General features: G+C 37.0%; 2 protein-coding genes across 2 annotated transcripts; one reads left to right on the top strand and one right to left on the bottom strand.

Annotated features, from left to right (window-relative positions):
• Positions 1-4,527: 4,527 nt before the first annotated feature.
• RTTN (rotatin) lies at positions 4,528-107,184 on the bottom strand. Its single transcript, XM_070942419.1, has 49 exons — positions 107,118-107,184; positions 105,812-105,999; positions 103,828-104,017; positions 102,660-102,746; positions 98,890-98,980; positions 97,836-97,950; positions 96,114-96,264; positions 93,786-93,951; positions 92,170-92,351; positions 90,179-90,294; positions 88,752-88,922; positions 85,884-86,096; positions 85,439-85,551; positions 83,437-83,563; positions 82,605-82,730; positions 81,678-81,794; positions 80,061-80,197; positions 78,535-78,706; positions 77,644-77,743; positions 76,717-76,805; positions 75,204-75,321; positions 74,812-74,908; positions 73,066-73,134; positions 71,022-71,210; positions 70,127-70,366; positions 69,311-69,449; positions 68,051-68,205; positions 67,345-67,564; positions 66,014-66,142; positions 64,286-64,393; positions 58,178-58,336; positions 56,636-56,707; positions 43,305-43,497; positions 41,739-41,821; positions 39,437-39,545; positions 38,717-38,915; positions 35,898-35,988; positions 29,871-30,027; positions 28,745-28,882; positions 26,889-27,097; positions 23,891-23,996; positions 22,873-22,970; positions 21,334-21,411; positions 19,933-20,059; positions 15,665-15,867; positions 11,371-11,638; positions 10,139-10,242; positions 6,781-6,850; positions 4,528-4,924 (listed from the first exon to the last, which is right to left on the bottom strand). Exons 1-49 carry the CDS (start codon positions 107,182-107,184, stop codon positions 4,842-4,844), a joined length of 6,729 nt encoding a protein of 2,242 aa, XP_070798520.1. The 3' UTR covers positions 4,528-4,841.
• Positions 107,185-139,257: 32,073 nt separating this feature from the next.
• SOCS6 (suppressor of cytokine signaling 6) lies at positions 139,258-141,153 on the top strand. The gene has a single exon (XM_070942420.1). It carries the CDS (start codon positions 139,378-139,380, stop codon positions 140,977-140,979), a length of 1,602 nt encoding a protein of 533 aa, XP_070798521.1. The 5' UTR covers positions 139,258-139,377; the 3' UTR covers positions 140,980-141,153.
• The last annotated feature ends 3,026 nt before the right edge of the window (positions 141,154-144,179 follow it).

The following is a 144,179-nucleotide window of genomic DNA, read 5'->3' on the forward strand; positions in this document are numbered from 1 at the left end:
TCTAGATGATCCTGACCTTGATAGTCTTTCATTGGGCCAAGTAGCTAGATGAGCTCTCCTGTTGTCGACATGAGCTTTCTTGATTCATATAATACTTGTCAAATGAGTAAGGTTATTCTTTATCCTTGTACACTGGGGTTATACATTGTTGGTTTCTTTCTGTGTTTTTAATCCTTGTAAGATGCCCAGTTGCTTGTGTGATGGGTGGCTGTGTCAATCATACAAACAAACAAATACTACCATTTTAATCCAACAGACGAAAGCTGTATATCACACAGCAAGTATGGCCCAACAAGTCAGAAGACAATCTTAACAGTATTATAAGAAATGACATTGGTTGAAACATAATTTCTCAGGCTGTATCACCTAGCTGTGAAATGGAGATACTGGGAAACAAGATAAGCATTTCATTGTTCCCGTTGCAAAGTTCCAAGGATGATATACTGAACAGAAATTCCATCATATTTAATTTTAAAGTTACTCAGTAAAATGCCACATGAAAGGCTCCACTCAGGACAGCAGCACAATGCGTTTTCTGATATCAGATGCATTATCTAAGGGCTGCAAAGCAGTGTGCCAAGATAAATTACACCTTGCACTATTCTGCCATCAGAGGTAGATAGCTCTTTTGATTTAAACTCGGGACAGGATGAGCCAGAGGCAGCAGCAGCACAAGGATATGACAGCAACATTTCAGCATTTGGAACTGCACGTTTCATCTGATTAACCTTATTATTGATATTTTATCCTTCTTAATCAGACAGCTATTCTGGATTTTAATTTCTCTCTGCAAAGTCTTGATTGAAACTGGCAAAGAACCCTGACTGGAAGCTGCAGAAATTCTGAGAAGGAGGAAAAGCCTATGGGATTGACCTCATATTTTACAGATTTTCAGGACAGCAGGCAATAAAATTGCTATTTGATGAAAACCACAGCTTTGTCTTAAGTGAAGAATATTCAACCCATTCCTACAAAAGACACAGCTCAATACATAAGTTTTGCTGCAATTTTTTTCTGAGAACATTAATTTAGCTTGCTTTGTCAAATGAACAATCTTGATAATAACTGCCTCATCCTTTTTGGTGTATTGTTTTTCCATCCAAATGCTTTTTTAAAAAAAATTGGCATCAAAGGATGAGGGGAGCTTCATGGTTATCCATATTTACCAGGTAGCATCAAGGAAAGTTTTATTTGCAAGAGCATTGCTATATGAACTTGACTCTTTTTTACCGAGTGAAAGATACTTCAATTCAGGACTTATCTTTTCCAGAATATGCAAAAGCAGCAATTAGCATACAAACAAGAGTAATGAAAGCAATATAAACTTGACATTATATAATATAATCTTGACATATTGAAAAAAAATGAAGAGGCGTTAGCAGGGTATGGCCGGAGAAAAAAAATCAAAATGGTGATGATGAGACTGTAATCAAAATTCTGGCTGGCTTGATTGCATCATTGTGGTGACTTCTCTGAAGAGATTCTTGAAAACATCTTTGTAGTTAGACCAACAGTTCAGATAAACAAGAATTTAGTGCACTGCAGATAGTAAAAATGGTTTTGGTGGTATCTGTAGCAGGAAAAGAAATTGAAATGGCAGTTGCAGCAATGTGGTTGAAACTCTGTCCATAGGGAGAAGGTAGGGTTTTGATTACATTGACACAATCATCTTGACACGGTTGAAATTGAAGAGACCATTCATTCACATTTGGTGGGAATGTGACATAAAAGTTTCAGATTTAGAGAAGATTTTGATGAGCTTAGCGATGGAGAACTGAACAACAGCAATCTACCAAGGGAGAGGTGGTGGGATCAGATTGCCCTAGATACCAGCAAAAATGGGGTGCTGCCAAAAACCACCAGGAGGGAGTAATAGTTCTGGTTTGTGTCACTGCTGCCAGTAATCAGTCGTTTGGCGGTTGGTGGTGTAGTAAGAGAGATGGATATTTCTGGGTCTTTTGTGCGATGCAGGAAGTAGAGGCATCCACCTTTCAAATATGCTAGATATACCATTAATAAACAAAAGAGTTTTCTCCATAGTTAGATTTACTACTTATATTTGAGGATCAGAAGAAAAATTGAAAGTAAAAGAAAAACTAATCAGCTTTCTATTTTTCATTGTTTCCAAATAATGGGATAACTTAGATATCTTGATGGATAGATGACATGATAAAATCTGCTCCATAGCATTGCTGCAAAAGGTTTCTGATAAAACATATATTTAATGATTTAATATTGAAAGAGAAATGCAGAAATTGCAGATACTGCTGTTGAGTTCATCTAGTCTCATTATTATATGAGTCAGGACTTCAGTTAATCTCTGTTAATATAATCCAAATAGTTAAGCATCAAAATGGAATTTCCAAGGTTCTAATTTGAACATTAACAAGGGGGTTCTGGAATTTTAATAAATTGGGGTTTAAGTTGATCTGAAAAGTTTATTTTAAAATTGATTACCTAGCCCTTCATCAAACAGGCAAATCCAAGATGATTCACAACAGTATCCTATACAGGTAGTCCTCGATTTACAACAGTTCATTTAGTGACCGTCCAAGGTTACAACAGCACTGAAAAAAGTGACTTATGACCATTTTTCAGTTATGACCTATGTAGCATCCCCATGATCATGTAATCAAAATTCAGATGCTTAGCAACTGTTTCACATTTATGACCGTTGCTGGGTTCCAGTCTTCTGATCACTTTGTATGACCTTTGGACGAGCAAAATCAATGAGGAAGCCAACAATTGGGTAACTAACTTACCAACTGCAGTGATTCATTTAACAACTGTGGCAAGAAAGATTGTAAAATGGGGCAAAACTCAATTAACAAGTGTCTCATTTAACAACAGAAATTTTTAGCTCAATTGTGGTCGTAAGTCAAGGACTACCTATATTATTAGAAGGTGAGAGTGAAGCATGCCCAAAGCCTGCGTCTTTTACATCCATGTGATGCATGCTAGAGGACTGGGACTCCAAGTGAGCCTTTTTGTCCACTCCATGCTATTTTTGAGTCCACCTGCAGGAGGCCACTCCTCTGCCACCAATTGATTTCTGACCTAAATGCTGTTTAATTCCTTTATGGGAAAAATACAGTAATTTGGCTAATGTATGACATGCTGTCTGATGCCTCTGGGTAATGCTTTGCAGCTGATATATTGCCCTTTGCTTTGCCACAGTTGCAACTGACAACTTATCTTTAAATCTATGGTTTTCAGCACACAACCCACAGATGTTACTTGCTATTTCCACTATGCAAGAAATTTCTTCCACAACCCACAGAATTATAGATCTCTCAAACATAGCGGTCACGACATTTATTATAGAAAATGCCATGTTCCTGTTAGGTCTTTTTGTCTTGTTTATATTTTTAAAATGATTTTCATTCCATTAAAATATCCAGCGAGGGTAATCTGAAATTTAGAAGATGGTTCATACTACATGTACAACTGTTATCCAGGACACGTTATCTTCCAAAGGAATCCAGTCACATAATCAACTGGGATTGATTAACATTAATTGGTGAATTATTAAGAGATGCCAAACATGTTCTAAACTTCCTGTAAAATGGTTTGATTGTATCAAGAAATAAAAAGAACAAACTCTTGTTAAAAAAATAGTTTTGAGGTAAATTTTCTGGTGCTCTATTGTAGCAAAAAATTACATCTCAGGCATCACCGACATTTATGGTATTGCATATGACATTGATATATTTTCTTCTAAAACTGTTTCTTAAAACGGCTATACCTTGTTTTAAACTTTCACTTCAGTGTTTGATTGTGGGAATATGATCAAGTAGAAATTATTAAATGTAGCAGTCAACTCACTACCAGTCAATCAATCAACCAACCAATCAATCAATCAATCAAGAGAGCAAGAAATTCAGCATTTGGTTTAGAAAATGATCTCTCATTTAGTCTTTCTTTTCAGTGAAATACTTTTTTTTTCAGTTTCTACTTCTTTGAAAAAAATGGTAAATCAAATGAAGTCTTTGAAAGTGACCTAAATTCTACATTAGAGAAGTTAAAACACATACTAATGTTGGAAGCAATGCTTATTGTGCTAGGAAATAAGGTTAAAAATAATAATTTAAAAATATTATTTATGTAAAGCAAGGCATTCAACAATGTGCCCTTGGAAGACAGAACGTAATGGGATGAAGAGAACTTGTGCTGTTTCTTTGATCTCTTCTCATCTTCCCAGAGAAGGAATCAATAAAAAAAATGAAGGATGGGATTACTTAACTTGGCATTTTAAGAATGGTCAAACAATCCTGCTCTGTTTTTTTTTTAAAGAGCAAACTATGTAACAGGCTAAACATGCATTAATATATTTTACATCTCAGACTTTTTTTTCCTGCCACGATTTGTTCATCCTCAAAATTCCTCTAGAAACATTTGACTATTACTGATGTCTCCATGGATCTCCAGAACCTGAGAAGCTCACTGGAGTGCAGTACCCATTCTTTTATCTCAAGACTGAGTCATTGCTCTAAAGAGACAACACTTCTTTCCACAATTGCATTATTAAAACGTATTTATTAATACAAGCTCAAACATTGCAAAAATATATATTCACATAATTACAATTTACAATTAGCTGCTTCATTACTGTCTTTCATCTGTCTGTAACATCATAATGCTAGAACAGCATTTCCATAGAGACATTTACTATACATTCTTCAGATTGACCTTTCCGACTCTTAAGTCAAAACTGTGCAAATTTTCCTTTTCTTGGTAGATAATCCAATACAAGGGATTTAATATTTAATATGCCATTTTAGTTCTCATGCCTTTTGGAAAAGCTAGTCAAATTGATGTGCCCTCTGTTAACATGGTGTCTATCAACTGCTGAGAAGCTGTACAAGTGTTTCCAGGCACTTTATGTGATATGTTTCTTCTTGACTTTCTTGTGGCTGTTGAAGACCTAAAAGGGAAATGCATTCACTTTTAAAATAGCAGATAGTTATCTCAATTCAAAAGAGAAAATAAAAGCCAATCCTCTTACATTGTCATGTTGTTGTGAACAGTTACAATTCTGATACTCCATTGTTTAGTCATATTAAATTAAAATACATTTTCCATCAAAATCTGGCAGCTGTGTTTGAACCTGATCCAGGAACACCAATACTGACTAGCAATGCCTCTCCAGAGTTTCTAACATTGGTTTTCCCCATCCTATCCGGATATGCTAAAGTTTAAAGAATTCTGGGACTTGAAGCCCACAAGTTTTAAAATTGCCAAGATTGGATACCTCTGATTTAGATCATGTTGTTTCTAAACATGCAGATTATATTGCACATAGAGTAGTACATGTTTGAAATCTATCTGTTCTAGAAGAGAAGTACTTTTGGCTATCCCAGCAACTGAACATTCCATGGTTTGTTCATAGTTTGCGAACTCTTAACTCATCACTGATTTGTATTATATTATACATTTAGTATATGAAGTAGGGCACAAATCATCATTTTAAAAAAGTGTTTATTTTTATAGAAGAGATTTAATGTATGCTTAATTCTTATTTTTTTTTTAAAAATTGGCAATTGTCCTTTTCCTAGAATGAAGCCTCTCTGTGCATGGAAATTCTATTTTCTTTCTTGCACAGGCATTAAATTGAGTTTGTGTGCAAGTATGATTTAATGAGAGTGCTGCTTGTGCTAATTATATCAGGTTTTTTTTTTTTGCTTCACTATATAGCTGTTTCACTTTGTAACTAGCTTGGACGTAAATCAAGATAATCCACAATTAGTTCTCTAGAGAAGGCTATACAAGCTGGCTTTTGAAATAATTATCTTGATATCCTATTTTTTTTTCCTTTTACTGAAATGTTTTATGGCTGTATCAAGAAATAGATGTGAAAATAAATCAAGTGTGTCTCAGAAGATGGAATACTTCTAAAGCATATACACCAACCAAATCATAATGCTCAAGAATATCCATGGGAAACATTACAGATTTCTCTCTCTATAAAATACAATGTGCTCAGGATACACCTATTTTTTGTTTTTTTCAATTATAGACTGCATTTCTCTAAAAGTTTAATCAATATATTGTAAAGAAAAATCTCATTAAACTATGAAAACATCTGTAATATTCATCTCATCTAGTACAATTCAACGTTTTTTTCCTGGAAAAACTTGGGGGGAAACTTAATTGGCTTTTTATCTAGTGAATTATCCAAAATTACTTTCCAGCTGTGCTGATATTAGCCTGGCAATTTCCTTTATGTTTACTGTCTGCCAGATAGGAGCCTCACCCGCTGGCAAGAGCCAGGAAGCAACCATTTTTTTATTGTTGTTGTACTTGAATAATAAGTGCAGCTGGATAATCCTAATGCCTATCGCTAACAAATGCATTCTACCTACAATTTTCGTTTTATTACTAACTTTAAAGAACTGTGAAATTTATAGCTAAAACTTTGGGCCTAATGATTCAACTTCCTTGCTTATTCCCCATCCCACTAACATCTTGCCTGTAGGACATACCAGTGCCATTTCCCCAAAAAGTAATTTCCAAATCATACATATTTCTCTCCATCCCTCTATCCATCTATCCCTCTATCCAAGCAAATAGACTTTAAAAAATAGTATCCAGAACTCATAAAATTTTTAGACAGTTGCCTTTTTCTTTAAGAATATCACCCTGCCTACAGCCCCCCTCCCCCAAACACCACTCATTCAATCCCAGTATATTGTATTCTTGGGCAAAGTTGAAAATTGAACACACATTCGCCTATCAAATGCTATTTGTTTGAGATGGAAACCGAACTTGTTAATAACATACATTTCTTTCCCGACATAAAAGCTTCATCCACCCTTCTTTTTATTGATGGATTCTTCAAAGTCACTTTTGCCTGTAGCACAAAAAAATAAATAATAAATAATAATTCAGTGTTTGTTAATTCCCCTGTGCTGATGCTCTTCAAATCATTTCTTTGTCTTACTCCTTCCTTGGCAGTGGGCCATGAGGCTATGACATTCAAAAACTTAGGAATGCAAAACATGAAGGTAGTTTTGTGAATTGTTTGATGTGTGTGTGTGTGTGTGTGTGTGTGTGTGTGCAGGGTAGAATAGGAGAAAGAAAACAGGTTCAATGAAATAACACAATAAAAAGGAGAAGCTTTTTTTCTTCAAAAATAGCTGTTTGCAATGCTCAGCATAACAGAATGCTCCCTATTGAATATGAACCTGCCTTATAACCAGACAGTACTCCAGAACAAGCATAGGGTATATTTTTTCTTTTTTGCATTGTAACGAACACTGTGTTTTAAAGGTAGTCTTATGCTGTGATATATCCATATTAATTTGCTGAATGAATGTATAATGCGGAAACTGAGTGCAAAGGAAAAGAAAAATATATGGTTTAATCAGGCACATCCTAACAATCACTTGCATTCGTAACAATGGTAAGAGCTTCATAAACTATATTCAGAACAAGAATGTAGCAACAAGAAAAAAGAATATTAAAGAAGATTTCTATCCTATTCTAATTCAGTGTTTTTTTTTAACCTTGGCAACCTGAAGATGTGTGAACTTCAACTCCCAGAATACCCCAGCCAGCATTGCTGACTAGGGAATTCTGGGAGTTGAAGTTCACATATCTTTAAGCGGCCAAGGTTGAGAAACACTGCTCTAATGTAAACCAGACAAAGCTGAACATGGATTTTGACATTCAGCAATGAGTAATGTTATAAAGAGTGAGAGAAATATAACTGTAATGCTGAAGAATAGGCTAGATATCTTTCATCTATGAAAGCCTTGATGGAGCTTTAATTACCTTGAACCCACAGCCATAATCTTATTGTTATGCAGTAAGTGCTTTTAAGGGACTAGTGACCTGTTGCTTTTTCCATTTTGAATGCAGAGAAGACTGTGACACTTGATTGTTGTTGTTGTTGTTTTGTTTGTTTGTTTTTAGTTCTGGAATGTAATAGAAAATTGACATTCTTTTTTTTTATAAGAAATTGCTGAAGAAAAGCAGCAGAGTTAGAAATTCCTTATGTGAGAATGAGTGGCAAACAGACCAAACTGGAGGAAAAAGAAAACATGACTTGAAATTCATGGAAGAAAAGAGTAGCTTATCTGCCAGATTTCCATTCAGGAAAAGATGGTGTTCTTTCATGTATTACACACAGAAAAAAAAAAAATTCTGTGACCTTTTTAATGAACATTTGAACCCAGCAAATATAAACAGAAAGAGGCTATCTCAAGAATATTCCTTTTTTAAAAAAAATAGTTTACGTATGCTGAAGAACCAAAATAATTTTAAATAGTATGTTCTGACTGAAATAGGACCCACCATTTTTGCTGCATGCTTTCATCTGTTGCAACATTGTCTTAGATTAGTGAGAAAGGGCTAATGGCAGACACATGGCTTCTTAAATTCTTGATGAATTATGGGGAACTCATCAAATTTGCAGACCAAGCTGACAGGAATAGCCAACACTCCAGAAGATAGGCTTAAGATACAAAAGGATCTTGACAAGATTTGAATGTTGGGCCCTATCTAACAAAATGAAATTTAATGCTGAAAAAAGTAAGGTTCTATATTTAGGCAAGAAAAACTAAATGCACAAGTATATGTGCGGTACTTGGTTCAACAGTAATAATCTTGAAGTCCTAGTGGACAATCAGTTAAATATGAGCCAGCAGTGTACCGCAGCTGCCAAAAAAGCCAACACAGTCCTAGCCGGCTTTAACAGAGGGATAGAAAATACAAGATCAAGTGAAGTATTAATGCCACTTTATAATGCCTTGATAAGGCCACACTTGGAATGCTGCATCCAGTTTTGGTTGCCATGATATAAAAAAGATGTTGAGACTCTAGAAAGAGTGCAGAGAAGAGCAGCAAAGATGATTAGGGGACTGGAGGCTAGTTGATCTGAAGAACAGTTGCTGGAACTGGGTATGTCTAGTCTGATGAAAAGAAGAACTGGAGTGACGTGATAGAAGTGTTCCAATATTTGAGGGGCTGCCACAAAGAAGAGGGGGTCAAGCTATTCTCCAAAGAACCAGAAGGCAAGGCAAAAAGTAATGGATGGAAGCTAGTCAAGGAGAGAAGCAACCTAGAATTAAAGAAAAAATTCCTGACAGTTAGAACAATTAATCAGTGGAACACCTTTCCTCCAGAAGTCGTGAATACTCCAACACTGGAAGTTTTTAAGAAGAGATTGGATAACTATTTGTCTGAAGTGGTGTAGGGTTTCCTGCCTGAACTGGGGGTTGGACTAGAAGACCTCCAAGGTCCCTTCCAATTCCGTTATTCTGTTATCATATGTTGTTATTCTATTATCATATCTTCGAGACTATCTTCGAGATCGCCTTCTACCACATAGCTCCCAGCGACTGGTAAAATCCCACAGAGTCGGTCTCCTCCAGGTCCTGTCAGCTAAACAATGTCGGCTGGCGGGCCTGCGGGGGAGGGCCTTCTCTGTGGCTGCCCCGGCTCTCTGGAACCAATTACCTCCTGAGGTCTGGACCGTCCCCACCCTATTGACCTTCTGCAAAGCGGTGAAGACCTGGCTCTTCCAGCAGGCCTGGGGCCGTTGATCTCGTTATAATGATCTTGTGGGACCCGGCTACGAATTGGAGTACATGTGTTTTAACGTTTTTAAAGTTTTTAATGTTTTAATGTTTTTCTTTTTAACATTTTTTATGGGACTGTTCGCATTGTCTTATTCTTTGTTGTAAGCCGCCCAGAGTCCCTTGGGAGTTGGGCGGCATAGAAATGTGACAAAATAAATAAATAAATAAATAAATATAATGCATGCTGCAATTTATGCACTTGTTTCAGATGTTGGGGTGTGAGTACATAATGGGGGATTTCTAACATATCATAGTCACACGTGTGTCATAATTTCAACATACAGTTTGCTGCAGATGCCACTGAACCTTTCCAACTCTTACATTCTTTGATTTTCTCAATGATTTCACTGATTATATTTAATGGCAATCAACTGTACTGCTGACCATGTTATGAAATTGTAGGCTAGGTGGAAGTATCCTTATGTGTATAGAGACTGATATATTTGTGTAGGTATTATTATACACATGCAGACTAAGAGATTAGTGCCTAATTGAAAATTCCCGTACTTCTGTATGAATACATCAGAAATAAATTCTCAAGCCTTTAAAACACTAACCTTCTGATAGTTGTGAAGCAAAGCCCAAATTGCAGATGCTCCTATTCTCCGAGCTGCAAGGCTATCACTTTCCAGACAGGCAGATAGCAATGCAACAGCTTTATCTAAGAGGAAGACAAAAGACCACACATGTATCTAACCAAAGGCTATTATATCACAATTTCAGCTTCTCCAATGCATTCTTGTGAGTAATTTCCCACTTTCTGTGATAAATATTACATCAATGCATAGGCTTATAAAAGTCACAACAATTTCATTTCAAGAAACTTCTATACAGTAGCTTCTTCTGTTGCATTGGTATTAAAAAATAAAATGCACAGTGATCCTGGAGAAAAGGTGACATGGAACACACATGGGTGTGTATGCAACATCAGTTGGCAACTTTTTCACTCAGATGTGTCAGTTTCTTTAAAAAGATGCCCAGAGATATTCTATGGATCACCTTTCCCCATTTAGATCTAGGCTGTTGCAGATCCCTATTACATGTTGTAAAAAAATAAATCTAAATGTAAGGAATAATGCCAAGCTTTTAGGACTTAAGTTACTGCCTATCTTCTTGTGCTAATTATCCTATAAATATTCTATATTACACATAATATACATTTACTATTACATTTATTATATATTGAGGACAATGATTAAGACGCTGATAAGTATTATCCCTTCTCAGTATTAAAAAAAGTCCTATAATTCTTTCATGCAAGCTTTGTGATTGTGCCTCCAAAAATTACTTTCTATTGCACTTGAGTTATTATGATTTTGTTCAGAACATCAATTAGATTGACCTTCAGTATAGTTACCTTTAAAAGATTGTGTAATAAAAATTTTCCTTTCTTGGCCAGCACCTTACATTTTCCCATCCACTGTCTTTATTTGTTTTTTATTTATAGGCCTTTCCTTCCTCCTTCTCACCTTCAACATATGCTGAGTGAGGAAGAGGATTCCTTGCTGAAAATCTTGTGTGGACTTCTACCAGAATAGTCAAGCAAAGAAATCTAGGATTATCTGCTTCTAAAACTGAATCACTGAAGGAACAATGCTCACAATAATATGTGAAACCTTTATACATTACTATAGTTTGCATAGTAGTTCTGAGCCTGAAATTATACACTAGGATTATTTTACAAGCTCCTTCTCAACCCAATACTCTTGACTAGTTGTAATCTGATCATGTATGTCTAAAAGGCCCTTAGTTGGGAAGAATGACTTAAAGCCAGACAATAGGTATTTACCATTTGCTAGTATCTTGGGTTTGTTGGCTGGACTAAAGCAGATATTGTGCAGAATCAGAAGGATCATGTCTGGGTTGTTTCTGTGTTTATATTTGGCCATCTCTATAAGTTGATCCAAGCCACCATTCAATTTAACAATCATTTGCTGTCCGTCTTCTCCAAATGATAAATTCAATAAGAGTTTTATCCAAGCAACAGCCAGCATGCTGAGGCTTTTATTTCCTCCTTTTGGCAATGATAGTGATAAAAAATTCTGCAGAAAATTATTCTAAAGTAGGAGAGAAAAAGATGTGGTTATTAAGAAATTATTTTTCACAATCCATTAAGAAAACATGTTACTTCCCACCTCTGAAAATATTGAATAACCAATAAAGGAGAATATTTGTAGCTCAGAGTTGTAGCTCCTTGGTGTTCTCTTGAGCTTGATTGTTTTTCTGCAGACATTTCATTACCCAAACTAGATATCATCATCAGTTTGGGTAATAAAATGTCTGCAAGAAAACAACCAAGCTCAGAGAGCACCAAGCACCCCTCAATATTGAATAAGACATTCCACTAGAAATGTTATTGTTACATTTGAATAAATTAGCTCCCTTTGTTCTGAGTTTTATCCAAGCTAAGTATCCTTCTAGCTGTAGAATGTTTTCTTCCCACTGTTGAGATGAGGAACGTCCGGTGCTCTAAGTGTTGCTAAACTGGATCTTCCAACAACCTGGCTAGTTGCTGGCAATGGATATTGGGAACTGTAGTTCAGCAACTCTGAGGAGAATTGGTAACTCATTTTTGTCTTACCCTAGTCAGAACTTCAACTGAAAATCCTGGCCTATTCAAAAGGCCTTAGTCCTTTTACAACAAAGAATATTTTAACAATACTTGAAAATGCACCGTTTTTTCTCTGCAATTTAAATGATGCCATTTATAAAATGAAAATAAATCCTGTCTTCTATCACTCTATAGTAATCTGGAAATATAATTAAAATCAGCTGAATTATTTATAAAGTTGTATGCAAAACACATTCTGTCGTGCTTATTTTAATAATAACTGATACCTCTATGAAAACAAAACAAAACAAAAAAGTCAGGAGTCAAAGAATCATAAACAGGATGTAAAAACAATTTGAGATTTTTTTCTGCAAGATACCGTATTTTTTTTCTCATGCACAATGTAACTATTTGTCAAAGAAACATTTCAGTTTAAGAAATACTGTCAGTAAGGAGAGACAGCATGCAAACTCTGGTGTGCTACAAGACCTTTGAAGAGCTTGCACAAAGTCTTTAGGAAAAGGAAGTGCACTTCTGGAAGATTGCTTTGGCTTGGAGAAGCTGACCAGAAGCAAAAGAGCACTGGGAGATACAGAAGCCATAACATATACTCAGGTGCTGCGAACGGACCTTGTTATAGCTTCTGCAACTGTGCATAAAATTGTTGCCTATTCCTACTACAGAAAAAAACCCTCAATGGTACACAAAATGTAGTAGCTCTACATTGCCAGATGTTTCCTGTAGATATTTAAGGCCAGCTATCTTCAGGAATATATGTGTCCTGAGCCTGTCAGACATGCGAAATTAAACATCCAGTAATTAATTTAAAAGCCTCCAAAAGGAAACTTCCTTCAGATATAAACATGTATATTAAGCTGCTGTCAGGAAAAGCTACGTATGCAGATAGACGACTGCTCCATCAAACTACAAGCAAATCTCTGGCCTTTCGATATGTCCTGGCTCTACTTGGAGCTGCCAAAAAGCTGAACTGAGGGATTTCTTGCACACAAGCCATTTGCTCAACACCTAAATTTTCTGCTAGAAAATCAAAAAGCAACCCATATTTTTTTCCCATCTATCAGCCATTCTAAATGCTAGGTGGTTACAAATGAAATGAAATAGGTTTCTAGATAATTTTATTACCCAAGATTATGGACCAAATGTAAAGCAACTATGAAAGTTGTTGTAAAAAGTTCACTTTCTAACTGCAGGACTGGAAACTGTACCAACGCATTTTTAGGTAGGGTAGAGTAGGGTAGGGTAGAGTGAAAGGAAGGAGGGAGGGAGGGAAGGGAAGGGAGGGAGGGAGGGAGGATCCAAAATAAAAGAATAATTCAGTCATTTCTGAATTAGTGATGAAAATATTAAGTCTGCATTATTATGGAAGTCTAGATTGAATTCATCCTTTCTAGCAATGGTTGTCACCTTTTAAAGCTACTACATTGCTCCTTTTAGACTAGCAAAGGACCTTTTTATTTTCCCAGCATTGCACCTTTTCAATTTAAAGCACTTATGTGATTTTTTTTTTTAAAAACTTGTCATCTAGTGATTTACTGCATTACATTGCTCATGCATCTGTTAACTTGATTTTTAAATACATAGCCTCAGTCTCACTTTCTCTGTCTCACACACCCAAACACACACACCACACAGAGTGTTTCGCAATATTCTACATTGCAAAATATAAATGTTAACATCTCAATCAATCCCACACATTGAAAAGCTAGTGCAATTGTCCACGTTCCTTTTCATCAGGGCAGCTTTAACCTTTTAGACAATGTTTCTATGCATATGGAATATGGTGGTGTGAAGAAACAAACGGTGAGGATCTGCCTTCTCCAGTTGGTGTGCCCAATCTGAGGAGAGGAGTTCCTCTTTCTTCAGCGCCCTAGCAACAAGACACATGGCTCTGGAGCTGGATGGTGTCATCTGTTTCCGTGAGCAGCCCACTTCCATCCCAGTTAGCAGCTATAATAACAACAAAACATTAACCACCACTATCTTGTTGGTTGCTTTCCTTTGTTCCCTCATGCTCTTTCCTTTTTGATGTCACACTTAATCATAAACTGAGGAAGAGAGCTATCTATGTTACAGGGCAAAGCTCATGCCTTGCATTGGGAGCTTTAAAAATAAAGTGGCAGGCTGGGGCCAGACGATGTCTTATTGACAAAGACCTTTGGGAAAGTTTCTGACATATGCAGGAAGTGACTTTGCCATTCAAGGAAGAATTGCTGCCTCAACACAACCAATCATTTCTGGGGAGAGTTTTACTTCACAATCTCATCTTAAGGTAACCACCCTGTCACGAAGAAAAGAAGCAAAAAACAGAGGAGATATTTCCCCCGCAAAAGGCGCTTCTGACATATGACAAATTATACTGACAATGTGTATAATTTATCCCTAAAGCATAAGTCATGTACAAATGATGCCAAAATGCTTACATTAAACATGCAGGAATGGACGTTTAATTAATGAGCTAAGAAGCAGAAATAGAACAGAATTTAAAAAAACAGAACAGAGATGACAGTTTTTCTATTATTCTTTTATCGGCCAGTAATCTGGCCGATTAAAATATGTATTTGGATGTGATAATATCTGCAAGCTTCTTCCACAGAAATCAGTGATGAAAAACGATACATAATTATACACACTTGTATTTGTATCTTTAATCAGGGACTACAACTGAGCTGACGTTGCAGTAATAATCCCTACAATTGCGAATATTGAGTATTCAAAAGTAAGAAAGACGATTTATTAAGAATCCATAGATGCAATATCTACATATACTTAAATATCAATGCATGTACACACACACACACATATATATAATTGTGTTCCATGTGCTTTGTGTTTGCTTGTATAATTCTATAATTCTAATTCTTTATTATAAGCCTCAATCTTCCATTCACATTTTTCTGCTTGACCCAGATTATTTTACATCTTCCTGAACAAAACCAAAACCACTTCCTGAATTTTATCACTATACTAGCTGAATACCCGTGCTCCGCTACGAAACTATGTGATTGGGCTTGATAAATCAACAGTTGGAGTTTGAAAATTAATGAGTAGTTCTGATCGGCCTCTCCTCTCCCCTTCTCTCCCTCAGGCTGGCCCCATAGATCTTCCTCTCCCTTCTCTCCCTCAGGCTGGCCCCATAGATCCTCTCCTATCCCCTTCTCTCCCTCAGACTTGCCCCATAGATCCTCTCCTTTCTAGCCCCTTCTCTCCATGAGGTTTGCCTCACAGAAGCCTGTCCTATGCTATCCCATTCTCTCCAGTTATTTTCAAGTTGGGAGGGGGAGTAGAACGTCTAACTAATTAGCATCAGAGAGTGTTATAATAATATAGGAAATACTAATGCTCTGATGGTCATTTTGAAAAATCCTTTCTTAGTGAGCACCTAGAAGCCAAGAGGAACATACATGGCAAATTTCAAGTTTGTAGGCTTTACGGTTCTGGAGATTTCGTGATTAATGTGTGAGTGGTTTTCATTGTTATATATATATATAGATTCAGAACGCTGAATGCCTACCTTCTGAAGAACACCTTTGCAGTCTTGAGATACAACCAGGTTTGCCAGAAGATTAAAGGTCATCTGCTGAATGACGCCATTCTCAGACAGAGTTTGAGTTGCTAACTTCATGATGTTATGCATAAGTGAGTTCCCAGCTGCAGTTCTTTGAGTTGTTTGGAAAGAACACAAACTGCTACTTGCCACGCAAAGGGAAGCACAGCCTTTAAAGATCAAAATGTTGTTAGAGATAAATATGAGTGGAGGGGGGGGGGGGCGGAGAATTTTTTATTAAGTTACCTATTTGCTGGTAAACAATCTCATTCTATGTTAAATTTACAGTTTTCAAAAACCTTCATTCCATGTTAAAATTATGATTTTCCAAAAAGACCTTCAATAAAACTCATATAAAAATATCATCAGTGCAAATTCACAGTGATTCTTTTTTTTAATCTAGTGTAATGAAACATCTGCAAGCTTAAGAGAGAATCAAGAACTCAACAAAACTAATATAAACCATTAAATATCACAGAACACATTTTGTTTTATCAACTGTTACAGGAGTACAATGTTGATTAGACATTGCTTTGAATGACAAAAGACATTGAAGCAAGGAATCTTGCTTCAAGCTTTTCCTCATATGAAATCCATCTCTTTCTCTCATCTCCATGCTTATGGGAAATAAATAGTTTATGCATAGTTTCCCTTTCATGTATATTCATTTCTTTCAACCTTTCAAGGGTTGGGGGTGGGAGGCACCGTTTTACGGTGGTTCTCCTCCTTTCTCTCTGACCGGTCGCAGTCTGTGTTGACAGGGGAGCAGAGATCGACCCCGAGGCCCCTTATATGTGGGGTGCCGCAGGGATCGGTTCTCTCGCCCATTTGTTCAACATTTATGTAAAGCCGCTGGGCGAGATCATCCGTGGTTTCGGGGTGAAGTACCATCTGTATGCTGACGACACCCAGCTGTACATCTCCACCCCGGACCACCCCAACGATGCCCTTGAAGTGATGTCCCAGTGCCTGGAGGCCGTACGGATCTGGATGGGGAGAAACGGGCTCAGGCTCAACCCATCCAAGACCGAGTGGCTGTGGTTTCCGACGTCCCGATATAGTCAGCTGGCGCCATCGCTGGCTATTGGGGGCGAATCATTGGCCCCCACGGAAAGGGCTCGTAACTTGGGCGTCCTCCTGGATTCACGGCTGTCTTTAGAAGAGCACTTGATGGCCGTGACCGGGAGGATTTTTCATCAGGTTCGCCTGATTCGCCAGTTGCGTCCCTTTCTAAATCGGGACTCGTTACGCACAGTCACTCATGCCCTCGTCACTTCTCGTCTGGACTATTGTAACGCTCTCTACATGGGGCTCCCCTTGAGATGCACCCGGAGGCTCCAACTGGCGCAGAGTGCGGCCGCGCGGGTGGTTATGGGAGCAGCGTGGAGCTCCCATGTAACACCTCTCCTGCGCGAGCTGCACTGGTTCCCGGTGGTCTTCTGGGTGCACTTCAAGGTTCTGGTTACCACCTTTAAAGCGCTCCATGGCTTAGGGTTACTTACGGGACCGCCTACTACCATCAATAGCCTCCCACCGACCAGTACGCTCCCACAGAGAGGGGCTCCTCCAAGTGCCGTCAGCCAAACAATGTCGGCTGTCGGCCCCTAGGGGGAGAGCCTTCTCTGTGGGGGCACCGACGATCTGGAATGAGCTCCCCCCAGAGATACGGAGGATTCCGGATCTGCGCACCTTTCGCCGCGAGCTGAAGACTCTTTTATTTCATCAAGCTGGCCTCACCTAAATCTTCTCCCTTTTAAGTGTAAATTTTAAATTTTTACTGTATTTTAAAATATGGGTATTTTAAATTATGGGTATCAATTCAGCCTAATTTATTTAATTCATTTTATTCGATTTTAAATTTTGTATATGTATGTGTTTTATTTCATGGCTGTTCACCGCCCTGAGTCCTTCGGGAGTAGGGCGGTATAGAAATTCAATAAAATAAAATAAAATAAAATAAATAAATAAACCTACACTATTTTTTTAAAAAAAGTAATCAATTGAGAAAAGCTAGAGTTATAAATCATCAGTTCCTTCATTTTAGATTCCATTATCTGTTTTTTTCCAAACAGGATATTCCTTTTGTTTTCTCACTGGCTCTCATCTCCAGCTCTTTCTTCTAGCTGTATTCTAACTATAGGCATGTTGGTATTTATCATCTAAATGTACTATTAGAGGGAGTGATTCATGATGATTAAAAGAAGTGAAAAAAGAACAGTTTTTTTCTTTAAAACATAAAGTGATAGAATTCACTGGCATAACATGATCTATGAAGACACATCCTCCAAGAGCTTGATCATTCATCTTCATAAAATAATGACAAAACATAATATGAATAATTTTGCATCATCTAATGATGGAAATCCAGACATTAGAAGTCTATTATGATTCATTTTTAAAATATTGTGTAATATTTTGAAGAATATGGCATATATTAAGCCATGCAGTAAGACATGTAATAATCTCTAACATCAGTTTTGGAATAACAAGAACTCAAAATTATCTGGCATGAATTCCTACTTCTTTTAAACCAGCATTCTCATATTTTAAAACATTTCTGGATGTTACCAGAAAAGTTAAGTGGTGAATATTTGGATATATATATGGGATTTAACTTTTTTTTTAAATGATCAGATTATAAGATCCAAGCTAGAGAAGAATTTAGGGATTGTAATGCTTGCCTGATCTTTCAAGTGAAATAATTCCAAGTTCAAATTCTGTGTCAAGAGATAGTAAAATGTGAAAGCTTCCCTACTATTAATGACTTCTCACTGATGTATTTTTACACAGGGACAAGCATTTGCTGGGAGCTACAAGGAACTTAATTTAGTTTGAGGGATAAACAAAATTTGGTTTGCAGACACAGATCTTAGCCATGGCTGTAACCCAAAAATCTTCTGGAAGCCTTTCCAAGGATCTGACGTGTGTAATGGAACTGATGGAAGTTTTTCTCTGGAATATATTACATCACAGTATAAACTGCTTTTGAATATAGTCTCAATTTAAAGAGAGTTAACTTATGTTGTGACAAATGCTGCTGTCTGAAAACAAAACTGAAAACATGCCATGGACATGTACAACCTTGGACAGGCGCAAGTATTTAGATTATCATACAGATATATAATTTAAAATGGAATATAATTTATCCTGAATTCAACTTTGAGGAAATTGAGGAAATTAACACCATGAGTATAAGGATGTACACATGAATTTTTTTCAGTTTTTTCTATGCAGAGGAATTAAGACTTCCTGAAGTCTTAATTCCTCATTCCTGAAGACTTCCAAAGCTATTTTTAAATACAAACTCATTTGCTTTCTATTATAACTCATCATGCTTTGAATTAAATTTTGCACTCTCCTCCATTACATTTTTGGTGTCAATATACTCCCACAAAAGAACTTGCAAAAGTTTCTACACGGAACACTGCTAACATGTAATTTCTATTACAAATTACCGTGAATGATTGAACTAAGATTATTCACATTCTGTAGATACAGAAGATTCATGAACTATCCACCCACCTTAGCTACTGATTTATTAAAAAAATAATCCCTGAAACATTTTTACCTCAGGTTGCCCACTGATTAACTATGAAAAATCAGTTTCTTTCAAATGAAATGTTTAGTGCAGTCAGATGCTGTCACCAAGTGCCTGCATCTCTCAACAAGGGCAGTCATGTCAATATTAAGAAACTTTAATATGCGATCGGTAAATAACACTGCATGGTACTTTATGCCAACTTTAATAGAAAAGGAATATATTTGCTAAGAGGGAAAGAATAAAAGCATGGTAGAAAAAGCAAATAGTAACTCTTTTTCTCTCACACATGCACATCTACGATCAACTGTTTACAGAGGTAGAAAGGAATAAGTATTTCCATTTCTGTTGGAATACAGATAGTCCTCCTTCAGTGACCACAATTGGAACTTGGTTGTTAAGCAAAATGAAACTGCAACTGTGCTTACAATCTTCCTTCAGCTTTTCTTTGCTTGGCAGACCTGCCCCAACCCTAAATTTTTCATCATCATTGTAACTGTAAATGGTTGTTGTATGAGTCAGTTGATAAACAGGACAACCTATAATCAATTGGAGGAAGGGGAGAGAACTGTCATTTGTGTAACGCAAAGACCTGAAAAAGTGAGTTTTGAACAAAGACTTCCTTCCTTCCTTCCTTCCTTCCTTCCAGCTTTAATGATCACCTGCCACATGCAGCAATGATTGAAGCATCACTCACCTGAAGGATAGTTTGTAGTATAGACACAAAGCAAATGCAATGCTGCTTGCATCAAGGAATCATCCATTAGAAGCCAAGGCCACAAAGAATGCAAAATAGAAATGAGATGAGTTCCAAGGGCTGCTGCCTGTCAAATAACAAGAAGATGTTGCAATAATGACAGCTTTTGTAAGTGTGACTGTGAAGCCAATGCAAAATCTAAAGGCTCATTGACCACAGATGGATCTTTTCCAGCCTCCACATCGTCCAAACATACATGCATATCAACTTTGATGAACTGACCATTTTGGAAGTTGGAATCTATGCATCTGGAGAGGATCCAAGTTGGAAAGGTAGAAATAGAGGTGTAAATAGTACTTGAGAGAAAATGTTATTTCCTCATAAAAATTGTTAACCTAATGCCTGACAATAAACATACCAATCCCAAACAATACAAGTTCAGCTATATTAAAATAAAACTGTTGTGGCCTGCCAGCTGCCAGTGGAGCTGGTGGCAGACTCGGATGATGAGGAGGTTGGGGACGAACTTGGGCCAGCTCTGGAGTCTGGGGAAAGCTCTGATGGATGCTCTGCATTGGATGCACAGATAGAGCCAGAGCTGTCTGACATTTCCCAGCCACTGGAAAGGCAGCTGCCTTTGGAGGCTGAGATAAGTGGGGAGGAAGAACAGCTGGGGCCTGTTCCAGATGCACGTATACACAGAACTGTTAGGAGAGGAGAACTGAGGACAAGGAGTCAACTAGGGAAGCAAGGCACACATGGATGCTGAATGGCCCCTCCCTGACTGGGGAATAAAGGAAGGAAAAGGGTGTGGTGATCGTAGGAGACAACAATTTGTAGTTCTGAAGATTTTGGCTCACTGTGTTTTGTGCCACAAGACTGCTTGCCAGAATTTAATTTGCAGCCTTTTGGCTGGGAGCTCATGGCCTTGAAATTATGGCAAGGAACTGATAAGGTCTGTATTGCAGTTAACTCCTTGAAGGACTAATGCCTGGACTTTTACGGTGGTTGAATGCAATTAATTCACAAGAGGAAAATAAAGAGGGATTTTTCGTGACAAGGAATCTGTTTCTTGTTTCTGCTAAGGCTGGGTCAGAACAAAAACAAGGGACCAAACTATCAGTCACATCCTCAACCCTCTGCTTATTCCTAAACAGTTATTATGTCACAGTCTGGAAGATAAATAAAATAATGGTGTCGTGTTTTTTTCTTGTATTTCTAAATAATTCATTTCCATCACCGTTGCTACCCAGATGCTAGGCATCTATAAACAGTTAGCAGAAAGTAAAAAGTGAAGGTCATAAGTAGATTATTCCCAATATTGCAAACAGTTACATCCACAGCAAGACAGGCCTTCAGCACATTTTAGCTGAGGGGTTAGACAGTTCCCTTGTCTCTTACTTTGCAGGATTCATTTCGAAAGAAACAATTTCTTAGGAGCTGCATGGCAAGTTTCAATTCTCTGCTGAGGTTGTCTTCCTAGAATAAAAAATGGTTTATATCAATATACAAGCAGAATCTGGTTTATATAACAGATACAGTTCTATTTGCTTCCACAGAACAACTAGATTCTGTAATAGCTTTGTACCGTATAGTATCAACCTTGTTAACTCAACTCTTTTCCCCCTGCTATGTAGTCAAAATGGACAATGATTTATGTATGTATGTTTTGCCGCCATTTTGTATAACATAGCACTTTTGCTATGCTGGTGTTATTATATTATTAATATTCTTGGGTGGTGTTATTGTTTCATGGGTGTTTTTTTTCTTTTGAGAGCATGCATCAGAATTTCATTTTAATGTATGTCATTGTGTATGACAATAAAGGTTATCTTAATCTTAATGAATTTAACCAAGTAATCCAGTATCAAGAAAACAATATTTGCCTTTCATGGGGGGGGGGGGGGACCCTTTGACATGGTTGCACGTATCACTTGAGAACTGTTAATTAGCAAGTTATGTGTTAAAGGGAATTGGAAGATATTCAGTAGAAAGAAAAACTACTCTCACTCCACTTATCCATCCCCTTGGTCAATAAGTGTCTATTTATGGACAGATATACTTTGTAGTGAGCATCTTATGTGTCGGTTTAGACAGCTACATAATCAATATCAGAATTTTGAAAGTGAGAAGTGCAAGATTTTAATAAATGCCCTTAAGATAAGTGATTTCCTCCATTCCTCTTCTTTCCCCTCTGAAGCATACTGGATACTGTGTAAGATTTAGGAAAGTAAAACACGATGTAAATATTTCTAGCCAGCCCTTGCTTGCTGATACAATATAATAGAAGGCAGGGGAAGAGGCTGCTTAACTTTTCCATGTCTGAGAATGCCCTACAGGCAGATTCTGTACTTTCTTCCACTTATGTTCAAACCTACCTTAAAAGGCCACCTAGGTGAAGTAGTAGGTAAGAGGGATTATAAGCGTCTTCTGTGCCAACTATTATTTCTATTTTTCAAAGCACTTGCCCCACAATGTAACAGTTAACCTTTAGTGCTTGATATTCAGAATCAAATGGAAGTTTGAACATGCACTCCTTTGAAAGCAAAACATTTGAAATTGAGATATCATGTCTGGGTAATGCTACAAGCTAAAACGTTCCAGAGGGAAACATAATTCTTAAGGAACATTCTTAATAGCTATACAGCAACTGCAGCCCTCCAGAGAAAGTGAACCACAACTCTCATTTTCCTAAACCACCATTTCCATCCACCGATGATGATAGAGGGTGCTACCCCCCCCACAAAAAAAAAATTCTAAAGAAGGGGCATTCTGTTTTTCCAGAGGTGTTGGAATCTCATCACCCCCAGCATATCAAAACCTAAATATACACAATAGAGTAAGTTTCACTAACTCATACGTACGAAACAAAGATATAAAATGGATAGGAAGAACACCATTCAGATATTCAACCATTTTTATATCAATATGGTAAAATACCCTTTTTCTTTGGATTGCTTTTCCAAGCTTCAAGGAAGCGAGATTCAGTTCTGTATAAACATGTTTCATCTGTTCCAAGCCAGTCTCTATGAGGTTGGCTATAAAGGGAAAAACACATTCTATTAATCAATCTGCTCAAAATGTGCAATGGTCAAATGCATAGTGGGCCAATGAGCCAATTTGGACTTGATAGATTGAAGATCTGATATTGTATAAGCTGAACTATTCATTTGCAAAACTTTGACAAATGTAAAAGATTTGCTTCTTTATTTTGATTTTGAAACATAAAATACTTGACCTGGGGATACATTAATTGTTTTGAAAGAATCAAAAGTCTTTCTTACATTGGCATCTTTCCAGTCATTATCACTTAATTGTAGACAAAGAAAAAGTTTATGGACATCTTCCTTCCTTCCTTCCTTCCTTCCTTCCTTCCTTCCTTCCTTCCTTCCTACCTACCTACCTACCTACCTACCTACCTACCTACCTACAACTGGCCAGGCCTCTTGAAGATATTATTTCTGTAAAGTTTTGTATTTGTCAGTTTTTCCATGATGGTTTTACTCCAAATATCAAAAGCATTCTATTGGCATTGCTTCCTGCAGTCATTACCCTGTATCTATAAACAGCTAATACCAGGGTAGAAAAGGACACATATATCCTGGTTGGTTGTTCAGGTGCATAAATCCAAAATAAGCTGTAATAGGAATCATCAGCTTCTCATCACAAATCTCACTTAAGACACTATCAGTTGAAAATGGGCCATAATGGTGGCAATGAGAATCTGTTCAATGCACACAGCAAGAACATACCTGGCAAAAGAAGAACCTGCTGTTGACTCTCAGGTTCTTAATTTCCCTGACAGTGTACGTAATCAACAAGCCATCATCCATATCATAGGAAACAGACCCAACAACAGCTGGACATACAAGTTGTTACAATGCGGACATTCTTTCTCTATAACTATACAATGAGTGACATCTGCTTTAAAATCCTTAATTTTTAGATAACATCTCACCTTCTAGGGCACATTTCTGGGCACTTCTACTAACAGCTAAAAAGGGAAGCAAGGCATTTGCAGCAACTCGTTTTACCACATCTTGAAAAGAGTTTACTTCATAAGTCTGCAAAAAGAGCAGAATGAGTTATCAATTATCCCGACATGCAGACATTTCCACATTATGCTTTTGCAAGTATTTGTTTGAATTCCTTTTATTGATCATCATCTATATTTAAATGAAACATTTTAGAGTACACAAAAAATAATGGACATGCAACTGAAACATAATAATCTAATATTGCTCTGTGATTTGATTAAAAATTTGATTTAAAAAACCAAAAATAAAGACATGGATAGTGATAAATTCCTATAACATAGCACATGGTATGGGGGGGGGGTCTATGACAACTCACCATGGCCAATTCGCCTTAGCCAACTTGCTGTGGGACAACTCACCACAGAACTAGAGTTACACTAATATCAAAGAAATAGTGGCAAAGAATCATTAAAGAAAGGATGACGAATGATGGCAAAATGAAAAGTGAACGACAAAAATTAAAATAATTTTTAAATTATTTTCAATAATTAAATTGAATTGTTGAATTGTCCCACAACGAGTTGTCCATGTCAAGTTGTCCCACAGCGAGTTGGCCACAGCAAGTTGGCTGTGGTGTGTTGTAGCACTCAAGAAAGATCCACATATTTTCAAAAATCCCACTGTAGCTCTTTGTCATCTTCTTCCTCTTCTTTTTAACAATTAATAGGCAAGGACACATTTTTCATTATCAGAGCAAAATAAATGAGAAAGACTGGCTTCAGGATCCAGATTCACTGAAAATTGGAAACAGTTTTTAGCCAGTTTTATTACAATTCAAAAACTAGCTCTTGTGTAAAATATTTTTCTTATGCAATGATATCTTGAGGGACATATAATATTTTTTCTACAGTTAAAATTACTGGCCCCCAAACTGTTTATGTTATAAAGAATTACTACTATATTATAATGAAAAGAAAAGCAGATTCTTTTTCTCTCAATGTAATAATCTGCCTTTATACACTGATAAAGGACTGACTGAATACTTTTTAGAGACACAATCAATTATTTCCCACACTTAATATTGAACTTTAGAAGTTATTTTGTCTCCTTTACCTAGGTACCTGCTTCTGATTTCTGTTTTGATTTTGCAACTCTAATTCCCTCCCCCCTGCAATTGTATGTGTTTTAAAAACTAGCAAGTGAATCTATCTGCTCCAGTAGTATTGACATGCCCTTTCCAGGATCCTTCTTTTACACAGCTAAAATTTATTACAAATTGTTGGTGTGATAAACAACACTTTCACTGCTTCCTCAAAATTTCTTTCCAACCTCTCAGTTCTCCACATATTCTGCAATTGATTTGTTGAAATGTCATCATGAATATATTTCTAAGCAGTTAAAGGGTAACAACATCAAATCTCAATTCTAAGACACGCCAGTTCAAAAGACACATAAGATGAAATGGTGACATTCACTATAATGATATGGTGGGAAAAATTAAGCTGTACGAAACATTTAATTAAAAAAAAAACCTACTATTCTAGCAAGAATACATTGTTGCTTAACATTTTGTCTATTATTCCTGTAATTTCTTGTTTTCCTATTCATTTATTATTGTGATCCACCATCTCCCATTTTTATGTACAAATTAGAATCTATGGCGCAAACCTTGGCTTTTACATTCTCATTGATTGTCTTCCTTACTATGAAGTAAATTCCTAGGTTAAAATACATTTCCAATATGACTTTGTTCCAGGCCAGCAGCTAAAATAACTATTTCCATTGTAATAATCAGTTAGAGATGTTCTCTTCCAGGATAATTAATACCACGATTAGACTGAAATAGTACATACTGCATGTGTGATAAAAAAAAAAAATGAGGTTATACTAATAGAAAAATAGAACCTGACGAAATTATTAGTGGTTAACTAATAATTTAGAAGAAAATTATTAGAGAGAGAAAACTTAAGAAGTGGCTTGAGGCCACAACTAGTTGAGAAATGCAAGATCTTAGGTAAGATCTTTTTGACCTATATTCTACTCATCTGGTATAAATCATCAAACAAGTCAGACTGCAAGTACAAGCATCAGCAGATAGTATTAGAAACCAAATATACTGCTTACACAGGTGGTTCTCAACCTGTGGTCCACAGAGGAAGGAGCACGGTTGTCACAGGGCCCCGCAAAGGCTTGAAGAAATGTTATGATTTAAATCTTGAATTAAGTCTTAATTAAGCAATTAAGAATTAAGGTCTGTGGCTATGATCCATGCCACAAAAAATATTTAAAGGGGTTCTGTGGTGAAAAAAAAAATTGGGAACCTATAAATTCTACATATAAGTCCCAGTGGTGGGTTGCCCCCGGTTTGGACCGGTTCGCAAGAACCGGTAGTAAAAACCAGTGGGAGGCCCCACCCACCACCCTCGGATGTCATCATCAGTGAGTGCGATCGCACAATCCCATTGCGAACCGGTGGTAAAGGTAAGTAGAACCCACCCCTGATAAGTCTTATAATGCCTCTAACACTCTGGGATCAGAAGTGGGTTTCAGCAGGTTCTGACCTATTCTGGAGACCTGGTAGCGGAAATTTTGAGTAGTTCGGAGAACCGGTAAATACCATTTCTGACTGGCCCTACCCCATCTATTCTTGAGTCCCAGCTGATTGGGAGGAAATGGGGATGTTGCAGTAACCTTCCCCTGGAGTGGGGAGGAATGGAGATTTTATAGTATCCTTCTCCTGCCACGCCCACCAAGCCACACCCAAAGAACTGGTAGTAAAAAATTTTGAAACCCACCACTGTCTGGGATGTCTTCAACAGCTCTGAACTTATTTGGCTCCTAATTGTGCCATCCCTATTATCTTTTTAACAAAACATCTGACAAATAAACACTTCCTTAATCTCGCTTATCTTGACATGCATTCACAGTGATTAAAATTGGAGGAAAATGTATGTGAGTATCACTAGTTTATAAATTTACCCGAATGAGTAATTCACAAAGCTTGGTTACAGATGATTGGTTCTTCTTTTCATCAAGAAGGAAAGACACTGTTGGATGGTAGCAAGCGTCCCCTTTATTATTGAACTCTCTTTTCCCTTCTTCAGCAAAAAGAAGGGCTAAGAAATATAAGGAGGCCGTACACAAACTTGGTTGCCTGGTAGAAAGATGGATACATTCGCATAGTGTATCTGAAAGGTCAAAGAGAGTCAACTTTTATGATGCAACAGTTTCATAAATATCCAATGATGTGTTAGGATATGAAATGAACAAACAGAAACAAATACCGGGTAAAAGATAACAGGATGATTATGTTGACTATACATCAAAATATACCCTAGCACCCGTATTTTATTTAAAACATTCATTTAAGTAAAATTTGAACTGCGATGGAAGCCATTAACAGCTGAAACACATTCTCTAAAAATGGTTTATTCCGAGTCTGCATGTCTGTTTGGAGAATCATAAAAAGAGGAAGCATTTCTAAATTATTTTGGGAGAGGAAACCTTTGGTTCTGACAGAAAAAAAATGTTTAACCTCAGCAAAGGATCCATGATAGATACACTGAGCTGTTCGAAAAAGCAACTGCTAAGGTATGCCCACTCAGATGTCTCTCAGAAGACATCTATGTAAACTGCAGGTGCCATCACTCCATCTTCCACATGTTTGCCTTCTATTATATGTGTAATTGTTAATGATTTCCATAAATTCAAGGAAAAAATCCTTAGTCAGCAGAATGGTGCTCACCTATAAACCTGTCTCACCGTAGGCTTCTGGTGTCCTATATTCTTTTGAAGCAATAAAATAATTGGGTTTTATAGCAATAAGTTTAGGGTAAAGAAGACTCATTAAAACATAGGCAACTGGTGGCCTCAACTTTGCATAAATGGCCTCCAGGCTATGTTTTTCCAAGACCCAGAGCTATCTTTGATTATTGAACAGCTGCCAGAAATTGGTGGAATAATTTCTTGACATTTTGGAATGAGTACATGAAAATGTAGTCTTGTATCCAACTTAAAGTTCTCTTCCAATCCAGGAAGAATAAAGCCATGGCTCTACCTGCTTTTCATCATTATCTCAAACACAAAGTGTTATATGTGGCTCTTGGACATTAAAAGAGCCTTCATCTCTGCTATTGTTCAATCCAAGAAACGAAACCTCTGAATGATCTACCATGTTACCCCAAAAATAAGACCCAATCTTATTTTCTTTTGGGATTCAAAATAAGCCTTATTTTGGGGAATGTCTTATTTTTTCACACAGGTGGCTGCGTAGCACGTCCAGCAGGCCGGTGCCACCATCACAAGATGAGGCAGGAGGTTGGGTGCACTTCGCCTCTACCGTCCCACATCGCCCTCCAGTGCTCCTCTAGCTTTATCTATCCATGCTTATTCACTCTACTCCTGCAACAGGAAAGAGGCAAGATACCCATTTGAGGCCCCAAGGCTCAGTCTGTTACTGTGCCAAAACGCCAACTCGACAAGACGGGATGATTTTTCTGCAGATGGTTTCAGGAGAGTGCAGTGAATCCACTCCACAGATAGTGGGATGGAGGGACGGGCTCTTAGCTAGAGCTTATTTTCGGGATAGGGCGCATGCTTAAAAATCAGGCTAGGGCTTATTTTTGGGATAGGGCTTATTTACCCGATACTTAAAAAAGACAAAACCTCTTAAAGATCTACCCAATCAAGAATAGGAACAGAAACCCAATTCTTCACAGTCTCGTTTTTGACTGGTATTCCTGAAGCATACTATAATCCATGGTATCAAAACTGATAAAGAGAAGTCAAACAATTTACACTGTTATGCAGAACATTGTTTTAAAACCACGTATTACCTATTACAGAAGCCCAATGCTTTGCTAACGCAAAAGATACAAACGGTAGTGCACCATGGCCACATTTTCTTAACAGTGTAGCTAAAAAAACAAGCAGGTCTTCCCATGTTCGATGAACTGCAGATGATAATTCAGGTCCTGCCACGTAAACATAAGGGGAAAAAAATGGTAAGCATCTAAGTAAAAGCTCACCTTAACTTGTTTAAGTATAGCTAAAGACAAGAAACTATCCATTCCATAAGAAGAAGACTTATACACCATCCTAGAGGCAAGGAGATGACAAATATTATATATGGATATTCTAATTAAATTAATTAAATTATGAAGTCACAATTAATAACATATATGCAAATGAAGGTGGTTATAATCTGCTTCTAATATTCGCTTTTTTATGTCTGTCTTTATATTTAATCAAATTTTTGTGTTTTGCATTCATAAACTATGACTGTATTCACCGATTAATATCTTCAAGACATAACTCAAGAGATATCTTCAAAGTAAGTAAGCATATTACTGTATTCTTGAGTTCTTATAGTTTTGTACAATATATGGTAACAATGGCAAGCAACTGGCCTATCTGGGACTTAAAATCTAGTTGCCTAGAAATTAAATGGCAGTCTTGGTGCTATTCCCACTTAATTAACACAGAGAAGAACTGAAACAACATTTAAAATGGACTGTTATGACTTTATTGGAAGTCCTTCCAAAAGGGTTCTGAGCTTGAAACAATCCTTATTTGAGGTCAGAATATTTCTATTAGAAACTATTTCTTCCCTCTAGCTGTCATGAAGATCCTAGTGCAAAAAGGGTTTTCTTGAAAGATTCCTGAAATCACAGAAGATCAGTTTTTTCTTTTAAACAATTGTTTTCCTCAGGAAACCATGAATTCTATCTGGGGGTGGGGGCATTAGCTTTCCAGGCCATTATTCCATCCAGCCCTGTTACTATCTATATGGATAATCTTTTAGGTAGAAAAGTTTCCATTCCCATTTGGAAATATTGAACCTTCAACAAGTATCACCGAGTTATGGTGATACTTTTGCTTTGCTTCCAGACTGTAGAAAACAAAATGTTGACATCAACTCATACAACTTTTATACAAAATTTTCAGATGTCTGCTCCTTACCTATGCTGTCCTTGGAATTAAAGGAAAGAATCACAAAGAACTTTTCAAAAAGAGGCTTCAATAACTCATCGTGCAGTACAAGATTAGTGTCCACCAACAAACATGACCTCAACAGTTGAGAAAATGATGAAACAAATTCCAGTAGAAATAAAATCTGCTTAAACAAAACACAAAATTATTAGATGCTGATATATGGATAACATTTTTACAACTATTTTTTTTAAAAAAACTTTATTCTGCCTTTATTATTTTTACACAGAAGTCAAGGTGGCTAACATATCCAACATATCTTCTTCCTTCTATCTCCTCCACAACAACAACCCTAGAAGGTGTCCCAAAGGTGTTTTTTCAAGAGGCAACTGAACTTTCTGGTTTTTCTTTTCTTGGAAGACATTTTGCTTCTCATCTAAGAAACTTCTTCAGCTCTGACTGGATGGTGGGGAGTCAGAGCTGAAGAAGCTTCTTGGATGAAAAGCAAAATGTCCTCCAAGAAAAGAAAAACCAGAAATTCCAGTTGTCTCTTGAAAAAGCAATTGGGACAAGCATGGTCTGGATGATTTAGAATCTCCATAGACAACCCTACAAGGTGAATTGGACTGAGAGTGACTGACCCAAAATCACCCAACTGGCTTTCATGTCTAAGGTGGGACTAGAACTCAGGCACCTGGTTTTTAGCTGATGCCTTAATCACTCATCCAAACATCTTTAAATAATCCTTAAAGAACTATAGGGCTGGCATTCTACCTTTAAAAAGTAGGCCTCTAATCCAGAATACATTTGGAATTAAAATCCACTAAGACTGCTTATTTACTAATAAAAATAACTTTCATACTGTCCTATCACAAGACTTTGGTAATGTACATAATATCAACATGTAAACCTTGACACAAGAACATATTTCCTATTAATTTTCTGTCTCTTTTTCTATATACATAGATATTTGAGTGTGTATGTGCTATGCGCATGTGCAGTTTTCAAAAAATTGAACTTCCGCATTGCTGAGAGCAAGGAAAACAGCTGAGGAGCGCCAATCCACTCTGCTGTCTCGATCAACTGAGCTTCGGAAGCAGAAATATAGGTAAGTATAACGCAGGGGCAGGTGGGCGGACCCATTTCAAAGAAAGAGAGAACTGGTTCGCTCACGGCTGAAAGTCTGAGCTAACAGTTCACCTGAACAAGTCCGAACTGGTAGAATCCCACCACTGGTATGTGCATTACTGAACTTTGTTTGCTGGGCACTCACATTAAAGCTCCTCTAAAAAGAAAGTTTTGCAGTATTTTGAATTGAAGTTAACTAGAAATGCTGTTAAACTAACAAACAATTAAACAGAAGATAGCATCAGAGCCTGGCATTACTACCTCATTAAAGTGTTTGCTTGTTTAGTAAGGAATTATGTAAATTGAAAATATTAGCATGCATAAAATTTTCATAATTATCATTAATCACTGAGAACAAAAAGATACATTTCTTTTATTTTTCAAATAGAAAATCCCTTCCCCGTAGAAAGCCATAGCATTTTTTTCCATATCAATGTTTTCAAAAACTGTACAGAAATCATCTATTAAAGCCGATTCTCTAATTCTGGCCCTAATTGCTTGATGCACACTGAATCTTTGTACTAGACATCTAAAACGTAATTAATTTCTTTTATTATCCCTCCCTCTTTTTCATTCTATAATCAACAAATCAAAGAATCCAAACATAGCATACAATACGAACATCTCGTAGATACATCAGATGTATTCCCAAAGCAACCAATATCTTCAAACTGACAACACTATGAATATGGGTGCATATGCCCAAGGAATGGTGGCCATCTGATGCAAACAGGCAAATCTCCTTGCTTGCCTAAGAGACGCTGTGATAAATTTATGACTAGAACATCTGCAAGCTTCTTGACCCATTCTTCCCCTCTTCCCCCTCCTTTTTTTTTTTCTTCCATTCAGTCGTGTCTGATTCTTGGAAGCTGCTGGACAAGTTTTCTTGGCAAGGGTTTCAGAAGTAGTTTGACACGGCCTCCTTCTTAGGGTTGAGAGAAAGTGGCTGGCCCAAAGTAACCCAGCTGGCTTTGTGTCCAAGATGGAACTAGAACACATGGCCTCCCAGTTTCTAGCTTGATGCCTTAACCATTACCCCAAACTGGTTCTCTAATTCTGGACCCTAATTACTCCAATTAATCACACATTAATGACAGTCAGGAGGAGAATGCAAGCAAGCTTATTAGAGTGGGCAACATGGCAGCCGTACATTAGACAACACTCATCTGTGCACAAAAGAGTATCCAAGTAAAAAGTAGAATAAATTATTTAACATATTTCATTTACTCAAGACCAGAGGTATCAAACTGGCGGCCCATGGGCTGGATGCGTCACGTGCAGGTCACACCCACCCCACCCCAGTTCCGCAAGCGCAAAAAAACCTGATGCGTCACATGACGCGATCGAGTTTGACACCCGTGCTCAAGACAGTATATAACAGTAGAAAGTTAGCGGAAAAAACATTGAAAAAGGCAAAAATCTATAGGCTTTCAGCATTGTTGCATGGCTTTAAGCCATTTAAAATGATTCTTTATACCTGTGCTTGCAAAATTTTGTCTTACTGCCTGGAAAAGTTATCAGACCTTGTTCTGCTTGCTTGGGAGGGGTGCCAGTGGTGGGATTCAGCCAGTTCGCACCACTTTGGGAGAACCGGTTGTTAACTTTCTGAGCAGTTTGGTGAACTGGTTGCTGGAAGAAATCATTAGGGCAGAGAACCGGTTGTTAAATTATTTGAATCCCACCACTGAGGGGTACCTGAATGCAGATATTCTGCCCCACTTTGTTCAGCAACTGAAGAAGTGGAAGAGGGAGGAATGATCTGATTGCCATGGAAATTGGAACAATTTCCACCTGTTTCCTGATACCTGCCCTCATGAGAATAAAACTGCACGATTTGTAAAGATCATTAAAAACAGAGGTTTTTGCCGTGGGGGTGGGAGTGGAAGAAATTATTTCAGTATTTTTATGGCGTAACTGTTGCTCACGTCAGGTATCCAAACAAAGCAAACTTAAGGAAAGAGCTACCAAAATACTTTCAGCATGTCGATGTTCCCACTAGAGGCAAGAATACTTTAGACCATTGCTACACAACACTAAAAGATGCTTATTGGTCTTTACGACGAGCAGCTGTGGGACACACTGATCATTGCATGATTCATCTTGTACCTGCTTACAGGCAAAGACTTAAAACCACAAAACAAACAATTAAATCAGTGAGGACCTAGACGGAGGAGGCAAAGTTAAAGCTACAGGCCTGCCTTGACTGCACTGATTGGAATGTTTTCGAAAGTACCTCTGCAGACTTAGATGAACTCACAGATACTGTAACATCATATGTCAGCTTCTGTGAAGACCTATATGTACCGACCAGGAACTTGCAAATATACAGTTATAACAAACCTTGGTTCACAGCTAAACTTAAGCAGCTACGTTGTTCCAAAGATGAAGCCTACCAAAAAGGTGATAAAATGCTGTACAATCAGGCCAGAAATGTATTAACAAGGGAAATCAGAGCAGCAAAAAGAAGCTACTCTGAAAAGCTAAAGAATCAGTTCTCAACAAATGAACCAGCAAACATGTGGAAAACTTAAAAATATCAGAATTCTATTCTATTCTATTCTATTCTGTTCTGTTCTGTTCTGTTCTGTTCTGTTCTGTTCTGTTCTGTTCTGTTCTGTTCTATTCTATTCTATTCTATTCTATTCTATTCTATTCTATTCTATTCTATTCTATTCTGCAAGTGGGACACTTTGAACTAGATTTAATAGACCTAGGGAAAAGGATACATCTTCTTTCTAAAAAGAAAACGCTAAAGCTCATTGAGCATATTATTGATCTTGCTCATACTTTACCTTCCTTTCCATTCACAAGAAGGTTCACATGGGGAAGGGAGATCAAAGGAGCTTTGATGTCACTTCTCTGTATTCAGTTGCACAACGGTAATTCAGTTACCTGAGTTTTACAACTACACAGCAATCAACTAAGGCACTGCAGGTCCTGAATAATTGATGGAGCGAAATGTTACGGCACACAGATCCCTAAGCACGCAAGCACTTTCTTTCCTGCACTTTGCTATTCACTCCCCATTCCTTATTTCTCAGCTACAGCAAGAAAACCCCATGAATTCTAAGATGAAATTATTTTTGCCTTCTTCGTAGCTTTAGCACCCTGGGCAAATTTAATGTAAGTTTAGGAAGTAATAATGCTAATAAAAATTAACCATTTATTGTTTTAAACCTCTATCACGCTTAAAACAAATGTAGCACCTGAACATACTATTTTAAAATGCCAATTTGTTCTGCAAGATTCCAAGGAATAAGATGCTGTGGCTTGCATTGCTTAAATGACAGCAGCTTCCTATATCAAGAATTTTATTTATTCAAGGGTGTTTTACTCCACTCGAGCCAAACTCTATCCCTGCCCGGTTTATAGGAAGAAGGAAACCAGCACACTGAAGTATCTTATAGTTCAGATAAATAACCTGATGGAATGACTTCGGGCTAGAAATCAAGAGAGACATGTTTTCATCAAATGGGAAGTGATCCATCTCTTGTACCACGCTGCTTGACACAGTCTACTTCCCCTCTACTTCTAAAATATCCTGTTGGTGAACGTGAAGGAAAGAACACTCTGAACAGATATTTCTGAGAAAGGGCATTTGTTTTCTGAACTGACACCAACCTTAACTATGCTGGAGATCAGTATAAGATAGTAAAATATAGGTCTGACTGGGAATAGGGCTAAAGGGTGGGAGGTAGTTTGGTTTAGAGCAGTGGAGAATTTAGGGAGTTATAGTCCACACGTCTTAAAAGTAGCCCAGCTTTTAAAAAGATGGTTTAGAGCAGGGGTGCTTAGATCTGGCCCATGGGACCACCCTGGAAATGGTGAAGGACCGACCCGCGCTGCCTCTGCCAGCGAAAACAGAGCTCAGGAGGGCTGCGTGCTGTCCTCCTGAGCTCCGTTTTTGCTGGCAGAGGGTTACAGGAGGCCATTGCAGCCAAAAACAGAACTCGAGAGCCCGTTTTCGCTGGCAGAGCACTCGGGCCACCACAGGCGCCCCTGACACAAGTGATGTTGAGCTGGCCACTCCCACCCCGGCCCCCCAAGGTCAAACACAACCCTGATGCGACCCTCAATGAAATCGAGTTTGAGCCCCCCTGGTTTAGAGGACATGCATATTGATAGGAAAGGGACAAAAGTGTTGTCATTAACAACATGTCCTTTTTTCTAAACTATACCATGCCACATATATCAAAAAGTAGGGTAGTCCCTGCCCACAGTGTCAAAACTGAATGGATATTACAGAGAGGGCACAGGAAAAGAACTCAGGTAAAAGAGAAAACAGGCACTTGACCAAGCAGTATCTTTATATCTAATAGATAGACCAGATTGCTTTATTTTTGTATGTGTGTGTGGCATTTTTTCCCCAGGAGGCAAAGACACCGAGCTCAATATTCTTATATTCTGGACTCTGCCACTAACTTTAACAGCTCAGGAAGTTTGATAGCTCTGGAACAGCTGTATGAGCTACAGCATTTTTAATACGAAAGGAAAACTTGTTAAGGTTGTCGAAAGCCACCTTGGGTTGCGGTGAAACAGAAGTATGCTGAAGGGGCAGGTAAAATGAAGAAGCATTTGTTCCTCTGAAGAAACATTTTTCTCATTATTCTTACTTTTCTCCTCCACAATTATGTTCTTTCCATGTGCAGAGACACATTCAAGGTACAAGCAAGTAGTTAAACTTTATTTCTATAGTAAGTAATATTCTATAGCCTAGATTCTCATCAACTGAAGAGAACCATAGCTCTCCCTTAGGAGACATTATGCTCAGCTTTCAGAATAAACACCCATAAAGTCTGGGTAACCTGACATCGTTATTAAAATGAACAATAGAGTGCCAATTAATTTAATTCAAAAACAGAGGTTAAACCATCGGACAAATTAAGCCATTCAATAGAAAGGAATAGGAACCAAGCACCCACAACCAACCTGCATTTTGGAATATTCCTTATGAGATGGCCAAGACGGAGGAGCTTTCACTTCAAAGATGTATCTCTCCAGCAAGGCAGAATTTACAAGACTAACAAAAACAAAGACAGATATGTTAACAGAAATAAATATGAACTCCAGCACCGATCGTAAACAATGGTCTTGGTTACTCACACCATGGCCTGCATTAATAAGAGGCAAGTTGTTGTTTAGTATGAACCTTCCTTCTTATCCACTATAAAGGGGAAATCACCAGCATACATTTATTTAGAAACCAATAGGATTTCACCCCAGTCAATAAAAGGGTACATATAACAAGGGCATTAAAATATAGAAGCTACAAAAAAGGAAATAATAATAAACCCAGACAGCAGCATAAGCAATTAAAATTATATGGAAGGAATGATGTTGTTTTCTCTACTGCCTAAAAAGCAAATAAAATAAGTCTTATTTTGTTATGGAGGAAGCTCCACATCCTGGTTGCTGTTATACACATATGAGCTACGAACCCATCAAGTTTCCCTTTGCTAGAATGTGGGACACATAACATGCAGTCAGATCAGACTCAGAGGATAGCTGGCATCCTCACAGATGCACTGCTTTAGATATTGGGGATCTGCAGGTAAGAACCAGCAGCAGATAGGAGCTGGATTTGCATATAAACTGAGTGTGGGAGCCCTGAGATTCATGTTTTATTGCCTATAAAATGCATACAAAAAAAAAAAAAAAAAAAAGCAACCTGAGTACTGAAATTGCATGTTCTGAATTTTTCAAAGATGTGGCCATTTCATATCGTTAGCTAGATACAGAAGGACAGAGATATGGAATTCTGTGACCAGATTAATTTCTCCATGGAGGACATATAAATCCTCCATTAGTCAAAACTTGAATAAAACACCATCGGCCAGCAAGGAACAGCTTTAATCTTAAAGGCCTAAATGCTGCGTACACGATCCTCCAAAGGAAGGGCTACCTGGTCCATAATAAGTTTTAATTCCTATTTTAAGAATACCGCGCTACTTATTTGTCTATCTGAACTCAGTGTCTGTTTGCACACAACCAGTCCAGTCACATCCAATACAGTTTCTATGCCTTCTTAGAAAGCATAGGAGTACCATCAACCGTGGTGGTGCAATGAATAGAATGCAGTACTGCAGGGCTAACTCACTGCTCATTCCGGGAGATCGATCCTGAGCTGCTCAAGGTTGACTCAGCTTTCCATCCTTCCAAAGTTGGTAAAATGAGGACCCAAATTCTTGGGGGCAATATGCTGACTCTGTAAACCGCTTAAAGAGGACTGTAAAGCACTGTGAACCAATATATACCATATTTTTCGGACTATAAGATGCACTTCCCCCCCCCCCAAAAAAAGTGGGTGGAAATGTTTGTGCATCTTATAGAGTGAATACGGGCCTGTTTTTGGCCTCCCGAACCATCTGTGGGTCCTGTTTTTGCCCTCCCCGGCGTCGAGAAGCACTCTGCCAGTCAAAAACAGGCCTGCTTTTGGCCTCCGGAGTCTTCAGTGGGTCCCATTTTTGCCCTCCTCAGCATCCAGAAGCACTCTACAGGTCTCCCCGATGCCAGGGAGCGCAAAAATGGGACCCACAGAGGCCTCCAGAGGCCAAAAATGGGCTCATTTTTGGCGGGCAGAATGCTTCTGGATGCCGGGGAGGGCAAAAACAGAACCCATGGAGGGTTTGGGAACTGTTATAGACAAAGTCTGGTTAACAAAAATAGCAAAACTATTTGCATTAAGATACCTAGTTATTTTATGACTCTATGGTTGGTAGAGCTAATTTTAGAACTTCCAAACTCATACTTTTAACAAAAATAATTTTAACATCAACAGCTATTTTATTTATGTTAACACATTATTGATGTTGATTTGATATCTGTATAATGACTCTTTTATTAAAGTTAATATATTTTATTTTATTTAATCTTACTTTTGTAGTCATTGGATAATAAAGTAAAATAATGTCTCAAGTAGATTTAATATGCAAATGTATTTCACTGTGCACTTTAAGCATTTGCCTCAGTGTAGAAGTTTAGAAAATATAGTACACTATTAATGGATGATGCGAATTTAGTGCATATGACTGAGTCAGAAAATTGTTTTACTTTTTGTATACAGGTTTTAAGAAGTCAGAAAACAGTTGAAAATTACGTGCTTTAGTTACAATAGTTACAAAAGTAACTATAGTTACTTTTTATTTTGATCAACTGTTAATTCAATAAATATGGAAGTGTTAAAAACTGTCAAACCCTCCAAAATATCAATTTTGCAAAAGCTTCACTGACTTATCAGGGCTTAGAGGAGTTTCATTATTGCAAGCAAGCAAGAAGTCATATAGAGAAAGCATATAAGTTTAATAAATAATATTTATTTCTTTAATACAAAAATATATCTATCTCAGAAATCAAATCTTTCTTTCTTTCTTTCTTTCTTTCTTTCTTTCTTTCTTTCTTTCCTTTCTTTCTTTCTTTCTCTCTCTCTCTCTCTCTCTTTCTTTTAATCTTTTCCTCCTAGCCTTTCAACTCAATGGATTTTGGGTTTTTTTTGCAACACCTGAGATTAAGAGGCCTCCAATGTGTATGCAACAGTTCTTTCTGGCCTGAACACATACTGGCTCCAACCCCATCAATTTCAGCCCTTCAAGATGTTCCAGATTTGCTCCATTTTCAGGAAGGGATTCTTCTGGTTTGTTACTTTTGAATTCTCAGAACACTCAACAGTTTATCAATATATATATATAACAAAGCTTGAGATATCATTTGTCACAGTCTATTTGCAAGCTCCCGAGTTATTGATCTCTTACCTACTGAGAGCAGTTAGTGTATGTGCTCTCCGAAGAGCAATTGTAGTCTCTTTTGGAGTAACAACAAGCAGGTTGTCCAACACGCCACACACAGCTGAAAGGAGAGGAGGTGTGACTACCATACACTGATTAGGTCTAATGACAGACTCTGGGGAAACATGTGGACTTGAAGATGTTGTTGTGGTTGTGTCACTCTGACCTAGAACACAACATCCAAAAGAAATAAGCGACATGAAATGTGGATTCACATGAAACTCTGGAGATATATTCCTCACTCTGACGTGAACCACAGAGAATCAATCAAATCTATTCGCTACATGAAGCTTCAAAACAACTCCTGTGCCAATTGTTTCCATAAAAACCCAACCCGCCAGTTGCTGTTTCCTAAACTGAACATTCCTCTGTTAGGATAAATAGAACAATATGCAACAGTCCAGTAAGAATCATAGGACTAGGGCAATACAAGCCAAAAGTTTTGTCCATTTGGAATATTTAAAATGATAAAACACATTGTATTTCAAAACAGAGCTCCTGATATCTGAAAAGTGTGCAGAGCTAATCTTTTCCACCCCATGCCTTGATCACCTGTGAGTTTCAAAAATAAGCTACCAGGTGACGACTGCTGTTTGGACAATCCATTCCAAAATTTCTAGCATGCACTGTGTACATAGCATGGCTAAGAAATGAACTTGTTTAATATAGTTCTCAAGAGTATCCAACCTTGAGTTACGAGTCGGTTCAATGATGCATCGTGAATAAGACTAACAGCTGGCGAAGAGGGTGCTTCTACTTCCATAGCACATGCCGGTGATAGTGATGCTGAAATTATCTAAGAAGAACCAAGAACTTTATTTAATATGCATTTTTGTTTGTTCTTTAGCTGAGGTTCCCCATCTTTTCGCCCAAATGGTGCTCATAGTGCCTAGCAGCAATACAAAATGATAAAAGTGGGACTATTGTCAAATAAATTCAGACTATTGTAAAGGAATTCAAAGCATGGAGTAAACAAAGAAAGAAAATTGCATGGGATTCAATTCAAGTAAATCATCTCAACAAAATTTCTGTAGCCAAATATTGTCTTTACTTGTAGGGAGAAAAGTAAAGCAGGAAAGAGTCTTGCCTCTCTTAGCAATGAGTTTGAAAGTCTGAGAACAGACATTGAGGGGGAAAAACATCCTGCCATCCCCTTCTCCACTCCCACCAAATACATTTGATACATTTGGCACGCTAAGGAGGCAAAGGAGAAGGTATTTTCTGAATATGATGCTTCAAATATTGTGTGTGTTGCGCTTGTGCAGTGTGTTATGTGAACACACATGCCTTTGGGTCAGGCTGATTCCTGGTGAATGCCCTGCAGTTTTCTTGGCAAGATTTTTTAGAAGTGAATTGCTACTGTGGTCTTCTTCCTAGGTCTGAAAAAGACATACTCGCTTCAATTCACCTTGTTGACTTCATGCCTATGGCATGACTAGAATTAATGGTCTCCCAGTACTTTAAACATTGTACCAAACTGACTCTTTCAAATAGTCTATAAGCTTCTATATGTCATAATCACCATACTGAACTGTATTTGGAAAAAGATGGCGGCTATACATGAAACATGGTGTTGGGTCATATAATCTTAGTATAATTGACCTATAAAAACTTAATCTAACACATGAGTCATTGAGAGTCATATCCAGGGTCATCATGGAGGCCAAACTCAACCAGTTCTATTGACATTTAAACTTGAGTCTCTTTCGTAGAACTAGGGATAAGAATTTGTAATAAAACCTCTAATTTAAGCATGATTGTGTTTCTAGAGCCTTATAGAATGGTTGGGAATTCCTTTATAACACAATGCAACCCAAATGCCCCCTCCTCTTTGCTAAGTGTGCAACAAGGAACAAGAGAGCCATTTAAGGCACTTTCAATTTAATTAATAACTTGTGCCCATTAAGCACTATGCCATTTAAAGCATTTCCTTTCCCATTTTGTTACACATGGGAAATAAGATGTTTTCATTTCTATTATCTGAGCAGCCTATGGAGGGCCCAGAAGCATACTATAAATAACAAAAGATGCTACAGCTTTTTGCTTTGCTTTTCAGCACAGTAACTTCTCAGCAATGATGACAATGATGAAATTAAAGAATCCAGCACAGAGCTAGTCAAACACAAAAATGTGTGTACACCCTGGTGGCCACAAGCACATTTCTGTTCCAGAGAACATGGCAAGGTTACTTCAGAGTACCTACCTGTCAGGCTTCGCCCTACCACTTAGAAAAACTCACAAGAATACCAAATAATTAAAATTTATTGAAAAAGGTTAAAAGCCACAGGCAAGGAATTTTCAATAACCTCTGTGATTCAAGAACACTCACTAGCTAGTGTAGGTAGTTAGTTGGTGAAAAATAGTATGATAGCAGATCTAGTCATTGCAAAATGGAAACCAGTCCATTCAGGAGAGGGGCCATGTTTTTTTCGGTTCCAAGGTTCAGGAGCAAAGTAAAGCACAAGACAGTTTGAATATTGTTTCTGTATTTGTTCTTGAAAGAAATGAAATTGGAATAAACTAATTGTCACTGGTCACCTTAAGACTACAGACCTACTTAATATAAAATAATTAACTACATGAGTCAATTTTTTTAGGAGAAGAAAAAACTTGGTTTGCCTTACCATCAATAGCTAATGCTAATTTGTCTAATGTCAGGTATAGAAACAATTCTAGAAATTATTAATAGAAAAAGTTCTCATACAAGAAAATATTGTGGCATGCAGTAACATTTTTTTAGACAGAGCTCCATTTTTGGAAATAAAAGTATTTTTTACTTTTCCTAACAAAAAATTACTGGATGCCTTCCACACTGAAAACATCCACAAGTATTTTTAACATTGCCTGTTGGAAGGTGAAAGGTTCTGAATGTAAGTAAAAGAGGAATTAAAAAACAGAAAAAATAATTAAACTGTCAAGAAGAAACACAGGTGGTAAAACAGAATCCTAGTTCTCCAGACTATTCCATTTGACAGTATGTTCAACTCACCCAAGTATCGGTAGTTGACTGAGTACTTGGAGACTGGTTCCCACCATTCTGGACTCTCCACGCAGAAAGAGAATCTTCAAAGTCTGGAAAAGGGAGACAGAGGAAATCCATGCTTATAAAAGTTTACTCTTTCCACCAATACCTTTTCATCCTGTTGAAGCATTTCATGTAATTTCAAGATGAGCCATGCTTCCTCCATAATTTCAAAAGCAAGAGTAAATCTGGGCATAGTTTACTCTTCCCTGTAGATCAGGGGTGGGTAGCTATGGCCCTTTTTATGACCTGTGGACTTCAACTCCCAGAATCCCTGAGCCACTTTGGCTGCTCAGGAATTCTGAGAGTTGAAGTTCACTATCATAAAGGGGCCAGTTACTCACCACTGCGGTAGATAGTGAGCTATGGTGTCCAAGATATCAAAGAATAACTTGGTAATCCATAAACCTCATCCAGGCAACCAGAGTTTGTGGTTTGGTTAATAACACTAAGAAAACACAACTGACCTAACTAGACCTTCTTAATTGTTTTTAACCTTTAAACAGCCCCTTTCATTATCCAGTAAGCAAAAGTCAACAGTGTGTGAAATGCTTAGAAAGGTTTTTCTTTATAAATATAGAAATATTTTCAATTTTTTTTCAATAGTTTGCATATTCTGCACCTTGAATTGTGAAGCCGAAGTGTGGGACATGGTAATTAATCTTCACTAATAAGCATTTTATGCCATAAAATTGATGACAAACTGTTGTGTATAATCTTACGCTCTGAGATATTGATTTACCCAACAGTGAATAGACTTAAGGTGAAGGTACACTTGATTTAGCAGGATGGAGAAGAGGGGGAATGCTGATTGCAAAGAACGCAGCCGCAACAAGTTCCCTATCATTTTATACAAGAGACAGCAATAAGCCACCAACTGTTTACTTTGTGTATCCAACCTAATTGTCTGCCAAACAAATCTCCATGATGCACTGAGAATTGATAGTTTCCACTACGTTCCCTTCAAAGAATACATATGAAGTGGCCCTTGCGCACTATGGAGTGCTGCCAACAATTCTCATGAAATGAAAAAGTATTTCATAAACCCAGTATGGAATTTCTCACAGGACATCATTAACACAGTCACAAAGAGAAATAAACTACCAGTCTATTTCTTGTAGGCAGTTTCTTGCCATTTTTTCAGCCTCTTCCTTTCTTTACATTACAGATGTATTCTCCTTAAGGTTTTAATTAATATATACATTTTAGAAATTCCACACAGTCAATTATTCTTTTTCATAATGAGAAAGAATAAATAACCTTTACTAAAAAAACCAAAAATAACCCTTCCTTTTCTACCTCTAACTACAAACACATTTTTTAACCTAACTGCACCCTGAACACTGAACTAGATTAAGGAGCAAGGTTTTGTTTACTTTAGAAATGAATAAGTATTGTAGTGTTACATATTTACAGAGGACAATACTTTCAATTGTCACATAATTAAAACTGCCATCATGAGAAGAAATTATTGAAAACATGGGAAAGAGCAGTGAGATTCACACTACATGAATTCTTGGAAATATCACTTACCATTCATGCCATTCTTTGTTGATACCAGCTGATCTCCCAAGGAAAAATTCACATCAAATGTATACCGGCCCAGGTAGCATACCTTCACCATCTCATTCAAATGCTCATAGAAATGGCAATGATAGAGCAAGGCCTGCAGTGCAGGTTTTCCAGACAGAGATAGACCAGTTGCTTCATCATGTACACAAGGCCCCTGGAAGGAAGGAAGGAAGGAAGGAAGGAAGGAAGGAAGGAAGGAAGGAAGGAAGGAAGGAAGGAAGTGAAAATGTTCTTCTCCTTACATTATAACTTCTTATCCTGTGTCTCAATGATAGGGTACCATAAATGAAATTTTCTCCTCTTCTCCTTTTTTTTCAGTTTTGAGGATTGTGTTTACAGGCAGTCCTTGCTTCGTGACTACAGCTGGGATCGGCAACTCTGTTGCTAAGCAACACAGACACTAAGCAAAACATCCCATGATTACATCTGACTTAAGTCACTTCCCATTTGATCATTACACAAGTCACCACAGGTCATTAAATGAAACATCACATGACTTGTGATTTTACTGCCGGCTTCTCCATTGACTCTGTTTGTCAGAGGCCAGTTGTGAAACATGCAAATAGGAATTATGTGATTGTGGGAGATTATGACAGTTGTAAATGTGAGGATTGGTTGTAAAGTTACTTTTTCAGTGCCACTGTAACTTTGAATGGTAGCTAAACAGTTGCTTAACAGTTGTTAAGTAAAGTCTACCTGTACTTTGTAACTGTACTTCTTAATTAGAAAACTGTGCCTCTGATTGTTAATAATCTTATGTCAAATTAGGCAACTCTCACATTTTTCTTCTCACAGCAAATATCAGCAGGAATCTGTAAATTGTAAATCTATGAAAATGCAGGTAAACTGCAATTTATAGCTTATTGGGGAGAAAAAATCTCCTTCTGGATCTTCATTTTTTTGAAAACTGACTTCCAAGCTCTTATTTGTGGTACAATTATAATTGCAGAATTCAAACAAACTTTAAAATCTGTTATAATATGGAGGATTTAATTAATAAGTTAAACACTATTTTTGGTTCTTCCCTACACACTTACCCTATTCTTCCCTACACACTTTATTTTTCTTCACAAAATATTTATAACTTAATTTTAACAGACCTTACCCCCAAAAAGGATTGGTGAATTCAGTGGCCACAATTGATTATTAATACTTTTCAAGATGTTGGAAAAAAAAGGAATTTATAAACACATATTTATGAAAGTCCTTTCCCCACCCCCTCCCAATCTTTACTAATACAAAATACTTGCCACTACTTTTTCTTTCAAATGAGCCTCAAGGAAAGAATTTGCTTAATTATCTGGGCATGCTTTAATTCTACCACAGAAAATGAGAATTCAAGCGCAGACTATCCAAGCAAGATGTACTGACCAAATCAAGCATGACAGCTTTGCAGATGCTAGGAATGATCATCACACTGGGTCAATTTTTTAAAATACTTGACTCAACTGAGTCCAATTTTAGATTTTTATGCCTAGTAGTTTACAGTCTCAAAGGTATATTAAAACCACTGGAGTCATAATCATGTGTGTGAAATGATACCAAGCACCTTGAAACTATATAACATTTGTGATCCACTGAATTGGAACTAAATGTGGTGATTACTGACTTCAAAAATATTGTTTATAAGAGAAGAAAATACTAACCCACCAAATAATCACCCTTGTAAATTAATTGTTCTTATAATAATGCAATGAATCTTATGCTCTACTCAGTCTGCTCTTTATAATAATATTTTATTTTTGCAGTGTTCACCACACAGATGTTCTTTCTAGTGTTTCAAACATTAAAATAAGCTATATCATTTAAATAATCATTGCATTAAAACCTTAAGCCAATTCTCAATCATGGATTACTTGCATGTAGTATGTGTCCTGCCCTCCCCAAACCACCATATATTCTTCCACTGTGGGCTCCTTACATGATTCAGAGAAGCTGTGAAATGGGGACATTCATTTCATGATTGAAAAATTGGATTATATGTAGTTCTGAATGATGTGGGATAAAAACAATTGACTCCCTATTTGAAAAGTTGCAACTGTGACTTTTACAGAATTTGGTGCATCCTTTGAAAAGTGATACTTTGAGACAAATTGTTTAGTGTCAGATTCAGTCAAAAAACATGCTTAACTAATTGGCTTCTTGCAAAATCATCTTACACTACTGGATCGATATCATTTATTTTAAAACTCAGAAATTCTACCAACATCTTCCCAGGTGAATAGTACATTAATGGTTATTTTCCATTTGAAATAGCAAATGTAATTGCTAGGTGAATGCTACTTAATTGCAATTGAAGACTTCAGCAAATTTGGGATTGACTGTGTATGTTGGCAGGTGAACATAGTGCTGTAAAATGTATTAGTACAAAATGAAATGATTACAGCATCATAGAATTCTATAAAGTGTCTTACATTACAACCAGCTTAAAAATGAGTCAGATATTAGAAATCTGGGGGGGAACCTCAGGTTGGTTGCTTCAGGATAGTCAAATAACATCCGATTTTATTTTATTTTTTTTATCTTTTAAAAGAAATGAATTGATAAAAATATGACTGGGGCTCATTTTTCAGTTCTCTTACCCTCATTTGAGAAAATCCTATGTGATTTCAGTTGTAACTTTAATATGTTTAATATAGGTTGTCAGAGTTGCATCTGTTTTAAGTGGCAATAGTATCTTTAGCAATAGCAATAGCAATAGCAGTTAAACTTATATACAGCTTCACAGTGCTTTACAGTCCTTTCTAAGCTGTTTGTGGAGTAAGCATATTGCCCCAACAATCTGGCTCCTCATTTTACCCACCTCGGAAGGATGGAAGGCTGAATCAATCTTGAGACAGTAAGAATCAAAGTACCGAACTGCTGGCAGCCGGCAGTCAGCAAAAGTAACCTGCAGTACTGCATTCTAACCAGTGCTGTGGAGTCGGAGTCGGAGTCGGAGTCGAGGAGTCGGAGTCGGAGGAAATTTTGGGTACCTGGAGTCGGAGTCGGAGTCGGCAAACAATGCACCGACTCCGACTCCGACTCCTACTAAATTTAGATTGGAATTTTAAAAAAAGCAAGTTTAAATGTCCCAATTCACAAAAAGTTATAATTAATGACTTCTCTACTGTAAGAATAAAGACCAATGCATGCAGTGCCTCACGTAACCGCAAAATGAACACGTTAAGTGACCGTGAAGAAGCATGCTTTTCATGTGCTTCACTATAAGGCACGCAACGCACAATTAGGAGTGGCAATACTTATACTTTCCATAGTGTTGTGTTCTGCTGTTACAGGGAACGCAGCGCCCATGGGTAACCTAGCCTCTCACTGATAAGGGATTAAGTAAATATGTTTTTTGCAGGACTAGAGACACTTGCATAAGTGAAGGGAATGGAGGGTCAATAGTTCAAGACTGAAGCTGTAAACCATTGGAAAAACTGCTGTCATTCAGCTAAGGCTATAAAAACTTGTAAACTCTGATTGTTAGCTTAAACTTTAAACATGACTATGGGATTCTACTAGGGAAATCATGTTTTATAATAAATGCCCCTTCCTGGATCCTCCCACTGCCCTATCTTCAGCAGCAGATCAGCACACAAAAAGGAGAAGGCAGCAGCTTCTGCCCAACTACCTGTTTTGCTCAGTGCTCTTTTGCTTGCTTGGAAAGACTGCAGATTTTTCCCCCCCTAGCTATACTGAAAAACGAAAGAGAAAGTAAAGCAGGCTGTTGGTTTTGCATGTTAGAAAATTAGGCAGGCAGATTTCTTTTCTTTTTCCTCACCAAAAAAGGTAGGTGCAAACAACGGGAAATTTAGGGAAAAAAGGAGATTTTAAAACACAAAAGAAAAAAAGCTCTATTTAACTAGGGAATTGTAATAATTGAGATACTATTAATTGTATATTGTGTTGAAAGCAGAAATGGTTAAGTTGTGGTTTGGAGGAATATATGGGGGAAATTATTTGGTTTATTATTATTGGTAAATATAATTAATTGATTTGTAAGAAATTGGATTGCATGGAAATAATTGGAATATTCATGTTCATATTGATTAATATACAAAAAAGGTAGTTATATAACTAATTGATTTATATTAAAATGTTGAATTCATATTAAACAACTGTAATATTACATAATTAACCAATGTGAGGATGGATATAAAAATAGATGACAATGGGAAGGGGTATAATATAGAATAGAAGGGAAAAATTGAATTTGATTAAGATTAGAGATGAGGATGAAGGGTAATATTGGTTTTTTACAAAAATAGATGAGGAATAAATATGGCAAAAAGGAAATATAGAAATTGTAAATTTAATTGAAATGACTAAACACTGTTTAAATTTATGAACCGGCCAAATACTCTGTTCAAAGAAAATACATTGTATGTTTGTATGTGTGTTTCTAATTATTGTTATTTATTCATATTTGTTCTCTTTTATTCTTTAAAGTTTAACAATTCATTCTTTATCTTAATATCTTTATATTTGTTTGGGGTTGGCTTTCTTCCCTTTCATCTTTTTTATTGTACAGCAATCTTTCTCCTCAAACCTACCACCTCTCTCTTTTCTTTCCTTCTTACTTTCTCTTCCTCACCCTCTTCTTCTCCTCCCTACTTCCTCTTCCTTTCTCCTTCTCCTCCTCTCTTCCTCCCTCTCTTACCCTCACTCCTACTCTAATTTCCCTTCCCTTCCTTCATCCCTCTCTATTGCTGTATCCTTTTATGTATATGGACTACTCAGAGGGCTGAAAAAGTTATTTCTGACTGGTCCTCTCCCTTTTGACCAGTCCTCGAACTTACGACTGTCCTCACATTTTACGTTTTTGCCCTATCTTGTCACCATGGTGAAGAGAAGCAGTTGTGAAATGAGTGACATGGTTGTTAAAAATGCTGCACGGGCATAAATGTGAGGATGGTCATAAGTGTGAGGACCAGTCAAAAGTGCGAGGACCTGTCAGAAATGACTTTTTTCAGCCCTCTATACACATAGCCATGGCCACCCGGTCACATGACCAGCTAGCCACACCCACCCAGTCACATAACCTCCAAGCCATGCCCACAAAATAAGCCACGCCCACAGAACCGGTAGTAAAAAAATTTAGAACCCACCCCTGGTTGGGGGTCACCACAACATGAGGAACTGTATTAAAGGGTCGCGGCATTAGGAAGGTTGAGAACCACTGGCTTAGAAGAACTTGGTGGAACAGCTTCTTGGATTCAACTGTAAGTGTTTATATTGTATAGGACAAATCATGTCTAGGTTTAGTGCTGGGATATATAGCTTATTTGTTTGTATAAAGCCATGTACGTACAACTTACAAGACTGTGTATGTTGATATTAAAAATCTAATTATATGCCAGTTAGTATAACATATTTTATATTTTAGGGAAAGAGGCATCCTAAACAATGGCAAAAAGACTGCTAACAACAAACACAACAAAGTCTACTGTTTATGAGCACTTTGCATTATCAAGTGATGGAAAACATTACGTGTGCCAATGTATTAGAAAAGATGATGATGGTGAAAAACAATGTGATGCAAAAATTAGCAGTTTCAGTGGGCCTGATAAAAATGCACCTACAAGAGCATCAAATTTGAAAAGACACTTACAGCGTTTTCATCCCAAAGTGTTAGAAGCCGTGAATGAGAAAGATAGCAATGAAAACATTGCATCTACTTCTGTGACAAAAAACGTTCAGAAATCTACTGGAGAACAATCACAAATAAGAAAATTCTTTATATCTGACAAAGTTACCATAAGGATGACACCAGAAAAATTCAAACACCACATTATTGAAATGGTAGTAAAGAATAGTGTACCACTATCCTTCTTTTCACAGACAGCCTTTTTAGGCCTAAATGGAGAAATGGCAAAAAAACTTGGTGTTTCTCTGGAAAGAGAAAGTATAAGGAAACTTATAATTGAGGAGGCCAAATGTAAAAAGGAAGAACTACAGAAAGTTATGAAAGGACGTTTTGTCTTCCTTAAAATGGATGCATGCACACGTCACAGAGTCAATTATTTCGCTATTAATGTTAGATTTGTGGATGAAAATAACAAAACAATAACACGGACCCTCGGAGTAAAGGACACTCAGGCACATCACACCAGTGATTACCTTCAGAAGTTAGTGGAGGGTGTTCTAGAAGATTTTGAAATTAAAAAGGAACAGATTTTATGTGTTGTGACAGATAACGCTTCTAACATGTTGAGCACAATTGAGAAGATGAAGGCAGATGAAGAAGGTATCAAACAGATATTAGACTTAGAGGAAGACAGCTCTGCAAGTATTAGAGAAAGTTTAGAAACTGAAGAGAATGTTGACATTTTTTTAGACAACTTTGTTGAAGAAGCATTGAAGCTTGCTACTATTCATCATATGCGATGTGCTGTTCATACACTGCAACTTGCCATAAGAGATGGATTAAAAGATCGCCATGCAGCTACATTAATTGGCAAATTACGGCAAGTAACTGTTGCAGCCAGGGCCCCAAAAACAGATGCAATTTTGAAAAGACGTGCAGGAAAAGGAGCCATTTTGGATCAAACAACTCGCTGGGGAAGCACTTATTTAATGGTGAAGCGTTTGCTTGAACTTAAAGACTTCATAGAAGAAATGGACAATGAAAATCTTGCATTAACTGCAAGCCAGTGGACACAAACAAAAGAGCTGGAGAACCTTCTTTCTCACCCCTTCACTGTCACCAAGAGGTTGCAATGTGATGATCTAACCCCGGGTAAATTCCTCTTGGAATGGAAGAGCCTGTTATATCGCCTGAACAAAAATGGAGGGTTAATAGCTGAGGGCATTGCATCTTCAATGATGAAAAGAGAGTGTCTTTTGCTGGAAAATGAAATCTTGTTAGCGGCTATTTATGTCGACCCAATGAGCCGACTTTTATTGAACAGTAAACAGATTGCTACTGGGAAAAAGGCCCTCTATGATGTAGCAGTTCGCATGAAGGGATTACGACCTGAAATACCTCCACAGGAGGATGGAGTTCTTTTAAGCAATAGTGGTAACTCAGAATCATCTTCTTCAAACGAAGAATTAGACTTTGATTCCTTCTTAGACAAAATGGAAGTTGCTAAAGGAAAGCGACGTCGCATAAGCGTTACAGAACCAGTAAATGTCCAAATAAAAAAATTCCAACAGGAGTTTTATAAAGCACTAAAAGAAGTTGAAAAGTATGATCGCTCATCAAAACTTACTGTTGAAGAAGCCATCCTTGTTTATCCAGAGATCGTTAGTGATGTGGCCAGAATAGTTACTGCAATGCCACCCACCCAAGTCAGTGTCGAAAGATTATTTTCAGCCCTAAAAATAATAAAGTCTGACTTAAGAGCCTCTATGAAAGAGGATCTGGCAGAGGCAATTCTCTTCCTTAGAACTCTACATTGAATTGATTTGCATTTGCTAAGCCTATAACTACATTTCAAGATTAATATAAACCATTTCTAGGTTTTACAGATTTTGTTTTTGGTTCATATAGATAAGCTTTGTTTTTGTTCTAAAACAACCAAATAATGTGGTTTGTATTTTTGAACTGGTAAAGTTCCTGTTCCTGATGTTTATGCCTGCTGCTACTATCCAGCAACTTGATTAATTAAATTAATAAAAAAAAATTAATAAAACTTTGTTGTTTTCATTGTGTTTGTCTTTTGCTTAAACTGTTCAATACAGTAGACTGTTGGCTTCCCAGCCAGTAGTCCTGTGGTAATGACATGTATGTTGCCTTTCTTTCCTTCAAGGAATGTATAAAATACATTCGCATATTAATACAGAGGAGTCGGAGTCGGAGTCGGGGAGTCGGAGTCGGAGTCGGAGTCGGAAGTACAAAAAACTGAGGAGTCGGAGTCGGAGTCGGAACATTTATCTCCCGACTCCACAGCTCTGATTCTAACCACTGCGCCAATGCGGCTCTTTACACTAGCACTGCAGTAGCACCTAAAATTATATTAATCTTTACACCACCTTCTCAGTGGCCTCTAAAATTGTGTTAATCCCAATATAGAACTGGCAGACAACACTGACATCTTTCATTCAATAAATGGAAATCTGTTCTAAAGACTGTTGCCAAATTCATTCTTATGCTATCAGTCATAAAGTCTAGACTATCAATATATCCCTTAAATTGTAAATAGCCATCACAAATTTTAGGTTTGATTTTCATTTCTTTAGTAAGCATCTGGACAATGTTAACCTCAGAGTCAATATGTTGCTGTTACATTGTTACATTGGTTTTGTATGTTTTCCAATTGTGGGTGGCTTATTTTGTAACATTTAAGTTGAGTCTTAGGTTTTTTCCAGTCCTTCTTCAATTTGCTTTGGCCATATTTTTGTTGGTGCTGTTCACTGAAACTTCTCCTGTGTGGATTACTTTTTCCACAATGGTCTGTGAAGGTGATGTTCTTCCATTCTGCAGTCATGTCCAAACCATCTTAATCTTTATGTTTGTATTTCAACCTCTCTGGAAGGTTATTTACTGAATCTCATTGTTACAGTACCTTCAGACAGTTGTGGAGGGAAATTCCAGAGGATGTTGTTGGTGTCACATTAGGAAACCATCAAGCTTGTTCAGGCCTGCATTTAACCATGCCCATGTCTCAAATCTGTAAGATTTGAGCAAGACCAGCAGGACAGTGCCTTAAAGATCTCCATCTTCATTTTCAGTGAAACGAGGGACCACATTAACAATTCAAAGAAAAGCAGTGGCTCTGCCAATTCTGATGTGTACTTCTCCTTTTGATGCTGATTTCTATTCTTCCACCAGTGGCTCAAGAAACTTGAACTAATTACTAACCCAATCTATTTCGACTCTGTTGGATACAGACAGTCTGCTGATGCAATAGGTAGTTCTCTAAAAATATATGCATACATATATACAGTACATGTACATTCTCTCTCCCTCCCTCTCTACCGTTTCCCCAAAAAATGACCTATCCCGAAAGTGATTTTTACACGTATGCCCAATATAAGCCCTATCCCCAAAATAAGTCCTAATTAAGACCCCGTCCACTCCAGGGTGCATGGGTAAAAATTAAGGTAGGGTGGGGATGGGGGCATGCAGCTGCTCTACTACTTACCTTCGGACAGTTGCAGGCCTCGCACACCCCAACACCTGCCTTGCCAGCCCATTTCTTCTGCAACTGGCACAGTTAGCAAGGCTTTCCTGAAGGCCTCTGCAGCCAATAACAGAGCTCTGGATTGATCCACAGTTCTGATATTGGCTGCAGAGGCCTTCAGGAAAGCCTTGCCGACCGCAGAAGTTCCTGAAGGCCTCTGACAGTGAAAAGGCGGCCAGGGGCGACGCGCGCAAGTGAGGTGAGTCACTGAACAACATCCCACCCCCACCCCACCCCAAAAAATAAGACCTAGTGCCTTTTTTGGTGGCAAAAAATATATAAAATAGAGTCTTATTTTCGGGGAAACATGGTGTGTGTGTGTGTGTGTGTGTGTGTGTGTGTGTGTGTGTGTGTGTAAAGAAAAAAGCTATGTGTCATACTATTATTTTACGTTTCATACTAGTGCAATGAATTTGGAAAAACAAAACAAAATACTGCTTCAATTTTGCTGAAGAGAAAGGAAGAACGGCTAGAAAACCTATTACACCTTTTGTGAATTTTTCAACTAGCATTTCCACTGACATATGCTAATTACTGCTACTTTCTCTCACGACCACCGCCCTCAATACTCGCTGGGTCCAATCCAATAAGATTTATTTTAAGAGGACAGATTTACTATTGAAAGAGAGTTCTTAAACATCCATGATATATTTAAAAAGTTAATCACAAGCATACTAAAAAGCATTAAGATAACAGCTTCACACTGACGAGCCTCAAATAGGCAGCTTGCCAAACTGTCTATTACTAATCTGGGTTGGCACTGTTCCCCAAAGCAGGAATTCCATTTTCATCTCCATGTCCTTCAAGTAGCTATATTAAGTTTTTTTAAAAATAATTTTGCAAACAACTGTTTGAATAACATCACGTTTCTGTCAATGCCTGCTTTCACATGTCTCTCTTTGATGCCACTACCTTTGAGGGTAACAGAACCAAACATCAGTCCGAGTAGTGAGTCTTGCTGTCATAGAGATTCTTTTGTTCCTTTAACTGTGAAAAAAGGTTTTCTGGCCCTATAACTTTTATTATTAAACCAAAAAGACAGTCTCCCACTGCCAACAAAGGCAATTCTAGTCTGTTTATAGAGTTTCAGCAGGGAGGGAAGTAAGAATATTAGTGATTTTTAAAGGACTGAAAAATGCAGGCTTAAACTTCCAGTGAGTGGTAAACAAAATGCCCAATTGCAGGAACAGGGCATCTGAAATCTCTCTGGAGTTAAAGAGAGGTAATCTGATCGCCCATATGTGCTCCATGTAGCTGCTGTTTTTGTAAGCAGATGGCAGGAACTGTGTTTTTGCAGTAGGCCTGCTATCAGCTGGGAGTCACAACATTACATTGTGTTTACAGCCACTAATATTGCCTATATGGGCTTTAAATTCAACTGGCTTGTCTCTCAATCACTTTGAATTTTATCCATTTTTTATTCTTTGCCTTACTTTAAAGATTAAGAACCTTCAGAGGTTCTTCCTCTGAAGGTTCTTCCTCCCTCACCCAGGGATTCTCTGAAGGTTCTTCCTCCCTCACCCAGGGATTTTATGAAAATCCCTGGGTGAGTGTCCTTCAATCCTTTAAAAAAGCAGTTTAACTACAAGTAAAAAGATCTGTATTTTCTGGAATATACAGCAAGAGGATGATTATCCTTGGCTTTGGAAAGTTTCAAACAGATTAGGGGCAGAGATAGATTTAAGATTTGGATGTTGATTGAAAGGATTCTCTCACTTGGGGGAAAATATTCTGTTTATAATCTTTACTGATTCAAAAAACTTTGAAGATTAGACATTAGAGGGCACCAGAAGTTTACTTTAAAAGAAATGCCATTTCACTCATGGTAACATGAAGTTTTTGACCTTTTTAACTTTTTAACTCTTAATTAGCAGCGCAGAGGATTAAGCTCCACTGAATAAAACTGAAATTGATTTATAAATGGAATTAAAAAACACAGTTTGTAAGAGATGGAAACAATGGATTGAAAAATGATTATTCAAAACTGAAAAAGAAACAAATAATAAACCAGATGAGTGATTTGGAGTATTCCCTTATACTGAATTTACAAGAGGGGTTTTCTGGGGTTGCTACATTGGAAGTACAAAGAGGGTTTGATAAAAATGAAGAAAAGAACTCAGAGAGGAGGAATGTATGAGGATTCTTTGAGGATTTTAAAAGACTGTCCACAGAAAGTATATAAGATTAATTTATTTGACTAAGGTTAAAAGATTATTTTGGGGAATGTTGAATAGCTTCTTGATTAGGACTGGATTATGATGGCTATTTCATGTAATGTTTAATTATTTTTGAGTGGGATTGAATTTTTATTATTTCAAGAAAGATGGGATTTATTTAAAGAGAAAGGATAGTGTCAATCTGGGTGCAACAGATAATTTATGATACTTATGTTGTCATTTCTAATACCCCCTGCTGGATAAATAGTGAGGGATGAGGTTTAAAGATGGGTTTATAGATACTGGGGAAAGTTATGGAATGAAAAGATGTTTGATTTTAAGAGATAGTGGTAAGTTTTTAATGTTGATTATACTTGCTGGGGATGAAGGGGAGGATTTTTTATTTTTACCTTTTTCTTCTGTTAATTCTCTTCTGCACCTTTTTTTTATTTATTTTTCTTTAATGTATCTATTTTGTTAATTGTATAGTTGTATAAATTTTACCTATATAATATAATCTCTAATAAAATCATTGAAAAAAAGAATATCTGCTTATTGGTACTTCCCCTTTTCTAAGTCCAACTTTGAGGAGAACAGAGACAGGGACAATATGATACCATCATATTATATCAACAGTATCTGTTGTAGTCCACCAGCGGCCGGCGCGGACTGTGGCTGATCCCCACGACAAGGCGGCTGGTGTGGTGTTGCGCCAGCAGCCTGTGCAGCCGGCGCTCGAGTCGGACAGCGAGGAGGCTGAAGAGGATGTGGTGCCAGAGGCAGAGACTCAGCCAGGGCCTTCAGAACCTCCAGAGGCTCCTTCAAGTGAAGCGAGTGAAGTGGAGGAGCCTCTTCTCAATGCTCGAACATGCAAGGCTGCCAAAAGGCAGGAGTGGCTACTCAGGAGGTCTCCTCGAGAGTAAGGCTTGGGGTTAATTGGCCACTCCCTTAGCCTATTTAAGTTCACACACAGATAGCAAATGTTGCTGGAAACGTTTGGTCAAAATGCAGAGCATTTTGAGAGTGAGTTTTTTGTTACAACTTGATTTCTGGGCTGATTGCCAACCCTTGTCGGACTTTGTTTAATCTCTGTAATTCATAGCAGGCTGATAAGGACATTTTGGTTAAAGCCTGCATTTTGAAAGGGGTCTGTTTGTATTAAACGGAGTTTTTGGAGCTATGTGTGTGTGCTACACTTCTTGGGACCCGTAGCTGGGGCAGAACAGTATCAGGCATTCCAAAGGCAGCTTTAAAAAGCTGTATTTCATTTTGTTTCATAAATTATCCCCAATTACAAGAAAACAATACTTAAGCAGCATTATCTCATCCACATTGATATACTTCATGTCTAGATCCATCCATGTGGCTCAGGAATTCTGGGAGTTGAAGTTCACAGATTGTAAAAGGGCCATAGTTTCCCCACCCCTGCTTTAGGCCATCATCAACCCATAAATTAATTCTGAACCACTGTGGAAAGCATTTTGATGGGGAAATCTTGACATATATTGTAACATAAAATACATAAAACAAATTGAATCCAATCAGTTTGATAACAAGGAAGAAGGAATGTGATGGTGGATTTGCCTCTCAGATATCACACCTGTATCTTTCACCTTATATGGAAAAATCCATGTAATCCTATGGCCTTAGGACAATGCTTCTATGATGGTAAATTACAACTAAATTACATTTTCAGGGAAACTGAATTGAGATATATGTTCTTTTAAAAATGAAAATACTTGTGAATCTTATTTGAAAGATGGGTCTATTTTCAAGACATTTCTAAATCTACTTTTTAGGTTAGCTTAACTTGAAAATCACCTTGTTTTCATCTAATATAGAAAGCTTTGAGGGTCAACAAGACTAGGAGAAAAAAACCTTTTGCTTCTCTATTAACAAGTTAAAGTATGCATATTTTCACATCTAGGTACATCTAAAAACAGCTTGTACTCTTGCTAAATTACAAATTGCTGTGCATAATCCTACTGATGAACAGTAATAACATATAAAGTCAACCAGTCACCTGCCAATTGGAGTCTTTAGCCTCTTCAGTGGGCAGTGGGATCACCAAAAGATTCTGAAGAATAAAAGCAGCCTACAAAGAAAAAAAAAGACAAACATCAACAGTGCCATCTGGCTGCAGTTAAAAGAACCTAGGCTAGTACATACTGAATCAAAGCAATGAAAAGTATACATTAAATTCATATGTCATAATTTTTCTCTTCTAAGCTTTTGGCTATGCAGTGGATTATTTAAAAAGAAATCAAATTTTGCATTATTTAGTAGAATTGAAGCAGAGACGGAAAATTTCCTTTCTATGTAATTTTTCTAACAACTCCTTACACAGTTTAAAAAGATGAAAGTCAGTGGTGAAATCCAAATTTTTTTACTACCGGTTCTGTGGGCGTGGCTTGGTGGGCATGGTGTGGCTTGGTGGGCATGGCAGGGGAAGGATTCTGCAAAATCTCCATTCCCACCCTACTCCAGGGGAAGGATACTGCAAAATCCCCATTCCCTCCCCTCTCCTGGGGGAAGGATATTGCAAAATCTTCATTCCTATCCCACTCTGGGGCCAGCCAGAGATGGTATTTGCCGGTTCTCCAAACTACTCAAAATTTCTGCTACCGGTTCTCCAAACTACTCAAAATTTCCGCTACCGGTCAGAACCTGCTGGATTTCACCCCTGATGAAAGTATTTGTAATTCAGCTACTATTAAATTTATTTTTAATGTTAATGTTTTAATTGTTACAGTTCAGTCTGAAAATTACTTCATGTTGCTTAATTTTTCACAATGGCAAACTTTGGTTTACACTGTGGAGAAAGATCCTTTAAAATTATTATGGGAAATTGTTTTGTTATTTTACATTTCTCTCCTGGGAAATTGCAATCCCAAAACATCTAGATGGCCTGTCTAAAGGCATCTTATGCTGAATGAAAACCAGGAGTAAGATAGGTCTTGAGAAAAACACAAAAAATGATGTAGTGATCTTATTGGGTATAGGAATATATTGGAATATGTTGGATATAGGAATATATAAGAAATATCCTATTCCTATATATCTATCTAGTGAGAGGTGCAACGGTTCAGCAGTTAGACACTGAGCTTGTGAGCTGGAGAGTTGACAGCCTGGGTTCGAGACCCGAGCTCCGCGCAATGGGTGTGCTACCGTTACTTGCCACAGCTAATTAATTACTACATTTATTTATTAATTAATACACACACACACACACAAACATACATATATATAAAAGATACATTGCACCAAGAAACTTCAGTAATGCTTACCTAAGTTTTAGAGTAATGTATCTAATGTAGCAGATCTAGCACTATTCATATAAGAATCATCCACTCTCAAAGTTTTGTCTTTAATTCCACACTGTAATTGTTTTCATTGTTCTCTATTTCTTGGAGAATCTTTTCAGAAGAGAAAGGGAGATGGGCAAAAGCTAAGTGCACAGACCATGCTCTTCTAGATAGATGACCTAGGCACTTGATTCAATCCAAGAAAGTACCAAGTTATAATCAGTTGAAAATTCATTTTTACAGTTATATGATTTACAAACCTCTCTTCGCACCATGCTGCATTCAGATTTATCCAGAAGGATGTTAATCACAGTTCCCCATAATCCTCCTGATATGTTCTGGCAACTTTCTGCTAAAGAGAAGCAGCCCACGTCTAGTGATGTAAGCGCTGATCCTATTGCAAGTGAAGTGAACTTTACCTAATAGCAATGAAAAAAAAATCACATTACATTTATTTAAATATTTGTGTGGTTTCTTATCTTAAAGCACTACTCTGGGTGTTTGCATGAAGACAAACTTTTTCTCCTAAATCGAAATGAATTTTAAAAAATCCAAATTTAAAATCTCAGTAAATTAAATTTGATTTTATCTCTTTTCTTTCCTTGCCCCACAATATGGTTAAAACAGCAAAAAGAAGTATTTCTAAATCTAACAGTCTTATGCATGAAAACATTTTATATACTAGAACGTAAAACAGAGAAAAATACAACTTTATCTAATAAACATCTTTGAATCCATGATTAGTCATCAATTTTGCTGAACATATTATTTTAAGAGATTTTTTTTAAATTAAATGATATATCATTGGTATTGGCCACCAGAAAAATAATCTTAAAGGTATCCTCAAATGTATGTTGGAAATGTGAACATGACGGGAGTTTTTATCATGCTTGGTAGCCATGTAAAAAAGCTAAAAAAATGGATTCAAATATATATATTAATTCAGAAGAACTGAAATATTAACATACAATTGAAACCAGAGATATTCCTTTTGAGACTGATGAGCAAACAGTTGGAAAAAAATTCATTGAACTCTTCTTGGAATTCTTTGTCTATGTACAGTTGCAAGTTGGAGTTTTGCATGAATTGGTCATAAAATGTGCTCTGAACTTCATTTAAGTCACAACAATAGAAAAACATAGTCTGCTTAAAATAATACTACACAAACATTAGATGTTGCCATGGCTTAATTGAACATAACATGTAAACATTCACAGTGCAGGGAGGAAAAAGTATGTGAGCCCCTAGCCTAATGACTTCTCCAAGAGCTAATTGGAGCCAGGAGTGAACCAACCTTGACTCCAATCAGTGTGATGATATTGGATGTGTTGCTGACAGCTGTCCTGCCCTTTAAAAACACACACCTGTTTTGGGTTTACTGGTTTCAAGAAGCACTGTCTGATGTGAACCATGACTTGCAGAAAAGAGCTCTCAGAATACCTACGATCAAGAATTGTTGACTTGCATGAAGCTGAAAGGGTTACAAAAGTATCTCCAAAAGCCTTGATGTTCATGTGTTCACGGTAAGACAGACTGTCTACAAATGGAGAAAGTTTAGTACTGTTGCTACTCTCCCTAGGTATGGTCGTCCTGTAAAAATGACTGCAAGAGCACAGCGCAGAATGCTTCATGAGGTAAAGAAGAATCCTAGAGTGTCAGCTAAAGACCTACAGAAATCTCTGGCACATGCTAACATTTTTGTTGACACATCTACAATAAGGAAAACATTAAACAACAATGGAGCACATGGGAGGACATCACGGAGGAAGCCATTGCTGTCCAAAAAAAATATTGCAGCATGTTTGAAGTTTGCAAAAGAGCACCTGGATGTTCCACAGCACTACTGGCAAAATATACTGTGGACAGATGAAACCAAAATTGAGTTGTTTGGGAAGAACACACAATACTATGTGTGGAGAAAAAAAGGCACAGCACACCAACATCAAAACCTCACCCCCACTGTAAAACATGGCAGAGGGAGCATCATGGTTTGGGGCTACTTTGCTGCCTCAGGACCTGGACGGATTGTTGTCATTGATGGGAAAATGAATTCCAGAGTTTATCAAGACATTTTGCAGGAAAATGTCCGCCAACTGAAGCTCCGCAGAGGATGGGTGATGCAACAGGACAATGACCCAAAGCATACAAGTAATTCAACAAAAAAATGGCTTCAACAGCACAGAATACGCCTTCTGGAGTGGCCCAGTCAGAGTCCTGACCTCAACCTGATTGAAATGCTGTGGCATGACCTTAGGAGAGCGATTCACACCAGACATCCCAAGAATATTGCTACATTGAAACAGTTTTGTGAAGAGGAGTGGTCCAAAATTACTCCAAATCGTTGTGCAGGTCTGATCTACAACTATAGGAAACGTTTGGTTGAGGTTATTGCTGCCAAAGGAGGGTCAACTAATTATTAGGTCCAAAGGTTCACATACTTTTTCTTCCCTGCACTGTGAATATTTACATGTTATGTTCAATTAAACCATGGCAACATCTAATGTTGGTGTAGTATTATTTTAAGCAGACTGTGTTTTTCTATTGTTGTGACTTAGATGAAGTTCAGAGCACATTTTATGACCAATTCATGCAAAACTCTACATAATCCCAAGGGGTTCACAACAGCAGCAAGACTTTTATATGCATAACAATAGAAATATTTGACACTACAATGGTACAATGGAAGAATGGATGGTAGATCTAGCTGAGATGGCATGAATTGACAGCTTTGATGAGAAAAAAGACTGATTAATTTTAAGGCTGATTGGAAACCCCTTTAGGACTTTTTGCACAAAACAAGGGAAAAAAATGAAATTAAAACATATGGATCTGATGATTAGAAAAAGAAACAGAATAGAAATAATAGAAAAAATGAAAGTTATGATGCAAATTTAGAGTAAGAATTTAACATAAATTTATACTTCTAATTGCTGTAGAAGCAAGCCAGAAGTCACTTCTTTGTATTTCTTTTTCTTTCTGCACTTTTGGCTTTGCTTTGCTTTTCATTCTTTCCTCTTTCTTTTACTTTAATTATTAGTTTGTGTTAGTTTTTATTTCAAAAATCAAATTAAATTATTTTTTTTAAAAGACTTGGCTGAACACAAATTTCAAGAGTTTTACTAGATTTAAGAGATTGGGAAAGCTTGTTTATGTCACAATAAATCATTAAAATACACAGAACCTTGTTGTTCTAACACTTCTCAATAGAAGCTGTTTTAAGATCTCCTTCTGTTCAGCTGTGCATATATTATATTAATGTGGGACCCAACTGTATTAAGAAATAGTAGTCATCCTCAATTAATGAACATTCATGACAAAGCCCCCAACAACGATTTACAACCTGATTTTGAAGTTATCACAGCTGCAAACCTCTCTTAGTCATGTGAGCATATTTTGGGACCTTGTCAGGGTGGTTATGATTTTTAAAATTTATTTATTTTTGGCTAGTTTCCAGCAATTACTTCCAATTTCTGGTTAAAAAAAAATAGGGTAAACAGATTTATTTAATGACCAGGGTGTTTTACTTAACAACTGCTGCAAAATGTCTACGGAGAGTCTCAGTCATCCAGGTCATGGTTGTTCCAAAGGTGCTTTTTCAAGACTTTCTAGTTGCCTCTTGAAAAAGTACTTTTGGGACAACTGCTGCAAAACTTGCCAAAAAAATTGGGTCCAGTGGCATGGTGCCTTGACTTAAAGAGTACAATGATTTATGACTGTAATTCCAAGCTCAATTACAGTGGTAAGTCAAGGACTACTGTATTTATGACTGGCCCTCAAAGTTCTATCACAGCACAGTCTCCACAGCCATCTGATCATGATATAGGAACTTGGCAAACAGCTCACACTTATGATGGTTGCAATGTCCCAAAGCCATGATTGCAAAGTTGACAATCAATGGAGACTGCAAAGCAAGTCAATGGGGAAGGTGGCAGAGGTTGCATTTTGCCCCCATAAGCCACTCCAATCGCCTGCTTTTTCTCCTGAGGATCCCACTATGGATCTCATATTCCATAATGGCTGCCACCCACAGCTCCCCTCTACCCACAATCCATATCACAAACACATAGGTCCTCCACCTGCACTCATGCAGCATTGCAGCACTTCTTCCCCTGCATGCTTACTATGCCAAAGCATCCCTTTCCCTGCCTGTCCTTGCATAGGGTCACTGCATTCCTTCTCTTCCCTTCAACACTCCTTAGCCCTCATTTGCCCGCTGGCCCACTTGCAAGACACACAGGACTTGTGAATTCCTGCTGGCTTCCCCACTGTTTTTGCTTGTTGGAAATTGGCAAGTCATAAGTCACAGACACATGAGGTCCTTACTTAACACAAGAAATGGGGACTGCTGGGTTTCCCGTTGCTCAGTGATGTAATCATGTAACATTGCACTTCGTGGCCATACTGCTTCGTAATTGAAATTCCAGTTCCTATTACCATGATTATGAGTAGTGATGGCGCAGTGGTTAGAATGCAGTACTGCAGGCTAATTCTGCTGACTGCCGACTGCCAGCAGTTTGGCAGTTCAAGTCTCACCGTCTCAAAGTTGACTCAGCCTTCCATCCTTCTGAGGTGGGTAAAATTAGGACCCAGATTGTTGGGGCAACATGCTGACTCTATAAACCACTTAGAGAGGGTTGTAAAGTACTGTGAAGTGGTATATAAGTCTAAGTGTATTTGCTATTGCTATTAACTGCGACTACTTGTATTATCAAATTGAGTCTATATTAATCCCTCTTCCATGCAGCCTCTAAGAATTCTAAGAACAAAAGAGCTCTTAACAAATTATCATATCCTTTACCATGTCAACAGTTTTTTTCCAGTGAGATTTCAACCAAACTAGCAAAGGGTAGCAGTGTGGGCTTTTGGAAACAATGGTTCAAGAAAAAGGAAGGTATGCTTTTTTTTTCCGTGGGAGCAATGAATTATTCCCACATATGGGAGATTTCTAAAAGATACTTTTAAGTTGAACATGTACATTCACCTACTACAACAGTGGATGGCCTATGCTTTAGCAATAATATGCAAGATGGTTATTCCAGCAATAGGTAATCCCTCACCAGAAAATAGGATTTTCTTCCGTAATTCATACTTTTCATATCGACCAATGCAAAGAGACAAGAAAGAAGTTGTTAGAAGAACTCTGTGCCCATTCTTCTCCTTGTTCAAAAGCTTTGAGTGAATTTTTTCAGTACTAAAGAGCACATCAAAAACCCAATGTGAACCAGATGTCCAATCCACACATTCAATGAAATGGTGTGTGTGTGTAGGTAGAAACACATACATACACACACTAATCAACACTGGATACGAGGCAAAAAACAATGAAAACTCTTAAAATGCAGCAGAAGTTAGATTAGGGCAATGCAAAGGAATAATTTCTATCTAATTTTAGTTCTTGTTTTCAAAAGCTGGGCCATTTTGTATGCTAATCTTTGCACAGAACAAAACATCTGCCTTCCTTATTTATCCAGTAGCTGACAACTGCCAGAACAATTTACAATTTGATCATAATGGTGACTATGTTACAGACTTCTGATTCTTATCCTAACTATCCCAAATAAAAAAGAAAAGCATCTCACAAGTGATTGAAGTCTATGGCAGAGCAAACAATGTTGTTTAAGTTTTAATGTATTTTAATATTTGTATTGTGTGTTTTTAATTTTGGCTGTTCACCGCCCCGAGTCCTTCGGGAGAGGGGGCGGTATAAAAATTTAATAAATAAATAAATAAATAAATAAATAAATAAGTATTTTAAGGACAAGTGGATGATTTCTGAAGACTCTTCAAAAAGATGAAAAACTTCTGTTAATTGGGAAGCCTTAAATGCAGCAAATTCCCATTTCAGTTGTTTCCAAAATTCAAGGCAGAAAAAAAGCAGCTAGTTTATTAATAATCATTCGTGTACATTCAATGAAAGGGTAATAAAAAAAATAGCATACATGTAAACTCAAGATTCTGAGTATATTTATTATGAACAAAAGAATTCCAAGGAAAAATGATTGGCATGAGTTTTGTTTAAAAAGATCCTGCCTCTATTGGCATTAATCCGATGTTGTATGGCCAGGAAAGGTTAGGGAGAATCCATTTGTTCTTTGGGTTTGCAAAACAACAAAAGGAAAGTTTCTCCTTTGTATGCTGTGGGGGTAGTACAGATAAATAGTAACAGAAGGACCAAACCATCTAAAGTTCTTTCCACACTTGATGCTGAATCAAGAAATAACCACACAATTGCTAAGATCATTATTTCATACCTCTGCAGTTACAAGCCTGGGAGCCAAGTTGGTAAATAATATTTTCACTAGAAGAACAGCACTATTATAGCCATGACAATGGAAAAATACTCAATAAAAGATGTGAATTTTACTAACCTCAGGGTCTCTGTCTACCCATAATGGAATAAGCCACGCTAAACCTTGACGAAATTGACCTTGTTCTTCACTGGTATCATATGGCAAGAACCAGAGTGAAACCCAATCCTAAAAAGAAAATTATTTCTATTAAAAACCAAACAAACAATCTTCGGATTCTCTCTGAACTCAGTTTACATATACTACAAACCATTTATATATCTTCCAACATTTAAACCTATGAACTTTTTGAGTCAGTAAAATGCATATCCTAAACCAGTGCTTATATAGCACACGTAATAAAAGAATATTAGTATATTTTGTAAAGTTAAAAGCACAGGGAAAAAGGTCACCATATATTCTGTTAAAGTTAGGAAAAACGGAAGTAAAAATAAAACCAGGAACTCATTTCACTTCCCTTACAAAACTGCATTTTATATTTGAAGTTAAAAATGTATGAAAAGGTTATGCGCTAATTTAACACTAAAGTTTTATTAAAGGTTATTGTTGGTTAAATTAAGCTGAATAGACAGTTAAAAACCTAAGGAACATAGAATATAAAATAAAAGATAAGAGTCTATATCTTATATAGGAATGTCAGTAACTCTACTTCATCTAGCCTAGTTAGAAAAGAGTCCTTACAGTGTATTCATTGGAGGAAATAGCTCTGAAACTGAACAAAAAGGTTTTATATAAAAGGTTTCTGGGATTTTTTACTGGAGAAAAGCTTAATTTCTGGTATGTTCTTCTTACTTTGTTTCTCCCAACAATTATGGACACCATTATTTTTAGTTCAGTCACATTCCTTTAAATATAGTAGTGGTTACACATCAATGTAAGAAAAGCAGACTTAAAAAAACAAATGAAGATATCAATTCACCTCATTTTTTGGCACTCAGTTCTCCTTTCCATCATCAAAAGGCTGAAAGAATACATTACTCTTACTAGAAATCTTGACTGATCACTGACAGAGGAGTTTTGACATTAGATGCAGCCCACATATGGCCCAAGGGTCAGAGAATACTCATATCTCTATTATAATATAGCACCAAAGCAAACGGATATGGGTGTCTAGCAAGAGAACTAAAATTTAATTTGCATATAAAGATATAAGATGAACGAACTGATCACATGTTGCATAGTCAAATTTCAGGTTATAGGCATGTTGACTTTTATTCTGCTGAATGCCTAGAGTGGACAATTACAATAAACTGTTATGCATTAGAAAAAGTTGTCACTCTCTAAAGGGGAAAAAGAAAAAAAAACCTAAAAATTACTAACTAATCAATTGATTGCCAACCAATCAATTTTAAGAATCACGTAACCTCGATATATTATTTTAAACTTTACTATACATTTAGTCAGTCATCAGTCCTGAGGGCAATGGTCCTTCTTAATTACTAAATGGTTCCACTTCTTACAAGCCAAAAATAAAATATTCATGCTGTAATGTAAAAATAATATCAAGAATAGTGAGGTGCGAAAAAAGTTATACTAAGCCAGCGGTGTCCATTGCCCAACCTTTCTGGCTTGGTGGCCCAGTGGGGGAAGGGTGTGTGTGGAAGAGGGGATAATTCCTTGTCTGAGCAGCTCCATTTGTGTGAGCGGCCACCGCTGGTATGAGAGGAACTTTGCATGGACCCAGGCACGGACCCAGGCACTGACCCGCCGCTTGCGTGGCCCTGTTCAAACAGGCCTGTACTAAGCAATGTACTAATCAAAGAGAAGTTTATCTTATTATTTTCATACCTCATCTAGAGCCTGAATACTCATTTCATGGGACAAGTGAAGCAAACAAAGGACAGCACTCTTGGTAACTCCTTTTCCCATGAAAGACATGGCATTGCCTCCCCACTCAACATAAAAAGATGAGATGACCTGAAAGGAGAAGCAAAAAAACACTGTTCAAAGGCATCACAACTTTGTCACAAATATCAGCTTATCAGCCCTTAAAGTTAAACTCTGGAACAGTTTTGGAGGCTGCTTGGGGAAATGAAACTTCGTTTACATGCAGATTCTGTTCTTTCTGAATTCAGAAATAGCTTCAGCTCTCTCAACGCATACATTTAGCAATTATTAATTCTTGTCCTTACTGGACACTGGCCAGATGTAAGATGCAAAAAAATGTATTAATTGTGTCACTTTGAGGATATGCAAAAAGTGGAAGAGCTTAAAAGCCTGTAGAATTTTAATCAAGGCCTGAAGAGCTGACAGCTATTGTGCACTATATCTGGGTATATAAACTGAGAGATAATATTTCCTTTGAAAGAATTATGCCTGCGTAATGTATGTGTAAAGATCTGGAGTGTGATAATTTTATTCTGCTTATTTAAACTATCATTTAGTTCATTTTCTAAACTCGGCATAAACTCAAATTAGATGTGATATAGGATTTCTTTAATAAAATTTCTGTTATTTTTAAAGGATAGATAACAGGTGTAGCAGGAAATGGATCTGATCAGACGAATTATGGTTGAGGAAAGCTAATTCACTCTCCCCCTTACTCATTTTGTCGCAATTAAGTATACTAACCTAAAAGACGCTACAAAATCCCTTGTCACATTGTAAGGCTCCATTCTTTCCTGATCTCTGATTTAGACTGCAGCCCAGTAGGAAGATCCTTTTCTTATTAATTACGCAAAAGTTGCTCTAAGACTTTTTGCAGCTGTGAGGTTATTTTTTTTTAACACAATGATGAACATATAATATTTAAATTACACATAACAATTAAAAAAATATTCTACTCTGCTGGGCTCTATGTTAAAATGTTGGAGTCTATTTGTGGTGCTCTCACAAAGGAAATGATCTGAGGATTAGGCTTTTTTTTAAAATAGAAATTAACCAAATAATATGGAAGCTATTTAAAAATAAAATTCAATATATGCTATTTTCTATCTAATTCATCTTCAGAAGGGTAACTATTATATGACAAGCATGTTTTTCAAAATTAGCAATAGACACATATTTGTAGCCCACAGTAATGAAAAGTGTAAACATACAACAATTATTAATGTTTAAAGCAGGGTCAATCCACTCTTTTTATTTCTCAATCACACAAAATTTATTTGTTGTTCATTTACCTCAAGAAGGCCAGCTAAGTATTTCTTGCAAATCATGAATGGCTCCATTGTGACAGAGTACGAACTCCAGCCTGGCAGTGCTGTGACATGAACCATGCTATTTAATATCCTTTCCAAGAAAGGTAATCCATAGAAATGAGGGGCATCTGTTACTCGCAAATACTGAAGAAGCTTCAAGGCTAGTTCTGTTCGGAAATAGCCAGTAAGTTCCAAATCTTTTCTGTATAAAATAAAGAAGTTGATAAGATAGGGTATTAGACAGCCAGTTTGGTCTAGTGCAGGTGTGTCAAACTGGTGACAGGCCGTATGCGTCATCTGCAGGCCACACCCACTCCGGCTCCACAAACGCAAAAAACTGTTGTGATATGTCATGATATGTCACGTGATGCGATCAAGTTTGACACCCATGATCTAGGGGTTAAGGCACCAGGCTAGTAACCAGGAGACCAGGATTTCTAGTCATACTTTAGGTAGGAAGCTATCTGGATGACCTTGGGCCAATCACTCCCACTCAGACCTAGGAAGTAGACAAAGGCAAATGGCTTCAGAAATCTTGGAAAGAAACTAGGAGGAAACTTCTGAAAGACTCCTGAGGTTCTAATTAAGTTTTGAAGCTGATTGTGGTCCTGGGACATTAGATCTTGCACTTTAAGAATCAAATAATTATAGTGATTTATATTGTTGGGTATCTCATTTTATGCCATACCTGTCAGTAACAGACATGAACCTGAGTAGAAGTGTATTAAAGAAAGCAATCAATTCTTTCTGCAATTGTTGTCTCACAGCTGTCTTTAGCTCATCAGTGTCATCTTGGGCCGGAGATTCTGGCTGTACCACAAGATCTAATAGAGATTTTGGATTCTGCACAGAAGATCAAGGCATAACATCAGTATAGAACATATGTTTCATTACCTAGTCTCCAACAGAGCATAAAACTCAGGTTGAAGCTAGCAGTTGACATGCAGTTTTTCATACTAGAAAGAAGCTATTTAAGAATAAATTTTCTTAACAATTTATACAGAATTAATATGCTGCATCACTAGATATTCAGTAAACTAATTTCAATGATATAAAAATTCAAGCAAGCAGATGGTAAGTTTCCTGGCAGAGACAAAACAAATTTACCAAATGGTTTATTAATTGACACTGACTCCTTGGCTACAACCTACCAGATTCAGTGAGTTTTTGAAGACAGTTTGCTTTTGGTGAATATATTTAAATGTACTTCCTGTCACAATAGTCATTCTATGGCAAGCATACATTTCTCCTGATCTAAAATCGATTTTTATTCAGAAAAAAACATGATTGTTTCTAATGCATGTGCTTTTTGTTGTGGAAGTTCTTGTGCATCTTATTTTTATATGACATAACTTTTAATAATGATGGAATAAAAATCTAATAAATGAATGAATGACTAATGGACAAAGTCTCTTTTTCTGCAGAAGATCAGGGTCCTCCTAGACGGAACTCCTCCTCCAATTCATTCCGGTATGCAGGGTCAGGATTTTAGACCATATTATGGGAATAAATTGTCATCTCCTAAATTAGATTACCCATAGGGATTGCTCCATCCAAAAAGAAAAAAAAATCAACCCCTTCTTATACTTACTATACACACATAGTAAGTATAGTAAATAGAGATAGTAAGTAGAGAGTAAAGAGTCTTTTGAAACAAGTGTAATGGCACAGATCTGTAAGTACACTGTGAATTGGTTACGAGAAATATGATGACTACCTCAAATGATGAATACTAAACAAAATTTTCCCATAAGGAATAATGTAATGAGTAATATAGTGAGTCACAAGGCAGCCGATACCAACAAGTCTGTGTTGAGTATCAAACAAATGTTGAGAATTGGGACAAAATATTTGCGTCAAAATGTGTTGAGTACAGTTGAATGCCAAGCTACCACTGTATGTGAAAATACATAATTTGTTGAAATCAGGTGTTACTCAAGACCCTTACCTGCTTCAGGACCACATCCAGGATCCATTTTAGGTGTTCTGAAATATTCTTCTGTTCCTTCATAAACTTGTTTAAAAAGCATATGACATCAGACAAAAGTTTTTCATCCTCTGAAGACACGGGAAGCACTTGAAGAAACCTGTTATGCACAAACCATAATATCGTACATGTCATTTTGTAGCAGTATCCTGTTACTAGCATTACATGATTAATGTAGTTTGCTGAAATATAAAGTTAAACTTAAAAAGATTGAAAACAGCAAAGTGCTGGTGCTAAATATAAATGTCAGAAATACAAAGCAGATGAATACAAGAGATCTTTTTTCATAATAATAAAAATAATAAACATCAAAAGGTTCAACTACGAAACACCATATTAAAAGAAAAGCAGAAGGAATAGTCAAAGAAGAAATGTATTGCCTTTATCATTTTCCCTATTCTTTATGCATTTAGCCTCCATTAACCATCTGTATATACAAATCATACAGCCAGAAAATTGCCAAAATGAGACGTCTCACTGATCTAGGCATTCCTCACAATATTCTGGCAGGCAGATAAATGCAGGGCTTACAGTAGGAAGGGCAAAAGGGCCAAGCATGTTTTGTAGCATTGCTTTATCCTTAGCCAACCTGTGAATGTGAAAACGTCTTCCTTTTTGGTTGCTAAATACACCTGATTTACCGTTTTCAAAGGCATTTCTTGTTGTGGAAAATGCTTGGGAAGAGTCTAAAGAAACTGGCTTTGAAAATGTCGAAGCTAAATCTACAGTGACAGGTGGCTTTGTAGTCAGTTAGGTACCTTGTTCTTACACACCAACCTGCTTAATGCTGTTTGCCAAGCCAAGGACTTGAAAGTGGCTCCACAAGGACTACCGCTGCACATTAATGCCAGCCTATCGTTCAAAATATAAAAATTCATTTTTGTGACAGCAGCCCTAACTTCCCCATGGGATGCTGCTTGAGTGATGGCATTAAGACAATCCTGCAGACCAAAGGTTGCACACGTTAATTTAAGGATAATAATATCTTCTGAGGAGAGCTTTAAAGTGCTGGAAAATCTGGAATTAAAAAAGAAAAGAACATTAAAATGACAATTAAAGGATTTATTTTAAAGTAACCAACGAATATAGCATCTCAATTTATATTTCGTTTTTTCTTCTTTCATCGCATTGATTTAAAGTTTTATCTTTTTGGTTTTGGAACCATCAAATAGAATTTGATCTTCTTGTTCTATGGCACAGTTCATGAAGAAATCTTTCACTACAGTGTTTTTCACAAGTTTACAGGATACACAAAGAGTATCACAAATATATGCCCAATCAAGATCGGAAGTATGGAAAGTTTAAAGAAAAACTAAGGATATGGGAGAAATGAACAGGCGCCTGTCTTATTGCTTGTTAACAATTTGGACCCCTGGCTGGAAACTTTGTTAGGAATCTCTGACTTTAAAACATTCTTGGATTCCTGTTTTCTCCATCCCTGATTATTAATTATACTAGCTGGAGAGGACAGAATTTGAAGTCTAATCTTAGAGAGTTAGATTCCCAACCCTATTCCCAAACGGAGTTTCAGTGTTTTATGGTAGGTGCCATTCATTAAAATAACAGTATAAAAATTTCCAAGTGAAGACCAAAACTCTAAGTCAGGATTGTTCTTTGTTAAATACAAATTGGAAGAAATATTAGAACTGGAACAACAAAATGAATAGCTTACTGTTCTGCTGCTGTCTCATAACTGGCAAGCGCAACTAAACTATCTGCTCCATGGAACCAAGACAAGTTCCAAGCCATTTTTAGCATATCTGACACGTGTTTTGAGGCCCAGAATTCACAAGAAAATGGTAACACCACCGAGTTAGGACTGACAGCATGATGTGCAGAGACTTTAATAGGTAGATGATACCTTTAGGAATAAAAAGGGACAAATTGAAATAACGCTGGTTTTGGAGAATAAAATTTGTATTGCTCACTATGATCATAGTCATGGTTTAAGGCTTCTGAAATATTTCTTTACACACTACTCTTACACGGCATATAAAATGAGTTCCTATTCAATTAGTATAGCCTTTATTGTCATTGTACATCATGTATACAGCAAAATTGGTTAATTCAAATTCAAATTGGTTAAATCAAGTTACTGACAGTCCCCCACATTAACTTTACATCAATCAATTCTGTAGAATCAGTTCATCATAAACTAGAATCCAAATTAAAAATAACATTGTTATGCCCCGTCTTAAGTTATACCTTGAACAGCAACAATCAGGAGCATTTATAATTTTAACTCTGTGTATTGGTTGAGTATACACACTGAACTAAGGCATAGTTTGCTTTAATCATGGTTTAAAATATAGGATTGGGGTTCACACATAATTCCAATTAATGCCAGCCTAGCATTCAATGCAATAAATTGCAACTACTATGTCCCTGTTTACACATCACATTTAAGTCACAACTGCAGATTGTTTGATTTTCATCCGCATGAATGAATTCAGATCTTCTGCTTTGCAAATCATGGCTTATGGTTAATATATGAACTTTGTCATTTCAGACTGCTCAAACAACCACAACCATTGCTTAGAATTCTGTGAGTTGTGGTCCTCATTTTTGACTGATGCTAGATGGGTAAATATAATTACTGTCAGCACTTCAACGCTGGCATAGAGAGCAGAGGAGAGAGAGAGATAAGCTCTGAACTTTTGCCTGCTAAATCCCTTTGAAGTCGGGTTGTCGTGGAAATGAGGAGGGGGGGACATTCCTGGGAAATGACAAGACAAGAAGTCTGAAGAATGACTTGGAAGATAGCCAATGAGAAGCAGAGATTTGGGGATCGGAAAGGGAGGGGTTGGGGGGCAAAAGGTCAGTCTTGTCCGCATCGAGTTATGATCCGGTGGCTGTGCTCAATTAAAGAAAAGATTTCCTTAAAGATTGGCAGTTTGGAAATTCATTTATTTTGAGATAGCATCGAAGTCTGACAATTACAGAGTAACAAAAAGGAAAAAAAACACTCCTCACAAAAATGCATAAGGTTCAAGTATTCCCAAAAGAGTAGTGTTGTGGGTGGAAGGGAGCAACAGAAATTGATCTAAGAAGAGAGCTTTCTATGCTGTTGCCCCCACCCTGTGGGTATACTCTCCAGAGATTAGGTAGGCCTGTACTCTCCTGGCCTTCCAAACAGGAGTCAAAACATGGCTCTTTGGCCTCACATGGGGGGCTTAGAGGAGAATGTAGGCCCAGGGCTAGTTAGTGCCCTGAAGAAACCTCCCTTTGTTTTAACTAATTTTAACAGGGTTTAATCATCCATGCCTCCTTCTAAGTTTTGAATTTGTATATATTGTTTTTATATTTTAATGTTTTATTGTACACTGACCAGAGTCCCACTCTGAGAAAGATGGGTGAATCACGCCCTAACCAGACGTGAAGTTCTCGATAGCTGCAAGAGAGTCCAATTAATTTTTGGAGGCCCTTTAGTAGGATTAGGTTTTATTTGTGAAAATAAATAAGTAAATCAATCAATCAATCAATCAATCAATCGTAATGGGAAAGTCATCATGGTCTACACCAAATGATTTTCATACTTTAACTAGAACATAAATGAAATAACAAAAACAAATAAGTGTTGTGTTTCGTGTCAAGGTCCTTCAAACATCTGTGAAAGGCTTTCTAGATTTTTTTTATTTATTTAAAATATTTCCTTTACAGTGCAAAAAAACAGTATTTCTGCAAGGGTGACTCTTAATATGAATAATAACTCTTACCTCCTTACAACGGCAACAGGCAAGGTGAAGTGGGAAATGCTAGAAGGATCACAGGAAACAGTATCAGCCCTGCATAAAACAAACAAATAAATTCAAACAAAACCAAAGAAGATACTAAGTGTTAATCAGTACATGCCTTAAATGTCATATACATTTAGCTAAGCACTGTCATATCTACACAGGGCAATGCTCAAAGTGTAGTGAAGGAAATCTGCATTTTAGCTTAATGTCTGTCAGGTTTCACACTAGGGCTCAGTACCAAATCCAAGTCATTAGCTTTTTTCTTATTCAGGAATTGGCTAAATTAGGCCAAAGATTCTTTGACATGACTTCTCATTCCAGACGAGAATGAAGCCTGATACACAAAGAGGATTTGCCAGCTTCAGGACAAAGTATCAAAGACCTTTTTAAAGACATGGGTCCCCCAAACTAAAACTCTTGAGTTTCTTCCCTTCTACCTTTTTAATTTAACAGCTATGTAACTAATCTTTGACGATCTTGGAAGGCAGCTGATAAACACTGAAATAAGGATACTTTCTAGCTGGGAAATTCTGGTTTCCATCTCATCAGCTTCAGCCCTTACAATATCAGCAATATAAAGTGTGGAAGCAGGAGGCAGGATAGAAGAAAAACATAAAGAATCATAATATGGCTGTCTGGTCATGAAAGACCAGATTGACTGCCATTCATTGACACTGGGTGCCCTCCTGCTGCTTCGCTTGCAAAACCACAACAACCCAAAGCAGAAGTGTTTGTAAGCAATAAGGTAGGATATGCACATCTGACAAAATCTTTAAGTAAACAAATATTTTTTGGGGAAAAAAATTCCTGTTTTTAAATAAGTTTTAAAATATTTCACATCTTATATAAAATACATAGATGCCTTCTCAAAAATACCTGAGGGTGTCGAGATGATAATAAAATAGGCCACCTTGAAATAGAACATAAAGTGATTTTTGCCAAAGGCATTTGAAACAACTACACTGGCAGGATTATCTAAATAAAGTGGCTAATTTTCAGGTTATAAAGAGAACTAAACTTTGTTTTAACTAAAAGATTAAAATATTATTCTTAGGACTGGAAAGATAAAGCAAGTTTGAATATCTGGATCAACTCTTAATTTGAAGGGTTCTTATTTCAATGTTATCCGAAAGTATTTTGCAATAACGGCATTACTAAAAATATAGATATTACCCTTAACAACACCTTTGTGGTACGAGTTTTTAGTACAAAGTTTTTATTAATCCATCAGCAATTAACATGGGATGGAAACATCTGCCACATCTTTCTGTTCTGCATTTATTACTTTAGCACATCTTAATTAGTCACCTTGTAGTCAATGGATCTGTTTCGGAAAAAGGTCCTGAAATATTTCCTCTAATGTGAGCAGAAAAGTAGGTCTGATTATATTTCTAGCAATGATAGGCTTTTGATTATTCAAAGGTGTCAGCAGGTCACCGTGCTACTCTTGTGTTTGCATCTACATAATTTAAAATATCCCTATAGCGAAAGGCAAGGAGACAGTCAGCCACTGTTTTATATTCTGCTATTTGATAAATGCAAGCAAGGGGGGGGGGGGGAGAGAGGAAAGGAGAGGGAGAGGGAGAGGGAGAGGGAGAGAGAGAGAGATGATATACAAGCATAAATGTTGTCTATAATTTACTTATATTGCAGCTGGCATTAAAGGATAGTTTACTTGCAGGAGTAATGAAGTAGCACAGAACCAATCACTATAGATTATCCTACCACATCTCTTTCCTTGCTGCTTCATCAAAAAGTAGTAGACAAAATAATACTGCGGTTTCACTCCTGATAGCACCATAATCTTGGAATATCAAGGCAACTGAAAATAGAACAGAGGCATTTGCATGCTTTTTTCTAAACAGCATAAAGACTTTCAAAACTCTAAATACCAAATTTCCAAAGAACAATTAAGTATTTGCTTTATGATCTATCAACAAGACATATGGGAAATATTAATTGTGCTCTTAAAACTGCAGGCTAGGAAATGAGAATCTATCCAGCTTTTTGAAAACAAAATACTTGTAAAAATATCACTCTTGATATTTAATTGCTTAATTCAAAGGTATAAAAACGAATGCTTTCTACACATTTTTATTTTGCTTTTATGATGTTACCTCTAAATAACACAAGCAAGACAGAAGGCTGGTAAGCCAATGACAGACGTTTGACTGGATCAACAGACAGAAGTTTCCGCAAAAGAGCAAGACATGGCAACATCATACAGTCCATGATCTATCAAAATAATAAAAAAAAAGGTTTGTTAACTAAAATCTGTATTATTGAGTAACCTACTGAGTAAGTATTCTGAAACTTCTCTGAAATCAACACTCCTTGGAAGTTTACAGTAATGTCCTTCAGTACATTACCTTAGTCCATTATTCACAAATCCAGAGAATTAACTTCTCATAAAAAAGCTCGTATTGTAATATTTAATTCCAAAGACATAAAAGCATTAGAAATAATCTGTGACACATTTTTGAAGCAAGCCTCTCTGTTTTCTTTGACACCATAGAACATCTAATATAGATGAAAATTTGCAAGAACTTTTAATATTTCATCCCAACTGACTCACAGATTAAATAGAATTAAATTAAATGAAGGTTTCTATTAATGTTTTAAATAAAGCTCTTCTAAATTTATTTACAAAATTAAGTTTCTGCTGGGAAAATTGTATTGTAATCATGAAACTGAACAAACCATCCTTAGATATACAAGTAATGTTGTTCCAAAATCTCTGAAGTGGGGGGTGGTCGGTTTTGGCATCATTTAAATCATGAAGAAAAAACTAAACACTTTATTCAATATTTAATAACTGATGGGACTAATTTGGCTACTCCTGCAATCCTTGAGCCACAGAGTTGAGAATCAGCCTGAAGGAACCACCGTGTAAATGTATCTAGTCCCTGCACCACCTGAATTTCAATAGGATTTAACCACCATTCCTGTCTGGGCTCCCCACTTTCCCTCAGCCCACTGCCATGGCCCACCTATCTTCGCACATGGCTACTAATGATATTACAGTGTACCAGTGTAGACAAGAAAAAAAAATGGTATTTTCCTAATTCCCATCATTCTTCACTACCCGCCTGAAAAGTAAGTTGCTGGGGTTTTTTGTTTGTTTATCTAAAGCTTTCTATGAAGAAAATGGACCTCATATATGTGAATCAATATATCAATTCCTAAATAAGGTAACAATCTAGAATGGTCTTATTTAGCCATTTGTGATGTAGCCATTTATGACTGCTACTTTTAAAACTTAGGGATCAGCTAAATTATAACAGACTATTCTGCTTACTAATCAAATAGAAAGAGGAAAGAGAAGAAGAAGAACATGAATCTGGAGTTCCATATTAGCTTTCTTCCTCTGCATAAACATGCTTATTTAAACAGCAAGTTTCTGAATGAGGATTTATTTAGCTTTTTTTACAAGCTGAGAAATGATACTAGAGTCAAAGAATTAGATACTGAAATTTCCTTTCATTGCAGTCCATATGTTTAGTCCATATCTTGAGGTAATACTCATATTCCAAATAGAAAATATTTAATTCCTATCTAAATTATTTGACTGAATATACAATTTTGAAGCCTGGGATGGTTCTTCTGAAAGAAAAGTTGAAATAGATGTACCTTGCCATCCTGAGCAACACACTTAGTAAAGTAAGCAAGAATTCTGTCCACTACACCCATATTTTTGATAATTGGATGCAATTTAGAATCTGGAAGAAAAAAAAATTAGCTTTCCATATGCACACTTTACAACAACATATAACAGTGGATTCAGATTGATTCAGAACTGCTTTATCTTTAAATAGGCACTAGTTATTAGATAAACTAGGTATGGATAAGTACTTGTGCCTCCTTCCTACAATCATTAAACTAGATTTAAATACTGAGTCACAAGTCCTGATTTGTGGTCAATTTCAGTTCCCTGTCAATCTTCCAAATATTCCCATCTTAATTCCTGTCACTCTAGCTTTGTGATTACCACCCCACTCCCCTGTTCTGCCAACAATAATGCATTGAATGTACTCTTCGGTTACAAATCCTTGGTTCATTTTGAGGTAGAGAGGGGATAGTGGGAATTGCTGGTATAGGATTTACACACACACCCGTAGCTTTTTAGTATTTTTGCTATAACTCTGACTACCTTCTGGATATGCTGATGTATTTGAAAAGGGTATTTTGAACCAGCTCCTGGAGAATTGAAAGAGGAACTAGAAATGTGCATGAAACCTGCCACAAAACGTTGCAGAGTGAAGTGTTTCTATTCATCTTTCTAGCCAGCAGGCTCATCCCTTTCTCATATTACTCCATTTATACAAGTGTCTTTGGGTTTGGGTTTAAGGAAAGTGAATTAGGAGGTCACGCTATTGGCATATAAACAGCAAGAACATACAAAATACATTAAAAGCGGCTAAGGAAAGCTGATTCAGATTTTATTACAAGAGAAAAATAATCACCTGAATTACCCATCATGTCATGACTTTCCCCACGTTGGAACAACTCTGTGTCTCAATGGTAAATTATATTAAATTATATTTTGAAGAATTTTACCTTGCATGATTATGACTAATTGCTCAGCTGCTGACTTCCTCAAAGTCAAATCAACGGTGTCCGATATAAAGATACTATACAATTTTTCAACTGTCTCAGCCTAAAAGTAAAACAAATATATCCTCTTATTTATTTGTTCACATATTTTCCCATATCATCTCTTATGGGGAAAAAGCCATCTCAAGTCTAACGTCACCAAGAAGGAACTGCAATATATATAGCAGAACCTTGGGCTTCAATTTTCTCCCACAAAAGATCAGAACAAACAACTGAATATTTCCAAGATCAAGCTAGAATATTATTGCCTCTGTTTTAAAGCCCAACTATCCATGTTTGAGGCTGATATCTCACAAACTGATTTGATTGTGCTGCTTTATAATCTTCCCAAATTCATTTACAGAGAATTGGGGAGTTTCTAGGTATTTCCTGTTGTGTGACTATAATCTCTAATAGAATATGAGATAATTGCTTTATATAGGTAATTCTCGAGCCCAAAATTTCTGTTGCTAAGTGAGACATTTGTTCAGTGAATTTTGTCCCATTTTACAACCTTTCTTGCCACAGTTGTTAAGTGAATCACTGCAGTGGTTAAGTTAATGGCACAGCTGTTAAGTGAATTTGGCTTCCCTGTTGACTTTGCTTGTCAGAAGGGCACAAAAGGTCATCACATGACTCCGGGACACTGCAACCATCATAAATATAAGTTAGTTGCCAAACTTCTCAATTTTGATCATATGACCCTGGGGATGGGCTAGAATGGTAGTGTGAAAAATGGTCATTAAGTCCTTTTTTTCAGTGCCATTTATACTTCAACAGTACCATCGGCATTGCATTTCCTTGCTTAGGAGATCCCTCCGGTTATCAATCTTGTGCCAAGTTTTCTCCGTTCACCTTAAAAACAGATTCTCTTGTGTCATCTAGCTTGAGTTCAATAGGCTTTTCCACAATAAGGATGTTCGAAATACTTGAGAGAATGCTGCCATGCAACAATGGACGCTTCAGATGGGACTCTTCTTCTTCCACAAGGTGAAACATTAACTGTTTGAGTGCCACAGAACGAACTCTGGGGGAACAAAGCATTTCCTTAGAAGGTTCCCAAACTTTTACTGAAGAAATATGCACACAAAAATCTAAATCTCATACCACATGGTTTTGTTTTGTTTTTTATCACTCTTGATTTCATTACTTAACTTCTCAAACATCTTTAAGGCCATAGCCAAATTGTTCCTGTTAAAAGCCAGGTTGTGTTCTGCTCCAGCTCCAGATTCCCAAGGATTGTGACACACACCAACGGTCCTTATCAAAGTTATAACGTACCAAGAATAAACAAAGTCCGGCAAAGGTTGGCAACCAGCCCAGAAACCAAGATACGATATGACACTCACTCTCCAAAATGCTCTGTAATAATTACACCTTGTTTCCAGCAAGAAATTACAAACTGTGTGTGACTTAAATAGGCTAAGGGAGTGGCCAATTAGCCTCAAACCTTACTCTCGAGGAGACCTCCTCCTCCTGAGTAGCCATTCATGCCTTTTGGCAGCCCTGCATGCTCGAGCATTGAGGAGAGGCTCCTCCACTTCGGACTCTCCACTTGAAGGAGCCTCTGGAGGTTCTGAAGGCCCTGGCTGAGTCTCTGCCTCTGGCACCACATCCTCTTCAGCCTCCTCGCTGTCCAATGCGAGCGCCGGCTGCTGGTGCAACCCCACACCAGCCTCCTCGTCGTCGGAATCAGCCATGATCCATGCAGGCTGCTGGCGGGCCACAACAGGTTGACTGAATTAAATCTGATCAAATTTTTGCATTACATCAGACAGCACTGGCTGCCAGTTAATAATTTTAGGCTTTCAAAAAAGTACACAAAAAATCAAATAGTTCAATATCAACTCAATGTTGATGTAAAAGTACAGCAGACGAGATTTCAACATCAATGTTTCACAAGTTGATTTCCTTCTCACCTCAATCAGTATCATAATTTCTGTACTCCACTTTCCCAGAAGTAAAACAATCTTGTCACTACTTTTTCAGCCCAGTCAGTCATAATCAATTTCTACACTCCTCTGCTTTTTTTCAAATTAGTGTCTTTCAGCCTTCTGAAATTTTACAGCCTTCTAAGGATTGGCAGAGTTTCCAGCACCTCAAGGATGTGTTACTTCATTCTAAAAATGATTTATCTAAGTGGAAGGTTGTCACTTGGGCTGTGTGCCATTTTCTATCGTTTTGCAAATTGGCTAAATTGACATGCAGTTGAAAAAATTGTATCACCTGAAAGCACATTTAAAGGAAGTACTACGCCCTCATCTGCCTTTTCCATTTCAAACAAAAGTTAGCATACTGTATCTTTAATACTATATTCCATGGAGGCTAGGGTACAGATAGTAACCCTTCCCAGGCTGAAATGTGATTGCTAATTTACTTACAGTGGCTTTTTTGAGAAGAGAAGACGAAGAGAAGCTCTTAGTCTCGTAGTCCTTGGGAGAATCCCTTCATTTTCAGTCGTTGTTTCACTCAGGGTGAGCATACAGTTACCTAGAGGTTCTTCTGTATTTGCATAACCCTAAGTAAATACTTACAAGTTAACACAGGCAGTTAATTACCATAAGTAAATATCATGCTCCAAAAGAGACATCATTGCTTTATTACCAAGAAAACTGTCCCCATAATTGGCAACAGGAAGTTAATAGACCAATTGATAGGCAATTGCCATTTGTTTTTCAAACGTTCATTGTTTGTTGGAGAAGTTCCAATTTGGGGGGGACAGCTTCTGGCCAACTGCGGTTCAATTTTCTCAGCAATGTTGCCTTGTCGGGTTGTACGGGTACCAGCACTGCCCACCAGAAACACAGCAAAAAAGCTTCCAGCACAATCTATAGCGGGGGTCCTGTATGTAATGCTCAAGTTCATTAATGTTCCCTTTGTGCGCTTACTAGCCTTCCGGTTCCATTCAACTTCTAATATTTCCTTTTAAAAAAGTATCAGGATTTTAATATATTTTAATTAAAATAGTTATGTGCCTCCAGCATCATCAAGATGGGGACCTCCATCTCAGTACTTTCTTTGAAAGTACATCAATCTGCTCAGAAAAAGGATAATAGTAAGTAAAGGAAGTCTTAATAGGGAGTGTGGTGGTGATGGGGAAACTAGAAGAGGGACTAAATCAGTGCATTGTATCTGATTGTGTCTGCCACTGTAGCCATTTTGACACTGACAAGTTGTCTCCCATCAATATCTATGGTGTTAAAAAAAAATGCGAGCACCTAGAGTAGCGAGATAACTGGAAAATAAATTTAACAAATAAATGAATAACATTCATTTCTCAACATTCTAAAAGTGTGGGGTCCTTGGTGCTCACTGAGCTCAGTTGTTTTCTTGCAGACATTTCATTACCAAACTAGGTAACATCATCAATGCACTGGTGTTACCTGGTTTGGTAATGAAACATCTGCAAGAAAGCAACCAAGCTCAGAGAGCACCAAGGACCCCACGGTTCAACCCTCAGTTACAAAATATTCTCTTCTATTCTAAAAGCGTTCCCCCAAAAAGATAAAAGAATTTTGCTTTATGGATTGGCAGAAGCATATTGGTAAGTGAAACAAGCAAAATGCAACAACTCTCACAATAAGGTGAGTTTGGAATTTTATTTGAAAAAGATGTCGGCAATGGTTACAGGAAAAGAAGTTTCCTGATGGGGTGATTATATTAAATTGATCATTTATATCCCACAAGCCATTTCTCCAAGTAACCCTCATGTTATGATCAGTAAAAAGTTCAAGATGGTTCTGAACAGTAGATATCCCTCTAGAAAACTGTCACATCATCAATTTCAAGATGCTACTTCCTACTGAAAAAGTCTAATGCTACTTACCCATTCAGCTTTAGTTACAAGCATTCAAGCCACAACTCTAGTGGCAACACCTCTTATTTCTGGTTGCCATGTTTACATATTTACCCTTATTGTGTAATGTCAGTACTGCTTTTTTTAGCAAAGCAATTAAGCTTATCTGAAGATAAACTGCTTTTCAAGAAGATGAGATTACCTGAAGAATTGGAATAACAGGATAGAGGGTTTCAATAAACTTGTTCCAGGTCTCTGCTGCCATCATCAATCGGCCTTGAAGAAGATACATCAGTAGAAAGGTGGCAGCTGAGCACACCTGTTTTAATGAGAGAAGATACAATAGCGCAATAAAGAGTGTTCAAACCAATTTGCTGGTGTCAGAAATGGAAATTAGGCTTTGCCTTGGGACATTGCACCAAATAGCTTTTGTGTTTGTTTTCTTTTTCTTTTTAAAAAACAAGAAAGCGATAAAATACTGTCAAGTATCTACTGCCTGTTAGCACTGAACAGTCTTCAAGCAGAGAGTGGGATTCAGGTCAAGAAATGCTTTCAATAAAGTATTTTGAAGAAGACTTTTAAAAATAGTGCTCTAGTCTAAGCATTTAGGAAATCTTCACAATTTAAGATTGATTTGCTTATTACCCATAGAAAAAGCAGAGCATATTAGAAAAAGATCTTAAGATACTAACTGAACTTGAATCTTAGGACAACTCTCCCTCCCTCCCTCCGTGTGTGTGTGTGTGTGTGTGTGTGTGTGTGTGTGTGTGTGTGTGAAACAAATAAGAATTATACTGTATAAAAATCAAAAGTAAGCCTGGGTGCTACCAAATGACTAATTGCACTTTAGTCATTTTCTGCATTACTTAAAATTCTTTTTATACTTCTGAAAATTCTCAAACTTCTTGCAATCCTAAGCATATTGAAAACAAAAGCAAGTTCCATTAATTTTAGCAAAGGAAATAAATATAATGCAGGTTTGCGATCTATATATACCCAGTTGCAAGAGAGCAATTAATTAAAAAGCTAAACAGGGTGAAGTTTACAAAGGTACAAAGCTTTGGATCTACTAATTTCTTTTAATTTACAGATTAATTCTGGTAGTGGTAACATATTCAGAATGATGTACCTCATGCTGGGAATCCTGAAGCCCAAAAGTGCATATTTCATAAAGAACTTTGGGATGAAGCAGAAAATGTACACCACAACTGATTGAAGAAATAGACTTTACAGCATTATGAATGCCTAAACATTCCTAAAACAAAGACAAAAGATGTTTAAATATTAATCTGACAAGACATGAAAATACTTAAGTCTACTGCAACCCATTTTCAGACTGAAACACACACACACACCATATCCATATCCCTAAAACTGCAAACTTTTCAAGCTTACAACTGGGAGCAATAGTGCTGGTTCCCTATTGCTAATAAATCCTGTCATCTAGCTCAAACCTGCTAGTTTCTCACAGCAAGAAATCAGTGATCTGCAAGCAGAATAACTTGGAATAAGCAAAAACCTTTCTGCTTGGTCCCTCCTGCCAACCTTCTTTAAGGTTGCTGGGAGAGAACGAGAAGAAAACAGCAAGAACACGAGGGAACGCTCTCACCCTGGCAATTGATAAAGACCAAAAGTACCGTCCATCATGCAGTTAATTTATTTCCATAAGGCAATGATATCATTAAATCATAACACAGTTTATAATATGAAAAATTCAAACAGCTATTCCTTCCTCTTTGAAACTCAGCAAATTAAAAAAAACACTCACACACACCCCTCAGAATTAAATTCACATCAGGCAATTTCAAATTTATATAGTGAAAGATTGAAGTTTTTCAGCCTGACTAAATCCCTGGGAGGTTATTAAATGGAAAAAGGGGGAATTTAGATGTAAGAGAGGGTGTGGAGGGAAGGGTATTTCTTGGATTCTGAAGAAACCACAGGCCTTGTTAAATGCTAACCTTAACAATGTCAAGGCAGCAGCGATAGGCTTCTGTTCTAATTTTTGGCACAGGATGCGACAACAGATGGAGAAGCACCTTCTGACTCTCATTCTGCAGCAGTGGGTCAGCTCCAGCAGATTTCCAGCTACAACCAGAAAAACAGAGTATAAAAGAAATGGTTTCAAGGCTTAGATAGCAAATTCTCTCCACTCAAGACACGCAGAAGCCTTGGATTATTATTCAGTTATTTATTCGTTGTCATTCCTGGGTAAATTCCCAAGAAGATGAAACTTGGCAAGCTAAGAGATTTGGGGGTAATTTCAGCGGTTAAACTGATCTTGTAGAAAAATGAAGGAAGATTTACTTTAACGCTGTTAGCTCTTCTTGACACATTTGTGGATGTCACCATTGTCAAGGTAGTAAAGTTTGGGAAGGTTTTGTGATCATTGTTTGTCTTAATTGTAGATCATAAGATATAGATAAACATATGCACAAATCTGTATTTTGATTAGACAGATGTGTGTACTGGACTACGTAAAAAATTCATCTATACATAGCTACAACATGTTACCACATAAATGGCACCATATAGTGCAAATTTCCCATTTTATTATCAGAATAATATCTTAAATTTATCCAATTTGCTCTACAGACACAGATTTTGTATGGATAAGTATAATAAAATTATATTATATATATTAGCAAAATATAAATTTGGTATAAAATGGTTTGTCGTGAATGTGACTTTTTGAGGGCTCCTGGATTGGAACTGAAAGGTGAAAGGGAACCACTTAATCTCTCCCCTGGCTCAAGATGATGAAAGGAGGAGAACTTGTGGCTCAGAGGTTAATACAACTGCCTAACATGCAAGCAGCCCAAGTTCGAATCCAAGTAAGGGTATGGCTAGCTGATGAGAGCTAAATAGCTTGAAATAGATCTATATTAGTCTCCCTTTATTTCTTGATCAGCAAAATATAAATTATATATATATATGCACATATATTATTTAATTCAAAGATTATGCGCCTATATATGTATATATGCATAATCTTTGAATTAAATAATTACTGTATGTATAAAATTGTAACTGTGTACTGTTGTAAGGACATATTATACTATGTATTTTAATTTTTAATTTTTTTGCTATTGTATTTTTTCACTCATTTTTAAGGCCTCACCATGTATTCTTTTTTATAATGTATATACAGGTAGTCCTCAACTTACAACAGTTTGTTTAGTGACCGTTTGAAGTCACAACAGCACTGGAAAAAGTGACTTATAATCATTTTTTCACACTTATGGCCATTGCAGCATCCCCATGGTCACGTGATTTATATTTGGAGGCTTGACAACTGTCTCACATTTATGATAGTTGCAGAGCCCTAGGGTCATGTGATCACCTTGTGCAACCTTCTAATAAGCCAAGTCAATGGGGAAACCAGATTTACTTAACAACCGTGTTACTAATTTAACAACTGCAGTGATTCACTTAACAATAGCAATAGCACTTAGACTCATATACCACTTCACAGTGCTTTATAGCCCTCTCTAAGCGGTTTACAGAGTCAGCCTATTGCCCCCAACAATCTGGGTCCTCATTTTATCCACCTCGGAAGGATGGAAGGCTGAGTGAACCTTGAACCTGGTGAGATTTGAACTGCCAAATTGCAGGCAACAGGCAGTCAGCAGAAGTAACCTGCAGTACTACATTCTAAGCACTGTGCCACTACAGCTCTTAATGTGGCAAGAAAAGTCGTAAAATGGGGCAAACAAATTTCTCACTCAGCAACACATTTTTTGGGTTCAATTGTGGTTATAAGTCGAGGACTACCTGTATTTTGCATTTTATTCAATTTTTCCCCTCCTTTTCCATTATTATTTTAAAAGCACCATACTTTATCCAATATGTTTATTCAGTCAAAAAAAAAACAAAAACAATTTATGTATTTAATAGCTGAAAATGTCATCACAAAATCCTAACGTAAGATTTTTCATATGGCATGCAAATTGCCCAACTTACATATCTGAGCAAATGTTGAGGTATTCCTTAAGTAGAACAAAATACTGGTGAAATGGAAGACTTTTTATGGCTTGTTCTGCCAGTTCAAGTAAATCAAGAAGATTTTTTTCTCCCTTTTAAAAAAGTAAAACGTATCATTTCATTTTAAAGAGCAGACAGATGAATTAATGATCTACGAATTAACTTGCACTGATACGATCACCACAAATAATTTGCTAATAACAATGAATGTAACAAGTAGCAGCAACTCTCAAAACTTCTATAGACAAGAAGACTAGCCAGTTTACCAGTAGAATTACCAATAACCATATCAAATTATTATATCCTGAAAATACTGATTATCAAGAGTACTCTTACAACTCTTAACTAGGTCTAGGGAGGCATACATGACATTTTACACTATTTTTTTTCTCCCAGTGAAGTTCACTTAAGCTGAATGTCTTACCTCCTTGTGAACATCCAGCATAAAATTACAAGCACACTCAATTGAATAGGCAGCTTCTGCGGCTTGTTTATAAACACTGTAGTTTTCTGAATTCATTTGTTCCAAATAAGCTGTGACTGACTCGTGTATATTTGGATATTCCAAGGAAAATGGCATGTCCACGGAAAGGACAAACAAAGCTGTCACTAAAGTCTCTGGTAAAACACTAGTAGCCTGGAGGGAGAAAAAGAAAAAAGGTTTAGTCAAAAATCTAAAGGTCAACCTATATAATAAATATTAGTTTTAACTTTTGATTATTTTGAATATGCGACCAACATAATTTCTTCAAACAAAATTATGTTTAATTTGCAGAGATATTACGTCAAATTACATCAAAGTGATGGTAAATCTCTTGGGAATTTTTAACTACTGTTAAAATAGTTAATATGAGATAAAAGAATTAAAAATACATTTAGAATTCAGCACCTCCAGCTAATGTAGCAACCCAGGTTTTATATCGAATGTTTGCAAAAAACAAAACAAAACACAAACTATGCTTAATTTAAGAAGGTAATTGTTCAATTTCCTGGGACAGACCAGTGGTGGGTTGCTACCGGTTTGCCCCGGTTCAGGCAAACTGGTAGCGGCGGGGGTGGGAGGCTCCGCCCACCCACCCGGACGTCATCAAATATGATCTGTGCATGCGCAGAAGTGGAGCGCGCACAAGTGAACAACTTACAAAGCCCTGGGACATATGTCAGGATCTTTAATCTCTTACTGCTTTCTTCTAGATTATTTTAAAGGTCTAAAATCTATCTTTTGGATACTGACTTTTCCTACCCCAAAAAGCGATTTCAATAATCTCCAAAATAAATATTTACAATACAATTATATTTTGCTTATTTCTGCGCCCACCAGGTAAATATATTTTGGGCTTCTTTTTTTAACTATTTTAGTTGCTTCATAAATTATATTGCATTATCAAATGGAATGAATTTATCGTCACAAATACAGCAGTTACAGCAGTTCATTTAATGACATTCAAAGTTACAACGGGACTGAAAAAAGTAACCTATGAACTTTGCAGCATCCCATGGTCACATGGTCAAATTCAGATGCTTGGCAACTGACTCATATTTATGACGGTTGCAGTGTCCTGGAGTCATGTGATCACCTTTTCTGACCTTCTGACAATCAAAATCAATTGGGAAGCCAGATTCACTTAACAATCGTGTTACTAGCTTAACAGCTGGAATTATTCACTTAAGGATTGTGCCAAGAATGGTCGTAAAATGAGGCAAATCTCACTTAACAAATGTTCCATTTAGCAACAGAAAGTTTGCGCTAAATTGTGGTTGTAAGTTGAGAACTACCAGTACATATTATTTTAAATGGTTTGGTAAAGGAAAAAGAACAATTATATATTTATAACAGCTGACATTTGCAATGCAGCAAAGCAAAATTTTAAGCAGGAATATAGAGCAGTAAAATTATACAAGTGACCAGCAATGTTTTTTAACATTATAGGTAGTTCTTGATTTTTGATCACAATTGGGACAAAAACTTGCATTGCTAAGTAAGGACATTGCACCTGGCTTTATGACCTTTTGTGCTACAATTGTTAAGTGAATCGCTGCAGTCCTTAAATGAATCATGGTTGTTAAATGAATCCAGCTTCCCTATTGACTTTGCTGGTTGAAAGCCAGCTGGGAAGGTCGCAATCATATGACCCTGGGACCCTGCAACTGTCATAAATATATGCCGTTTTCCAAGCATCCAAGAGACCGTGAGGATGCTTTAACAGTCATAAGCGCAAGGACTGGTTGAAAATCCTAACCCATTTTAAAGTGCTACTTTAACTTTGAATAGTTGCTAAACGAATGGTTGCATGTCAAGGACTATCTGTATCGATCTCTAACTGAAATCAGAGAGAAGAATAAGCTCCACGCCTGCTCAGACACAACAGAATTAACGATTATCAGAAAAATCTCAAGATTAGTAGCAGTCATTTAAGATGTAAAGTTGTTATCCAGCCACTAGAGGGCAGACAATACACTTGTCATTTTTATACTTGTCCCTTTAAAATGCTGTTTTGCAATACCTGCCTCTTATTTATTGCACAACATCACCAATACAAGCTCTGTAACTCAGACCAGAAATCTATTCTGCACGAACAACAACATCAAGTGGCTTGCCTTTGACAACTACAATTGAAAACATCACTATAAGGAGTACGAAATTAGAACACCAAGTCAAAGCAACTGCTTAGCATGACGAAAGCCAAACAATGAAGACCAGATATTGATGACTGTTTCAAAACTAGACAGAACATCAACTACTTCTAGTAATGTATTAGATGCTATAGGTTGTTTGATATTGTAGAGAGTCAGGGAGATGAGCTTGAGAGAAATAGGGAAAAACCTTTACATAAGAAAGAGGGCTCTTTCTTGTTTCTAAGAGTTCTGCACTGTATTTCCCTTTATCTTTGTCTAATTGAAATTTGTTGTTGTTAATCGCAAAGTCGTGTCCGACCCATCACGACCCCATGGACAACATTCCTCCAGGCCTCTGTCCTCTACCATCCTCTGAAGTCCATTTAAGTTCTCACCGACTGCTTCAGTGACTCCATCCAGCCACCTCATTCTCCGCCTTCCCCTTCTTTTGCCCTCAATCGTTCCCAGCATTAGGCTCTTCTCCAGTGAGTCCTTCCTTCTCATTAGATGGCCAATGTATTTGAGTTTCATCTTCAGGATCTGGCCTTCTAAAGAGCAGTCAGGGTTGATCTCCTCTAGGACTGACCAGTTTGAAATATTACCATTTAAATGCATGCTATCTTAAGCATTTTTCCCAATGTAACCTTGAAGATGTATAGAAATGGGCACATCTCACCTTCTCTACAGGTAGCAATACTTGCAGGAGTCGAACTGTGAAAAGCGAAACACTAACAAATGCCATCCTGTGATGCACTACTGCAAGCTCAGGTTTTTCTGAGCTGGTGTTACTTTTGTGATAGGTAATGATTTCACCTAATGAATCTAGAATTCCAATCAGTTTTTCTTTCTGTAGATGAAACAAAAAAAAGTTGCAAATCAATACCCCCAACAGAAGCCAGGAATTCAGTCTCTTGCTAATGCAGGAACTGTTTGAAGATAAAGCCTCCCTGGAGAATTTATTCATTGTTTAATTTAGTTATTAAACAATTGTTTAATTTAGTTCTTTAATATCTATCTCATATTCCCATCAACGAGTAGCATTTATGCTGGCTAACCAAAATAAAAGTCACAAACATGTATTTCTCCTACCTCTATTTTGACTTCACGCCAAAATAGATTTGTGAACAATTGATTTTTTTTTAATCATTACAAATCTACAAAGAAAGTATGTTCCAGCCTATTTTTTTTAAAAACCATGTCAGCGCAATTGCTGAGGTGAGGTGGACTTCTTCACTAATGAACAGCCCTATGTTAGCATAGTATGCATTAGTTTATGATGTTCTCCTTTAAGAATGTTCCTTTGTTCTTTGTTACTTTGTTTCAAGAACTTTTTTATAACTAGAGAAAAAAAAAATCAAGCTTGTCACAGCATCATTTGCATATTCCTACTCTTAAAAAGAGAAAACAGGAGACTGCTCTAGTGAAAAAAATAAATAAATAAAAGCAAGGCAGTCTGACGAAATTGAAGAGGACTTTAAATAAGGAGAGGACCACGCAATGGGGAGAGAAAGATCACTCTTAACTCCCTCAATGACTTTTTATGCAATTTTACTTTTACTCATGACTGGATTTTAAAAAAGATGAATACAGAATGTGTCATTCAGTTTTTAAAAAAATATTATTGTTTGTAAACCCTTCATCGTAATGGTAGGCTTAAAACAGAGATAAAGTAGATTACATCTACTTTATTTTAAAGATATCTTAAAGATAAAAAGATGAGACATTTAAGATAAGCTACTGTGTTTCCCCGAAAATAAGATCCTGTCTTATATTTTTTTGAACCCCGAAATAAGCGCTTGGCCTTATTTTCGAGAAGATCGTATTATTTTGGGGCGCGTGGAGGAAACCAGAGGAAATGGCAGGGATCGGCTGAGCATTCATTTTAATATTTTTGGTGGAGGGCTTATTTTCAGGGGGTATTTTAGTGCATGCGCTCAAAAGCCCGATTGAGCTTATTATCAGGGAATGTCTTATTTTAGGGGAAATAGGGTAACAATCACTGTACGGAATTGGTCCTTGATTATTGTGGTGCATAAATATAATTAGCAAACATATAAATAAGCAAATTATTCTGGTTAAAAGAGAAGAATTTTAAACTCTCACAAATTCTAGACCAAAGAGACTCTTGTCTTCCCAAATATCTTCAGACACTGCATCAACAATAAGTAGTAGGTCTTCGGCAACCAATTCCAACACTTGTATGGTTATTCTCCTACTACCTGAGAATTGATAAACAGAGAAAGATTGCAGCAGTAATGTTCCTTTCTGCTGATTAATGCAATATGTTAATTAGTAAGGATTTATTAAATAAAGAAGTATTAAAATAAGGAACATTACAGACTTCCCTTCCTTGCATTGTGGTGCTGGTTGCTCAGATGAAACTGCATTATACTAAATTTCCAGCAGTACCTTAGAAGACTTAAACATTTCTTCTTGCCAGAGACAGTTTAGAAGTTTAATATTTTCTAAATGAAAGTGTTATACAATACTACTATCCTCAGTTAACAACAGTAATTGGAACTGGAATTTCCATCACTAAGCAATGCAGTAAGAAAGCACTTCTTTGGGCAAGACCAGGATGATGAGCCCCCAGGAGAGAGAAGGTAGGTGAAGATGACAAAGGTCAGCAGGAAGGAGGCAGCCATAAATGAGAGCTGGCTCGAATTCTTATCATGTGACCACAGAGGCGCTGTGACAGTCGTAAGTGGAAGAAACAGTCACAAATCAATTTTTGTCGGTGCCATAACTTTTGAATTATTGTTGAATGAATAGATGTTAAATGAGGGCGACCTGTATATTTTAACAAAGGCTTTCAGTACAGGGTACCATGCCATTATAAGAAGTAAAAGGAGAAATATAAAGTAGCATAAATCAGTAAATATCAGAAGAAAAAGGGTGTATATAAAACCTTCCATTCAAACACAATTAGGCACTCTACATTTCGAAATCAAGCTATCAAAATTTAGTCTGACGTCTATATGGTAATAATCGGACAAAGGCATTCCATAAATAGTATCCAACACTATAAACTGCTCACACTCTGTCTAATTTCCTTTTGAGAGTGCAGCCAGAATAAAGTTTCAGAGGCAATTCAGGAAGTGTTATTCAGAAAGAAGACTGCACTTCAGATATTGAATGCTTGGGGACAGTTTTAGGGATCAGCAACAACTCTTCAAACTAGCTTCAGAAACAGAGTGGCATTAGAACTACAAAAAACATGACATCACACCATTGCTTCAACCTTACTGCTCAGTTCTGGAACTTCTGAAGTTTCTCAATTTTTGAGATAGTCCCTTCCTGCTGAAAACAGTATCAAAATTCTTCTGACCAAGTCTTCTACTTCCCTCAGTTCTTCTCTCTACATGGAAATACATTATAAACAACTACCACTTCATCAATCAGCTAGTTATAAATTACATATCGTAAAGAGGGCATTTTTTCCTGCAACGCCTCAAGAAAGTGGAGCCATTAAATCCCACATGATCTTCCAGTCCATTCCCTCCAACAGTTCTCCTATCTCTCCCACCTCATTTGTCAAAATATCTTCTTTTAATCTTAAAGTAAAATGGTAAAAGACAGTAAAACTAGACAGCTCGATGTTAAAATAAAACAGTAACCTCAAGCAGCTTTATAAACTATCTGTCAAACTGATGTAGCTCATTTGGTTGCTACAAGGAAAGAAATGGAGGGAAGGAAGAACCATGCAGAATGTCCTAATCAACTTGAAGGAAAGATGCCATAAAATCATATTGGGCGGACCGGTCACCTTTATAAACAGAAGTTTGAAACAGACAATAAAGCTGTTGCTATTCTATCTTGCTTTTGAGCTTCCCTTTGTGTGGAAAGAATCATAAACTAAAAGGAAATAAGATGAATATAAGGCAGAGCCCCAAACACAAGTGTTAAATTTTCTAAAACACTACAGTTTTCACACTGACTATTAGACAGATATGAAGAATGCAAATGGGGGTGCTTAGATTCATAACTGATTCAGATTGCCATGTCAAGCCTATTCTATGTGTGGTAGAAAAAGAACGGTCGGAGATAAAGAATGTATAACTGTAAGCAAAAATTCCTTTAAAAATGAACGCTACCTGTTTTAAGAAGAGGCACCGCATGTTCCAAAATGGCTACACAGAACTGAGGAAGACTAAATTGTTGAAACTGTAGCTCCAAAGTGTCCACATTTTCCAGTTCTGGCAGGTCAACATAACCCATATCCAAAGGTGATGGATTAGATAATCCAGAAGTTACATTACCATGAGCACTGCTTCCACTATGAAAAAACAAAACAATGATGTATGTAAAAAAAAGCACTATGTTTCTATAGCCAGCACTATTTTATAAAAATAACCAATAATCAGGCTGAATGAGAAAACTGGCCTAAACAAAATTCTTCTAGTCAAACTACAATTGACGGATCTAGTGTAATTCCACCCAAGTTCCTTCCCCTGTGGATAAAACAAATCTTTTGTCAACAAGAACTTTATAGGTTGCTTATAACACTATCAAGTCTCCTAAAAATCAGATATATCAAATAGAATTGAAAACAGACCTTAACAAGTTGAAGAAAATGGAGAGGTTAGAATTGAGCGCCACTGAAAGCAAGAATCAAAAGCCTTATTTCTGCCTGCATAAAATTATATTAGTATTAGAGCTAATTTAGCCTCTGGCAAGATAATTCCATATTTACTTAGGATGCTGCCACAGGACAATCTTATTTCCCTCTTCCCATCAATTAACTTTTTTTTGGTTTTGGGCTATAAAACTTCTCAAGATAACTGCAACTTCAAAGACTTTTATGTTTCCTCAATCCAATTAGGGCTTCATAGCCAAGATCATCACTCATTGGGTACATATCTATTATCTACATCTTCCACCATTAAACTTTTATATAACTCATCCTACATTTTACTCCAATGTATATCCAAGTTGTTTATAGTACCTATGTGGTCAAGGATGGGAACTCACTGTGTGTTTGTAGATGCAATGATAAAAAATTCTGGAAAAGGGTATAACTGCATACAAGAGAATACCTTTTATGAAATATTAATAAAATAGAATTGTATTTTGTGCAATTTTTGATTATTTTCTGGAATAGCAACACTGAAATACTTGTATTGTATTGTATTGTATTGTATTGTATTGTATTGTATTGTATTGTATTGTATTGTATTGTATTGTATTGTATTACTTATAATACCATTCCAAATAATCTTAATTTATAATCTGGTTGGTAACTGGAAACAGAGGTTTAGTCTTCTGAGCATTCTGGTGAGAGAGACGTTCCCTGGGGATGGGCTCCAGTACGGGTCTGAAAGCTCAGAAGGCTAAACCTCTGTTCTCAGTGACCAACCAAGATTGGATCCTGCAACATTATCCTGGGACATGTATGTTTGCCTTCATTCGTGAATTCTAGCTTAATCCAATGGCAGCAGCAGGACGTTTTAATTACTCCTGATTTACAGGTATGTTCTGTTTCACTGTGTTGTTCAACTATTTACTGAGTTGTTCGACCAATATAATTTATACAAAGAAGAATAAGGACAAAGTTTATATTTATAGTTTATACATCATTTAATTTAAACTATTACTGAAGGATTAAAAAGCAATAATGAAATAATGCAAACCCAGAAGGAGCAGAAGGCGGAGGGGGAGGAGGAGGTACATGTTCCCTTTGTAATAATCATTACATAAGCTGTCTTCTTACTTGGAAGATTCTGCATCCCAATCCTGACCATCACCCCTTGGACGCTGACCTATACGTCCTATTACAGAAGGTCGAGGGCTGCTGCTTCCAGGAGATGGATTCTGCGAATGAGGAAATCTTCGGGCATCTTGGCAATATGACATCGACGAATTCTGGGAAATGGTACCTTTCACAACACACACAGATATGTAGATATGGCCTCTGTCATATCACTAACACATACTTTTACTTAAAAGGAAAAATCTATTTCTTGCTGCATAAGAAAAAAAAATATTCAATGGAAGCCATGATCCCTGCCTTTATTTGTTTGTTTGTTTGTTTGTTCAATTTGTATGCCGCCTTTCTCCGAAGACTCAAGGCGGCTTACAATGCATTTAAAAACCATATATAAAAACATTAAAAATTAAAACATTAAAAACAATTAAAACCCATTCACACCATTCATGGCCGGATCTCGCCAGATTGCAACAGCCTTCGGGCTGTGCTCAAATGCTCAGAAGATTTTGGTGTTTCAGATATTTGAAATTCAGCTGGAAAAATTCCTTTCCCTTTTGCTAGAACTACAAAATGCAGCAAAAAAAAATAGGGGAGCGGGGATGAACAAATATGTAAAAGAAAAAAAAAATGATGAGTGTAAAATAGGGCAGGATTAATACATACCTAAGCAGGGCCCCAACTGATAAAACACAATGAGAAATCGCTGGTGTGATCTATGGGATTAACTAAGGAGCTTCAAATAAAGTCCTTGTTGCAATAGTTATAGACCAGTGATGGCTAACCTTTTCAGGACTGAGTGCCCAAAGCATGTGCACACGTGCGAGCCCGAACCCCCCAAATGTACCCTGGCCTCCTACACATGTGTGCATGGTCCCCTGAATCCATCCCGCCCCCTGCATCTGCCCCATCCCTGAGCATGCATGCACAGTCCCCCGCATGCCCCCTGTGCATGCATGGCAGAGACCCAAAGACCAGCTGCCCGGCGGGAGGCACATGTGCATTCGCAGGGGAGTTGAACTGGGGCGATGGCTCGTTTGCCATCAGAGAGGGTGCTGCGTGTCACCTCTGGCACGTGTGCCATAGATTCACCATCACGGCTATAGACTATTCCTATGCGTGGAGAATAGCTGCAGGTAGTCCTCAATTTACAGAGGTTAATTTAGTGATTGTTTAAAGTTACTGAAGAAAGTGATTTATGACCATTGCAGCATCCCTCATGGTCATTCAATCAAAATTCAGACACTTGGCAACTGACTCATAGAACATAGAATAATAGAGTTGGAAGGGATCTTGGAGGTCTTCTGGTCAATCCCCTGCTTGAGCAGGAGACACTCCATCATTTCAGACAAATGGTTGTCCAGTCTTTTTTTGAAAAATTCCAGACCTTCAAGTTCAATCAGGAAGCTAAGATGGTGTTCACCATATAGATCATGAAGGACAACTAAATGTTCATCAGCTCCTGAAGCTTGGTTAGCTTACTCTTGAGGTTCTGGCATCTCTTAGCTGGTTTTACATTTATTACTCCTTGCTCCCTTCTGTGAAATTATTTTACTGGGACTTCATAATAGTCTGAAAGCTAATCCACAAAGAGGCATTTTAAGTTTAGCAACACTTTACCGGATTGAATACTCTCACTGTATACAGGTAGGCTCATAGTAGGATCCATATTTATGATAGCTGCAATGTCCTGGGATCATATGATCCTCTTTTGTGATCTTCTGACAAGCAAAGTCAATGGGGTAACCGGATTTATTTAATGACCCTGTTACTAATTTAACAACTACGGCGATTCACTTAACAACTGTGGCAAGAAAGGTCATAAAATGGGGCAAAACTCACATAGCAACTATCTCAACTGTGGTTGTAAGTTGAGGACTACCTGTACAGCCAACATATCCAGAACCACTTGTCACTCTGTCATTCGTGAGGGAAATCCTGAAATGCTACAATAAAGTCAGATCCAGGTTTCATTGGATAATACATGGTATGCTGAAGATAAATAATATTTATAATTCCTTTATTAACGGCTTGAAACGATTACTTCCCAACACTGCTATTTTCATTTCATTATTTTAACTGTTATAACCCACCATTACATGTTCTTATTAGCATTTTTAGATAGAACAGACTCTGTAGCCGCAGGAAGTAAATTGAGTTTGAATCCTCACACTCTTCTCCACTACTTTTTTTTTTTACCTCCCATAGTAAAAGCCATTTGAGCAATATACTTCTACATCTTACTTAAAACAGGAAGGGTTGGGGGGGGGAGAAATCATTAAGTTAATGATGAATAAAACAGACTCAGGTTATCCTGATGAACTATATGCAAACCTGTATCACTTGAGACAAAACTTGGATCTCTATGGAAGTTCAGTCTGTTCCTTAAGAAAACACACAGTTGCTCTAGACATAAAACAGCCTGCAATGCCAAATGGTGTTGTCCATCTTTTGAAAGGCCCAGTGTTGTTAGACTCAGAAGACTCTAAAATAAACACAAGTACATTTTGTTGACTTCAGCAAAATACTTTTAAAATATACATGTCTGCCTGGTTAATATATTCAGTGTACCCTAAATATGTATGCTGATGCTTCTTTCCTAAAGATTTCTTGCCAAAGTGTTGCAAATCAGAGACGAACGCGAGACCATGGAATTTTTGCAGTGCAATCACTTCAGGACTTTCACAGTTGTACTTTTCGATAGATTATTTCAATATAAAACATTTGCGTTTTGGTCTTCGTCCATGATATAAAGGACTGACTATAAAACATTTATTTTTCTGAAACCATATTCCAGGAGCATGATTTTTATTTTGTTCAGGAAGTGAACTCTCTTGTAAACACCCTTAGGGATTGCAATTTTCTATGCGAGTATAAACATCTATCCCTAGAGTTTTATATAAATACACTGAATTATAGGCTATACATTAAATGGAATCATATCCATATAATCAAAGCAATTCTTATTTTAGATGAATCTCAGGCATGTATCAGGCAAACATTACCTTTGTTTCCCATATTACTTATATGATCAAATGTCAGATTTGTCAGGCATAAGACGACAGCCACTACTTTCCATTTCCAATTCAAAGACTTAAAATGGTTCAGAGATGTATGGAAAGCATTCAAGGAGGCTGTTGTGAATTTTTTTTGGCAACTACAGAGTACCAAAATACATTCAGCTGGTTGACAAATTTCTTACAGCATATAAGACCATGAAGTGCAACATGTCACTGAAGATTCATTTTCTGCATTCATATACGGACTTCTTTTCTGAAAATCTAGATGCAGTCATTGGTGAACATGGTGAAAGCTTTCACCAGGACATTGCCACAACCGAAGAATGGGCAACTGGAATCCATCAATGCTGCCTGACTATTGTTGGAAACTGCAGTGAGATACATCAGATACTGAAAATCAGCAGCAAAACCTTGTTGAACTCATGCAGCATGTCAGACACATTACGCATAGTAATTATTAAAAGTTAATTTCATATTTCTCAAGATTCCTGTGTGATATAGTCATTCTGAAACTATCTTTATTGTTCAGTTTGAAAGGGCCTATCATAGCCATTAACCAACTTTTTCGTGAAGCGAAACATTTTTGGGGGGAGGGGAACCTATAGTCCAGTGAAACCAAAATCACGCCAACCAATATTACTCAGCCAGATGTTTAGACTTGAATTTAGCATTTTTATCCACCTATCAAGTCCTTCCCAAGGATCTGGGATAAGCACATGATGTTTGATGGTGTTAAAGATATTGTTACAGGATGCAAGCTTTTTCTAAGTAGCACTGCCTTTTGCAATCAACTGATGGTGATTTTGCAAATGCAAACTCCTTCTCATAGAAAGCATCATTAGGGAAATCTAAGATCTACCTCTGTAGTTAGTAAGAGTGAAATGTTCACTTTTGAATATATTGGCTTCAGCATAGAAAAATGTCTTGCTGTCATGATGTATTTCAAACCAGTGATCCTGACAACTTCAAGGTTTCCAAATATTAATTTACCCAAAGGAACCAATGAAATATTTTAATTAAATGAAAGTGTTCTAACCTGAACAATCTTTGGCCTCTGTAAAAAGATCTCAGCAGGAAAGTCTTGCATGATAACATCTCGCAGAAGCTCACAAGTATTCCAAATTAACTTGGAGTTTTTGCTTCTCAGTGAACTGAAAAATACATGTAAACGAGGACGCTAGGCATTTACAAACGTATTTAAATCTTTCTCATTAATTCAGTTTTGGATTGGATAATAAACCAACAACATAAATAGTTTAGCCCAGCATAGTTTAAATATTGAGACATACAGCATAGCTTGAGAATAGAGTTTTGTCTCAGTATCCCATGGAGCATTCAGCAATCATCACTTCATCACATGGCATCTCTGTCTTTTGCTACTCATGAGTTTTTCTAGAAATGAGTCTAGGATATTATGCAGAAAATGTAAAGCCCCTGCACTGACTTGCATAGCTACTAGCATGTTTATTCTGCTGTTGTTTTTAGTACAGTTCTAATCCAATACAAAGTTATTAAATTCCTAGCCGCTGGAAACCTTCAAATATTGCCTTGTTTCTTCTTCCTAACAAGCTTTCTTACCACCTATAGTGTAACTTAATACTCCTTGGTGATCTGTGAGAGCTAATTTCCATGTCTTGAGGCTCTCCAGTACTGTATTGTTTGTATAAACAATATATACTGTGTATGCTGTTATAGATTGTAGCTAACATTACAATACAGGTAGCTGCTACCAAGCACAATTCAGGCAAATCTAGGACCTTTTTAAGCCCCATTTATTTCAGTACACCACAGCCTTTTAAATGCATACTGTAAAGTTAATCAATGGGAGCTTACCATTAAGGAGATTAATGTTTTGCCAATGAAATCAAGCCAAGTTGGGAAAATGTAGCTTCAGCAAGACATCAATTAGACAGTCAGAATTGGGAAGAATACAAAAACCAATTGTGGTGTGAACTTTTGTCCAATTAAGCTATTAGTTGATTTTGTCATAGTTTTGCTAAAGTTGCACTCTTCAAAATCATTCATAAACTGAGGCAAAATATACCGTACTTATTATTCTGAGATAAATTATAGTGTTAATTTTATATTACCTTTCACTTGATGAAAGAACATGTCTATCTGTGGTGGTCAGGGATAACCAAGGAAATGTAGAAAACTTCAGACATTTCACTACATGTTTCACTGGAAGAAGGAAAAAAAACCAAAAGAATTCCTGCATATGTAAATTCTTAAGTGCTTTCCTTACAGACAGTGTTTCCCCAACAGTGTTTATACCACCTTACTTAGCTATTTTTTTAAAATAAAAACATAATCTAGTACTGCTAATGCTCGATTTCAAAATTCTACATCAAAAATCACATAATTTGAAATTGAATTTGAAGCTAGATTTCAAATATTTATTACTTAATTTGCTACAGAACAGCTTTTTAATGCAGGAATGAAAAATACACTGGAAACCTACGAATGGATGGCTTATGCTATTTGCATAAATTCTGAGAAACTCAACTCAGTATGGCTCAACCTCAACTCAAATATTTAACACAGCATGGCTAGATAAAACTTTTTCTTGCATACTAAGGGGAATCCACAAAACAATTAATTGCCCTCTTATAGAAATAGCACTTAAGACTTATATAATGCTTCACAGCCCTCTCTAAGCGGTTTACAGAGTCAGCATATTGCCCCCAACAATCTGGGTCCTCATTTTACCAACCTCGAAAGGATGGAAGGCTGAATCAACCCTGAGCCCCTCAGGATTGAATTCCTGGCAGTGGGCAGAGTTAGCCTGAAATACTTCATTCTAACCACGGCACCCCCACAGCTCTTCCATTTATATATCATTTAGATTAATTCTGTAACTTCTTTTTCCTTTTCTTCCCATAGTTTAACAGACTTTTTGAACTGAACTTTTGGCTCGAAGCTGGATGGCTGGTGATTGTTGACATACTGTCTATGACAGCTCAACCCTCACACTTCATAGTTCAATATTTATTTGTTTATTTAGAAGCTACCTCAATGTTCACATGATTCAATGCTCTTCTGTTTTCAGCTTTCGAGCCAGGCAAAGTTAGGAAAGAGGCACAGCCAGGACTCCAACAATGCTCTTCATTGTGATAGGCTAGAAGAACAGAATCTGCAGGACCTGACAAGAGTTACTCTCTGCTCTATTTTGCACCAAATAAAATCAATCTGGAACTATTTTGATTTTGTTCTCAGGCTTTTTCCCATTCTTGGATTTAATTCCTCTCTTAATGATTCAGTTATCTCTGCTCCTTCCCAACATAAGGTCTAGTTTTTTCATTTTCCCCTTTTTGTTCATGTCACTATCTTTTCATACTCAGTTTACTGCTTTACTGGGTAGTAAAGTAACAATATTGAAATATCTTTGTCCTCAGGTTCCCCATTTCTTTAATTCTATTTTACACTGCTTAATCAACAGTTACACTAATCTCTCTTTTTACATAAAGTTTAATTTTATCCAAACATCCCAATTTTTTTAAGCAAAGCTTAATTCCAAAAGTATTTATAATTTTCTTAAAAATTCTAAATGCATCAAAACATTTAATCCACCGTGTCACAGATCTCGCTGCCATAACAACAGAACACACAAAACCCAAAACAAAGAAAAAAGTAACACCGAAGCTCAGTGTTACCAATAAACCAAAAGAAAATTAAGTAAACTTATCACTGCTTGTCATGTTTAAAAGAATCAGTCTGATCGTTAATATCTACTTCTCCTCAAAGCAGAAACTCATATATTGATTCTTTTATATGCTGAGAATGCAGCATTCCTTCTTATCTCTCCAATGGAGTTGAGAAGCTTAGAGAAGCTTGTTCTGTATTGCTCAGAATAAGAACTGCAAATTAATTAATATAAAACAAAAACAAAGTTTTTTGCTAAAAGAATCTATCTGCTGAACAATGAGATGTGTAATATACCCTGGGGGGTATACAAGTTGTCTTCAATTTACAACTACATTTGGGACCAGAATTTCTGTCTTAAATTGTTCCAATCATAAGTTGAGTCAGAACCAGTTTTATGACAGTTTGTATAATGGTTTAAGCAATTCACCACAATCTTTAACCCAGGGCTGTCAAACTCCTGGCCCGCAGGCTGGATGCGTCACACACTGGCCATGCCCACACCCAGTTTAGTGAAGGGGAAGAAAGTCCCGATATGTCATGTGACGCCACGCGACGATGTGAGTTTGACACCCCTGCTTTAACAAAATCACACAGCCATTAAGCAAATCCAGCTTTCCCAATAGATGTCTTTTGCTGGAAATACGCAAAAAAAGGTAGCAGAGATCATGTGACTGCAGGACACTGCAACCAGTCCTAAATGAGAGCTAGTTTCCAAGCATCCAATTTCAATCACTAGATCATGGAATGGCTCTTTCCTTAAGTTTGCTTTGTTTGGATACCTGACATATGAGCAACAGTTACGCCATAAAAATACTGAAATAATTTCTTCCACTCCCACCCCCACGGCAAAAACCTCTGTTTTTAATGGTCTTTACAAATCGTGCAGCTTTATTCTCATGAGGGCAGGTATCAGGAAACAGGTGGAAATTGTTCCAATTTCCATGGCAATCAGATCATTCCTCCCTCTTCCACTTCTTCAGTTGCTGAACAAAGTGGGGCAGAATATCTGCATTCAGGTACCCCTCAGTGATGGGATTCAACTAATTTAACAACCGGTTCTCTGCCCTAATGATTTCTTCCAACCAGTTCACCAAATTGCTCAGAAAGTTAACAACCGGTTCTCCTGAAGTGGTGCAAACTGGCTGAATCCCACCACTGGTCATAGGTGCAAGTACAAGCTATAAGTCATCTTTTTCAAGGCCATCATACTTTTGAACTGTCCTTATGGACCAAATGAATGGTCACAAGTCAAGGACTACCTATATTTAGAATATATGATTATTTGGACTGAAAGAACATATTAGTCATTCTTAAATTACTTCACATGGTGGAGGGCCATTATTTTGTCTTAGCTTTTAACATATTTCAGGCAGATGACTCAACTACTATGTGGCTCCAAATTATGTACATATAAAAATTTTAAGGCATTATTAAGCACGATATCTAATTTGCCCTTAAATGCAGCTTTATAACAAGATGAAAACAAGTTGATATACAATTCAGGTGAGAGCCTGACCTTACAGTATTTTTAAAAATTCTGGTTCAAATTACTTTTCTCCCTCTTGTTTTGGCCTTTGACACATAAAATAAACCATTGGTCTATTTGGCAGCAAAATAGTAGAAGACAAGTCACAAGCTACTACAATTGCCCTGAATTCTGTGATGTGATTGGGATATCCTAAAGTTGAGAAAACCTTTAACCAGAAAATAACAGTTGATAACATCCCAATTACTAGGAGTACAGTGCCTGATTTAGACTAGCGCTTCCAGAGAGATCTTTGCTGTAGTTAAATAGCTTATCAATCTAAATTGAGTAACTCAGAGAACAGTTTTCACGTGTGCACATTTTAATATACTTACTCTTGACCCTGAGCAGCAGTGTCCAATATATATATATTATACTTGGATCACATGTACCTATTTGGTGCTGATGAAGCTGAATCAATAGCTCATCTGCTGTCCTAATACTTATAGAACAGAGCTATAATTAGAAACAGCTTCTCTTAGCTAAGATTCCTGGATGCATAGAGAAATATTACATACATTTATTAGGTGGTTAGTGTCAGAAATAGTTAAATATTGTGATAAAACATGCTTAGTGGATAAACCAATTGTATGCACATCAGCTCTGTAAACGTTATTATCTGTGATTTCTGTGTTGATCAATGATAAATTACTGAGAGAAAATTTTCAAATAAATATCGCAATTACCTACCAGTTGGCTGTTTGGGTGGCGTTTCTGACTCTTGTGAATGATTTTTCCCTTGATGAAAATATCCAGCATGAGGTTCTTTGAGAATTACTTAACAAGACATAAAACAATAGTATAGATCAGCATTTCCTCTTTTTTGGTTATTGTTTTAGCCCAGATCTCCAGTGCCACTATTTATCAAGAATTTTTTACATTGTCAGATTTGTTTTTCTTCTTGGAATTACAGATAGACCTCAACCTACTACCACAAGTGGGATGAGAATTTCTCCTGCTGAGCAAGATGATTATTAAGTGAATCACACTGAATTTTGCAACACTTTTTGCCCTGGTTAAGCAAATCACTGCAGTTGTTAAGTGAATCACACAGCCGTTAAGTGAATCTGATTTACTTTTCTGTGCTTTGAACTCAACAAATGCTCCTGGTTATTTGAATCTGACAGGCAGCTGGGAAGGTTGCAAACAGCAATCACATGACCTGTCGTAAATATAAGCTGGTTGCCAAGAGCCCAAATTTTGATCATGTGACTGTGGATATGCTGCAGCTTTTTCAAGCGCGAGGACTGGTTGTAACTCACTTTCTTCAGTCTCATAATCTTGAACTGTCTTCAAACAAATGGTTGTACGTTGAGGACTACCTGTACTTAAAGGATCAACAGTGATGAACAAAAGCAGCATTAGATTCAGTAAACTTTGCTAATAACATGCTGTGAATAATAAATAAAATAAAATAAATAAATGCCAGGGAATTTCTAGAAGCATGGCACTCTGACAAATTAGCTATCAATAGACACGTAGACAATAACAACATCTACAGACAATGGAAAAGAGACAATCAACCAGCCCAAAAGAGAAAAAAAGACTCCAGCACCTCTCCACTACTAATCAGCACTCAGATCAGCATAGATTAACTCCAAGATTAACTTCAGACCAACAATCAAGTAAGCAATACCCCCGTCAAGAAACTGCCAAAGAGCCATCAGTAAACAGCCTAACCAAAGAATCTCTAAAACCACCCCCACCCTAATATGACAGGCAAGACACCAGAATATAAACTGACAGCAAACCCCACTCTTTACTAGCACTGATGATGTTACCTAGTTAGGGTAATGAAAGGTCTACAGGAAAACAAGCAAGCTCAGAGAGGATCAAGGACCCCTAATAAATAAATTACCTGGATTAGCTTCTGGTCCAGTTTCAGAGAGCTTTGTGTGATAATCCAAGATAACGTCTGAAGGTAACACAAACAGACCATCTAGAATCCCATCAATCACTGCTTGAAGACTAGAATCCACATTGGGACGAAGCTGAGTGAAGAATTCTACTGCCCCAATCCCAACCAATTGTTCCACAACAGAAGGACGCTAAAATTACAAATGCAATATTGAATTTAAAATTATCAGAAAAATTACTAATCTCTCCTGAGTTAAACAAGGTCTTTAATTAAAGCAACCTTTTCAAAAAAAGAAAAAAAGAAAACAAAGCCAAACAACAACAAAAAAATCCTGGTTGCACATATAGAATCTGGGGCTTGGTATCATATTTGGACTGTCTCATGTAGTATTTGCCCCCTTATTATTATATCTTAATACTTATCTCTATATTTATACAATAGTGACACACAAACACAATGATTTACATTACATATAGTACAGGGGTGAAATTCACTTGACTTTCCTACCAGTGGCAAATGTGCGCGTGCCGCTGTCCGCGCATGTGCAGAAGGCTGGAAATCATCGCCAAAAAAAGACGTAATGACATCCGCACAGGTGGGCGGGGCTTCGTGCAGTCGGCCCTACTATATCATGCGATCCGGTAGGAAACGGCTGAATTTCATCCTGATATACTACATTCACTATGTGTATTATATTGTACAGCATATAAGTATCATAGCAGCACTTTTTTTCTCTGTATAGTGCAGAATTTTGAATCAATGAAACTTAGTTGCAGTTGCGGTAGTTTAAAGCCTTACAAATGAACAAATTCGTAAAATAATCTAGAATATTACTTCTCAATGCTTTATTGATAAGACATATTCAGAATATGCTGTTCATTTAACAACCACTTGTTCAGCACCATTTGAAGTTACAAGGGATCTGAATGAGGGTTATTTATGACCAGTTCTCGAAGTTTTGGCTGTCCTAGCATCCCCAGTCACGCGATCACAAGCTGTGAGTTAGGCAATTGGATCACAGTTACCATAATTGCAAAGTCTTGCAGTCACATGACTGCCTTTGCAACTTTTCCTGCCGGCTTCCCATAAGTCAATAAGGAAGGTCACAAGTTGCTCCAAATAAGTTGCTCGTACAATTTCTCACCCAGAAGCAACCACCCCCAGCTCTGTTGCGTTCAGGCCATGCCTCATAGGCAACCCATGAAACCTTCTCCCCTCCTCAGCAATCATCCACCTTCTCACACATAGCAGCCCCCACTTTCCTAATAGACAGACTGTTTGTAAGCGGCCTGGGACTTGATTAACAACACGATTCTTACTTAACGATGGCAAGAGGGAGTGCCAGGACTACAGGTAATCCTCAACTTAGAACAGTTCATTTAGTGACTGTTCAAAGTTACAAGGGCACTGAAAAAAGTGACTTAGGATCATTTTTCACATTTAGGGTCATGGCAGCATGATCACGTGATCAAAATCCAGATGCTTGACAACTGATTCATATTTATGACAGTTGGCCGGACCCGGCAACACCTTTTGTAAGCTTAAGACAAACAAACTCAAATGGAGAAGCCAGATTCACTTAACAACTACAACAATTCGCTCAACAACTGTGGCAAGCAAGGTCGTAAAATGGGGCCAAACCCATTAAACAAATGTCTCGCTTAGCCACAGAAATCTGGGGCTCAATTGTGGTCGTAAGTCGAGGACTACCTGTACTGTCACTGACCAATGCAGTACTGTGATGTTGCACTTTATGAGCATATTTCTTAGTGATTGCTGACCCAATTACCATTGTTAATCGAGGATGACCTCTATTGGCAAAATTTTAAAATGTACCAAAGTGTATATTTTAAGCATTTTGTTGCAAAAGAATGCTTAAATTAAATTGAGTAATGCTGTGATTTTTTAAAATGTAAATATAGACCTTAGTAATTAACTATTTCTATTGTTCTTTGGGAAAAAAAAGGAATACAGACAACAATACCTTTAACAAGTTGGTCATTAAATTCAAAACTTCTTCCTTCATTGGTACTACAGGAAAGTTGAACCATTCTAAAAGGCTGACAAATAGTAGCTTTTCTTGAACCAAATCGTCATATGTAATCAAATTATGATTTAATTTAGATAAAATGTTCTTAAGCGCTCTTTCTCTAATTTCAGATAGCTCGTGACCTGTTAAAATTTTTTTTAAAAAGGGAAACATTGCAAGAGTTATTTTTTTACACACACACACACACACACACACACACACACACATTTTATAAACTGCAATCTGCTGCAGAATGAAAGATCTCTTCATTGAACATAATTTAGCACAGTGCAGGTGATAGGCAGATGTTTTTAACTTCCTAATCTAGGGCTGAGACAGAGTGATTGGTCCAAAATTACCCAATGACCTTCTGCAGCTATGGATGGATTAGAGTCTGTGTCTCCCCACTCCTAATCCAGCAATGTAATCATCATGCCATATCTACTCTTGTATATGTGGTACCACACACATATTCACTAGCAGGTATTGCTTTACATAAAATTAGCTAGTGAGTTGATCTTGTTGAACCATCACACTGAAAATTTAGAATACTTTCTTAGGGAGATCAAGGCATGTGACTGTTCAACTTTCAACCATGATCTCATATATTCTATTCTTCTAAGCATTTTTTTCTTCTTTTAATATCAGGAATAATATTCTTTATTGTTAAAAGCTTTGATTACTGTTTTTGTCACTGCAATTTTTCCAGTTCCTGATAGTGTCAATATTCCTTTTAGTTTCCCCTTCCATCTCCGTTCACTACATTCTAGCAAATTTTGTGCAGTTCTGCTGCTGCAACAATGTTAACCCATTTACACTCTTATCCATTTTTCCTCTTGTTGGCATTCCCTTTGTATATAGAAGATTGTGAAGGGCACTTATCTATTTTGCGTGGTCGTTGGTGACTGTGTGCCGATGGGGGATGGCAAACAGTCACCAATCAATCAATATGTATAAAAATATATGCGACTTTGAGAAGGGGTCGTATTGAGAATCTACCAAACTCAAAACCAAAAGTAGAGAAATAGAAGCGGAATATGTTACTTTTCTGCGTGCAACCAATAGATTCCCACTGGAGTTTGCACATCCTGACAATCCTGGATTGGGAGTTTGTGCGCAGCTAAACAGTGATTCGGGGCTACTTTTTTTCAATCCCAGAAGCAAACCCATTATCAACTTTTTTGGGATCCAAAAGCCAAAAAACAGCTTTCTGAGTAGGCTCACTGGCTAATCGGTGCGGACAAACCAACCAACCACTTACGAAGTTTCCGGATAAGCGGAGTCAACTCGATTGGGGGAGACGCCGCATTAACATTGCACCCAGCCATCGCGACCGCCTTCCCAGAGCGGCCCAGGTTCAACCGCCGCGCCGTAGGGAACGCGAATGCGCTCGGAAAAAGCGGGAGGCTATTTTCCAAGAGGCCGCTGGGAAATGTAGTTCCGTCTCTGGCTCCCCCGCCCGTCCGTTCTGTATATTCTCAGACGGGAGGCTCTTTACTGGAGATCATTTCGAGTGGTTGGGTTAATATCGCGAGTTTTGACTCGAGTCTTCCTAGTTGCCTAGAGAACAAAGCTTTCTCCCCCTCGCCTTCTGGAAGCGCCGCTTTTCCCTCGTCGGCTTTTTTAACTGCAAGGAGTTCAATGAATCCGCCCGACTTTCAGCCTAGGTCTTCTCAATGGCGAAATCTCTGCCAGAATGGTTTCGGTCAGAGGGGTCTCCTCTAGGCAGGCAAGCAAGCCTATACACAACACTTTTTCTGAACCGTCACTAAACCTAAGACAATTGACAGAATATCGAATAACGTTTCTTTCATAAAGTTGGTTCTATTTTCCAGACTGACTGGGAATTCTGGGAGTTGTAGTTGCGGCAATCTAGTGTAATGCAGTAGAGTCTATAACGCTTAACATATAGCGGGTGAAGCATTATTTCCACCACAACCCAATTTTTTACTTTCAGTTTTTCTGGCAGTAGCATTTATTCTGGCAGTGAACTGCTTCCAGTAGTGTTTTGTGTGTGCGTGTGTATGTCCGTGGCTTTTCAAGCAGCACTGAAGTGTGTGTTGGAATCTAATGTATGGCTGGAAATACTTCGAAGTGCACATTTACGTGTGTGTGTGTGTGTTTTACCTCAATTCTTGGCTGTGATCACTCAACACATTGAACCACAAGCTAATCGACCTTATTTCTAGCCTAGTATATTATACAAATCCAATTCATGAGGTAAGTTTATTATTAGCTGCAATTATTTACTTGTCACCTGTCAATAATATCAAAGGGTTTAACTATACTGCTCAAAAAAATAAAGGGAACACAAGCAGAAGTTATCCAAGATCTGAATGAATGAAATAGCCTTATTAAATACTTTGTTCTTTACATACAGTAGTTTAAACACTGCTCCAACAACTAAAGGGAACACAAAACTACTGTATGTAACGAACAAAGTATTTAATAAGGCTATTTCATTCATTCAGATCTCGGATGTCTTCTGCTTCCCTTTATTTTTTTGAGCAGTGTATATAAACAATTGTAAATAAAAATGTAACATGTGATGAAACATTAGTAAACTTCTTAGGATCCCTTCCACAGAAGTATTAGAATTAAAGACCCACTTGAAGGAAGAGATCAGCTAAACGATCTTGGATGATTTTTTCCCAACTTTCTCTCTGAATTGTATGCACCTTAGCCAGAAAACTGGATTAATAGTGACTATAGTTAGTCATCCAAATGCAAACTTGAAGATTAAGAATCAGTCTTGTAATGAGAGACTAAGGAAGCTGAAAATCTTTAGCACCGTTATAAAATATAACAGAAAAGGGAAATGATAGCTGTCTTCTCTGCGATATCTCTTCAGAAACATCCCACAATAAATAATATTAAATTTTATAATAATCATAATATGAAATAATTATTTTAAGTTACAGGGAAGACTTGGGTTGAATGTCAAAAACAGCTTTCCAACCAAAAAAAATTACAAACATATCAGGAGGACATGAAATTAGAGATCACTATACAGGTAGTCCTCAATTTACAACTACAATTGAGCCCAAAATTTAGGTTGCTAAGCAAAACATTTGTAAAGTGAGATTTGTCCCTTTTACAACCTTCCTTGCCACAGTTGTTAAGTTAGTAACACAGTTGCTAAGTGAATCTGTCCCCATTGACTTTGTTTATCAGAAGGTTGCGAAAGGTGATCACATGATCCTGGGACATTGCAACTGTTATAAATATGAGTCAGTTGCCAAGCGGCTGAATTTTGATCAAAATGACCATGAGGATGCTACAACTTCAAACAGTCATTAAACGAACTGTTGTAAGTTGAAGAATATCTGTATTAGTGGACTCTGTGGCTAAAAAGTGTTTGTTTTCTTTATATAATGTTCAGAAAATGGGAAATATGTTATTCATTTGAGCCTCATGTTCATGACTTGAAATCTGGATCCTCCCAGAAGCAACTGTTTTAAGTTCACAGGAAGTTGAACTGAAACAACAAAATGAGCTGGAATCTCATATGCAATAATATTTCCCATATTCTAATAATTTCATAAATTTCTGAAGAAAGCAAGCAAGAAAAGGTCTATTTTATCGAGTGGCTTCTGACTCATATAGGCACAGCAGGGCTTTTTCCCCCTAAATGTAATAGTAAGAATTGCCACACTACTGATAATAATAATAATAATAATAATAATAATAATAATAATAATAATAATAATAATAATAATAATTTTATTTCTATACCGCCCTTCTCCCGAAGGACTCAGGGCTCTGTACAGCCAATTTAAAAACACAAGACACAACAATAATTAAAAATTAAAATAATTAAATAGATTTGGCTGATTTAAAACCCCAAAAATTAAAATACCCCAATTTAAAATTACTATATTGACAGCCCTGCCTGGCGGAACAACAGGGTCTTCAGTGCGCAGCGGAACACCCGGAGGTCGGAGATCTTACGTATTTCCGGGAGCAGTTCATTCCACAGGGTTGGGGCTCCCACAGAGAAGGCCCTCCCCCTGGGTGTCGCCAGCCAACATAACTTGGCTGATGGCACCCTGAGGAGACCCTCTCTGTGGGAACGGACTGGTCGGTGGGAGGCTATTGGTGGCAGAAGACGGTCTCAAAGGTACCCGGGTCCTGTGCCATGGAGCGCTTTAAAGGTGGTAACCAACACCTTGAATCGCACCCGGAAGACCACTGGGAGCCAGTGCAGCTCGCGCAGGAGAGGTGTCACGTGGGCACAACGAGGTGCGCCCATAACAACCCGCGCGGCCGCATTCTGGACCAGCTATATAGCTTTTTTGATGTATAGCTTTTAAACTTGTGTTATTTATATTAGAGAATGAATACAAGAAAGGCATTTTAATGAGAGCATTTAGTCAATAAAAGTTTAACTCTCATAATTTTCAACTTCCATGGCTGAAATTATGGGAATTATAATCTATCATATCTAATGGATACAAAGTTTCATTAAATGTTTTCTTTTTTAGAAATTGCCAGGATTCCAAGCAGTATTTATCTAGTTCTTAATATTCAAGATGCTGAATTACAAATGTTTATTTGAACAGCAAACTGTCCTTTACCAATTGTACTCAAATTAATTTTGAAATTGGGTTTCAAAAGCAGTTTGTTATGTAGTGGGTGATATACTCAAAGGAAAACAGTTTCTAGTTAAACAATATAAAAACACTATTAGAATAATAGTGTTGAATTGTGCAAAGCAAATAACATTTTAGAAGCCACAGTATGGCTTTTGAATGAAAGTAAAATACTGTTAATGTAATAAAATAATTCCATATCTCTAATTCACTGAATTTAGAGATTGCTGATTGCTATTTAGAATAAATCATGTGATGATATTTTTTGCTATATTTTGTCTAACCATTCATGTATCCAACAAACAGTTCACTGCAAAGCAATCATTACAGAAATTGAGCAGTATTTTCTTCCTATCACCCTTTTCCATCTTTGGGGAAGGCTTAGAGGGCATGTATGGGAAGGGTACACCCCTGCCTGCAGAAGAGCTTTAAGTGTAAACACCCACACCTTGCAGTCCTATGTTTACTCTAAACTATCTGTTGGTGAGCAAGTATTTAAGACCAAATTCTTCAAATTGTATGATATTGGTAGCTTATATTTCTACATCTTGCAGGTATATTATGCATAAAAATCCATGTCTCATAGCCTCATGTCCAGAATAAGAAGTGATAAAATATTAACAGACTTTATACATCATGAATCTAAGTAGGGGTAGTGTAGACTTAAAGAGGTAAATACTGAACTTATATTGGTACATTTAATTATGACTTTAGAGTATCTTATTGCCGGACTGGGATAAGATAAAAGCAATGTGATGCAAATAAAGGGGATGATTGAATTTGTTAGGATATGATTAGTCTGTGAGGAAGGGCCTGAATCAAAAACAGCCAGTCTTCTATACAACCTGTCAAAGGGCATTTGTCCCCTAGATAGAAGTTTTCGTAAATTGCCCTGAAAATGTAATTTTCTAGTTATGTATGAATTAAGATTATTGTTTTGCTAGAAACACTATAGTCATATGAGACTGAATGTTCTGTGTTTTAAGAGCAATGCTGTTTGCTATCAGCTGCCAGTCAGATGATGATTCAGCAGATCCAGGACATAAAGCCAGATCTAGAGCCATAAGGCAACTGAAGTCTTGTAATTTCATTCTTAATTGCCTTGAACAGTTGGATTTGATTGCCCTTTTATCATCTGCAAGTTCTGAATGGCCATAAAATGTACTATAGGGTAAATGTAAGTTAAGTTTAAGATATTTTGTAGGGTAAGATAATAACATATGTCTAAATTATTTATTTTCTGTATATTTTTATAGTATTAACATGGCAGAGTTTCAGCATTTTTATAGGCAAGGATTTAAATTATAGGCAAGGATTTAAGTTGTGATGTAATCTTGCTTTTTTTTGAATTCATGGGTCATTTTTATATTTATTTTGGAACAATAAAAATTAATAATAAAATAATGATCATTTTATTGTCAATAATTTGAATTTTACCTAACTATTTACTGGTTAGGTCTTCATTCAGAAAGCAATCTTAGTTTGGGATAGGTTGTTTGCTTCCTTGCTTGCTTATGTTATGTATGTATGTATTGTATGTATATATGAGGCCTCAGTGCTGACTTTATGATGTCTTGACTGCAAATCTATGAATGACCACTGGAAGTCAGTAAAAAGATACAGACAACTCTTAGTTGCCATCTAGTGGACATTTAAGGTTTTGAAGGTCAAATTTATTCTATGCCATCTTTCAAAATACTGTTCTTGCAGACAGATATAACTTTAAAAATACTGGTATTTAAAATATTAAGGATGGTATCCAGCATATACTAGTGGATTACTGCAATAGGACATCCACCTATGTAAGTAAAGCACATGGGGAATGAAACTAGAAAAAAAATTTTCCCTTCTAGTTCCATAAATGAAAAGTGCTTCCATTAAAAGAAGTATCTAATGGCCATTAACAAAAACAGTTACAACAGTTTAGTCTGAATATATCCAGGGAGAAAAAAAAATAGGTTGAGAACTTCGAACATACCAGTAAACCTTCATTTGGAGCAGCCGAAGCCTACTTTATAATACCCAGAGACAGATTCACACAACATAGTTTTGTTACTGAAACCATGGTTTGTGCTTTAATGACTTTTTTTTTTTTAATTTGATTTATATGCCGCCCTTCTCCGGAGACTCAGGGCGGCTTACAATGCGTTAAGCAATAGCCTTCATTCTTTTGTATAAATGCAGTTTATTGCAGTGTATTTCAAACCATAATTAAACCGTGATGGAGCATGATGAGAGATATCAGTTATATAGTTTACTCCCCCAGAATATAGAAATTCATTTGATGCCTTTATGGTTTTATTGGCTAAATTATGTGAGCAGAATTTGTTTGCTGCAGATGGATAAGGCTTTCTCTGCACTTTCGTCAATTTTACATTCAAGAATCAAGAATTAATTTTTAAATTTCAGTTGCAATATATTCCAACATAATACAACAAAAGTATGGCATTATATGTTTTATTACCCATTACTATTGTTGAATTATGTTACTTTGCTCACATTTAATACTCTTTAACTGCTTTAGGTTTTTATTTACATTTTGTTGTTGAAACAACAATCATCTGAGAAAGCTGAAATAGCATCACTGCAGAACCATTTGCATGACTAACAAAGAAGAGTAGTGAATGCTCACAAATAGCATTGTTTGTTAATTTGTAATGTGGCAGTCACATATAATGGAATCTGACCTCTAAGGGTAAGAGGAATTGTCCATATGCCATTCCCAGAACCAGAAACAAAAGATCCACACATAAACTAAAACTGCTGTTAAATGGTTATTTCTAAAAGAACAGCTTGTTCTTCATTTCTTTGTTTATCTGATTTTTTTTCAAAACTCAATTTCAGTGTAGCAACATTGCTTACTGAAAAATAGTTGCTGTTATCCTCCAAACTAAAATTGAAGCAGAGGGAAATTAGCCAATGACATATCCTGCCCTTGTAAGATAAATGTAATTACAAAATAGATGCCAATTTTTAGCTCAAGGATAAAACTAAGAAATTTGTATTTCGCCAGGAGATAGACATTTGAATTATGACAGATTTAAATTGTAATGATAGAACATTGTTCTAATGAAGAATTAGCTGTATTAAAGAACAAGCTTCTGTATATTGCATGCTCTTACTGCAGTTGTAGGATGCTTCTTTTTTAGTATAGCATTTTCTTTTCCAACTGATCAATGTATGAAATGGAGGTAAACATGAGCTCCATATACCTCTCCTTTGCATTTTATAATCTCAGGATGTGACTTTCACTGTTTCATGGGTAACAGTTTGGTGAAAAATTAATATGTCCTTATTTTTAGATAGCATTTGCTTTATCTGGAATGGTTCAAATCCAATAATGTTTTTCTATATAATATAAGCATGGTGTTTAAGTTCAAAATTTCAGAAATCAAAATACTTTGACATACTGCAATATTTTTCTACCATTTTCATTAGTACATTATTACTAGACTGTTGTAATGAATGAAAAGTTACAATAATCTAACATGACACAATATAGTTAATAGACACATAAAATGTATTTAAAACACCTAAAAACTTTTGAAAACAACACCTCGATAAAACTTGTATAATATGAATCCCTGTATGCTAGTATTAAAATAAGCATTGTATTTATCTTGCTTTTGCATACATCACCTTAATAGATTTGCTTCCATGAATTGTCCTACCTTCCAGCTCCAGAAGCCTTTGAACAAAGACATAAACTGAATCTGCATTAATACAAGGAATTCTTTATGGGAAACTAATGCACACTCTGGCTATGTGATTCAGTAATGTTAAAGGGGCTAGTGGCATCAAGTGTTGGTACTAGATTATTAATCCCTAAATTCTGGAGTTGCATTATACATCTTACTGGTAAAAGTATGTGATCAATAATATACCTTTTAAAGCCATACATATCATGGGACCAGGTTATTTGAAAGGCTACCTATTCCCAATTACAACTACCTGCCCCACCAGATCAGGAAGAGGAGTGCATGTTATGAGTCCTGTCTGCTAAAGAGCTCCATCTGATGGGATCCAGGAGACATGTCTTTTCTGTTGTGGCTCTTGCCTTCTGGAATATCATTCTCTCACAGTAAGGTTAGTCCCATCCCTACCAGTCTTCTGGAAAACCCTTAAAATATGGTTTTTCCAGCAACCTTGGGGATCCCATAAAAATAGAGAATCTGCACAAATACCCAATGAGTCATCATTATAAAATATTGTTTTGTTAGCACTTTTTATTTTTGTGTCTCCTAAAAAATGTTCTGGAAATACAAAATCTCCTGCTGGCTCTATGGCAGCCCTTTCATTAGTCCTATTTATAATGCAAAATAAAAGATTGTTACAAGGAACAAAATTAGGCAAACTAAAATTAGGAGATGTAATGCTTAAAGCACTCTTCATAAAGCCATAGTATACATAACTACACCCCACCAATGTTCTGAAAAACAAGCACCGTCATCTACTGATACTTGTTGATGAATTTATTTATTTATTTTGTCGCATTTCTATGCTGCCCAACTCCCAAGGGACTCTGGGCGGCTAAATTCTCTGGGTGGAGAATTTATCTCCATTAAAATTATACATGAAAAATATAGAAAAATTTTTGGACACAACAGTTTTTTTCTCTGGAAACACAGACATGCACTTATGAACTTAAATAAATATTGTATAAGGAGGTTCAGATAATAGTAACTGCAATAAAAGATGTTACTGTCTGTCTGTCTGTCTGTCTGTCTGTCTGTCTGTCTGTCTGTCCTACCTATCTTCAGGATTTAAATCCTGCCTGTCTTCTTCCCTTACATGGCACCATATTTTTGCTGCTTCTCAGCTTTGGGTTTTCAGGGTACTTTTATAATATTCTAATAATAGCCTTGTTTGATTTCAGATTTCCAGCTTTGCTGGCTTCATCCTTTACAAAAATAGGAAGGGATACACACAAAAAAACCTTAACAGTGATCTTATATGGACTATCCTTTTCCATAAAATTGCATAAGACATGATGATAGCTTATTAAATCTCTCATCTGGAAGCATTGTAGGTAAAGAGCACCACATGTTTTAATGGTTTTTTTAGGTTAATCCATGCAAGACTTCTAGTTATCTTTTGTATTCTTTCCTAAAACACAAAGTTACATGTGGTTTTAATGGATTTTCATAAGACAATTTTATAGTCCATGCATTGAGGATATTACAGTGAAATTATCGTATTACTTATATTCATATTCCTGGCATGATAGTCTTGAAATGAAACAACATGCGAATATTTGAAATTACTTCATAATTCATTAGAATTTAAAAGAATTTAAGACATATGAAAGTGAAAGTTAAATTTGCACATTCTTTTTTCCTTATCAGAAAGAATCCCATTTTTATTTCTTGGGAATCTAAGCATTGAAGAATATGAAATTCCACTGATGGAATTTTAGATACATGTTTTGAAAACAAATATTTATGAAGATATCAAAAGATACCAATAGATCTTGCAACATTATAACTGAACAGTCTTGATATACCGGTATATATTTTAGCCATTCTACCTTTGTAGGTTTTTTTGTACAGTATGTCCTCGGTTTACAACGATTGAGCTCAACATTTCTATTGTTAAGCAAGACAGTTGTGAGTTTTGACCCATTTTATGACCTTTTCTGACACAATTGTGAAATGAATCACTGCAGTTGCTAAGTTAGTAACACAGTTGTTAAGTGAATCTGGCTTCCCCATTGACTTTGCTTATCAGAAGGTCGCAAAAGGTGATCACATGGCCCTGGGATACTGTAATTGTCATAAATACATGCAAGTTGTCAATTGTCTGAATTTTGATCACATGACCATGGTGTTGCTGCAATGATCATAAGTGAAAAAAGGTCACAGATCACTTTTTTAGTACCCTTGTAACTTCAAATGGTCACTAAATGTTTGTAAGTGAAGAACTTGGCTCCTTTTTTTTTCTTTTCTATAACAATTTTGTATTTAGGAAATTCTAGCTTTGGAAATGATTTATTTCAACTTTGTTTCAAGGTTTGAACGTTACCTATTATAAATTGTAAGTTATTGTAAGTTATTTACTTACATAAATTGTAAGTTATGGTGATGTCAAACTGAGAATTTCTACTTATTTCAGTTTTTCTAAATATAAGATTGTAAATTAATGTCCAGTGTATTGTAGTGTACAGTCTGCTTCAACAAATTAAATTTGCATTGACAATTGATGTTTTAATGATGATTTATTAGGATGATTCCTCTTTCTGTATTTCATTCTCACTAGAAAATATTTAAGATGTATTTCTTTAAAATGTCTAAGTAACCTTAGAAATCACAATGTAATAAGATTGGAGTAAAAGTTAGCATTGAATATCATGCTTCTTACATATTAAATGCAATTTAAAATTATATTAACAGATTAAATTTTGATAGTTGGGTGATTGTGCAGATTTGATGCTTTATTAACTTAGTTGGTCTAAATAAGGAAAGCATCCTATGAATTTGCTTCACCTAGAAATTTTCACAAATGTGCATGATTGCTTATGTTTTCAGACAAATTGCATTCGCATCCTGATGCAAATTTACAATAATTCATTTCAGCAAATTTGCAATCCAAATGCTACAAGAAAAAAAAACAGCTGGATAATGCATATGGGAATATAAAGTAATAGCATCAGGCATAATGATGAATGAATGTTACACATGGTTCTCTAGCCTCTAGTCAACTAAATGAAAATAGAGGTTAAGGATCATTTTAAACATGACTTTTAAAAAGGGCATTGCCAATAGGGTACAGTATTTAAAAATAATAGGTACTCAAATTTATTTATTTTACTTTATATACAGACACACCATAATGAATCTTGAAAGTTTACATATGCACAGATTGCGTTCAATATCAAAATATGTAATCCTACCAATATTTTATTTCATATCTTTTCAAAATGATCACAAACTATACCATTTCTTTTGAATAGATAACTATATAGATGCAAACTGAAAGCTAGTGGTTAAAGCTAGTGGTTACCAGGCTAGAAAATGAGAAACCATGACTTCAAGTCCCATCTTAGCCATAAAAGCCAGCTGGATGACTTTGGGCCAGTCTTCCTGTCTCAGCCCAACTAACAGGGTTGTTGTGGTGGGGAAAATAGGAAGAGGAAGGAATATTATGTACTTGACTTATTTGTAGAAGTAGTAAAGTTTGGGAAATACATACATTTTGTTGTTGTTAGTTGTGAAGTTGTGTCCAACCCATCGCGACCCCATGGACAACTTTCCTCCAGGCCTTCCTGTCCTCTACCATCCCCTGGAGATCATTTAAGCTCACGCCGACTGCTTCAGTGACTCCAGCCAGCCACCTCATTCTCTGCCGTCCCTTTCTTCTTTTGCCCTCAATCGTTCCCAGCATTAGGCTCTTCTCCAGTGAGTCTTTCTTTCTCATTAAGTGGCCAAAGTATTTCAGTTTCATCTTCAAGATCTGGCCTTCTAAAGAGCAGTCAGGGTTGATCTCGTCTAGGACTGACTGGTTTGATCGCCTTGCAGTCCAAGGGACTTGCGGGAGTCTTCTCCAGCACCATAGTTCAAAGGCCTCAATTCTTTGACGGTCAGCCTTCCTTATGGTCCAACTTTCATGCATACATATACATTGTTAAAGACCTGGTTGTTCTTCCAGATGGTTGAACCCCTTTAGTTTGTTGTTTTTTTTTGTTTGATTCTTTAGATTTTACCTCTGGTCAGTTTTCTCCTTTTTTCCTGATGTGACTTATTTTGTTTTTAATTTGTAAATTACCCATATTCACCTTGGATTTGGGTGTCCTTGAAATTAAATTCATGATAAATCTGTACATACATCTTGTGATAACTCCCCAAAGTTGGGTTCGGTGTTAAATATAACATAAGCAGGTGTATCTCTGGACCAGGAATAGCATGGGTTTAAAATTAGCAGTTTTGCAAATAAACTCTGTAACAAACTCTGCAATTATCTCACACACACACACACACACACACTGCACACACACACAGAGTGAGAGAGTGAGAGAGAGATAGCAGTGTGATGCAGCATTTAAGGGAGTGGGTAGATCCAGGTTCTGTACTAAAGCCTGTTATAAAGCCTTTGCCAAGTCACTTTCATCTTAAATTTGGAAGTCTGCATACTTAATCTCAAAAAAAACTAAGTATAACCGAAATGCCTCCAGCAAAGCTTACTGTTTACATACAGGTAATCCTTGGTTCATAACTGGTCACTAGCGATCAGTTGAAACCATGATAGACCCCTCCCCCAAGGTACTTACAACAGGTTTCAAAGTTCCAGAGGCCTGGCCCTCCCTCACTGTCACATGGTCGTCTTTTGGGCATTCAGTAACCAGCCTGCTTTTATGGCCCTTTGCAACATCCTGTGGCCATATGACTGTGATTTACAATATTTTTGCTAAAAACAGACATTTACTTCTGGTTCTGGGCAAAAAATACCCCATAGTGAACAATGGATTTTCTTAACAACCAAGGTAGACACTTAATAACTGCAGATTTACTTAACCATGATGATTTGTTTAAAGACCATTACAAAAGTAAAACTGGGTCAGTTATGTGATGACCTGCTTTCCAACCATCATGTCTTACAACCATAATGGGTAGTTTAAAATCTCTAATATATAGCTTAAAAGCCACCCAGAGTTGCTTAGGTGGGTGGCATATATAAATTTAATAAACAAATACGGTAGCTCTCCACAATCAACTTGATCACATCCACTGAAGAGGAGCTACCACCTACGTGATATATTCCACTATGAAGTCTTCCACAATGGCAAGTTCCCTGATACTCAGTTGGCAATTGCCTTTCTTTAACATAAATTTATTATAAAATGCCCTTCTTCTAGACCAACTGGTCCAGAATGCGGCCGCGCGGGTGGTTATGGGCGCAACTCATTGTGCCCGCGTGACACCCCTCCTGCGCGAGCTGCACTGGCTCCCAGTGGTCTTCCGGGTGCGATTCAAGGTGTTGGTTACCACCTTTAAAGCGCTCCATGGCATAGGACCCGGGTACCTTCGAGACCGTCTTCTGCCACCAATAGCCTCCCACCGACCAGTCCGTTCCCACAGAGAGGGTCTCCTCAGGGTGCCATCAGCCAAGTTATGTCGGCTGGCGACACCCAGGGGGAGGGCCTTCTCTGTGGGAGCCCCAGCCCTGTGGAATGAACTGCCCCCGGAAATACGTAAGATCTCCGACCTCCGGGTGTTCCGCTGCGCACTGAAGACCCTGTTGTTCCGCCAGGCAGGGCTGTCAATATAATAATTTTAAATTGGGGTATTTTAATTTTTAGGGTTTTAAATCGGCCAAATCTATTTAATTATTTTAATTTTTAATTATTGTTGTGTCTTGTGTTTTTAAATTGGCTGTACACCGCCCTGAGTCCTTTGGGAGAAGGGCGGTATAGAAATAAAATTATTATTATTATTATTATTATTATTATTATTATTATTATTATTATTATTATTATTATTATTCTTTATGGTAGGCCTTGAAGTGAAGAGTACTTTCATATTTTGCCTCAGTCATTTTTTCTCAAACTACACATATCAATTTTCCTCGGTCTCTTGGTAAAGAATTTAGTTTTTAATCCCCTGCTTTTCTTATATGTATGCAGCCAATTTCATTTTATATCAATTTATGAGTACGATAAAGGACATTGATCCCATTAGAATGTGCTAAAGTCAGTAGAAAGGGCACACTTGGAATATCCTTAGAAGAGCAGATTGTAGAAGTGCCAAGTCAGGCCATAATAAATTAACCCATGTTTTTCTCATCCCATCTTCCTGCAATAAAGGTCATGTCATGCCTTATACTCCTTCTATAATCTTATGCTACCATCTTTAGAACGTGTCTGCCTTGTGAGCTTTGGGATTCTTTTGCTTTTATTGGCAAAGAGTCCAGTAATCACTGTAGTTGTGTATGTCATTAAAAGATACTTTGTTGGTTCTATCTCCACAACAAAATACATATTGACTGGTTGAACACTGTTTTCAAAGTGCCTACAATTCAATCATTTTATTATATGTTGTAGATTAATCTGTCTAGGTTCAGATATTACATTGATTGGAATGCAGAATTTTTCCCCCTTTCCCATTCTTTTTCTTCGCCCAACAATTGTGAAAATGAAGAATCTTTGTTCTTCAGGTTCCTACAATACTTCAATCCTACTCTTGGAGATTTGAATTCATCCAAGGTCATGTATTCCTCAATTGAGTTTCTGTCAAGTTCAAAACAGAATATTAATCCTTCAGAACAATTTTCCCAACTACCTATGGATCATGCAGCTTTCTAGAAAAGATAGTTGAGTATTTCTGGCTAATCTCACACTTCTGCCATCTTCATAATGATGAATTTGAAGTTCTTTTCATTTTCATTTAAAAATATATGTGAAGAAATCCTTTTTTTTCTTAGCTCACTCTAAGGTTTACCTTTTCTTAATACCGTCTTTAGGAATCTGGCTATCCCTGCATACTCTTTCTTGGAAAAGTACTTCTTTCCACTGCCTGTATCTGCCTTTATTTATTTTAGGCTTTGTGTAGTCATATTTGCTTTCAAAATTGGGTTGCATTTTCCCCCTTGATAGAATTACTTCTTGTGCTTTTGTTATTTTTTTTAGAAACTCTAGATATTAGGCTCCTTATTAGCTCCTCTGTAATGGAATCTTATTAAATAATTAATGTTTATTAAAATCTACCTTCTTAAAAACACATTTGACTAAATTCAGTTTATCTCCTTCAAATCAAGAAATCCAGCATTACATGGTTATTTCCTTCCAAACTATCCACTACTTCTCTTTGAACTCTTTAGTCTTCCCAATTGAGTGGGACCACGCCTGAGTTAAATAGATTAAATAAATTCAAAATTAAATAAATTCAACAGCAGAATCTGTTTTTAAATGCTGAAACCAGTTAAACCAGAGAATTGTGAAAAGAAGATAAACTCGTGCAAAGACATGAACAAAAAGACTTAAGAATCAAACCAAAACATTAATTCCACAACTTTGAACTTTTTTGAGTTAAAATTGCAGCAGATACAGAAGAAGTAGAAATTACAGGAAAACTTTCAGATTTGAAACTTTTAAACAATTTTTAGGAAAACATTAGATGGGCACAAAGATCGCAGGAATCAGATCTCAAACTTTATATACAGCCCATAATTTTTAACTCTGATTTGCCTTTACCTCAGCCAGCGTACATCCAAAGTGACAAAAGGAACAGTTAATAACAGCCCAGCTGGCTTTGAGGGGTTTTGTTTTTGTTTTGTTTCTAATAAATATTAAGGGTAGTCTTTTTGAACCTGGTAGTCTCCTAACAGCATTGACTATGACTACCAAAATTTTAAACCTGCAGGAACAGCCATGTTGACGTTGAATTCTGGGAATTGTAGTCAAAATCCACTGGAAAGCATCAGCCTGAGAAAGGCTGCCACAGTAAAGCGTAGTTCATGCTTGCGGCGAATAGGAAGCAACATCATGCAATTCCTTATACAGCCACTACGTCTAACTATCTAGAGAAGGTCAGCCAACCCGGACAAGGAAGGAATAGTTAAAAAGCTCTTGGTATTCCCTCCCCTTTCAAATCATGTGTAGCTATGTATGATGCGTTCCATCAAAAAACTAATAGTTTACAAAAACATTTTGCAATCTTGTCAAGTCGCCTCACAGCTCTGAAATGGTCGTTTCTTGACTTGTAGGGGAAACAGCTAGAAAGGCATACTTTTATTATTTCCAGAGAAGATTGGCAAAAGGGAGCAAAGCCCATTGAAATGTTAGGGGGTTTGACACATATACAGGAATGGAGTACTGTGGCAGGCATTTCCCGATAAATGCCTGCTCGTTCACGGGCAGCGTCGGACGAGATCTCAACTCTTAACAGAGGAAAGAAAAACCGAACAGTCTAACAGCACGTTTTGCCCAGTCAAGGTGCACGGCAGCTGCGTTGAGGTTGGAGTGAAACGAAGCTGCTCGAAAACGGTAAAACTGACCGAAAAGAAAAAGGCGAGCGTCTGAGGGCAAGCGGGGCACCAGAGACCGGGGGCGTAAAGAATGCGGCCTTGGTGTCACGGACGGCAAAATAACAAACACGCGAAAGGGAGACGGCCGGCTTGGACTCCGTCCCTTCAGCCCTGCGACGGCAGGCGCGTGTGAAGAAGCTTTTCTCGTACGTGAACTGACGGCGGCGGTAGCGCCCTCGCTATCCCCCCTCGCGCCCCTGCGGAGACGGAGGGCGCAGGAGGAGGAAGGAGGACGAGGAGGCGGGGGGAAAACTGCAACGCCAGGAGCAGCGGCAGCAGCAGGAGAAGGAGGAGGAGGAGGAAGTAGCGGCGACCGACGAGAAGGGAGCTTGGCGGAGGCGGAGCCGGCGCTTGAGCCCGGCCGGCCTGGACTCGGCTCATTACGACGGCCGCCACCGGCAGCAGCAGGAGCAGCAGCGTTTGGCTGCCTTCGGTGAGTCGCCTTCTGCGCGGTTCTTACGCCTCCTGTCCGAGAGCCGTGCGGTGCAAGAAAGGGAATCCGGGCCTGGGTTGATTGGCGGGGGAGGTGGGGGGGAACTGAGGCCCCGATGAAGCCAAGCGACGGCCTCCAGCGTGGAAGTCTTCCTGCTTGGCCTGACTCGGCCTCAGTTCGCCCATCCCTGCTCAGCACCGTTCGCTCCCCTTTTGTTCTGTCGGGGGCTTGCAGCTTCACAGCCGAGGCCTGGGGAGAAGAAGAAAAAGAAGAAGGGGAAAAAAGGAGCTCCGCTGGCGCCTGCGGAGGGGATGGGGAGGCGCAGCGTGGTCATCCAAGAGAAAGAGGACCGTCCTGTAGTTTTATCCCGGCTCCGTATTGCAGCCTCCACCTTCCTAACACCCCCCCCCCGCCCCAAACCCGGTCCCCAGCCAAAATCAGCAGAGTAGGTGCGCCAGGGCCATAAGGAGTTAAATCACCCCCTAAGAGGTAGAATTGGAATTGGGTTCCCTTTGGAGTTCGGGGCCACCTGGAAAAGTCTGGTTTATAAACTTCATGCTCGCCTTCTAAGCACTTTTTTTTTGTCTTTTCAACACCATCCTGATGTTCCTTCCTCCACCCTCTCAAGTTCCAGGCACTCGTATAGGCGCCAAAGAAAAGAGAGAGAGAGAGAAAAGAACTGCGGTGTGCTTTTAGCTGTTTTTATTAGTTTTGAGAACCCCCTTTGAACTGCAGGGGGAAAAGGCGGGGAGAACAGGGAAAAGGCTGAGATTGATGGTGGAAGGATCTGAAGAACTCCTACTGTGAATCCAAAGCATAGCCCCATGCCAGCCTCCTTTCTTCTTTCACACATCAGAAACAATGAAGTCTAGACAATTAATTTTGTTCTAAGGTAGGCCTCTTACAATCCCAGCCCAGTGATTTCTCTGAAGTAAACATTCATTAACAGCACATCATCTGTCACTCACTTCCATCTTGAATAAATGTATTTAACTTGTTAGTTGAGACAGTTGGCTGTAAGGCTGGTGTACCAAATGGTACAAAATTCAGTGAAACTATATTATTTTCATGTGTAAACATCATGCATAAAATACATAGAAGGTGATCCTAAAGTTGTATTTCCACTTTTACCAAAGTTTTTTTTCCAGGGTGTTTGCCTTTATATAAAATTGAAAACAATCCACAAAACATGTCATGTATCCAAAGTTCATGTGCTGATGTAATTTTAACAAAGGAGGAAGGCTTATAGTGAAACTAAAATAGTGTGGTGAGAGTTACGTATAAAATGGTCTATATAGAACATAATTTAGATCTTGTTTAGCTTCTTGCTTCATTTCTATGTGCATTGTGTGCAGCTAAGCCTAATAATAATGTGAACATATAAATATTTTTGGGTTAGGGGTGTTTGCAGTCTGAATACTATACATTGCCACGATTCATCTATATTCTAATAATTACTCTAAAATAATTTGACTTCTGTTGCTATTGTAAGCATACAAACGATACAATGCGGATTTTAGTTAGCTTTCAAAACTAGTACTGGAATAGATATTTTCCTGCCATTCAATATTTAAATAAGTTTAAATATTTTTAAAAAGAAAATTGTGTCAATATGTTCAACAAACTTCATCCATTTGTAGCCCATACAATTCTAGGAACAGTTACAGATAACTTCATGATCAGATTTTTGTTTTTAATGTTTAACATAGATTCTTCATCTTACTTTTTTCTTCCTCAACATACTACAGTAGTGCTTATTTTGAATTTAAAAATATCATTTGCAGATATAATAGATACTATTTTTTGGATCCATAAAAAAATCACATTGAATTATTTAGCTGGTGAAAGACCATACTTATTAGTACTATAGAGTTAGCTGAAATCAATGTTGAGACAATACCCTGCCTGAACTTTCTATCTTCCAGTTGAGTTCCGTGAGAATTCCCAGGTAACGGTAATTCTAGTCCAGTTAGCATGGCCATTATAATTTAATAAGTCTGGAGGCACCAAGCCACAGAAAACTCTAGTGGAGAATTTTTCCCATTCTGTTTCTATGACATATGTAAGGTATCTCTTGTTGCATCATGGGTAGTCTAGTTGTCTTTTTATTATCATACAGTTCAAAGATAGAAAGACTTTTATGCAAAAGTAAAGTTCATTTGGTGGTGGTGGTGATTAAGTTCATCCTTTGTTCTTAAATACTGGATGAGATTCTCCTGTTGGTGGGACATAGAAATTGATTCATTTAAAAAGTAAACTTTAAAATAACTTAAAAGTAACTTTGGATAATTTTGGTTAGCAAAAAGTCCTGATTTCCTGTGAACTTGTACAAGGTCAACACAAGTGGCGCACCCAAAAGCTATATATGAGCATAAAGAGAGGAAACAGATTTTTTCCAGTTACAAAATGTAGTTTCAGTTCTCTTCAAAAAACCGATTAACAGTTGTCTCTTTATTACCTGGTAAATAGTTATCTAAAAAGATGCTAAAAGTGCACTTGGATTTCTTTTCATGATATATACTCTTCCATTCCTGAATAGCAATTGTATGCTGCCTGACTTCAGAATTAGTTTCTCTCATCTTTTCTTACACTTCCTGCATTTAGTAAAAATGAGCGTTCTGTTTTATATATCACTTTTTCACTACTATCATGATTTATATTGATATATGAATTGCATTTATTTATTTATGCATTTATTATTTATTAAATGTTTTTATACCACACCACAGTCCCAAAGGACTTTTATGTAAACTTTCAGGTTTTTTTTTTCTTCCTAAATTCCTATCCTCTATTACATTTTAATAATTGTACATTATTTTCCAGTTCTTTTAATTGTTAATTTGAAGATACAAAACAACTAAATAATACTGACAATCATAGCGTAATTGTAAAAATAAAAGAAGACTGGAATATGCTTACCTTTCAGAAAAAGCTAAACTTTAATGCTATTGGTAATATAAGTAGTATAAGTATATAAGTATACTAGTATGTAGTATATTGATAGTAGAATGCTATTTAAGTTTCGTATTAAGTGTTTCTAATTAAAGACTAGAAACGTTGCATATAGTAAATTTAGGATTTACTCAAATGTGTTTAATATTTCTCATTTACTGATATCATGAAAGAATGAGATGTAGAACTCATTTTTGATGTGGATGTAGAATCAGTATAATTTTATCAAACCTTACTGAAATGGCACTTCAAGGAAATGATTTGTCTGGAAAATACATAAGTTAATATGTTATAAAACAAATTATTGGTTAATTATTCAACAAGCATTTTAGTTGAAGTAAGTTAAGATATAGTCTTCCTGCAGTCAGGCTCAATCCATGGTGACTACGTGGACAGACCTATGTTGCTTTCTTGGTAACAATAAGATAATGATTTGCTACTGATCTGTTTAACCATCCAGTCTACTTTATTCTACTGTCCTGGATTTCTTTGTGGTTTTCAATCCAAGAACTAATTAAGTTCAAGACTTTTTCAAGGTCAGCCATTATCAGTTGATGTATGTAATGTTTTATAGCCATAGTAACATCAAACAATAAAATTGCCTTAAAGGGAAAGGCACCTAGCGTCATGTAAGTGCTATCTGGTGACAAATGCATGACTTTTAACATAGTATACTTATGTTGAGCTCCTTAAAAGAAATAATCATTTGTTATGTTGAACTAAGGCAATTGTATTATTCATAAAATGCATTCCTTTGAACTTCCGGCAGGTAAAAATACTTTGATACTTTATTCAAATAATAAAAGAGTTGTTACTGTGAAAACATTTCAAACTAAAAAGTCAAAGGGTGGTCATTTTATAGCTATGAAGTTGCTACAAGTAGCTTAATTCAGTGGGAGGCATAATTTTGAGTCTCATAAGTACAGGAAGACCAGTCTAGCAATATTATATCCTCCTACTGATACATTTCTACATAATAAATAATGCAAGAACAGAGTATTCCTGACTTTTTTCGTCTTGTGACCAACCAAAGTATTTTAACCTGTGTTACCTTTAATTCAAATGCCCTGTTCCTGTGTATTAAGACAGTGCTAAGATGTTCCAGGGAGGAGGCATATGTTAAATAATCTCTTTTTCTTCTTTGGGGAAAATGGATTCATAAACCTTTAAAAGAGTACTGCATGTATATTGTTTAATTACTTAATTACTTAGATATTCATAGCTTAATATATAAAAGCCAATTGTATGTGATCTACACACTCTTATTTTTGGCGTACTGACGGCCAAAAATGGGCCGTGTGGAGGTCCCCCGAGGTCCCTGTGCGGCCTGTTTTTGGCCTTCCTGGCTTCCAGCAGCACTCTGCTGGCCAAAAATGGGCTGCATGGAAGCCTCCGCGCGGCCCGTTTTTGGCTGGCAGAGTGATTCAGGAGGCTGGAGAGGCCGAAAACAGTGCACACAGTCCATTCTGGCCAATAGATCCTTTGATATTTCCAGGCTGGCCCTGCGGGCTGGATTTAAGCACCCCCGCAGGCTTTGAGTTTGACATCCCTGTCGTAGAATATACAGGTAGTGCCACAACTGTAACCGAATTCTCCATGAGGAAGTGGTGTTTAAGCCCTCTCTCCCTTCCCCATCATAACCAGATCCACTCATCTTTGTCTTTTTTATGCAGCTGTAGGCATGCCCAGCCAATATGAGGCTTCCTTGTACTATGCTGCAGGCAGATTCTTGCAATCATTGGAAAGTTCATCATGCAATTTAGAGAAAGGGCCTATCAAACTATCACAAGAACTGTGGTGATTGCTTATCCTATTTTAGGATCCCAGTCCCTTTCTGCAGCCTGGTGGAAGGGCTGAGTTCCACTTGGTAGGCAGTTCTTTCAGCCACCCCTAGAGATGAGACGGCATCCTCTTGGCAGATAACAGAATAACAGAGTTGGAAGGGTCCTTGGATTAGTAGCATGTAACCTTCCCTGCCAATTTCCCCATTTGATTTCTGGGCAAGCCAGCAACGAAGATTGCAAATGGTGAACACGTGATTGCAGGGTTCTTGGCCAGTCGTAAGTGCAAGCTGGTTTCCAAGTGTCTGAAATGGTTGTTTGATGGGGGAGCAAGCTATCAGGAACTTTTAACAAGAGACATCCTTTACAAGGCCACCATAACTTGAATGGTTGTTAAATAATTGCTGATAAACCAAGGACTACCTGTACACGGAATTTATATTTCTCTATTGCTTTCTGTTCTGTCATTAATTCTCAGTTCATTTGAAACTTTCCCATGTAAATTGGACAGTAAGCATGACTGGATGAGCTACATTTATTGTAAGGCTACATTAACAGAATCTCGCAAATCTGAAATTGCAAACTTTTCGCCTGCCACTTTTAATTGCTAGATCCATTAGGTTCTTTTTAAGTTTTTTTTTCTTTGACAAACTATGAAGGGCTCTGCCTCTCTTGTCTGATGGTTTCCTAGGCAATAGCACCACTCCCTTTTCCTCAAAGTTATCCATGCATTCCATCACACACACACACACACACAAAATAATAGAAAAAAATATTTATAGTTATGAAGCCTACTACTATGGGATGAGGTATTATCAGTATGTTGATGATATATCTCAGCCCTCGGATAAGCAATGCTGTGAATCAGGGGTTGGTTCTACATACCTTTACTACCGGTTTGCAGCGGGGCCATGTGCGCGCTCTTCTGCGCATGCGCAGAAGCGTTCTGGTGATGGTGGGATAGGTGGGTGGAGCCTCCCGCCGGTTTTACTACCGGTTGTATAGAACCGGTGCGAACCGGGGGCAACCCACTACTGCTGTGAATGTTTTAGCCTCCAGACACCTCCTGGTGTCTGGAGGCTATGAGGATCTGGTTGGGGAACAACAGGCTTCAGCTGAACCCTGGCAAGACTGAGTAGCTCCAGGTTTGGGGACTTACTAGTTCTAAGACTATGCCATCTTTGGTGCTGGATGGGGGTCACACTATCCCAGACAGATCCAGTGTGCAATCTAGATTTTCCTAAAATTCACAATTTCTGCTTGAGAAGCAAGTGCTAGTCGTGATTAGGAGGGGCCTTGCACAGAGTTGTGCACCTATTCCTGGACTGGGAGGCTCTGGTCACAGTCACCCATGCCCTAGTCAACTCCAGATTGGACTGTTTTTGGGCTGCCCTTGAAGAGCATTTGGAAGATGCATGATGTAATGAAAAGGGCAGTTATGTGTGATTCTAGGACAGCTCATATTACATGTCTGTTCCATCTCTGTGAGCTACATTGGTTGCCGGTTTGCTTCCAGATCCAATTCAAGGCACTTCAAGGGTTTTAATCCTTAAAGTCCTTTGTGGCATAGGACTGGATTATCTGAAGGACTGCCTCTTTCTAATATCAGCCTGGCCCATTAGATCTGGCAGAGAGGGTATGATGTTAGGTACCTACGTTTTGCAGGTCCCAGGTGGCATGCTTTCTCTGCTGTGACTCTCACCTTTTGGAGTGTTTTCCCCCTGGACATTTCGGTAGCTCCACCCTTTTATTCTTGTGGAAATCCCTCAAATTGTGATTATGCTATCAGGACTCATGTTCCCAGGGAATTAGAGATCTGTTAGATAGCTTCAATATACATATACATATACATATACATATACATATACATATACATATACATATACATATACATACATACATATATATACATACATATATATACATACATATATATATAGAGAGAAAGATTTAATCATTTTCATTTTAATGTTGATTTTTCTATTCTTAAATATATACGTGCAATATTATTTTTTATTGATTATTGTATACTTCTCAGAGACACTTCTTGTGAGATAGGAGGCTTTATAAATTTGATTAACAAATGATTAAATGCTGATGGCTTTACATGCATAAGTTACAAAGACAAATTCCTTGTGTGTCCAATCACACTTGGCCAATAAAGAATTCTATCTATTTAATTATATTTTAAATAATAACAATAATTTATGCAAATATGCTGCACAGTGTTTAAAAATATAGTTTTTGTTCAGTTAACTCTAGTGCAATCTAAGTATCCTGACTTTGAATCATAACACAGCAGCATTAGCAGTTAGAAATTATGAGAGTTTCTACACTTCTAAGGGAACCAGATTGTTTATTTCTTCTCTGAGTAGTGTGTTTAAAATGATGTTCTTAGAAATTAAGGCAGCTTGTAAATAATTTTTAAAAGATAGTAGCTTGCTTCCATTTCTGAATAGCTTGTGTTTCCATAGGGAACACTAAGCTCTTAGTCTGGTAGAGCTAAAGATGGGTAAGCTTTCCTTCATAGCCAGAATAAAAACAAGTGAATGGAAGGGGAACAAAAAGTTGTCCATAAATTACTCACTAATTTTCATAGATTCAAATCTCTACTAGTATAGTGTCTTCCATCAGTGAGTCACTGCATCAGTTGCAATATCCTACAGCTATTTGAAATGGTATAACCTAGGGGCATTCAATAGGCAGACCTTTGGCAGTACAGTATAGTGGCTATATCTGATTTAGATGAGGTAAGAGGCGAAGCAGGATATTATAAATTGATTTGTATAGGAGCCTTTTAAAATTATTTGCATGCAGACATGCAAAAAAATAGAATTTGCTTTGCTATCTAATTTGGCTTAGAATTCTGCATTGTTGCATAATTTATTGAACTTTAAAGCGATAACCTCTGGAGAAACTACAGTTTAAAGGTTTATAGTTATATGAGTCATATATGTCTGTTGTGATTAAGTATACCGATCCACACTTAACTCCTTCTTTGGCACAACTAGTTGGAAATTCATAAGTATTCTTTGTTTAGTCTTCCACAAGGATCAAGACCCCTCTCTTGACATGTTGGAATTTAAAACCAGGCTTCACCTTGACTTCTTTTAAGAATAATAAGTTTAGTATCTTGGTTTATGTGTAGTACAAAACAAACTTTGTTTTGTATAACTATTCCCTGCTGGTAGTGGAAGATAGTCAAGAAATAATGAGTAGCATGCATCAGCTTACTAATTCAAACACGATAAGCCAGTATTTGTTGTTATGTGCAAATTGTTTACAAACTGGGTACAATTCGTATAGGCAGAAAACATGAGTAGACTATGCTGTTTCTTTAGAAATCTTTGTCAGCTGAACTGAAGAACTAGTTAATGCTTAGAAAAAGATTTCTATTCCTGTCAGCCTTACCAGTAATAAGAAACATGACCAGATAACCTAATTCTATTTTATTGTAAAGCTACATTAACAGAATCTTTCAAGTCTGGAAGGGCTATTTTCTTGCTGTCTGCCTACATGTTGAGATACTGTGGAGGGTCCTTTCTGAGTTTCTTGCCCTGCCCACTTACCAGCTGTGGGGTATCCTGTCTTTTTATTTGACCATTTCCTAGGCAGCATCTCTTTGCCCTGCCTCTCAAGTTCTTCCCATATGCTATTACCATTCCTTTTTATTTCCTTTCTTTTTTGTTTCCTTCCTTTCTTTTTTTGACAGCATACAAATAAATGTTCATTTCTATGCCAGTGCCACCAATATATTGTTATAGTAAAGTAGTGGAGCAGAATTGTACAAAATAGAGTTAATTTAAAATCACACCATTGAGCTTTGTAACTGAGTTGGGATTTCATCAGTATCAAACACTTTAGCCAAGTATCTATTTTAACTTGGATACAAAGCCATGGGTAATGTCAAGTGTCTCATCGCTTTTTCAAGATCATTCATCTGTTGTGACACAAGGTCACTTAGGAAGAGAAAAAAATGAGATAAGAATGGAGATATTTTTGTTAGAATTTTCATTAGGACAATCCATGGCAGTATTTGTTTTCGTTCAGATAAATTAAGGAAACTAATGTATAAGTATGCTTTTCATCAGTTTCATAATAGTTGTTAATCATGGCTGCTCTGAATTTCACCAGGACTCCAGCTTAAGCCAGAGGTTTTTACTTTAACCTTTCAGTTCCTTCTGTATGCATCTAACAATAGATTTCTGTATTGTTTGATGATCATTATTTTTGAGTTTGAGTTGGTTGAGTTTTGCCAGAATCTCAATTTAAATATTAGGGCTATGTGAATCATTTGGAAGGATACTTTGTGAAACACTTCTCTAAATTGCTCCTTTAAGTACCAAAGTGCTGGGGTTTTTTTAAGGATCACTGCAGATGATTCAAGGGTTCCTCCATATTATCTGAATAATCCAGGAGAAGTCCCACAGTGTGGGCACATACAGGATCAGATAATTCTTTGGTTTCTTCATTCTGCTCTTTTTATTTGTTTATCTATTACATATATATGGCTGCCCAACTCACAGTTTTTATTCTTATGATGTATTATGTAATAGCAAGCTAAAAATTATTTTGCGGCTCTATTAAAAAGCGCCACACAAAAAGAGAGAGAGAGAGAAAGAAAGAGCTATCAGCCTTCTGTGAGTTCTGTGTCTTATTTACTCTCTCATATTTGCCTTATTTGCAGGAGTAAAGAGAATTGAGTATGGGAAGGATAGCTCCTCTGCCTTAGGAAAGCATCCATGTTAATAGCTTTCAAGTCAAGTGCCAGAGAATGCATTTCTGTTAATGGTACTTTCAATTATTATTTTTCTATAAAAGATGAAGTAGAATCCTTAAAAAGAAATAGCCATTTAAGCTAAAATTTAATCATCTGTTGGTGGCAAGAATCAATCTAGATATCAAAGTTCAAGCATCCCCAAGAGATGGTTATTGAGCCTCTCCTTGAATGCATGTAGTAAAGAGACGCTGATTAAGAGTCTGTGTAATTCCACTGTTGAAATGTATTCACTCTTGAGAGGATTTTCCACTAACATTACATTTGAATTCATTTTCTATAATTTAAATCTATTATTCCATGATAAAGAACAGGTCCTGGCCTTTTTGAGGTGACACCTGTTCAGATATTTGAAGGATGCTATCTGGTTCCTCTGTCTTCTTTTTGCAGTATTAAGTATATTGGCTCTTTCAGACTCTCTTCATAGGGCTCAATTTCTAATACCTGGTTATCGTCATTGGCATTCTGTAAAAAGTATAGATTTAATACGGAACATTAGAACGAAAACCAAGGACCTCTCTTTTTTCAAGAGTTTCAAAAATATGTTTAAAATGACCAATTGTTTAGTTTTCCACTATTCAATAATGACCGTGGTGGTGCTTATTTTTACTGTACATTTAATCCAGCCTTATTGTATATACCAGTGATGGCTAATCTTTTTGCCATCACGTGCCAGGAGGGGGCGGGGGTGGAGTCTCTGGAGGCTGGGAACAGCAAAAAACATCACTTCCTGTCCAACCGGAACTTGGGAAACGGGCCGTTTTGGGCTTCCAGAGAGCCTCTGAGGGGGTAGGGAAGGGTATTTTTGCCCTCCCCAGATACATAGAGAGAATCTGGAGCCAGGTGAGAAAGAAAAATGGGCCTCCCCCCCTCCCAGGCCCTCCAGAGGCAGGAAACAGCCAGTTTCCCTACTTCTGGTGGGCCCAAAAGGCCCGAAAATCAGCTGGCCAGTGCATGCATGCATGCCAGAGCTGAGCTGGCATGATATGGCTAGGTGTGCCACAGGTTTGCCATCACGGGTATATACTATAGCTAATCAAATTGCATTCTGAATGGCTTTCTTTTTTACTCCTGTAAGATTTACAAGTTTGCTTAGAGGAAGGCTGGTAAAGCATAAAAACATGGCCCTCCAGAATTGTTGAAATATATTACCAAGTGCCCACCAGCATAGGCATATCGGCATCTGAAAAGCACCAGTTTGCACATCCATATCAAGTATTTCTATACAGAGATAGTTTACAGATTAAAATTGTAACACCTCTTCTAGCCATAAGAAAGAGGGCTATGTGTGTATGTGTTGTGAGAGTGGAAGGAAGGGGAGCATAAATTATCTTGATAAAAATACTACTGCAAGTTTTGGTTTTCAGTTTTAAGAAATGTATGATCCTCATGGTGTCATAAATGGTTCTTTTTGCCATCTCCCATTGTGGAAAAGGACAGTCATTTATCCAATTCAGAGTTCTCCTGTTTGATGTAATTGGCAATCTTAGTCAGATACAAGTCATAACGGAAGGATAAGAGGGAAGAAGCATTTTACCCTATTATTTATTCCTGTTTTTGAACCAGGCTTTCCCGAACTGTGGGTTACAATTATCCCAACTGGATTGTTTCTAAATTATGCAGTGAAATATGCTGATAATGCTGTTTGTGAACAATGTCCACTTATATTTGCTGATGGTTTTTATATGAAACAACATTGAAATATCCAAATGGCTCATTAAATTTCTTCCTTTTTAATTAGTTGACCTTTTTTTTTTAAAAAAAAGTTATAATTGCATTGGTATTATATGATAAAACAAACAAAGCCTACTCCGGACATTTATAAAAGTCATTTAACTGTCAGCAGTCAAACAGATGACGAATGAGCAGCAAGCTAATTTTTCAAGCATTGTGCTTTCATGGAATATGTAACAATATATGTTAATTGACAATATTTTATAGATGAATATCCTAAGTTGCATATTCAGTATTCAAAACAGATAAAGACCGATAGAACAAAGAGACACAATCAAAGAACTCACAGAGCCTTGAATACACTCCCCAGATATGGGGATATTTTAAAATACAATAAGAGCAATCATTTTAACTGTATGAATTTACTTTTAATTCATTTCAGATTAAATTAAGATTTCTACTTTATATTTATTTATTATTATCTTCTTTCTAGAATACAGCCTTCATGCTTGCAAGTTCAAGCATAATTTTGACACCAAAAGTGTCAGAAACAATTGACACCAACTTGTCATTTTTTTTGTGAGATGGGCAGCTATATAAATTTGACAAATAAATGAATGCTTCCTGCCTAGAGTTAGTCTGGTAATGAAGGCAGCATGCAAATCAATCAGTAAATTACATCTCCACTTATTTATCCTGGCAAAAATATGGAAGTATCTTCAGGATTGTTTTTAACCTTCTGGTCTGGGTTATAATTTTGGGATTTCCTGGTAGACTTCAACCCAAATAGTAAGCTAGTCTTATTCTGCTGTGTGCTGTCACAATGCGGTAAGTCAAGCTATGGCTTATCCTTAGCTTACAACCACAATTAGACTTGAAGTTCCACAATTTATGTTGTGGTCATAAGATAAATTGGACCAAATTTTACAACAATTTTATGGTTATTGCTAAGTAAAGACAATTCAACACGGTGAATCTAGCTTTACTAATGGGAGATTGTGATCACATGATGACAGCAAATGCAGCAAATAGTTATAAATGTGAGCCAGTTGCCAAGTGCCCAAATTGCAGTCATGTGACTGTGGGATTGGTGATGATCATATGTACAAATAGAGGTCATAAATCTTTTTTCCCCCAAGGAGTTTGTAACTTTGAACCATAGTTAATCGAACTGTCATAAGTCAAGGGCTACCTGTATAGTCTTGGAAACTATATGGAAATAGCTATTTGTTTAATCAACAGTGTGACTTTAATTTGCTCTCTTCTAGGATTTTTTTTTTCTAGTAGTCCTGGAATTTCCTGGTGGTCTCATATCCCTGGTGGTCTCATATCCCATGACCCTGCTTAGCTTTTTCAAAATAACCCAAGTGTGCTAGGCTCTTACTTGCTTTCAAAGTTCTGAAAAATCTTAGCAAATAAAGAGAATGGTGAAATAATAGAGAACTAAATTATTTTAACAAAGCTTTGTGGAGCTGACATGTGACAATCTGTCTGTTTGATGATATATGCATATTTTAATATCTGGGCATTTAATAGGAGACATCACAGTCCACAGTTTGAAGCAGGGGTGGGTTCTACTTACCTTTACTACCGGTTTGCAATGGGATTGCGCCCGTGCGTGCAAAGCTAGGTGATTTCATTTTAATACAAACATGCAGTTTTCATTTAGACATATTTGGAAAATCATTGGGATCTTAATGTTATTTACTAAATGTGTAAGCTGATAGTTGCAAGAAGAAAGCCAAATCCAATTATTATAGGTTTGTTTGTTTGTTTGTTTGTTTTTACTATCAGTGGTTTTGGATTAGAGCTGAAATTACTTACATGGCATTGTCTCTCAGAGATAATCCAAACTTCCTGGCCTGTACAAGGTTGCTCTGCAGATAATGATATAGTGAATACTTGCTTTTGGGTCATTTTAGAGCCATTAAAGAAATAAGATAAGTGTATGTGTTTCATATTGTGATTCACACTGTGAATTGAATTAGAAATCAGTTTGGTATTTTCTATATTCATTAAATAAATTGGCACAATTGCAGTAAAACTAATATCCCAAAGAAGATACTTCGATTTAAAATGGTTTAGCATGGCTTGCATATCCATGATTTAATGGATTAATGGAATGCCATTAATGGAATGTCAGATATCCCTGTTTGATCTGTTAATTCAAGATTTTACTTTAATAGTATAGTTAACAGAAATGTTAAATGAATTGTAATGAGAATTTACTAACTCTGATCATAGTTTGCCTCTTTACTGCTATATTTAGAAAATTTGAAAAGCCTTCTTCAGGTTGAGCTTCACTGGTGACTATGGTCTTACCTCTAAACATTTCTTTTTCCCTTTCTCTCTCTCTCTTTGTCTCTCCCTCCTTCCCTCCCTCCCTCTCTCACACACACATTTCATTATAACTGTCCACACTAAATCTATGCCTACAAGCAACTTGTTCATAAGCTGCAAGTAACCTCAAGTCTTCAATACACTGAGTGATCGGGGGTCTTAAAATTAGTTTTCATTACTGACATTATTTTATTAACAGCAACAAGGACACAACTGACCTACTTCTATTCTCAAGCAGTCAGTTTCCATTTAGTAGGTACAGGTAATTCTCAACTTACAATCATAATTGGAATTGGAATTTCGATCCCTAAGCAATACCAATCATTAAGCAACTCATCATGTAACCAGACCTGAATTTAAGACCATTTTTTACCATGGCTGTTAAATGAATTACAATAGTTGTTAAGTAAATCATGTCATGATTTACTCGATCACAAAATGCTGCAACTATTGTAGAGATTCTCAATCATCCAAGTCATGGTTGTCCCAAAGGTGCTTTTTCAGGAGGCAACTGGACTTTCTCCAGTTGTCCAGTTGCCTCCTGAAAAAGCACATTTGGGACAACTGTTGTAAATGTGAGCTAGTTGCCAAGTGCCTGAATTATGATTGTGTGATCATTGGGCTAGCCCAGGGGTGGGCAAATGTGACCCTTTTACAACCTGTGGACTTCAACTCCCAGAATTCCTGAGACAGCCAAGCTGGTTCAGGAATTCTGGGAGTTGAAGTCCACAGGTTGTAAAAGGGCCACATTTGCCCACCCCTGGGCTAGTGCAATGGTTGGAACTTGGAGGATGGCTTATAAGTCACTTTTTCTAAGGCCATTGTAACTTCATTGTTAAATGAAAAGCCATAAATCAAATACTACCGGTACTTGCATGTAGTTGAAAAAAAAACCCCACGGATCTCTGCAATTATACCTTCTGTAATTTCTTAACCTTGATTTTTATGACAGTATCTTGTTTAAGTACTAACCGGATCTGACCCCGTTTAGCTTTTTGAAATCAGTCTCCATTTTAGTTAATTGTTCAGAGTAGTTTTTTTTTTCTTTAGGATTAATGTGAGCCACACACTTGCATATATCCTATTCTTTCTTTTCAAATGTTCTTCCTTTTCAGAACCTTCTTGATTTTTTTCAGGGTTTCACTGGATCGCATGAGACATGTTTCATTTATGTTTCACAAGACTTGTATTTTGAAAAAGAAATTGCAACTCTAAAGTGGTCGATAATAATAAAAAAAAGGGAGAAGGTTTTTACACCATGCCATGCCTTGACTTGTCAGGCTTTTCCCCTAAAACTGTTTATGCAGAAGGAAAGCTGTATCAATAGCTACTTTTTTTCCTGACACAATACCAGCTTTGAGAAAGAAGTTTTCAAAAGGAGCCTGGCACAAAGAAAAAGTATTAATCTTCTTCCTACATACTGTAATCGAATCTTTTTATCTCCATGACTGCATACTTCTTTACAAGCAATAACACATTTCATAATTATGTAATTCCCTCTCATTATCTTGTTTTTGAGTACATTGGAGGGACACGCTGTGGTTAGCAAGGGTATACAGGTAGTCCTCAATTTACAACCACAATTGAGCCCAAAATTTATGCTGCTAAGTGAGAAATTTCTTAAGTGAGTTTTGCCCCATTTTACAACTTTTCTTGCCACAGTTGTTAAATGAATCACTGCAGTTATTAAATTAGTAACACAGTTGTTAAGTAAACCTGCCTTCACCATTGACTTTGTCAAAAGGTCACAAAAAGTGATCACATGACCCCTGGGACACTGCAACGTCATAAATATGAACCAATTAGCAAGCATCCAAATGTAAATCACATGACCACGGGGATAATGTGATGGTCATAAGTGTGAAAAATGGTCATAAGTCACTTTTTTCAGTGCCATTGTAACTTTGAATGGTCACTAAGTGAACTGTTGTAAGTCGAGGATTACCTGTATATAGAAAAAGGATCTGAAACCAGGATAACAGCATGTCTTAGACGTTTGGATATATAGTGTGATTTGGTTTGGATTTATATTCATGTACAGTGTTTCTTTAATATATTTTCCACAGTTCTTATTACTGCATTTCTCTACATTATTCCAGAGAACATGGCTGTTGGATGTGAAAAAGAGAGCTTGTGTAAAGTAATTTGCTTATTGGAAGCAAAATTGTCAATCATCAAGTTGCTTTTTCCTTTTTGTTATTGGACTTTATTCTTTGCCTCATTTTTTCTTAGAGAGGCCTTACATTGTGTGAGATCCACATGCCTATCAGCTTGGACATACAAACAAATTATAGGCTAATGTCTTTAACCATAAGCCTCTTTAGTTGGGATGATTACAGAAAATGCTTGCCAAATTTAATGAGTGGCTGAAACAGAATGAAGTGGTTATCTTCTTTCAGATTATAATAAGAAATAGCATATTTTTAAATTCAATTTATTGGACAAGCACTAATTGAGATTTGCCAGTTTGGTTATTTTAGCACAATAGTATTAAAGTTAATAGAAATAGAAGAAAAATTATGCAAAAGAATAGCTATGAAATATGTGAATGTACAGTTTGATGACAACTGTCTGAACTATAATGTTCAGACAGTTGTCACCAACTGTCTGAACATTATATAACCCAAAATATGAGATACAAAGAATAAGCCAGCAGAACAAAGCTTAACATAATGTATGAAATAAACTGTGCTCTTATTGATCAGTAGTAATGTTGATATTAACTCTGCTTTACTGATTTTGTTAATTTACATTTTAGTTATTCAAATTTCTTTACAGATCATGTCTTGCATGAAATTTATTGTTTGTTTGTTTGCTTTCAGGAAATGGGTCTTGAAAGTTAATGAGTCTGGATAAGTCGCATCAATGTGGAAGCATCGGCTTCATACGTTTTAGGGACAGATCTCTGGTACACTCAAGAATAAACAAAATCCCTACCAGAATTGCTGCATTTCATAATGAAGAAAATTAGTCTCAAGACCATTCGTAAATCTTTTAACTTAAATAAAAGCAAAGATGACAGTGACTTTGTTGTGGTTGCACAGCCATCATTAAATGATTTTGGAAAAGATGACTCCTTGTTTGCTAGCTGTTATAGTAAAGATTTGGCTACCTGTGACATCAACGGCGAAGATGAGAAAGGTGGCAAAAACAGATCAAAGAGCGAAAGCTTAATGGGTACATTAAAAAGACGACTTTCTGCAAAACAGAAGCAAAAAGGTGGAAAGGGCAGCACGCCATCCGTGAGCTCTGCTGATGAAGATACCTTTTCTTCTTCTTCTGCTCCAATAACTTTCAAAGATGTAAGAGCTCAAAGACCTCTTCGGTCCACATCCCTCCGAAACCACCATTATAGTCCAACACCATGGCCCCTTCGGCCAACAAACTCAGAAGAAACATGTATAAAAATGGAAGTGAAAGTAAAGGCCTTGGTCCACTCTACAAACCCAAGCCCTGCACTGAATGGTGTGCGCAAAGATTTCCATGACTTGCAGCCAGACAGCAGGTTCCATGAACAAAACAGTGCATTCAAAAGTGCAGAATCTCAGAATGGAGATTTGCATCTTCATATTGATGAACACGTGCCTGTAGTTATTGGACTTATGCCTCAGGACTACATTCAGTACACTGTGCCTTTAGATGAGGGAATGTATCCTTTGGAAGGATCACGTAGTTACTGTCTGGATAGTTCCTCACCCATGGAGGTCTCAACTGTTTCTTCTCAAATGGGTAGTAGTACATTTCATGAAGAAGAGGTTTCAGTGAATCAAGACGTAGTAGTTGCTCCGGATATCTTTGTGGACCAAGCAGTAAACGGTTTATTGATTGGTACAACAGGAATCATGTTGCAAAGTCCAAGAGTTAATGATGTTCCCCCACTCTCGCCATTGCTACCTCCAATACAGAATAATCAAATCCAAAGGAACTTTAACAGCCTGAATGGCACAGATGTCCATGTGGCTGAAAGTATGCGCTGCCATTTGAATTTTGATCCTAACTCTGCACCAGGAGTTGCAAGAGTCTACGATTCTGTACAAAATAGTGGCCCGATGGTTGTAACAAGTCTCACAGAGGAACTTAAAAAACTGGCAAAACAAGGATGGTACTGGGGCCCGATCACACGATGGGAAGCAGAGGGGAAATTAGCTAATGTTCCCGACGGTTCATTTCTTGTGCGAGACAGCTCTGATGACCGTTATCTTTTAAGTCTGAGTTTCCGTTCTCATGGTAAAACACTTCATACTAGAATTGAGCATTCAAATGGTAGGTTTAGCTTTTATGAACAACCCGATGTGGAAGGACATACTTCTATAGTTGATCTAATTGAACACTCGATTAGGGACTCTGAAAATGGTGCATTTTGCTATTCGAGATCTCGATTACCTGGATCTACAACTTACCCAGTGAGACTAACCAATCCAGTATCTCGTTTCATGCAAGTGCGTTCTTTGCAGTACCTGTGTCGCTTTGTTATACGTCAGTATACCAGAATAGATCTGATTCAGAAACTGCCTTTGCCAAACAAAATGAAGGATTATTTACAAGAAAAGCACTACTGAAGGCTTATGGGAAACTTGCAGCTTGCACTTTGGGAATAACAACAACAACAACAACAACAAAAAAGAGTGGTTGATACACAGTTTACAAACTTAATTATTACTAGGGGTTTTTTGCTGCCATAATTTCATTTTTGTGCATAAAGAAAAGTAATGCATTTTGAGTTTAATGGATATTTGGGGGTTTTCTTTTTTAAAAAAGATCTCAAAGGGTTTTTTAGAAGAGTAAAATAACTATCTTTCATTCAGTGTGCAAAATAATCGCAATGTGAATGATAAATATTGTCCTTAAACTCCCCATCTCCTTTGCTGCTAATCCACTGTGATTTTTATGCATTTGAAGCACATTTCATGTGTTTTCAACCATAAGTAAAAAATTGAAACTTGATGGGATATATTTTGTCGTTTTCAAATAGTCTGGGGTTTTTTGTTTTTTTGTTTTTTTTTTTGTTCTTAATTTAAAAAAAAGTTTGGGGTAAAATATACTGGTGTACCGAACTTGGATACATGCTTAAAACGATTCCCTAATATCTAATTAAAAACATATAACTGTGGGTTGGAGGGAATATGTGATCCAATACAGTTATGCATCATACATTTTGAAAGCTTCCTTTCTCCTAAGCAGTTCCATTATTGCAAATGTTGCTTTGTTTCTTTTGTTCATTCTTAAGCATTTTTAAATTTGAAAATAGCCTTTGAAAAATATCTGTAAAATGAATACTGGAAGTCATTAATAATATTCAAGCAAAAAGCTAAATATACTTAAAACATTTAAAATTTTTTGAAGGAATTATAGAAATCTGATTTAAATAAAACTATTCAGGTAATTTCAGAACTGTGAGATTTGTCTCAACTGAAATTTTTAAAAATTATGTAGCATTGAATTTAAAAATTCAGGTAGTCCTCAACTTACAACCATTTGTTAAGCAGCCATTTGAAGTTATGACCCTGAAAATCCTGACTTACAACTGGTCCTTGAAGTTAGGACCACTATAGCATCCCCATGGTTACATGATCAAAATTTGGTTGCTTGTCATGTATTCACGACAGTTGGCGCACCCTTGACAAGCTAGCTAGCTTGACAAGCAAAGTCATGGGGGAAGCCAGATTCAATTAATGACCACTTGGTTCACTTAACTGCAGTGATTCTGTTAATAACCGTTGCAAAAAAGATAATGAGATTGGGCGGAACCACAACCTCGCTTAGTAACAGAAATTCTGATTCCAATTGTTGTCAATTGAGGACTACCTGTATCCTGTAATTACTACAGCAATTGGACCTTAAATAGCTTATCTTAACGGGAATTTAAATTCCATTAATTTCCTTGGATGAGGTAACCACATGTATAATCTTTTCCCATGGAAAATGATGAGATTATGAAGTACTTAACCTTGAAAGAATATGGCCTCAGTTTTAAATGCGCTTTCCTTTATTGTTCGGCATTAATTTGCCATCATTATAATTTAGTTTAATTGGCAAGTGAAGAGAACCTAAATTAACCCCCAAATATTATTCTTTAAATAAAAATGCACATTTTAAAATTAAAGACAGTGACATTAAATAGCAAAATAGTCACCATAGGAAATATTCAAGTGCATTACCACTTTCATTTCTACAAATTCTTATTTGAAAAAAAGGAAAATCCATACAATTTTGGATACTTGTAATGGATAATCTGTCAGGAACAACAGGATTTCCATAGCCTCCGTATATTGTTTTCTCTCACTTTAGTGGGGCCTGCATAGGAGAAATTCCCAATGAATTGGAAGGCCTATAAATGAGACTGTTTTACAGCCTGGACCCAGTCTTGACAAACACCTTCACCTCTTTTGATGAAAAATTGGGGAAAGTTGATGTTAATTGGCTCCATTGCCTTCAGTAGGCTTTAAGTCTGATGGTGTTGTTTTGTGTACGTTTTTGTAGGAAAAAAATGCCAATAGGTTTATAAAGAAATTACAGCCTAACTGTTTAAAAATATTTGTGGTCAAAAGACTATTTCTGCAAGTTGTTCCATGATGAACATTATACTGTGGAAGCAAAGTATTCTTATGTTTATAAGAGTTTCTGTGAACCAAAATCTTAACAAATAGGAAACTGTATTCTGAAATTTCTGAATAAAATCATGCAATTTGAGAGAGTGGTTTTAAAGTTACAGAAATTAGTTTGTGCCACTGCAATGTGTCTTTCATTCCCCCCCCCCCATTTTTCTCATTTGAATACTGAATATTTTGCTGATTATTAAAACATTTAAAGGGTGATGAAAATTTGAGAAATCTTTATTTTGGGGTATTTCACTCTTGCTTCTTCTACCTGTTTTGTGGTTTTTCTGAATGAATTTATACAATTAATATATGAAGGTGCTGCAGTGGCCTGACATCTTGGGGTTGTGTGAGTCAATATGCTAAATTTCTATTTTTTGAAAAAATATTTTTTAGATCGTAATGTTTAAGAGAGTATCACAGACAAAGTATGTCTTTTGCTCTGGGATATAGAGGGGGAAACAGCTCTCTTACCAAGTTACAGAATAATAGATTTTGAAAAATAAATTATATGAAGAGAGATGTTCTTAAATTCCTGGGCAAAATTTTTCTATATATGTGTGTATCTTGGCTTTGCCATTCTGATATTTATGCAAAATCTTCATTTTTGTTTATTAATTTTTACTCCCAAGCAAGATTACAAATTTTATATATGAAAGGCACAATGATATATGATGGTACCATGTTTTGCCTAATGAAGAAAAGGAATTTTTTTTTTCTACAGTAGGAAAGTACATGTGAGAGTAAAATCCTTGTCTCTAAGATATGTCAAATAAAGGACTGTTTAATTAGTGGTAGACGAAGAAAGTTCTCTGGAGTAACTAATGCATATTATGATGAAAAGTTTTTAAAGTCCCAGTGTTTAACAAAGAATGATATGAGGGACTATGATGGTATTACAATTCCATATTTAGATTTTTAATAACCCAGTCATATTTCTGGATATATGGTAGACACTGAACCTGCTTGCTACAGTTGTCGCCATCTTTTTACATCTTCAGTTCATTAATATTTAAAATACGTTCTTGTATTGCACGCCTAGTCTATCCCTCAAAGAACAAACAAGTTTTTCTCATTATATAGAACTAGGAAAGACACCATATCAGAGGTGAAATGCTACCGGTTTGGATTGGCTCAGGTGAACCGTTAGTAATAAAACCTAC

This window comes from Pituophis catenifer, unplaced genomic scaffold (assembly GCF_029215685.1).
Source record: "Pituophis catenifer annectens isolate HBS135680 unplaced genomic scaffold, rPitCat1.0.hap2 SCAF_3, whole genome shotgun sequence".
NCBI classification, from domain to species: Eukaryota; Metazoa; Chordata; class Lepidosauria; order Squamata; family Colubridae; genus Pituophis; species Pituophis catenifer.

Coding starts and splice junctions, on each gene's coding strand:
- RTTN (XM_070942419.1), bottom strand. CDS start 107,184: ATGGCTGGGTGCAATGTTAATGCGGCGTCTCCCCCAATCGAGTTGACT. Junction 77,744..78,534: donor CAAGAGAATCTGTTTTTAAG/GTGAACGGAGAA, acceptor TTTTACTTTTAG/GCTGAGACAGTTGAAAAATT. Junction 66,143..67,344: donor ACTTAGCTGGCCTTCTTGAG/GTAAATGAACAA, acceptor TTCTCCTTTCAG/GTCATCTCATCTTTTTATGT.
- SOCS6 (XM_070942420.1), top strand. CDS start 139,378: ATGAAGAAAATTAGTCTCAAGACCATTCGTAAATCTTTTAACTTAAAT.